Source organism: Mytilus galloprovincialis, chromosome 9 (genome assembly GCF_965363235.1).
Source record: "Mytilus galloprovincialis chromosome 9, xbMytGall1.hap1.1, whole genome shotgun sequence".
NCBI lineage: Eukaryota > Metazoa > Mollusca > Bivalvia > Mytilida > Mytilidae > Mytilus > Mytilus galloprovincialis.
Genome location: NC_134846.1, coordinates 12,513,462 through 12,651,387, shown reverse-complemented (window position 1 = coordinate 12,651,387; position 137,926 = coordinate 12,513,462). Strand labels below are relative to the sequence as shown.

At 31.4% G+C, this 137,926-nt stretch overlaps 5 protein-coding genes across 9 annotated transcripts; 3 read left to right on the top strand and 2 right to left on the bottom strand.

The window, feature by feature from the left end:
* Positions 1–18,423: 18,423 nt before the first annotated feature.
* On the bottom strand, positions 18,424–29,077 carry LOC143044426 (uncharacterized). 2 transcript variants are annotated; one of them, XM_076216440.1, is made up of 11 exons: positions 28,980–29,077; positions 25,989–26,151; positions 25,495–25,567; positions 24,054–24,189; positions 23,595–23,700; positions 22,653–22,853; positions 22,023–22,126; positions 21,364–21,494; positions 20,967–21,022; positions 20,331–20,402; positions 18,424–19,452 (listed from the first exon to the last, which is right to left on the bottom strand). In XM_076216440.1, the coding sequence occupies exons 1-11, from the start codon at positions 29,045–29,047 to the stop codon at positions 19,258–19,260; spliced, it is 1,305 nt and encodes a 434-aa protein (XP_076072555.1). In that variant the 5' UTR covers positions 29,048–29,077; the 3' UTR covers positions 18,424–19,257. The 2 variants fall into 2 exon arrangements, with proteins under 2 accessions (XP_076072555.1, XP_076072554.1); XM_076216439.1 differs by lacking the exon at positions 28,980–29,077 and adding an exon at positions 28,404–28,674.
* Positions 28,810–41,879, top strand: LOC143044427 (enkurin domain-containing protein 1-like). Its single transcript, XM_076216441.1, has 7 exons — positions 28,810–28,948; positions 33,219–33,334; positions 34,375–34,535; positions 37,183–37,335; positions 37,720–37,880; positions 39,138–39,274; positions 39,496–41,879. Exons 2-7 carry the CDS (start codon positions 33,259–33,261, stop codon positions 39,654–39,656), a joined length of 849 nt encoding a protein of 282 aa, XP_076072556.1. The 5' UTR covers positions 28,810–28,948; positions 33,219–33,258; the 3' UTR covers positions 39,657–41,879.
* A 3,435-nt stretch (positions 41,880–45,314) lies between these two features.
* On the bottom strand, positions 45,315–66,447 carry LOC143044425 (uncharacterized). 2 transcript variants are annotated; one of them, XM_076216436.1, is made up of 8 exons: positions 66,334–66,447; positions 57,728–57,842; positions 54,852–55,797; positions 53,315–53,409; positions 52,110–52,389; positions 51,250–51,353; positions 50,727–50,832; positions 45,315–50,264 (listed from the first exon to the last, which is right to left on the bottom strand). In XM_076216436.1, exons 2-8 carry the CDS (start codon positions 57,830–57,832, stop codon positions 50,080–50,082), a joined length of 1,821 nt encoding a protein of 606 aa, XP_076072551.1. In that variant the 5' UTR covers positions 57,833–57,842; positions 66,334–66,447; the 3' UTR covers positions 45,315–50,079. The 2 variants fall into 2 exon arrangements, with proteins under 2 accessions (XP_076072551.1, XP_076072552.1); XM_076216437.1 differs by lacking the exon at positions 66,334–66,447 and adding an exon at positions 58,331–58,415.
* On the top strand, positions 66,432–111,246 carry LOC143044423 (integrator complex subunit 1-like). Of its 3 annotated transcripts, none has more exons than XM_076216435.1 (45): positions 66,432–66,562; positions 69,847–70,113; positions 71,044–71,240; positions 73,280–73,417; positions 73,785–73,920; positions 75,153–75,246; positions 75,475–75,661; positions 77,222–77,367; positions 78,149–78,290; positions 78,725–78,907; positions 79,571–79,679; positions 79,923–80,043; positions 80,852–80,929; positions 81,724–81,881; positions 82,302–82,398; positions 82,918–83,070; positions 83,926–84,001; positions 84,667–84,791; positions 85,274–85,403; positions 85,989–86,159; positions 86,815–86,964; positions 87,262–87,414; positions 87,910–88,014; positions 88,827–88,994; positions 89,302–89,413; positions 89,967–90,125; positions 91,766–92,014; positions 92,573–92,694; positions 93,089–93,151; positions 94,956–95,019; positions 95,408–95,496; positions 98,272–98,446; positions 98,911–99,040; positions 99,494–99,769; positions 100,376–100,463; positions 100,785–101,011; positions 101,963–102,089; positions 102,683–102,816; positions 103,628–103,817; positions 104,176–104,300; positions 104,962–105,161; positions 106,153–106,223; positions 106,714–106,805; positions 109,490–109,599; positions 110,057–111,246. In XM_076216435.1, the coding sequence occupies exons 1-45, from the start codon at positions 66,532–66,534 to the stop codon at positions 110,173–110,175; spliced, it is 6,237 nt and encodes a 2,078-aa protein (XP_076072550.1). In that variant the 5' UTR covers positions 66,432–66,531; the 3' UTR covers positions 110,176–111,246. The 3 variants fall into 3 exon arrangements, with proteins under 3 accessions (XP_076072550.1, XP_076072549.1, XP_076072548.1); XM_076216434.1 differs by having other exon boundaries at positions 73,785–73,929; positions 94,956–95,015; positions 95,404–95,496; XM_076216433.1 differs by having other exon boundaries at positions 73,785–73,929.
* A 6,470-nt stretch (positions 111,247–117,716) lies between these two features.
* On the top strand, positions 117,717–120,539 carry LOC143046634 (uncharacterized). The gene is made up of 2 exons (XM_076219763.1): positions 117,717–117,734; positions 118,818–120,539. The coding sequence occupies exon 2, from the start codon at positions 118,897–118,899 to the stop codon at positions 120,445–120,447; it is 1,551 nt and encodes a 516-aa protein (XP_076075878.1). The 5' UTR covers positions 117,717–117,734; positions 118,818–118,896; the 3' UTR covers positions 120,448–120,539.
* Positions 120,540–137,926: the final 17,387 nt, after the last annotated feature.

Here is a 137,926-nt window from a genome sequence, read left to right as displayed (position 1 = left end):
CACAGTACATATAAGATGAATCAAATTTAAAAAAAAAATTTGCTGGTGTTGACTGAACTATAGGCAAACACAGCCATTGTTTGTTCATTTATTTTTTTTTTCCACTTTGATGTTATAATTCTTTCTTATTTCTACAAATAAGTGGCCATTGTGGAATTTTTAATGCATGATGTACAGAACATAACAACAGACTGTCCTGCATATTCACTGAAATTCAGTGCTTTCCTATGCATTCCAACTTCTTTTATGTTGATAAGTGTGTGGTCATTTTCAAATTTTAATTTGACATGAATTTTGTCCTTGCATTTATTACAAATAAAAATGTCACAATTTAAACATTTCCATTTAATTTTACATGAATTTTGTCCTTCCATTTATCACACACAAGTTCGTGTCACATTCTACACATTTCCATTTAAAATTTGATGTAAATGTTGTTCTTGCATTCATTACACATAAGTAGTGTCACAGTCTACACATTTTGATTTAAATTTGATTTAAATTTTGTTCTTGTATTCATCAAATATTAGTATGTCACAGTTTTTAAACATTCCCATATAATTTGACGAGAATTTGTCTTCATTTATCACACATAAATGGTACCTCACACTGGCTCACAGTTTAACATCTCCATTTCATTTTACATTAATTTTGCTCTTGCATTTTTTACAGAAGAGTACGTCACAATTAAAACATTACTATTTAAATCGACAAGAATTTGTCTTTTCATTTATTACACATATGTACGTCACAGTTAATGCATTTCTATTTGATTTGATATGAACAAAGAAAGAAGATTAAGGAGTTGCTTTTTAAATGCACCATCAGACTTCATACAGCATTAAAATGTTGTTGTAAACTAAGATATGCACTTTTACCATTAACAAATTGTTTAATACAATGTACAACTACTATTTTATCATTTTGCAGTTTTTCTTCTGCAGTTTGAAATAATGTAAATTTAGAAATTATTCTGTGCATTTATTAACATGACTTAGTGGATTGCATACCTGTCAACCTGTGACGATGAAAATGCAGGTCATGACCTGCATTGAAGAATCAAATCTCAGGTCATAACGCGTACGAACTTTTTCGAGCTGAATTTCAGTATTTATGGTACATTTTCTTATAATGTATATCAAAGATACCAAAACATCAATGCATGTTCACTTTGTTAAGTCATTTTAAATCTTATTAAATATTATTTCATTGCACTTTTAAAGATTTTTATAAATTTGTGTAACTCAGTCTTATGTGCTTTACTTTTTGAGAAATAACACTACAATCATCAACCACTAAATTTAATGTAATTCTTAAATGTTTGAGATTATTGACTATGTAGCCTTTAACTATAATATTTTTCTTTGAACAAGGAAATTAGACTATGATAAAATATAGTAATACAGTTAAAGGAAATATAAATGTAAAAAATAATTTTCAACTTTTTTTAAAAAATTGTATAAAGGTATAAAAATAATATGTTTTTGAATTTTATATTTTTATGATTTAATCTTTTTCACCCATAAAACGTAAATATAAGGAATAATTTTGAATGGTGACAAATAAGGGGATGTAGTAACTCTAGTTCAGTTTGATTGGACCAAAATGACAGATTTACTATTGTGATTTCAGGAAAATTTGCCTAAGAATATATGTATAAGACATAAGAAAGTGAGTTTTTACGATTGCCATTCTCACCCTTTTGTGTTTTTGCAATAATGTAAACAGCGCAATAGTTTCTGAGTTTACAGTATATTAAACATGTATTTGTCCATGTCTGTTTTGCAAGTTTGGAGTTGGAGCAGTAATGAGACAAAACACAGTTTTACTAAATAATTTACATACATAATGTGAGTTTCTGGGATATGGAAGTGTCAGTATATAATAGACTTACATAAATTGGTGTTAATACTCATGTAAGCATGTATGTATATAAGTATTATTATGAATTCAGATTATGAGTATGCATGTCACTTGCTTTCAGTGATATTTCCATGCACAGGTATTCTAATTCCTCAAAAGTATATTATTCCATAGCACAACATACATTGGGTAACTTTTGTGCTAAGAAAGAATTAAAGTTGTGTGAGTGCAGAAAAAATGTGTTGGAGAGTGTGTTAGAAAAATGAAACCTTTGAAATGATAAACGGTTATGATTTGACTTTATCTAATATCATAGTTATTTAAACTAGTCCTAACTGAAATATAGAAAATTCTGGTAATTTTCTGTGGATGATGCCATTTCTGCCTGACATATCCATGAGCTTATCACCAGCCAAGTAGAACACTTTGGGGTTGACATGAAATATCATTGATTTGTCCTTTTTCTATAAATTTAATGTTTTTCATATGTTAATTTTTTCCCAAACATTTACATTTTTCCTACCCCAGGAAAATATAGCTTTAACCAAATAAGGGAATTAGGTGCATTTTGAGTTCTTATAAATCAATTCATTTTGTTAAGTTTATGATAAGACTAATGGATGATATTATCACTCAATATTGTTAAGATCACACACAATTTGGAGCAGTGTCATTGAATAGTGTTTCATGTTTCTTAGTGGCACAACAGAGAACAATTGTTTTTATTATTACAAGAAATATATACTGTTCTGAGCCATTCCTTAACAAGTTTCATGTGCAGATATCGATCAGGTTTTCTGATGATGTAGATGATTTTCCAGTATTGACCGAAACAAGCGAATTTTAAGTTCTTGAAAGTGTAATGAATATATGGGTTTATTTTTGGAGGTTTAAGAAAAATCAGTAAACTATATTCATTTTTTAGGTCTATGAAATGTGAATGCTTTCACTCATTGGCCTTTTTCTGAAATAGCAATACAAGGATTATTTTAATGGCTGTGAAAATAAGATGTTATGAAAATAATTTGGGGTTGATTTATACCCAGTTGCATTAAACAGGGCTACCCAATTCAGAACGACAGATGTAAAATAATATTGGCTACCAGGATAAAAAAAAAAGTGGCTCTAGATATCTTAGCGATGTGAATTTACTGGCATGTTCATTTCCTTGACATGCAGTTTTAAATGAAATAATAGAAGTGTGCTGATGGCAATATCTTATAAATACAATAGTATATGGTGGATTGATATAGATATATGAGTGATTGTTATTGTATATGTTGCTGATGAATATGAGATGTAAAGCTAAATGTTATATTATTTATACAGTTGTAATATGGTGCAAAATTGTTTTAAACAGATATGAAATAAAATGTATCAAATCAGTTATCAATTTGTATCTTGAAATATGTTTTATACACACTGAATATAAAGTTGTGTTGGGGTATAAAATGCTTGCCTTAACATGTCAAATAGAAAAATTTATATTTTATTCAAAGGGTTTTAGTAGGACCAAGGAAAAAGTAAAATACCGAAAATACCAAATTCTTAGGATAATTCAAAATGGAAAGTTATATGATCATATGGCAAAATCAGAAGCTGAAACACATCAAATGAATGGAAAACAACAGTCATATTCCTGACTTTTGCACAGGAAATTGGATTCTTTGGGAAGACTGACTGAAAACAGTGATAGACGGTTTGTTTTCCCGTTAGAATGGTTTTACCCTAGTCATTCTTAGGGCCCTTGAAAGCTTTCTGTTACGTGTGAGTCAAGGCTCCCTGTTGAATATAAAACAGAAGATGTGGTATGATTGCCAATGAGACCTAGAACTTTCCATGAGAGACAAAACGACACAGAAATTAACAACTATAGGTCACCGTACGGCCTTCGACCATGATCAAAGCCCATACTGCATAGTTTGCAATAAAAGGCCCCGAAATGACAAATGTAAAACATTTCAAACGACAAAACTAACGGCTTAATTTATGTACAAAAAATGAACGAAAAACAAGTTGTAACACATAAAAAACGACAACCAATGTCTCAATGTCCAAAAAAACAACAAATACATATAAACAACCAAGCCCTATGAAATGAATAACTAGGACTTTTCAGTCATATCAGATTATATTGAAGATTCGCAAAAGGCATTATTTAGCATTATTATTACGACTTATTACCGATAAGAACCTTCATGATATCTTAAAACAAACGTGATCTACTTAATGAGTTCCTAATTTTATCAAGAACTAAAATGGTATGTAATGTAACCTTACCTGATTCTAACACACTACAAATTAACTAGTAGAATAATTGGAAATTAAACAGTATTTATATTATTTACGAACGATTGTTCAAGAAAACTTTATCCCCTAGATAAACGTAGAAAGATCTTTTTATAACAAGGTAAAGGTCAGTTATCCAGAAGCATCTGAATCGATAATTATTGTTTGTTTATTCCACATTGGCTATAAGTTTAGGGGAGGGTTGAGATCTCAATAAACACGTTTACCCCACAGCATGTTTGCCCCTGGCCAGTGAGGAACCTGTCGGTTGTCACGGTTGTGTGTGTCTTTTTTTTAAATTTTGGTTTATATTTATGTTTCAAGTTTAGTGTGACGTCCATTTCTTTGAACTTTATTGTCTAGGAGCCACCTGTAACCCGCCTCCGGGTGCGGGATTTACTCGATGCGTTAAATTGGAAGCCTTGAGCTGTTTTGTGCTATTTGGTCGGATTGTTATCTCTTTGAAATATTTCCCGTTTCCATTCTCAATGTTATTATTAAACTTCATTGAATTCTAGTAAAAAGAACTTTTTGTAATCTTACCGAAACACAGAATTCGTTAATTCTTCAGTTAGACTGTTAAATAACATCATCATATGCAGGAGGAGGAATCTTTTAGCGATATTTTGTAACCTTGTCATATAAGCGGGAAGTTTAGCTAGCTGTAAAACCAAGTTGAATCCACATTTGTTCTTCAAATGCCCGTGACCAAGTCAGGAATATGGCAGTTGTTATCAAATAGTCCGTTTCTATGTATTTTGGTGGTTGTTTTTAGTTGCACTTCAGTGTTCCTGATAGTCCTTTGTTTTCCTCTAATAGTTTATGTGTTTTTCTCGGTTTTAGTTTATAACCGGAATTCGTATTCCCTCATCGATTTATGACTTTTGAATAAGGGTAAACTTCTACTGTAGCCTTTATATATGTTACAGGCATTTTCTAAATTTAGGCCTTTTGTAAAATGACTGAATTTTCAGGCAATTTGGAAAATGCCTAACCTTTACCGGCATTATACAAAATGACTAAAAATACCTAGTCATTTTGTAAAATGACTAAAATTTTGAGGCAAAATTCCACAAATTGCCTGTTGAGTTTCAGGCAATTTGAAGAAGGGGGATATCATTGAGATGCATATGGCAAAAGTTGACAAAAACACAATATTTTGCAAAGAAAATAACTAATGGTTAGGTAGAACTAATTTATTCTCCAAAATAAACAGATCGGAAGTTTTTTGTTATCCCTTATGCTAAGTTAATTGTAGTGAAACTACGTTCAGTACGTACACGCTCTGTATTTCAGATACCAACAGTGAGTTTATGATTATTTTGTATTTTGTTAAAATGGCAGAAAGACTGTTCTGTCAATAAAAGAAAATGTACAAACAAATATTTAGAAAATCTAGATTCAAAACAGTTAAGTGAAACATATGAAGTAGAGAAAAGTTCGTTTTTAATTGACAGATTGCTGTTTTTCTTTGTTGTTGCTTTCAGTCGAAAATATGTCATGCAATTTTAAGACATCAACAATTTGGTTATAATTCGTATGGGTTATTTCCACAGTGGATTGATCTGGATATGGAACAGAAATTTTGACTGTAGCTTGCAATTGAAATAATCGTATTTTGGACAGAAACAGTAACCCCCACTGCAGAATAGCCATAGAGTTCTCAACGGGTTGTACGATCGTCTGAAAATGTCAGGGCTGATAGATTTTAACCTAATGAACTTTTTAACCCCAACATCAGATTTGATCTAAATGCATTAGATTTAGAGATATATTAAGTTAAAAACTGTATTTTACCCCCATATTCCATTTATATCCATGTTGGCCATGTTGTTTGGCAATCAGGGATTAATGGGACAGATGTTTTCAAACAAGATACTCTAATGATGATTGTGGCTAAGTTTGGTTAAATTGGACCTGGTAGTTCCATAGGAGAACATGTTTGTTAAAGTTAACAGACTAAGAGGGAAGACAGCTGTCTAGATGAGAAAGCTAACAATCGACAAAGAAAAGAAAAATAACAGTGCTTTGACAGGAGAAGTGTTTCCTGCTAAAGAGGGGCTACCCGTCATGGGCATATCTGCTTGAGTCCGTTTGAAGCTATAAGTCAAAAAATGCGGATAAACAACTCTTGACAATATACTTCAATTTTTTTGGGAACATATGAAGAAAAAAAAACATGTGTGACGCGTGTGCATATTGCGAAACCTTATGTTACCTAACGTTAAGTGTTTTACCAGTAAAGGTAAGAAAGAGCTAAAAGTGTGATGATCCAGATTTCGTCAAATGTGGTCGGAGTGCTAAATCAGATTTTACGCCAAACAATATATTTGCAAAATATCCGGACAAATATTGTGTAGAGTTCTGTCGTGCAAACATTTTACGAAATTTAAAAACAAAATGTTTAGTTCGGTGCTTGTGTGAAATGTAATATTATTCCGTAAAATGTATTATTGATTATTTAAACCCTTCTTTTTCAATTTAATAATTATCATAAATAAAACAGCTCTGGCGTTCAAAGCTTTCAATTGTTTTTCCTAACATTTTTTCTATAAAATAATTTCAGGCATTTTGTAAAATGCGTTCCAATTTTTCCAGGCATTTTGTAAAATGCCTAGAAAATTTAGTCATTATGTATAATGACTGAATCTTGCAGGCATTTTAGAAAATGCCTAAAGTTTTCAGGCATTTTACAAAATGCCTAAATTTAGAAAATGCCTGTAACATATACATCCCATGGTAGAAAAAAATAACATACGTATAAGGCGTCCCCATCAGAAACTGGTTGTGTTCGTGTTGGTATCATTCAATACTGGGATCATTGATAAAGTTCTGTTCATAAGCATATATAGTTCCTTAAAATATAAAGCTTCGAGAAATAATAATAGGAATAAAGTCATATGTAAACAAGTATAACTGGTCTATACAACGTTTTTGATATAAATAAACTCATTATAAATACCAGGATTGAACATTTATATGTTCACCAGACACACGTTTCGTCTACAAAAGACTCAGCATTGACGCTCGAATAAAACATATTAAAAAGGCCAAATAAAGTACGAAGTTAACAAAAAATACTAAAAGTTTCGCCAAATACAGATTAGCTAAATTATTCCTGAGGTAGAAAAGCCTTAGTATTTCAGCATTAGTGCTGACTACTGGGCTGGTGATTCACCCAGGGAATAAAAACTCCAACAGCAGTGGCATCGACCCAGTGGTTGTAAATTTGCTCATCATATATACCAGGATTGTTTTTTTTCATTTGCGCCAGACGCGCGTTTCGTCTACATAAGACTCATCAGTAACGCTCAGATCACAATATTCAGTCTCTCTATGTTTTGGATTCAGTACAATCCATTTTAAGGCCTTTCTTTTAAGTAACGACAGTTCTTCAGACAGCCAGAATATTTTGTAATAGTCGCGTGTCTATACGATCAGCACTTGGCGCTGACATACAATATGGATATTGTTCAATAAAATTATGGAAAACTTTTAACAATGAAATTTTTGTTATCTTGGATTGTTTCTATGTGTAAACTACTGTTGCCTAAAAATTAGATTAAGAAATGTATCTCCCTCGTGAATAGTTCTGATTTTTTATCCAGACGGGTCTCTTTACGATTGTATCAGCTCTTTGAGATCTAATAACTTTTAATCGTTTGGTCTCGATCATAAATGACGAGACATTATTTATCGGAATGTGCATCTGGTGCAGTAACATTTTTATTTTTAATTCAAATCACTCAATATAAATTTACAGTTACAAAACTAAGAATTAAACCTATATTGAAATCCTTTGTTACCTCCCTTTATAGGTGTAACAAAAATAATGAAATCCAAGGTGAATAAAAAAGGAGAGGTTAATAGCAACTGATAAAATCAAACGTTGACAACCAAAAGAACGAGTTAAGTACATAGTTATGTCTTGGTACAGGCATTACTGACGAAAAAGGTGGACTAAACCTGGTTTTCATTTTTATAAATTTTCTGTTTACAATACTTTTGAATTTTTCGAAAAACTAAGGATTTTCTTACCCCAGGAGTAGATTACCTTAGCCGTATTTGGCACAACTTTTGGGAATTTTGGGTCCTCAATGCTCTTCAACTTTGTATTTGTTTGGCTTCTTAACTATTTTGATCTGAGCGTCACTGATGAGTCTTATGTAGACGAAACGCGCGTCTGGCGTATAAAATTATAATCCTGGTACTTTTGATAACTATTTACACCACTGGGTCGATGCCACTGCTGGTGGACGTTTCGTCCCCGAGGGTATCACCAGCCCAGTAGTCAGCACTTCGGTGTTGACATGAATATCAATTATATGGTCATTTTTATAAATTTTCTGTTTACAATACTTTTGAATTTTTCGAAAAACTAAGGATTTTTTTACCCCAGGAGTAGATTACCTTAGCCGTATTTGGCACAACTTTTGGGAATTTTGGGTCCTCAATGCTCTTCAACTTTGTATTTGTTTGGCTTCTTAACTATTTTGATCTGAGCGTCACTGGTGAGTCTTATGTAGACGAAACGCGCGTCTGGCGTATAAAATTATAATCCTGGTACTTTTGATAACTATTTAAAGCTATCGAAACCTCCCACTCGTACGACAGTTGTTTATATTTTGTTACATTGACAAAGTCGGGTGAGCATCCCAAACAAACTTTTCACTAGTTTAATGTAAACATAATTGGGAGCCAGCAGTCAAAACTATATACACCAAAAGCATACCTCTAATTATGTTGCTACAGTTAATGTTACTCGTACTTACAAGAATACATTGCAGCATGTCCTGGTTTTAATAATATGCTCTATTTCAGTGAATGTTTTCCTACCTTCACTTATACAATAACAACTATCAAATCACGTTGAAATTTTCATGGGTGTATCAGGGAAGATGTCTCTTGCTGACTAAATCCCATATTTTGTAGAGTATGAACCTTTCTAAATTGTAAAAATATGTTTCATTATCTTTCATGATTGCAAAAAATGTTTTCAAATGTTCTTGTAACCCAAACCTCCCTTCCCACCTTCACACGTCTCATTCTTTTCTATTTAAAAAAACCAAAACGTCCCCTAAAATGTTTTTATGTGATCAAAACATATTAAATTTTAGTTTGACCTGAATCTACAGACTTATTTATTAGTTCAATGTATTATATTTAAGAACCTAATTCAGAGATAGCTAGAACCTTGAAATGGTTTTTGTTCTATCTAAGTTTTTGGCACAACCTTTTTGATCTTTTGGTCCTCGATGCTGTTCAATTTTGTACTCGTTTCGGCTTTCAAACTTTTGTATCTGGGCGTCACACGTAGGTCTTGTGTGGACAAAATATACTTCTGGCGTATTAAAATTTTGAACTTGTTGCCTTTTGTTGGCTGTTGTTCGTGTGATTCTTTGTCAATTGTGTTCTCCAATTTATTTATATTGTAGTCCTGTGTTGTCATTTTGATGTTATATTTCACATGGCCATAAAAGTGCGAGGTTTGGCATGCCACAAAACCAGGTTCAACCAACCATTTTTTCCTTTAAAAATGCCCTGTACCAAGTCAGGAATATTGTTATATTATAGTTCGTTTCTGTGTGTATTACATTATAACGTTGTGTCGTTTGTTTTCTCTTATTTTTTAGTGTAAATTCACATTGCGATAAGACGTGTCACGGTACTTGTTTATCCCAAATTCATGTATTTGGTTTTGATGTTATATATATATGTTATATTTGATATTCTCGTGGGATTTTGTCTATGTGTGTTACATTTTAGTGTTATGTCGTTGTTCTCCTCTTATATTTAATGCTTTCCCTTCAGTTTTAGTTTGTTACCCCGATTTTGTTATTTGTCCGTGGATTTGAGTTTTGAACAGCGGTATACTACTGTTGCCTTTATTTTTTGCTATTAGCGATGATACAATATCTTTGGTAGTTCATTTTAATTTCACAATTCTTTCGATTCCAATTGATCACTAGCATTCTGATTCTATTTCAAGTTATGCTGATTAAGTCTCATATAAATGTCAAAATCAACAGCTCATACACATTAAAACATCTGTCATTAAAGCAACACTTAATAAATTCCAGGCGTTCGAAGCGCTTTTCTGGGTCTACCTTCATCAGAAATGATTAGAGCCGAATATTTGATAGTCAATGTTGTATAAAGAACCGAAACAGTTGCATATCTATATGGTAAAAAAAGGACTGTAAAACTTGAACCTATGTTTTCGGTCTTTTACCAGAGCATGATGAATAGTACGTTATAAAATATGTTTCTTGAATGATGCATGTGAAGTACGAGTGTATGTAAAGCAATATTGTTTGTGGATTTGCTTGCTGGAACAACGGTATACTATTATTCGTCGTGAAGAGAGGGGGAAATCCACTACCTCGAGTTTTTAAAAGGGTTAGAAACCAATATGCACATTGTCCATCATAGTTTTCTAATGAACCTTTAAATGCGTAATCATTTAGATAATTGTCCAGCTAGTATTCATCTGGCTCATGATATAGAAAATAACATATTTGTATGGTCTAGTGTGACGTCCATTTTCATTGAACTAGTACACATTTTATAAAGGACCCAGCTGAAGCGCGTGTCCGTGTATGAGCTTTTTTCGCTGTGTTGGAAATTCATTGGTAGCTTTCGTCTGTTTTCTGTTCTTTTGTCGAGTTGTTGTCTCCTTGAAACATTCCCCATTTTCATTCTCAGTTGTGTTTCATTGATATTTCCGCGAGTAGAAACTTAGTGCGTTCTTCTTTGTGTCCTTAATACATACGATACTTTAAATTAAGCCTCTTACTAGCATATCAAATGATGGGATAGGTAATAGTTTTGATGATCGTAATATTCATCAGTGAGTAATTTGCATTATAATGAATAAACTTATCATAGACATTTCTCATCATAGTTTATTTCAAATAAATATAACTTATTTGTACAGTATTATATATAATTTAAACAGGTACTTTAGTAAGACAAGTCAGGAATATGACAGCTGTTATCCATTCGTTTGATGTGTTTGAACTTTTAATTTTGCCATTTGATTAGGAACATACTTTTTTGAAATTTTTTGAGTTCAGTATTTTTGTGATTTTACTTTTTTTTTGATAAAAAATAATTTCTTTTTCAGTATTACCGTTTGATGTGGATGCTGAACAACTGATCACTGTCATTATTGTACCGTCAAAATATTTGCTAAGAATCACCTGGCACAGTTGATCAGCACTTGGCGAGAAATTAAAAATTGTCCGTAACAAATACAAACAAAAGAACTCAGAAATATAACTCCTTCATACATAGCTCAGATTTTTTGTCCATATCTGGCCTTACCTTTTGGTCCTTTTCGTTTTTTTTTCAACTTTTGTGTGAAACATTGGTTTCACAAATACATGTATGATGGCCTCGAACATCAGTAAAGAGACATTGAAAGTCAACAGAATAAGCAGTGACTGAAAAAAATATTTTAGAAATTCTTTTTAAGGGGTGATCATTTGATATTCCGAAGGTTTGGATTTTGAAAATGAATATTTACTGAAAATGGAATGTTTCTCACCGCAGGATGAGGAATATTATATTCAATAAAATGCAGAATAATGCAGAATATAGTAACGTGCAAATGAAAATAAGCCGTTTTAGCAAATAAATGAATATTAATATTGCCTGTTCCTAATCCGAAAATCAAATGGTCGTCCCTTATCTCCCTAACGCATACATAGTTAGCTCTGATTCAGTGCTTGGGTGCAGGTCTTCTTACAATTCGACATTCTGGTAGATCATTACATTGGAGCAGGATCTGCTTACCCTTCCGGAACACCTGAGATCACCCCTAGTTTTTGGTGGGGTTCGTGTTGTTTATTCTTTAGTTTTCTATGTTGTGTCATGTGTACTATTGTTTTTCTGTTTGTCTTTTTCATTTTTAGCCATGGCGTTGTCAGTTTGTTTTAGATTTATGAGTTTGACTGTCCCTTTGGTATCTTTCGTCCCTCTTTTACACATGATTTTTCAAAATGTCATCTTGCCCATGAACAATTGCTCAAATCAATATTATTCGCACTCAGAATAATACGGAACAGTGCGACTTGGTTTCATATGACGTCATACCCCCTTTTATTGCTTATCTGCCAACAGTAAATTGTTTTTTGTTTTTTTGTTTTTTTTTTTGTTTTTTTGTTTTTTTTGTTTTTTTTTTTCTTTTGTTTCTTTTGTTTTTAATTTTAGGTCCACAATGCTCTTCAACTTTGTCCTTGTTTTGGCTTTATAACTTTTTTTTTATCTGAGCGTCACTAATGAGTCTTATGTAGACGAAACGCGCGTCTGGCGTATTAAATTATAATCGTGGTACCTTTGATAACTATTTCGTTCAAAGAACCTTAATACTTCCGGTAGGGTATTCTAGGTACCCAGTAGACTGAAGATATCTCGCTGCAGTTGAATTTCTAACAACAAAACGGTGTTTAAGACCTAACAACAAACACGTTTTTGCAGTACCCCAATTAAACATCAATTTTAAAACCAAACACCTTGTTACAAAACCCCAATTTACCATCAATGTCATCACCAAACACGTTTTTGCAACACCACATTGTGTAAAAGATTGATAACATTTTTTTTCTATTTTCAAAATAGGTTGCATGATAAGAACAGATTAACAACAGTTCTCTTCATCCCCACCTCTCCCCCATCTTTTTTCCACTTCAAAATAAATCATCAGTTTATTTGGTTGCAGCTCATTTAATATAATTCTAAAACTAGAAATTTGATATGATGCTTGAGATATATTCATTAGTTCAGTGTGAGTAACATTTATATTAAAATCTAATTTGGAGAATGAAAAGGTTGTTTTTTCCATTAAAGTTTACCATAAGATGACATCGTGTTTCGTGTATAATTGTTATTGGCGAATCTAGTATTCTTGTTCCGGTTGATGGACAGTATATGAAGATATTTCAAGTTAGCAGAAACGTAGTTAAAGATTTGGCACAACTTTTGGGATTTTTTTCCCTAAAAAAATCTTCAACTTTGTACTTGTTGTGACTATTTTGATCTGAGCGTCACTGATGAGTCTGATGTAGACGAAGCGGGCGTCTGGTGTATTAACTTATAATCCTGGTACCTTTGGCAACTATTTATACCACTGGGTCTATTCCAGTGCTGGTGGACGTTTCGTCCACAAAGTAACACCATTCCAGTTGTCAGCAGTTCGGTGTTGACATGAATATCAATAATTATATGGCCATTTTTTTTATATTCACTCTTTGAAAAAGTATGAATTATTCGTAATATTAAGGATTTTCTTATCCCAGGCATAGATTATCTGGGCTGTATTTAGCACAACTTTCTTGAATATTTTGTTCTCAATGCTCTTAATTTTTGTTCTGGTTTTGGCGTTATAAATATTTTGGTTTGAGCGTCACTGATGAGTCTTATGTATACAAATAAACTCATCATAGATACCAGGATTGAAATTTCATATTTACGCCAGACGCGCGTTTCGTCTACAAAAGACTCATCAGTGACGCTCGAATAAAAAAATGTTAAAAAGGCCAAATAAAGTACGAAGTTGAAGAGCATTGGGGACAAAATATTCCTAAAAGTTTTGCCAAATACAGCTAAAGTAATCTATTCTTGAGGTAGAAAAGCCTTAGTATTTCAAAAAATCCAAATTTTGTTAATAGTTAATTTATAATTATGAACATATCAATGATAAATCAAGTCAACACAGAAGTGCTGACTACTAGGCTAGTGATACCCTCGTGGAAATAAATATCCACCAGCAGTGGTTGTAAATAAATGCACGTCTGGCGTATCAAATTATATAGGGGCTAACAAATTCAATAAAATGAAAGAAGTTGAACAACTACTTAGGAAAAATACGAGAAAAAAAATACGAAAAAATGAAATAACAGAAACAGAGAACTAATGATTAATTTACAAGAACATTACTCAAGGATGAGGGTAAACGCAAGTCCTAATAACGAACAAGAAAATAACGATCGAGCAACAAGTACATCACTAAGGGATGAGGATAAACTCAAGTACTGAGGATGTGCAAGATTGACTACCAATAACATCACTCAGGGATGAGGGTAAACTCAATTATTACATTGGTTGCAATGAATTACATTGATTTTCCAGTTAAATAAAAACCGATAATTTCACATGTGAAATAAACGTGGTTATTTCACTCTCTGACGTTATACAACAATATGTCAAGACGTCGATAACGGCGGATCAAAACAAATTGTGAATGCGTAGAAAAAAAGATATAGTTCCTTACATGTTTCTCATTAATTTAAAAAAAAAGCCATTTGCCAATGTATAAAAAAGAATAACTAATTAAAGAATTCAATATGAAAAATATTCAACTCATGACCGAACAACAGATAATTCGGTCATTCTTTGAATATTTTTCTCTATTTGAATTCTTCGATTAGTTATTCTATAAGTCCTAAATGATGTACAAGATAATTAAAGGTTGAGCAACAAGAACATCACACAGGAATGAGGGGAAACTCAAGTCATGAGGATGTACAAGACAATTAAAGATTGAGGAACAAGTACATCACTCAGGGATGACGATAAACTCAAGTATCGGGTATATTCAAGAAAATAAAAGATTGAGCAACACAAAAAAAAAACACTCGGGGATGAGGATAAACTCAAATCATGTGAGTGTACAAGATAATTAAAGATTGCGCAACTTGAACATCACTCAGGGATTTGGATAAACTCAAGTCACGAAGATGTTCAGGAAAATAAAAGATTAAGCAACAAGAATATCACTCAAGGATGTGGGTAAACTCAAGTCCTGATGATATACACAATGTACAAGATAATCAAAGATTAAGCAACAACAACATCACTCAGGGATGAGGGTAAACTCAAGTCCTGATTATGTACAAGCAAATTAAAGATTGATCAACTTGAACATCACTCAGGGATGAGGGGAAACTCAGATTCTGATGATGAAGAAGAAAATAAAAGATTGATCAACAAGAACATCCCTCAGGAATGAGGGTATACTAAAGACCTGCTGATGAACGAGAAAATTACAGATTGAGTAACAAGAACATCACTCAGGGATGAGGGTAAACTGAAGTCATTGGGCTGTACAATAAAATAAAAGATTGGGCAACAAGAACATCACTCAGGGATGAGACTATACTAAAGACCTGCGGATGATCGAGAAAATTACAGATTGAGTAACAAGAACATCACTCAGGGATGAGAGTATACTAAAGACCTGCGGATGATCGAGAAAATTACAGATTGGGTAACAAGAACATCACTCAGAATGAGAGTATACTAAAGACCTGCGGATGATCGAGAAAATTACAGATTGAGTAACAAGAACATCACCCAGGGATGAGGGTAAACTGAAGTCATGGGGCTGTACAATAAAATAAAAGATTGGGCAACAAGAACATCACTCAGGGATAAGGGTAAACTCAGGTCCTGGGGTTGTACAAGAAAATTAAAGATTGTTCAACAAGACCATCTCACAAGAATGAGGAGAAACTCAAGTCCTGATGATGAACACGATAATTAAAGATTGATCAACATGAACCTCTCTCAGGGATGAGGGGAAACTCAGATTCTGATGATGAAGAAGAAAATAAAAGATTGATCAACAAGAACGAGGGTATACTAAAGACCTGTGATGAACGAGAAAATTACAGATTGAGTAACAAGAACATCACTCAGGGATGAGGGTAAACTGAAGTCATGGGGCTGTACAATAAAATAAAAGATTGGGCAACAAGAACATCACTTAGGGATGAGACTATACTAAAGACCTGCGGATGATCGAGAAAATTACAGATTGAGTAACAAGAACATCACTCAGGGATGAGAGTATACTAAAGACCTGCGGATGATCGAGAAAATTACAGATTGAGTAACAAGAACATCACTCAGGGATGAGAGTATACTAAAGACCTGTGGATGATCGAGAAAATTACAGATTGAGTAACAAGAACATCACCCAGGGATGAGGGTAAACTGAAGTCATGGGGCTGTACAATAAAATAAAAGATTGGGCAACAAGAACATCACTCAGGGATAAGGGTAAACTCAGGTCCTGGGGTTGTACAAGAAAATTAAAGATTGGTCAACAAGACCATCTCACAAGGATGAGGAGAAACTCAAGTCCTGATGATGAACACGATAATTAAAGATTGATCAACATGAACCTCTCTCAGGGATGAGGTTTAACTCAAGTCCTGAAGATGTACAATATGATTGAAGTTTGAGCAACAAGAACATTTCTCAGAGATGAGGTTTAACTGAAGTCCTGAAAATGTACAAGATGATTAAAGATTGAGCTACATGAACATCACTCAGGGATGAACAAGAGAAGTAATGATTGATCAACAAGAACATGACACCGGAGTGAGGGTAAACTCAAGTCATGATGATGTACAAGTAATTCCTGTTTCAATAACGGTATAAGTTCTATATTACTCATGTTAAAACTGTTGAAACGTCAGAACAGATAAATACATTTAGCAAATCAATCATACATAGTTAAACTATACTAGATTTTTGCTCCTCTTCTTATTGAATCATCTGTTCAGAAAATGCACAATTAGAAGTTATGCGACGGTAAATCAATGCAAAACTGCAACAAGATCAACATGTCAACACAAAAATTGATATTTCATTTTTTTTTTTGCGGTAATTTTTACTTTGACAAATTATGAATCCTATTTATTAGTTTTGTATTTTTAGTTATTGAGTATTAGCATCAAAAATGTATCAATACAGTCTAAACCAAGAGCATGTTTTCTCATGTCATTTATATATAAAAATGTAGAGAAAAAAATATTGTGTGTCCAAATCAAATGCCTTTCTAGATTTAACTTCATCAGGACAATAAAAGTACACAATTTGAAAGCAAAGATATTAAGAACCGAAACTTGAAAAGAGCTTTATGTATCAAAAATAAATTTTCATTTTATGATGTTTTCTGAGATCAAATCGAATGCTTCTTCAAACCTTTCATTTAGTGACTGCTGCATAGCAAAACTTAAAAAAAAAAAAAAAATAACTTCAGCTTCCAAATTGTGACTTTTTCATTTCTGTGTACTATGTAGAAACATTCCAGCAGCGCCTGCATAGGGAGTATCATGTATATCCCATTTGATATGATATTCCTAATCTTGTATTTCCCCAATAGAGGGTAGCTGCTCAAAAGGAAGCTATTAAACCAAAAGATTCAAATGGTGAAGTTGAAATCATCTTTTTTACAGACACTATCATGAATTGTTTGACTGTTATGAAATATCCATTTCACAGATAGCGGATATAAGTTCCCAATGTCATAATTACAATTAGGTCTCCCTTTCCCGAATTAAGACTAATTACTGGATTTGTACTTACACGAGTAAAATTTTAGCAGGATCTGCTTACTCTTCTGGAGGACCCGAGATCACCCCAAGTTTTGGTGGGGTTCATGTTTCTCAGTCTTTAGTTTTCTATGTTGTGTTATATGTTCTATTGTATGTCTACTTGTTGTTGTTTTTTTGTCGTCATGGAGTTGTCAGTTTATTTTTATCTAATGAGTTTGAATGTCCATCAGGTATTTTTTGCCTCTCCTCCATAATCTGCTGACTGTTACTAAACCATATAAATAAACTCATCATAGATACCAGCATTAAACTTTTATATTTGCACCATAATAAAACAGGTGATCAATACAGGCTCCATCTGATGAGTTAAGCCTTTTTTAACTGATTTTTATAGCTCATTCTCATGTTGTACTGTTACATCATTGTCCCAGGTTCGGGGAGGGCTAAGGATCCTGCTTACATATTAAACCTTGCCACATTCTGTATGTATGTGCCTGTCCCAAGCCAGGAGCCTGTAATACAGTGGTTGTCATATGCATTTGTTGCTGTGTTACATATTTGTTTTTCATTCATTTTTTTGTACATTTATTAGGCCATTAGTATTCTCATTTAAAATGTTTTACTTTTGTGAATTCAGGGCCTTAAATTTTTTAGCAGAGTATGTGGTATATGGGCTTTGCTTAATGTTGAAGCCTGTACAGTGACCTATATTAATTTCTGTGTCATTTGGTCTCTTGTGGATAGTTGTCTCATTGACAATCATGCCACATCTTATTTATATTCATGAAGTATCTCTAGGTATTGTTGATAAATCTTCATTGATCATACATTCTTTAGTTATCAACTTCACGAATTGATATAGCCAAATCAAATAACTGAGACCTGCATCATTGATTGACTATATTTAAATTAAACAATAAAACCATTGACATTTGTAGGTTTAATAATCAAATATTCACAATTAAATATAACTGTATAAAATGCTCATAACAATTTATTCTTAAAAAAGCACACAACACAATAATTATTCCATGCTCATGGTCTTACCTATAGTCATTCAATTTCAGCACTTAAGTATATCAATCTGACTACTAAACTTTTATAGTTGGTAGACCAATGTTAAGGGACACAACCTGTATAATCCCTAATGTGATTAGATCAAATTTTTTCATAAATGAATTCTAAGCTTCAAAGTAATACAATATCTTAATTCTGTTTTACATGAATGCTTATAAAGCATTGATGAAACTGACTACAACAAGAGTTTTCTTACAGAAATTAAAACAGGTCTATCTTTTAACATATATGTATCATTCAATGTCATCAGAAAACTTCACAATAGTCTTAACTTCTTATCTTTATATTAACATAGAAAGATGTTACAAACAAATTTGTATAAATGTTAACATTTTGACTGATGCAAACAACTTTAATAGTTCATCCACTAATTTCTACATTCAGAAATTTCAATAACATAATAATTTGAAAATAAAAACAACCTTATGTGTTCATGCTACCAATGATACATTATGCTGAATCCTGGCTTTATACAAGTAATTATGCCATATACAAAAGATTTTATAAAAGTCAACTAGAAGTATCACAGAATTGAAACAGAGGACTTCACAATAAGTTCTAACAGACAGAAAATATGTCTTATATATCAATGTAAGAATTCATTGATTTTGCTTTTATATGGGTGCTGGGATCATATGTCTGACTATATAAATATCATTAATATAATACTGTACAAATTTTTTCATGTGGTTATTCTAGCTTGATTTGGAGGGTGTGGTACAATAGGGGGAAGGGGCGGAGAGTCTCTAATTGGTCTCAATATTGGTGTATGTCTATCAAGAAGGTCCACAACATTTAATGTTGGTCCTTTTGTATTTGGATTCACTGGATTTAAGTTCTTCTGACTGGCAGCAAATAAATCAGCCTTTCTCACATACTGAAATAGAAAACACAAAAATTATATTACAAAAAATACAGTTAAAGTAAACTGATGTAAAATGTATTGGCTATTGCTAGCCTGACTTTTAAATAGCTTTTTATTTATTGCTGCCAATATTTCTGTGTTAAGTACATAAATGATTAGTTTGTTTTTTCTTTGGAATGTTTTAAATTCTGTTCATGTAGGGACCTTTTATATAACAACAACAACAACAATACTTTATCTTAAGAGGGTTACACAGTTAGCTATATAACTAATCTTCCCTGAGGCACTCATCATGAGAAATCAAACAAAATGCAAACATATACATTGCATACATAAGTATAAAAAGTCAAGTATGATAATAATGTTCAATACAACTTGATAAAATGTGATGAAAAAAATAAACATGATGACATGATCAGTTTTTGATAGTATTGATACAGCTAGATTGATTTCAATAAATGATCTGTTATATTGTATTTGAAAGAATTAACATTTATCAGTATAGGTTCTGCTCATTGTTGAAGGCTGTACAGTGATCACAGTTGCTTACATCTACATCATTTGGTGCATAAGTGTCATATTGTTAGAAATGTAAATTATCTTTGTGATTTTCATTCCAATAATGAAATTAACATTCTTTTCCCTTATGGTATTCTTTTTTAAATACAGAATATTATTTAATTATAAAACTGTTGAAAGTCTCTGAATAGTTGAAAACTTAACCCAGATAGTTAAGTTTTTTACAAGAGATTCTACAGTCAATGTATTTATTATTCTAAAAGTAGCAAAAGAACCAATGCTCTTTTCTCTTCTTTTGGTGTAAAAATTAGAGTTGTCTATTCATCTTGTATATGCACAACAGAACATGTCTATAAAGAGAAATTACATACCCTTACTGGGCCTCTTCTTGTTCTGTCTCCTTCTTTCACAGTGACACCTGGTGCCAATTCCATAGCCTCAATCTGAAAAGTTTATAAAATAGACTATACTTTATATCTATGTTTGATAAACCCAAGACACTAACATTTAATTACAACTGATCATGTTGCCAACATGACCAGTATTGTTCCTCTCTTCAATAAATATGCAAAGGTATTATTTTAAGGGTATTTTGTCATTGAGGTATAACTTGTGCACTGTGCAATAAAATATCAGTAATTCATTTTCTCTTTGAAATATTTTTTTCCTTCTTTTATACACAAGTTAAAAGTAGGACATTTATAAAAAAAATATTTGCTGCAGAAAAAAATGAGTTGGTTAAATTCAAATGGATATTTAAGAGGGTAAAATGTATGATTTTTGCAATAAAAATAGTGTGTTTGTGTACTGTCAGATTTATAGCGAGATGAACAAATATGGTGAAATATTCATATCTGGAGAAAACATACTATGAAAATAACTACCAACCAAATTTCACCTTTTTTCCAAGTATAAATTTTTTCTGAACCCACAAATTTATATTGTTTAATGTTCAACAGAATTAATGAACTAAAATATATACAGATGATTTTAAATATAAAACTTACCAATGGTGGTGGCAGTGGTGTTTTGGCTTCTTTAGGCATAACCTCTGTTGATGTATCTAAAAAACATTTATAAAATTTGCTTAAATTGTGAAAGAACTGAATTGAACAATAAAAAAATCTCCCCTTTCCTGTCATACATAAAATTATGCAAGTTTACAAAATCTAACATACAATAATGAAATCAAATTAAATTTACACATATCTTTTTTTTTCAGTAATGGAACAAATGGTTCTGATGATTGAAAACACTTCAAAATTCCCTCTAAACAATTTTTAACCAGTTTGCACAATTTTAACTTTTAAATACTAGTAAGACATTTATCACATAGCAACATTTTAAACTATTTGTTCAACTATCAAAAATTGACACCATTGAAATTTGTCTCTTTTTTATTACCTATGGATGATCTTGTTTCTGATTTCTTCTTCTTCATTCTCTGTATAGAATATCTTCCATGTTTCATGGCATCTAGTCTGTTCTTGGCAGCTTCTACAGAGGGATCTACTACTTGGTAGTTTACTTTTATTCTGTAAAACAGGAGAAGATCGATGTCTAAATATTTTTAGGGGTGACATTGACAAAGCTATAATGAAAGTGTTGGTGTTGGCAAGCTATTCTCTCCAAACCAAATCCTAGATAAACAAACTGTTGCATATCTCGCACTGAAAGTCTGTTTGAAAAGTCTATTTTTGTTAATAAGCAGACATTTTTCATATGGCTTGAAAAAAGGAATGTTTGACAAAAAAGGTGCAAAACTACACAACCTAACATTAGATCTTTTGTAGCATCACGAGAGAAATAATAGAATATAAATTTGTTTTTGCCAATGAAAAGAATTAAATTTCAAACAATGATTTCTAATTATGTCATCAAAATCAAACTTTACAACAAATACATACTTGAAGATTTATCTGATTGGATGGTCTTAAACAACCATGGTAATGACAACACTCAAACTGGATCTATAACTATGCAGAATTTAGATACAGCAGTCAGCAGCAAAAGAATAAAAAACATATATATTGACAACTTGACAACTTGATTTGTTAACTTACCTATGTGATGGTAATCTGTCTGGGTTTAATTTGACAACAGCCACAACATTTCCCCTGTCATCATACAGAACATCCTTATTTCCAGGTGGGCGTCCAGCTTGTACCTAAACAAATAAATTGATATTCTTAAAATATATAAAATACTATTACAATAAGTGGCAGAGCGCAAATGTAGTACCACTAAGATATACATGTATCTTATTTTGATTTGTTTTCTTCTTTTTGCCGTGGAAAAGGAATTGGTGGATAATTCATGTAATTGATCAAGTAATATAATACTGTAAATTGGGTTTATATTTTAGTAATGTTAATTCTGTGACTTCAAGTGCCAAACTTGATTGCATTTATTATGTTTCTGGTTTTGATCCTCTTGACATGAGGGGAAATTTTCCCAATCTTCCCTTCATCAAGAAACATTTGAAAATAAATCCCTCTCAAATATTTCCCACATTACATGGGTAAGCATAGATTTTAGAAAAAAATACATTTGTAGGTTGAAAAATAGAAGTAGTCAGAGTAGTTCTTAGTTATTTTTATTCCTTCATATTAAACTGCATCTGGTTTCCATGTATGTTATGTATTCTTTGTTATGTAAATAATTTTCTAATGTTTAAAGGCATTATAACATACTTTCAATATTGAATGACATGACGCTGGCATATTGACAAGACCACTAAGATTCTCCTGTTGACCTTGAAAAGAGGCTTTCAACTGAGCAGCAACCATGTTCATTTCACTGTCATCTAATGATGTGGTCATCTGACTAACGCTTGCTGACTTGAGACGGCCTGTATATGGCTTGAATTTTGTCTTCTTTTTCTGTTTTGTTTCCTAAGCAAACAATGAAAAACAGATATTTAAAACATTTGATTCAGAATCAATTCTTACTATATATGTTTTCATATGTTTCCATAAATACTCTTCCAGAACAGTTTAATTAAAAGTAAAAAGAAAGATAAACCTAATTCTACAATGCACATAATAAAAACCTTTTTACTTTGATACAAAATTATCTTATCCAAGTTTATTGAACTTTAAAACAAAAAGATCCCTAGGAATTTGAACTAATACATGTATGTTATTTAAAAAAAAAAATTTGCATATACATGTATATATTTGTAAACCTGGCAAAAATAAAGTTTCTTACAATATCTTTTTTCACTTCCAGCGATAATTAATGATTAACATGTATGATTGAATGGAAAGACATGTTATTAATTCTAATCAGTGTTTCACTAGGGGAGATAATTTGAAACTGCCAAAGTTAATTAATCTTAAAATAAAATTATGTTCACATGAATTTGGTCAATTCAGAACTAGTTTATCAATAAAGGTGATCAATGCTTGTGTTTGAACATCTTGTTATCATCCTTGAGTTTATATTTAATTTTTAATTCTAATTTTTATTAAAGGGAGATAATTTCAGAAATTTGCAATTTGCGATCTTAGTTAAGACTGCAGAAAGAATTCTCATTGAATCAGCTGATTGCTCCTAATATAGAAACTTAAATAATAGCTTAGATTGAAAAGTTTTGTCTTTAGCAAAGATAGCAGATTGTAAATGGATGTCACCTGTACTGTTTCTGTCTTCTTTTCTTCTTCTTCAGGTCGTTCATCATCTGAAACTTTATCTTCAAGTTCTTCTGGTTCTTCTGTAACTTTAGTAGTTTCTTCATCCCTAAAAATGTAAGTAGGCCTTCAAAATTATCTTAAATCTCTTAATTTCCTTCTTAAAAAATAAAAAAAATTATTTAATAAACTTCAAGAAACAACATCATTTAATCAATGTATTGAATTTAATTACTCAGTATACTCACGGCAAATCTTCTCATTAAAAGTTCTATGCTTCTTAATTAAAATTACTTTACTATTTCAAATATCTTTAAATGTATTTATTCTCAAAATGACCAGTTTTCCAAAGTTAAAGTCAAAGGTTATTTGGATAAATATCTAATTTACATGGCTGTATAATATATAAACATTAGCATCCGAAAACAATTTAATTTTGAACGTCAAAAATGTTTAACTTACAGAGATGGTGGTTCCTCGTCAATAACATCTGGATGTTCATCAAACTCCTCGGCCACAGGTGAGATTGGACGTCTAGGTATGATATTTTTAGGTACAGAACCTTGTGCCCAGCAGTCTGTAGTAGCTGCATCTGGTTCTGTAGCACAAAATCATTATCTTATTAGCCCACAGGGGTGTTACCATATATATCTAACTTATATTTTGATTCTTTTTAAACTTGCTTTCAATTTTGACTATGTTCAGGAATATAGAGACTTGCTGATGAGTATTTACTTCCAACTTTACAGTGATAAGTTTATTGAATCATTTAAAAGGTGTCTCTATGTTATCAGAATCTGAATTTACTGAAAAATTTTGCATGCATAATATTATTGTGATTAATTGTTATAAACAATATAATTAGGAATTCAGGCAATGCTGCATTGAAATAATGCAAGTTTTCATTTTTACAAAAACTAATCCTGGTAAGAATTCCACAATACAAGAAAAAGCAATACAAAAAAATTTTTTTTTTTATTTTTTATGAGTTTTGTTCTGCTTTTTTATGCCCCACCTACGATAGCCCTTTCCTCCATAATGACGCTTTTTGACGCCACCCCCTTTACTCCATAATGACGCCTTTTGACGTCTGTGTAGTACCTCAGTTGAAACACTTTGACTACAAAATGTCTGCATCAGACTTAAAAAAGTTTGTATCCAATATGAAAAGGATATTCATGAGAATATCTGACTTGAATTTCATTGATGAAATATTCGTTTTTCACAATGCATCATAACTTTAAACCTTATGTTTTTTTTTTGGTTGAAAAAATCCTATGCGAATCAAGTATGTGAGAGAAAAAAAATTACGGAGGAAAGAGATAGTAGAGGGGCATTATGTTTTCTGGTCTGTGACTCCGTTCGTTCGTCCGTCTGTGTGTCCGTCTGTGCGTCCGTTCGCTTCAGGTTAAAGTTTTTGGTCAAGGTAGTTTTTGAAGAAGTTGAAGTCCAATCAACTTGAAACTTAGTACACAAGTTCCCAATGATATGATCTTTCTAATTTTAATGCCAAATTATAGTCTTGACCCCAATTTCATGGTCCACTGAATATAGAAAATGATAGTGCGAAGTTCAGGTTAAAGTTTTTGGTAAAGGTAGTTTTTGATGTCAGAAGGTAAAGTTACATCAACTTGAAACTTAGTACACATGTTCCCTATGATATGATCTTTCTAATTATAATTCCAAATTAAAGTTTTCACCCCAATTTCACGGTCCAATGAACATAGAAAATGATAGTGCGAGTGGGGCATCCGTGTACTATGGACACATTCTTGTTTTAAATATGTTTTTTTTCCATTTTGAGTGCTTTGTGTATGATTGGTAAAAATCTTTTTGTTAAATAATTCATTCAGAAATCAAAAAATTGTTCAACACATTTACATCTTTGACTGTTATTCTATACCTTCATCTTCTATCCATCCTTCTCCAGTTGATTCAAGTTCTGTCTCTCCTTCATCTCTAGATAAAAATTGCCACTACAAAAAAAGAGAGTATTATAGAAGACAGCAATAAAAAACACTAGCCTCAGTTACATACATGTATCATTTACAAAAAATAATGAAACATTATTAGGAATAGGAAAGTTAAAACCAAAATGAAACTTGCTTTTGTTGAAGCTATCAACTGGTCACTGACATATCAAATAGTCTATTCACTAATTCTACAACTGACCATGTATTAGAGATGTATATATATGTACAAGTTGTTTCCCTTATAGGGAAGAACTCAAATTTTCATTTCAATAAACAGCTGAAGGAATCGCAAGTTTTAGCTGTGCATTATAATGTGTGTAGGTTTACAAATCTATAAATAACATTTAATCTTTTGTTAAGATAAAAACTGTTGATATCAATAGTTATTTGTTATGTAGATTTATAGAAAATGTATGGTTATTACCTCTATAACTTGAAGGATAGCATCCTTTGCCATGGTAACAGTGAATGGTAATAACTGTCTATCTAAATATAGTTTATATATTTTATCTAGTGATGTATCAACAATTTCTTCCACAATATCCTCAATGAAGTCTTCTGCTCCATCTTTATCCAACATCCAGGTCCTTAAATTACAAAAATTAACAATGATGGATCTACACTTTTATGCTTTTTTAAAATTCATTTTGAGAATATTATTTTAATTACCCATGATTTCTTTTCCAATTTCAAATTTGAATATGAATTATTGCTGATTTAAATAAGTTTTTGAATAATTTTTGTTTGAAAAACATTTTATTTTAAAAAATGAGGTTCTTAGTTATTTAATCCCATAAAAAAAATACTTTTTTATACAAAGAAATTCAAGTATACTCAGCATACCTGTATATACCTAAATCATTAAGAATTATACTGCCATCAAGTAGACAGCAATCCTATATTTGCAAATGCAAATATTTTGATCTTTTCTGATCTTTTTTTTCAAACATTCATTTCAAACTTAGTAGGAACATAAAAACTGAATTAGAAAATATATGTACATTTTGTATATATATTACCAATATGATAATAACAATAATACTATGATAATTTATCATTAGTTGCATTGAGCACAGCATGCAATAGCAAGGTCGTCACATATGGTGTGTCAGGTTTTATATTTCTTAAGTAAGGGAATTAAAATAGAAATACAACTTTGGTGATTTCATGTACTTTTGGGTCCTTTTTGGGGAATAATGTATGATTGTTAGTACAATGTATTACAGACAAACCAGAAAATACAGCAACAGCATTTTTGTTAGACAAACTACATTTGTTACCACCAGTGGGGAAACCCCTTATGTCTCAAGGTCATTTTTAAAAAATTGTCTCAGGTCAATTTTGGGTTAATTGTCAGGTTTATAAAATATATTACACAATAAACCTGTGTAAATAGTCACAGGTTCTTTCAATTGAGATGGCAGGTCACGTAGTTGCTCTCCAAGGTGTCGGGTCAGATTTGACAATGAAGAGAGCCACATATTTTTTCATGGTTTAAATGTTAAATTTCTGGTAAACACTTATGCATGGAATTGCTATACATGTATACTTTCCTGTACAATTTCAAATAAATATAACTCTTAAGCATGAATTAGGGCTTTTTGTGTAAAATAAATAAATAACGTGTCAGAAACTGATTATATTAAAGTTATTGTGTGAAATAGATATGGACTGCATGTCTTCTCAGCAAGCACTTAAAACAAAAAAGAGTATCCTATTTAGAACTTTCTTTTTTGAAGATGACCAGAGAAAAATTACTCTAAGCAGGGTTGTTTAAGGGTTCATGTTGCTCATCTTCAGTCTCTTGTGAACTTTATATTGTCTGAACATTTCTCCTTTTTTCACTTTGGCAATGTCTGTCAATCATTAGAGGTTTTTTTTATTAGCCTGACCCTCTTGGTATATCCTTACTGTTTGGCCACTGCATGAACTCAGCTTTTGCTCAATTTTCTTATTCCCTTCCAATGTGGACATTATATTATTATCACATATAAATGTCAATGATTTCAAAGACAAACATAATCAAACATAATTAATATTGAACAAAACAAAACAAAGTTAACAATTTTAAACTGTGTTAAATAAATAAAGAACCAGCACAGTTCAGCAAAATTTATAACATTATGTCATACTTACCGGGCCCTATTAGAGGGATAAAATGTTAATACAATGAGTTTTTTTGTGTTTACTCAATATATGTGGTTATCAATGTATTCTTTGGTAATCAATTCAGACCAATCAATAATTAATTCAGGTCAACTTCAGAACATGCAATTTAATTTCATAATATTTTGTATTGTTTTAAACTTTGAGCTCTTCCTTTGTTTTCCTTAATATATACATGTAAATGCAGTTTCCGTAAAAACCAAATTTTCCTATCTTTGGGTGACCTAATTAACTTATTTGGAACCCCTGAACTCATGCAACTGAGACAAGCCCACTACTACAATACTATCAAAGCTGTTAAGGTACAAAATTTAATGATTTGTAAATTTGGTATGAGTTAACATGCCATGGTAAGATTGATTTAACTTATTAGTGGGGATTTATATTAAAGTAGAAAACCCTGTGTTAAAATTTTTTATGTAAAAAACAGTCATGGGTTTAATAACCACAAATTTTTGCAATTATCCTCATTTCATGACTTTATGTGCTATAAACATGAATAAAATATGCATTGTGACGTTACAATTTCCATTGAAAAAAACATGTGTAAAACGAATTCATAATATATATATGACGGTCATTGACGTACCGAGAACATATAATCTGACCATATATATATAAGTCACTGACTGTGGATCTTAGTGTGCATTTAAGTTTAAAAATTTATACAAACCAGTCCTGATCATTGAATTTTCCTGGTACAATTTCATGAGCAACGACTGGAGTGTGGGCTGGAGCTGGTTTTGAGCCCTTGTCAGCCCGAGATTTAGATACTGCAGCTCTTGACATTGTTTCTACAGACGGATTTACGTTTTCTTATATTCAGAACACTATCAGACACTTAAAAATAGCTACATATTTCGCAGTTTAGAATATCTAAACACTTTTCTATTTTCGGGCACTAATATTTTTTATAAACCGGATGTTTGAGTTTTCATGGAGACGAACAGGTATCGTAATTTCTCGAGTCAATATTTAAAAAATTTAAAGTAATGACACAATTACATTGAACATGAAAATAAAAATCCCGGTTATCTTTATATGAAAATATAAAAAAAATAATTAAGAAAATATTGAAAATTCGAACGTCACGTGATCGAAACAATTTACAATGGAGTCCTGTCAATAGTTTACCTTGTCAACACACGTTTTGGCCATTTGCGAAACAAAACATCAGTTTATCGCAAGTCAGAAGAAGGAACAGAGTATAGTTATTATGTAAGACATGCAATATGCAACCCATTCTCACCATTGTGATGCAGCAAGCTCTAAATGACAGAGCTCGTCCAAGTCCGAATCTGACTGCAGCAAACCCATAATTTCTGAGTGATTCTTGAAACGTCACAATGGATTGAAAAGACAATCAGAGATCGGCATTAGTTTAAACAGTTCGGTGTTTACATTCGCAAAAAAACACTTGTGTCTATGACAGCAAATTAATCTTGTTATTTATACTGGATAATTTGTAAATTAATTTATTTGGGTTTTTCTTCAGAAATACCAGATCTTACCTAAGAAGTATATAAACATATTAAGTTGTATATACCCCTTACCCCTAATCCTGGCTGACAAGGCCACTTGCAATTCTGGCGCATACAACAATCACTTTTTCATTGTGGCACCAGATATTTTGTTCTATGACATCAAAATTTTACGTGAACCTGTGTGATATACAGTACAGTAATTGCGGACAAATAGCAATCAGGAGTATTTTGCAACAGAATGACCTTAGATCTATCTACCTATTACCTTTTGACATTAAGGCTTAAGCAACAATCACTTTTTAATTATGACATCAAGGTTTTGAAATATGATGTCAAAGTTTACGAAAACCTGTGTGAATTTACGTAATGACAGATACAAATGGAAGATTTGAACGACCTTGACTGGCTATACAGCCCTTGCACGGTCTGTAATGGCAGATAAATTTGCATACAAGTGTAAATATGTCTATTGTCTATACACCTTATCGTTATTCCCGTCTGACCTGAGAATCTGCACCGCTTAAGCTATTGACGTCATTCAAGAATCACTTTTACCTTATGGCATCAGATATTTTACAGTTTTTGAGTTATGACCCTTATAAGTATAAAAATTGCTAAATTTTTTTGTATTCTGTGTTCTGAATTTTTAGTTTCCTTTCCCCTTATTATTTATGTTTGCCTTTACCAAATATTATGAAACTTATACTCAAAGTCACAATCATGACAATGCTTATTACCCAAAATACAGATCTAATTTATTTTCTGGTTCAGTGTTCTCCCCAGGCCGTTTTATTAAATAGGCGTTAATTGCCCTTTCGGTGATAACTGTTTGGATACGACTACCCGAAGCTGTTACTTGTGACATGATTAATACCACATGGTCTGAAATCGCAAATTTTAATCAGAAAATCATAAAAAAAAATCGAAATATATGTTTGCAAAATGAAAATTTAAAGAAACAAACAATTTTTCTCTTTTTAAAAGAGGTTGAGTCTTATCTTTTTATGACTTTCAAAATATTAGTATTACTTTATTTCTCATCCTATTACTTTTTGTAAATCGAAAGTGAAAATTTTGATTTTGAGCTAAATAAGTTTTGTACTTTCTTTAGAAAGTGATCATAATTGGCTTTAGTTTATGTTTCATCCATTTAATGCATTAAAATGCATACTACTGATCGGAACCGGACCAGATATAACAAAAATACGCATTTTACGATAATAACTACATATGCACAAATGGCACAGTAGAGTAACAATGATTATATATCATTTTGATAAAAAGAAACAAATGGGACCATGAACCAATATATTTCATAGACATGATAAAGAAAGTTTTTTAATTTAAATTTTATTGCTATATGATACTTTCTTATCCCTTTTTTTTTTATAAGAACCAGTGTGTTTTCCTACATATTTAGTGCAATTGTATCTATACAGGTTGCACTATTACAAACTATTCATTCATTTAGCTGGTTAGGTAGGGTAATTGGAATCACACATACATTTTTATTTGGCCCAAGAGGAAAAAAATAATTCTGGAACTATTTATTATAAATATAGAAAACATAAACATGATAAACTGAAAATACTGTTATCATGGTTTTAGTTTAATTGTATTCTCAGTTATGAATTCAGCAAGATAGACACAAAGAATAGGGGGGAATAAAATATTTTAATTCTCCAAATAAGGGCCTATATAATATATAATATTGTAATTAACAATATCGTATATAACATAAAGGAAATAGAGCATTGCCACGACGCGACAAATTACATTGAAAAAATTCAATTTATTTTTTTTACATCAAATGTGGTGCTATCTAAAATTTCTGGGGAGAACACTGCTGGTTGTGTCACTTTTACCATTCTATAGTTATAAATACATTTACCTGTTTAATTGTGGAATTTTGGGTTTCTGTACTCTAACTTAAGTTTGTACTCTAACTTAAGTTAACCTCAACCAAATGTTATGAGATTTATATCATGTACATGTATATACACAATACTTATTAGGCCTAAATTTAAATATTGTTTGTTTGCTCTTTTCCGACCCTATTTTTCAAACAGTGTAGATAGGTAGGTAAAATATTTTATTTTTCTTAACTAAAAAATATCTTGGCTCAGTACATTCTTTGTCATGGGTAGGCAGGTAGGTAAAATATTTTATTTTATAGATACAAAATGTGCATTATGTTCACCTCACTTTATTACCGTATCATCTGTTACAGTTATTATAATTGACAGATCAGCAACTCTCACATGTCTGCACATTCTTAAATAAACATGTAATTAAATAGATCAATTGAAGTTCTTATACACATGTTGTCATTCTGTAGTCTGACCATCAAACGATGTACTTGTTCATAAATTAGTTATAGAAACTGGAATATATTACACATTATATTATTTTTGTCTGTATTGCTTTTGGTTAACATTGTTTAAATCCAAAATAAAGGGCTGTGCGGCATATTTTCAACGTTTATAAATATGCCTGGAACTTCAGTTTTAACTTGCATTTATGTATATACTTTGTTCTACGTACCCTTACCTCGACCCTAGATTTTCAGCATATTTCAATTTGACTGTATATGTGAATTTACTGATAACCATTCACAAGTCGTGTCTCTACGAGATGAAACATAAAGATCATATCGTGGAACCAGTATGAAACAATATTAATATCTTATTCTATTAAAATTATATATCTCCCAAGCATGGTTTGTGAAAAAATATTTACAACGTGCAACCTATAGCGTGTTTTATTCACTTACTAACAATTATTAGAATTTGAACTTAAGAAACCCCAGACATTTCTGTGAAATCAAAAGAATATTTAATTAGAATATAAAGCCAGTGCCAAGCAGTGCATTTCCCACCATCTTTGTCTTGCAACAAGTTGGAAGTGCTAAAACTAAGCTTTTGTCTTATTTTACTTTCAACCCTAGAGTGTTTAAATTTTCCTGTGTGCCGGTGTTTCATATAAAAATGCTACAAGACTTGAAACTAAATTGTATTCAGTCACATCGAATTTATAAATGGTCTGTATGAACAAACTTGGTGATTGGCCAATTTGTATTCTCCCATTTATAGGCCTTTGGTTTATGTCAGATATAAATAATATGTCAATGCAGAGACATATGTATGTCTCTGGTCGAAGGCATCGTCAACATGATCATCCTGATCTACGGATCACCAGAGGCCACCCCTACATATATACAATTGTAGGATACAAGTAACCAGGTCCGTTTACAAAATTTCTTTGTGCAAATGTTGATAATTTTGCTTGGAACGAACTCTTATTGAATGAACACTGCTCTACAAGTGTAATGTCATGACACACTGTTTGCCAGTAAATACAAATAAAAGATTTTCAGTTGGAAATTTATAGGGTTGGTTGATAAAGGGCAAACAAACATTATTATAATTTAGGCCTTACCACAAAACTCAGATCAAGTACAAATTTAAGTGATGTCACTTTTACCGTTCTTCAATTTTAATAGTTTATTTTAATCCCTTTCCATTTTGCAGGTGCCAGTGCTGCCTTGTAGCTGCATTAGCCTGCAATTTTTCGAAATCTACAAGGGTTTCTTTTACATGCAAGAGATGTGGCTCTCTCTTTACACGGATCAGCTATTTATTGTCCCCTTCCAACAGACTACATGTATCATCGTTTCTCAAGACCATACTTGCAAAAGGTTTTAAAGAAGAGCAGAAAATTCATTCCCTGAAATTATCTCCCCCATGGGGCGGGGATCGAACCTGGAACCTTGGTGCTTCTTCAGTTATGTCCCTTCATAACTTTATATGGTATGCAAGTGGGGGCATCATCTGTGTTCCATTGACACATTCCCCATTTATAATTATATTAATTTTAAAGTAAAATGTAAAAGATATTCTGACCTACATTTAGCTTAACGTATGTTGCCAAATGGGAGATAACTCATATAAAAATGCCTCTCTTGTTAAGACATATTAAATATTGTTTGCTTTTTTCTATTGTAGACATCTTACAGCACAACATTAGATCTTCTGTGGTTTTAGAATGAAAACACAAACAGCAAATACGTTCTCCCTACAAGGTGCAGGTTTTAGTAACCTACAAAGTCATTATAGACCAGGTAATTTAATTTTTAAAGTTCATTCTTTTCAAGGAAGCTGTATACATGTATGTGTAAGAAATGTGTCAGTTTAGCTTGTTACCAATGTAATGAATACTTTTTTTAGAGCTTTTTAAAAAAAATCTGTAATGGGGTTTGTCAGTTAATTACACTACGTAGAAGGTTAACTCTTGGTTCCTCCACTAGTAGAAATAATAAAAACATAACTTTATGAATGTAAAGAGGTCAAAATTTAAACCACACCATTTATTTGGGTCGTGAATAAAAAAATATTCAAATAATATACAGCAATCAAATGATTTTGTGGTTTTGCCAAACTTGAAAGGTTTTACTCATCAGATCTATTCAAAGCAAAATAACATCTAACAAAAAAACATTACTCTGTCAAAATGTGTGCAATGCAAAAATATAGGTATCAATAAATTGTAGTTCCATTAATATGTCAGTCTATAAAAATGATATTTGATAAATTTTAATTTATTGATAGCAAAATCCATATTTAAACCAATAAAAACAACATTTAAAGATCTTATTACAGTGTTTAATTGAGAAATATTTAGAATAAGATTATGTTTATTTAAAGAATTGATGTTTACCAAGATTGTATATAAATTTCCATGCTCTGTAAACAACATCACCATAAAAATGAGGATGTGCTATTCTGTTCAAAATAAATTTACTAGAGGTACAGCTAACTTGCAAACATAATCTTTGTGTCTTTGGAAGTATACAAACTTGACAAAACCACAAAATCATGTATCCACAAAATAGGATCTTTCCTCATTCCATGAAAATTGTTACCCACCAAAATATATGAAAATAAAATTAATCGTTTGCATTTTGTTGAGGTGAATAGAACATCTACCAACTCATTTTCACTTACATGTACAAAATACTTGAATTGATAACTCATTATTTAAATATAATCAATAGTAAACTATGCAGATTGAAAATTTGCCACTTTCCAAAACAACAAAACATGTGAAATTTTGTAGTCGACAAAAACACTGAGTGTAAATTTGTTATTTTGTTATTTTTAGACTCCAGATCAAAGAATCATTATGCTGAAAATATGAGAAGAATCAGATCGATTCAGAGACAAAGTAAACAGAAAGAAAATGACACTCACCAGCCAGTTAAAGCTTTGTGGAAGTCAGAGAAGTACAGTTCTGTCACGTCAAAGATTAAAGAAGATATTCAGGTAATTACAATCAACTGAGCACTTAAATCAATACTGTAAGTAAAGAGAAAGCAATCCTCTCAATGATCAAAATTAGTGTTGGTCAAAGTACTTTATCCAATGAAATAATTCCTATAAATTATGTGGTTCAGATTTGTTTAATTTTTAGCTCACCTGGCCCGAAGGGCCAAGTGAGCTTTTCCCATCACTTGGCGTCCGTCGTCCGTCGTCCGTCGTCCGTCGTCGTCGTCGTCGTCCGTCGTCGTTAACTTTTACAAAAATCTTCTCCTCTGAAACTACTGGGCCAAATCAAACCAAACTTGGCCACAATCATCATTGAGGTATCTAGTTTAAAAAATGTGTGGCGTGACCCGGCCAACCAACCAAGATGGCCGCCATGGCTAAAAATAGAACATAGGGGTAAAATGCAGTTTTTGGCTTATAACTCAAAAACCAAAGCATTTAGAGCAAATCTGACATGGGGTAAAATTGTTTATCAGGTCAAGATCTTTCTGCCCTCAAATTTTCAGATGAATCCGACAACCCGTTGTTGGGTTGCTGCCCCTGAATTGGTAATTTTAGGGATTTTTTGCAGTTTTTGGTTATTATCTTGAATATTATTATAGATAGAGATAAACTGTAAACAGCAATAATGTTCAGCAAAGTTAGATTTACAAATAAGCCAACATGACTAAAATGGTCAGTTGACCCCTTTAGGAGTTATTGACCTTTATAGTCAATTTTTAACCGTTTTTCGTAAATCTTAGAAATCTTTTACAAAAATCTTCTCCTCTGAAACTACTGGGCCAAATTAATCCAAGCTTGGCCACAATCATCTTTGGGGTATCTAGTTTAAAAAATGTGTGGCGTGACCCGGCCAACCAACCAAGATGGCTGCCATGGCTAAAAATAGAACATAGGGGTAAAATGCAGTTTTTGGCTTATAACTCAAAAACCAAAGCATTTAGAGCAAATCTGACAGGGTTAAAAGTGTTAATCAGGTCAAGATCTATCTGTCCTGAAATTTTCAGATGAATCAGACAACCTGTTGTTGGGTTGCTGCCCCTGAATTGGTATTTTTAAGGAAATTTTGCTGTTTTTTGTTATTATCTTGAATATTATTATAGATAGAGATAAACTGTATACAGCAATAATGTTCAGCAAAGTAAGATTTACAAATATGTCAACACGAACGAAATGGTCAGTTGACCCCTTTAGGAGTTATTGCCCTTTATAGTCAAATTTTAACCATTTTTTCGTAAATCTTAGTAATCTTTTACAAAAATCTTCTCCTCTGAAACTATTGGGCCAAATTAAACCAAACTTGGCCACAATCATCATTGGGGTATCTAGTTTAAAAAATGTGTGGCGTGACCAGCCCAACCAACCAAGGTGGCCGCCATGGCTAAAAATAGAACATAGGGGTAAAATGTAGTTTTTGGCTTATAACTCAAAAACCAAAGCATTTAGAGCAAATCTGACAGGGGTAAAATTGTTTATCAGGTCAAGATCTTTCTGCCCTCAAATTTTCAGATGAATCCGACAACCCGTTGTAGGGTTGCTGCCCCTGAATTGGTAATTTAAGGGAATTTTTGCTGTTTTTGGTTATTATCTTGAATATTATTATAGATAGAGATAAACTGTAAACAGCAATAATGTTCAGCAAAGTTAGATTTACAAATAAGTCAACATGACCAAAGTGGTCAGTTGACCCCTATAGGAGTTATTGACCTTTATAGTCAATTTTTAACCATTTTTCGTAAATCTTAGAAATCTTTTACAAAAATCTTCTCCTCTGAAACTACTGGGCCAAATTAAACCAAACTTGGCCACAATCATCTTTTGGGTATTTAATTGAAAAAAATGTGTCCGGTGACCCGGCCATCCAACCAAAATGGCTGCCACGTCTAAAAATAGAACATAGGGGTAAAATGCAGTTTTTGGCTTATAACTCAAAAGCCGAAGCATTTAGAGAAAATCTGACATGTTAAATTGTCTATCAGGTCAAGATCTATTTGCCCTGATATTTTCACATGGATCGGATAACCTGTTGTTAGGTTACTGCCCAGAGTTGGTAATTTTAAGGAAATTTTGCCGTTTTTTGTTATTATCTTGAATATTATTATAGATAGAGATAAACTGTAAATAGCAATAATGTTCAGCAAAACAAGATCTACAAATAAGTTTTCATGACCAAAATAGTCAATTGACCCCTTAAGGAGTTATTGCCCGTTATAGTTAATTTTTAGCATTTTTCATAAATTTTTGTAAATTTTTAGAAAATATTTTCCACTGTAATTACTGGGCCAAGTTCATTATAGATAGAGATAATTGTACCAACAAGAATGTTCAGTAAAGTAAGATCTACAAACACATCACCATCACCAAAACACAATTATGTCATGAATTTATCTGTGTCCCTTGTTTAATATGCACATAGACCAAGGTGAGCGACACAGGCTCTTGAGAGCCTCTAGTTAAATGACCGCAAAAAAATTTGCGGTCATATATATATTGGTATCACGTCGTCGTCAGCGTGTCCAAAAACACCTCCTGTAATTACTATCATTTCTCATCAAATATATAGCACTGTTTTATTTGCCTTTCAAAATTTTTTGAAGAAAAAATGTGTGTGTTTATGTATATGTGTGTGTTTATGTATTGACAGAAAGAGCCAGCAGTTCCAAGGCCACATTCAGCAAATTTCCTTAGAGCACATTCCAGGATGGGACCTCCTGCTATCCCAGTACAGAATCGACCATGTTCTGCGGAACCACCAAAAGAAAAACTGACAATTCCAGTAGCCTCATCAGCAAGTGATGTAAATAATTTAATCTTAAAATATTATTTCCTATTTGATGTCAATACTTGTGCTTTCTCTCTTAATTTAATACAGTTGTATTCATTACATGTTGCTGCAGTAAAATGCTTATTTTGTTTACAAAATGTTGTTTAACTCAATGAAATAAATGATTTGTGAAAGTCATTCTTCCAAATTGTTTATGTTGTCCAGTGATGTTGAGTATCAAAGGCTGGCAGAAATTGTCTTAATCCATTTTCTAAAGTCTAACATTATCTTCCATCAATTTCTAAATCAAGGGATAAAAAAAAGGATTTTTTTCTGGAAAAAATATCAACTGTCTCGTATGGAGTTTGCTCAAAATCTGTACTCTTGAATAATGTATGATTATGCTTTATCTTTTAGGTTAAGTTAACAAGACATAATTTTGACTTTATAAAAGTCAATGGTATAGCAGCAAGGAATTCTAGAATGTACAAGAGTCCAAGTTTAACAAATTTAGATGAACTAAAGAAAAAACAAGATGATGAGTTAAAACGATACAAGAAAGGAGTGGTACCTCACTAGTAAGTTTTTGGATGTTCATGCTTGTATATTCACTGTTTCAGAATATACTTAAAGTTCAACAATAGACATGTTGATATTTATGTTTTTGAGGTACAAACAATGAAATTACCCATTATCCATTAGATTCTGTTATGGCAAACTTAAAGTATCAATGTATTGTTTTGGTTTTATAATGCCATTTAAACTTGTATATTGTAGATTCAGTATTATCCATAGGGTTCTGATCATGATTTTAAGGAGATTTTGTGGTTAGAGGTTTACCATGACTTTTGTCTAACAACATACAAATTTTCCTTAGGCCTGTATGCAGAATCTGTGTAGAGGTTTACCATGACTTTTCAAGTGTCTAACAACATACAAATTTTCCTTAGGCCTGTATGCAGAATCTGTGTAGAGGTTTACCATGACTTTTCAAGTGTCTAACAACATACAAATTTTCCTTAGGCCTGTATGCAAAATCTGTTTTAACCATGAAATCAAGTATTCATAATAAACAATTCTCCTTAAGGTGGTACCCAACACTTCACTAAAATTAGTTTGGCTCATTTAATTTTCATAAAATTTTGTCAAAGTATTTACTTTGATGCTTTAACAAAAATTTTAAAATTTTAAAAAATTTGAACCAACCGTTTTGTCAGAAAAATTACACTGGTTATACAGCAATTTGACAAACACCAATTTTGATCATTGAGAAGCTTAATATTCCCTTTACAACACACCGTACTTAAAACGTTTAGCTGACTTTACAGAGTTATCTCCCTGTAGTGTTAGGTACCACCTTAATCTACGAAAGATTAAAACCCACAAAGATATATAATTTCAAAGAAACTTTTAAATAAAAAAAATAAGAAAAAAGACATGAAAAATAAACAGTTGAAAAAAGAAGATTAACTAGAGTCAACTTTGGTCCTATGCTGTAAAACTAGAGATAAGTGATTATATTGAATATTTGATGTAAAAATATCAGACAAATAGAAAATAAAAAAAAAGATACATTACATCTGTATAACTTCATACTTCATGAAAATAAAAATGATGAATAATTATAAGCCACATTTTATAGTTTTTTCTTCAGAAAACATTGGCAACATTCATTGGCGACTATAATTTTAATCACGATTTGTACCTTAAGTTTCAAAGGTATTGTCTTTGGTGCTAAGCTCTATGCTTAGCTTTATGCAAATCTGCATAAGTTTTTGTGCTGTTTGAAAAGATAATTATAACAGATATTTCAATTTAACATTTCTTACTTTCAGTTTAGTAAATAGAAAAGATCAATGGAAGAAAGACGAAGAAGATAGAATAGCTAACACACCTGATCCAGCTATGCCACCAGGGCATAAAGTTTTGCCTGAAAATGAAAGGCTTCAGACCCTTAATCTGTTGAAAGAAAGTAAGTACTACATCTCTTTGATTTATACAATTTCAAAGTATTGCTGACATTATGAATACAAGAACCTGCTACTGTCGTATTTCTCACATTAATAAAAACATTACAAGAATTTATGAATTTACAGTAATTAAATGAATAAAATTTAAGCAAAGAGATATATGTCTTGCCTGCAACAAAAGTATTTTTATTTCCATATTGTATATAACTAATTTATATTACAGGAGAAAGGGAACTGATGAAACTGTTATCTGGTCTTCCGTTACGAATGGATACATTTAGACTAAGGACAGAAAAACAAGAAATAGAGGCAAAATTATCAGAAATTGATGAGGGAAAGAAAATATTTTCAAAACCAAAAGTTTTTGTGAGGATAGACAGCTAGTGCATTGTGGGATCAAAGTATGATGCTAATGCATCATGGGACAATTTACATGATGCCGTGCATTATGATATTTTAATAAAATGCAATACATCAAGGGACATAGACTGAAATCAAACTGGATTTTTATAGACATGCTGACAATATTTTGCTATTATGTAATTTCTATCACTAATTGAAAGTAGAATCTTTTTAAATGTTGTGTACATGTATATGTATGTTCCCAGAGAATCCTGTGACAATTAGAAAATGAGTCCTTTTTGATTTTTATTAAATGACAGTTGATTATTAGTAATTTTAACAAACAATTTTATAATTATTAACAATGCCAGTGAAATGAAACTCACTTTTATTATGGAAATTGCATTTCTTTTCTATGGTAAAGAAACATTTTTTTTTTCAATATCAGAAACCACATTTTTCTGCAAATGTTCAATTCTTTTCAATTGTTAGTATTCTACTTTAGGGCTTTTTAAATGGAATTCTATCCATTTCAAATAAATAATTTGATTTGATATGTAATTCTTAAAAACCTACTGCTATTGATCACTTGCAAAGAAATATTCATTATTAGGTAAATTTTAGAAAATATCAACTTTTTTATATGAGGCTTAAACACTGGGCAAGGTCTTGGTTTACTGAACCCTTCAACAGTTTCTTGCCTAATTTAAAACAAGTTTGTTTTTTTCTGACATGGATCTAGCTGTCATATTGTTTTTGTAATGGTTACTTTTTTTTTTTAAACAGTGATATTAAGTATAAATTCATGATCAACATTTTTTTATGATACATGTATTTGCTTGATAAAATTGGCTTAAGCTTACTGTTGCTTTTAATTATATTTTAAAGAAAATTATTTTTTGAAAGTGTTTGTTGTGCTATAACCTATTCATTACATCTTACAATTCAAGTATTTATCATGCTCGTTGTTTGATTGCTGTCATACATGTATCAACATTTCCCACATATTTTTTAAAACCTCATTGAGGCAGTAGCATATAGTGATGCTTATGTCCTTAATCAACACATTTTTGGTTTCATGATGACAATTAAATTACTACTTGAACAAAACTTTTAAAGTTTGGGGTAATTATGATCACCTTAATCAATTGTATATGTAAATTTTGTTTCTGAACAAGTTTTTTGTATAATTGACTCTAAAAATAGCATTATAAATATATGACTGAGAGTATGCTCAAACTTTTATATAGACAAAGGGAAAGATCTGAATTTGTTTTAGTTGTTGTTAAGTTACTACATGTAGTGTTATGTTTTTTACCTATGTAGAACAATTATAAAGGGATTTTATTAAAATTTTCAATAAAAAAGTAAAACTTACATGTAGATTACAGTGCTTATTTTTTTCAAGAAACAACACGACTCAAAATTTTTAGTTTTTGAAATTTGATCAGATATCCCGACAAGTTTATAAAAAAGGCTCATTAGTTTTAAATCAATACTCTAATTAATGGACATTATGGGCCATGAAATTACATGTCATCGATTCAATTTTATTTCAAAACATGATAGAATTTACATATTTCATGTAAACAATGGTCAATTTGCTGACCTTAATTGAGAAACCTTTTAATGTTCTTTTATTGTCAATATTATATGTGTAAACTTTTAATGTGCATTTTGGAATAAGTAAATATATTTTTAGTCTTTACTTGCAACATTTTAAGTGAAATAAAAATGATACTTTGAATGTTCAAAATCAATTCAGATTATCTCCCCTTACAATCTAGCAAACAACATGAAATCATTGGGAAATTTAATTTGCTTTGGACTTTGAAAACATTATATTTTATTTACAATCTTAAGGGCAGACAGCATCAGAATTAATTTAATGGGATTGGCTGAGCCAGTAATGTTTTTGAATATGTTAATAAAGGGGAGATAATCTAGCTGAAAAACCAATAATGTTTGAATTGTCTCCCATAGGTAAGTTGTTATAAAAAATAATCAACTTATATTTCTCAGTGACAGTTGACTTGTCAGAAATATTTTCTAATGTATAAATTATTGTGTAAATTACTAAAAATTGCAAGTTTACTAGCGCTCACATTTCTCTCTTACACAGATTAAGTATATATATGTTGCCCACTGATATAGTTTAGAATTTACAAAAGTTTGCAGAATTGTAATCTTTTATTTATTTTGTACATACTTATTTTATATTCTATCTTTAGGAAGATAAAGAGCAATTATATACTATTGTTGAAATTAGTTTGTTATTATTTAACGCCACACACAAAAAGCATGTCTGACGTGGTTAACAGGGTTTTCTTCCCTTAAACAAGGTTTTCTCAATAGAAATCCAGTTTTGATTTTAAAGTTGTATGTTGGTTAGGCAAAAATTGGTGAATTGATGGTTTGGCTGGTTGCTCCAGCTTTTTCAACATATGCTTTTTAAGTTGAGATACTCATTGGAGCTATAACCCTCTGACAAGTGAAAGTTAAGTTGTGATACTCATTGGAGCTATAACCCTCTGACAAGTGAAAGTTTTTAAGTTGAGATACTCATTGGAGCTATAACCCTCTGACAAGTGAAAGTTTTTGAGTTGAGATACTCATTGCAGCTTTAACCCTCTGACAAGTGAAAGTTTTTAAGTTGAGATACTCATTGGAGCTCTAACCCTCTGACAAGTGGAAGTTTTTAAGTTGAGATACTCATTGTAGCTCTAACCCTCTGACAAGTGAAAGTTTTTAAGTTGAGATACTCATTGGAGCTTTAACCCTCTGACAAGTGAAAGTTTTTAAGTTGAGATACTCATTGGAGCTATAACCCTCTGACAAGTGAAGGTTAAGTTAATATACTCATTGGAGCTATAACCCTCTGACAAGTGAAAGTTTTTAAGTTGAGATACTCAAGGGAGCTATAACCCTCTAACAAGTGAAAGTTTTTAAGTTGAGATACTCATTGGAGCTATAACCCTCTGACAAGTGAAAGTTTTTAAGTTGAGATACTCATTGGAGCTTTAACCCTCTGACAAGTGAAAGTTTTTAAGTTGAGATACTCATTGGAGCTATAACCCTCTGACAAGTGAAGGTTAAGTTAATATACTCATTGGAGCTATAACCCTCTGACAAGTGAAAGTTTTTAAGTTGACAACATGACAAATATTGCCCTTGAATGAAGGTTTACAATCATATTTGTGTTTTTTTGGTAGAAATTATTACAGAACGAGATACTGTAAAGGCAAAAATGTTCAAAAGGCCAAGATGGCCAGAACAAAATGACCACATAATAATATGGTCAACAACCCATGATGGCAACTCATCCATAAAAATGGTAAAAGATTCTGCAAGTGGTTGGAGAAGAGCTGCATTTACAATATTCAAATAAATGATCAAAAGCACCACAACTCTCTTAAACCAGATGCTCCGCAGGGTGCAGCCTTATAAGACCGCAGAGGTCGAACCCTGAACAGTTGGGGCAAGTATGGACACAACATTTAAGCTTGATACAGCTCTGAATTTGGATTTTGATTAAATAGTTGACACAACATAGGTTTCTGACACAGAATGAATGTGGTCTTAGAACTTAAACTTAAAAACTTAAAAAATTTAAATTGGACATTTACCTAGTATGGTCCAATATCCAAAATCTAAATGCATGGTTAGATTCAGCATATCATAGAACCCCAAGAATTCAATTTTTGATGAAATAATTTTAGACCTTTTAGACCTCAATGTGGACAAATTTGATAACCAGGCCCAAATATTAAAAATCTAAATACATGGTTAGATTCAGCATATTGAAGAACTCCATATATTCAATTTTTGTTGAAATCAAACAAAGTTTAATTTTTGAACCTTTGGACCTTAATGTAGACCAATTTGAAAATGGGACAATACTGTGCAATTGAATATTTCTTGCTATTGCGCAAAACTGTGCAATTGAAAATTTCTTGCTATTGCGCAATATTGTGCAATTAGATATTTCTTGCTATTGGGCAATACTGTGCAATTGAAGATTTTTTGCTATTGCACAATACTGTGCAATTGAAAATTTCTTGCTATTGCGCAATACTGTGTAATTGAAAATGTCTTGCTATTGGACAATACTGTGCAATTAAAGATTTCTTGCTATTGGGCAATACTGTGCAATTGACAAATTTTTTGCTATTGCACAATACTGTGCAATTAAAGATTTCTTGCTATTGTGCAATACTGTGCAATTGAAAATTTCTTGCTATTACACAATACTTAATATAATAATTTTGGACCCCGATTCGGACCAACTTGAAAACTGGGCCCATAATTAAAAATCTAAGTACATGTTCAGATTCAGCATATCAAAAAACTCCCAAAATCAATCCCTACCTTCCTTTTATGGTCATAAACCTTGTGTTTAAATTTCAAAGATTTCTATTTACTTTTACTAAAATTAGATTGCGAAAACCAAATGTCTTTGGACTACGACGACGCCAACATGATACCAATATACGACTAAAAAATTTTCAATTTTCAATTTTTGCGGTCGTTTAAAAAGGTGGAATCAAAATTGCTGTACATTATGGTCAACAACACATGACGACATAACAATACTACCAAGAAAAAGCTTTCTGTAAAAAGAACTCAAGAGTTCGCAATGTCCTTTTCTGGCAGAAAGCACGACATTGAGATAATGATCCGGCTGCAGCATTAGTTCACCCACTAAAAAAAACGTTTACGTTTAAAGGTTGGAAGAACTAGATGCTTCATACTTTGTATGTAGATGCCTTATGTTATGAAGTTTCTGGCCTTCATATGTTCATTGTCCTTGACCTCATGTTCATGGTTCAGTGACTGCTTGAAAAAAATACAATGTATATGCAATTGTTCAACTATATCTTGACGTTTGGGTTGAAAAAATCTCTATGCAGTTTGCAAATGTTTGAAAATTTTGTTGATATAGAAACCATACAAAACCGACCAAAAATTGTCTTATTTTGTATTTGAATGTTCTTAAATCATTCAAGAGACTAACACATGTATATGTCTATATCCACTTGCATAAGTTCGATTTCTTTCTGACCAGCTCATATATCAGTATGCTTACACAGTGGTGACTTGATGTACAGCTTTAATCTCTAAAAGGTATAAGACATCCATCATATTTTGTAAGGCAGGTTGATCTAGTATTTCCAATAGTTCCTTTACAGTGATCACTCCCCTGGTAACCTTGAGGTTGTGACCCCACTCAATGCAAAATGTGTATCAATTGGTAAAATAAATTAACAAAAACAAAAAGGCTTAACCTGATGTTCAGTGGTTGTTGTTTGTTGATGTGGATCATTAGTGTTTCTTGGTTTTTCTTATACAGATTAGATTGTTGGTTTTTCTGTTTGAATGGTTTTACACTACCGTACTTATTCTGGAGCCCTTTATAGCCTGCTGTTCAGTGTGAGTCAAGACTCGGTGTTGAAGACCGTACTTTGACATATAATGGTTTTCTTTTACAAATTGTGACTTGGATGGAGAGTTGTCTCATTGGCACTCATACCACATCTTCTTATATCTTAACAAGCCTTAATCAGAGAAATATCGCTTTTATTGTTGTTGTTCATCTTGATGCATATGTCTAAAGATGAGCATAGAACAACTGTTCTTGATATGAATATCTTAATCATAGGAAGGTAATGAGTAGGTCACATATAAAACAATACAAACAAATTTAACGTAATATCTTTAATAAAATGATAATCTCCCACTTTGTTGCACAAGGCAAAATATAAATTCTCATTATAAACTTCTCAAGTCTTACTATATATCTATCAATAATATGAAAACAAAAATAACCAGCTATAACAGTGCATCTACCAAAAGAAGCATCAAGAACTAAAATATGAAAATAACAGGCAGCTATTACATATTTGGCCTGTAATGCTTGTGAGCAGTGAAGGGTAAACATTGCACAAAGGAAAAAATAACATTGTTTTGAATTAAGCAATAGAACTTCTATTCCAGCTTCTGAAGTCAATATTTTGAATAGAGGATAATTGTAATTATTTCAACTATATTATTGTCAAAGAAACTTATTCTATATATAACTTTCAGTACAGATATATTTATGCACCATGCACAACTTCTGTATTTTTTCATAAAAAGTTTTCTTGACAAATATGGTTATACACTTAAATATTATTTAGTAACTTGAATACCTGAGAATATATTTCATTGATAAATTGTGTGCCCTGTACATGAATATATTGGTCGTATAGAAAATGACCCTTTGTTAATCAAAATTGATAAGATAGAACTTGTGTAAACCGAAAATAAATTATAAATATTATTTTTCATTTCAACAGCAAACACCTAAATCTTTTTTATATTACACATAGATGTAATGTAATATGTGTTCGCTATTGGAAATTTGAAACACTTTTTTTTAAAACAATGTTCTATTGAAATTGATTAAAACATTTTAAGCTAACATTTTGGCATTCTTGTCCGACTCCTAACATTCATTTCTGAATAAATACATACATGAATAGTTATACTGTTAGTTATTTTTTGACTGATAAAGAGAATATGTTTGTAAAGGGTCATTTTTTTCTAAAATTACGTGAAATTTACATCTTTCTATGTAAATCACAGAATTTATAAACATACATGTCCATCACAAATGGGTATGACTCAACATTTTTATTCCAATTTTGTACATTTTCTACATAGCATAAGATCAACAATATCTTGAGATTACCTAGTCCCTGGAAAGAATGTGGCAAACAAGTGGCAGTAATCCTGTCTTTCCTTTAATATTAATACTTGAAGAAATTTTTAAATCTTCCCGTTTTTAGGGGGAATTTGAATTGTGTAAATTTTCAATCATCACTTTTAACAATTCAAGGTCCAAAAAAATAATCCTATTAAAAAAATTCCTAAAGAAATCTAAATTATGTCCTTGTAAATTATGTTACCCAGGCTGACAAAAAAAAAATCCCAGCATGCAACATAATTGCTAAATTCTTTTATAGACTGATAAAAATGTCTCAAATCTAGTCAATTAAAAATTCATTTTAGGCATCAAATTTGATTAGAAAAGGACAATAAGATGCTATCAGTATAATTTTGTTAATTAAATTGTTGTATAAAACAGTTTTGTTATTATTATTAACAACATATCAAAATGGGAAAAGCATTGGTTGAAAGGTTAATAAGTTATTGCACAGAAATGACATAGAACTGATAGAAGTTCAATAGTCCAATGAATCAAGGACCATAACTCCTAAATATGAAAAGTAAAAATTTCTATATTAAGGTGGTACCCAACACTTTTACTAAAATTAATTTGGCTTGTTTAATTTTCTTAAAATTTTGACAAAGTATTTACTTTGACCCTTTTACAAAAATATAAAAATTTCAAAAAATTTGAACCAACCGTTTTATCAGAAAAATTACACTGGTTATATAGCAGTTTGACAAACACTTATTTTGATCATTGAGAAGCTTAATATTCCCTTAACAACACAATGTAATTAAAACGTTTAGCTGATTTTACAGAGGTATCTCCCTGTAGTGTTAGGTACCACCTGAAACTTGAACAACACTTTTTCAGTAACAAAAATTAAAATTGTGAAAGCACTGATTGCATGGTTCATTGGTCTATATTGCACAGAAACAACTGGAAAAGCAAGTACAGCTGAACACCCAGTTAAAAATTATATCTGTGTATAGTAACAGATTAAATTGTCATTTCTTGTTGATCAAACTTTTGAAAAAAAAATCCACATTAACAATGACAATGATTAAATAAATGTATGGCAGGGTTTGACACCGCATGACATTTGTTATAACGGTGGAAGCAAATGCAAGAGTTAATGGTAAATTAAGTACAATCATATACAAAAAGATAACATACATAAAAACATATTCAACATATACAAAAAATAAATTGCTAGTACAAGCTGTCTTTAAAGAACTAACTTAAGCCAATGGAGACTGGTGCTACTGTGTGCTTTTTATAGCAACTATTTATTCACCAAATAAATAATTAACGAGTGATTCAATAAAAATAAAATATTGTGCAAAGTTACAACAAAAAGTATCCTGAGGCAAAGCAAATATCAAACAGGATTTAAACTTTAAAGAAATGATAAACAGAGACATATTTTATACCTAACAATAATGTGCTAAAACAAAAATCTAAATAGTGCTTAAAACGTTGTGATTTTTACAACTTATTTTAAAAATGCTTTTGAAGCTATATGAATAATGAATAGTCAGAAAAAAAACTACTAAGCTACAACACAAGTTTAATACTATAAAGAAACATCTAGGTGTCCAAAATTTATCGTACAGGTCAAACTTCTCTTTCTTTACAAATAAGAAGCACATTTTTTTCAGAATCATCATTTACTCTGTTGCTCATATTGGTAGTACCTATTTTAAACTACCAAATTTCCAGGAACTAGTGTGCTCTAATATGCAATTCAAGGTAAGTTGACGTCAGGATAGGGTATAGTTTTTTATAGTTTTGCCACTCTATTTGAACTTAAGATAGAGTAGCCATTAATGCTTGAAATTGAAGAATTTAACATAGACAGTCTTGGGGCTATGAATTAGTGGTTTTATTCCTTTAGTGACATCAGTTGAAGGTACTTCAGTAAAAATAAGCAAAACTGACTAATTTTAGTCCTTGTTAAACTTAAAGAATGTTGCACAAAGTATAAAGAATGTTGCACAAACTATAAAGAATGTATAAATTATAATGAAATAGAACATAATATCACAGATTAATATTAATAAAAACAATATAATGTAGATACAGGACTACATTAACCAGTAACTTACAACCACAAAAATATATATATAACTAACACTTACATAAAGAATTATGAGCAATTATCTGTTTACCATTGTTAAACATGGTATTTATAAAACGATACAACATACATTTCACTTTTTTTTGTAAGATATTTCTGTAAGCTACAAATTTATAAATGAATTAATACAATAATATGAATGAGTTTTACAATAAGGCCAAATAAAAATATATGTGTGGTTCCAGTATCCCTACCGTCCCTACTTTTTCGGCTTGAAAATAGCCTACCCTAAAGATTTTATTGTCATTTTTCATTAAGCACAGTTAAAGTCAGAATGTTGCTCCCATAGACTCAATGTAAAAAAAAAAACATAAAATAAAAAAAATCCCTACCTACCTACCCTAACTTATTTTCAGATTTTACTGGAACCACACATACTTTTTTATTTGGCCTAAACATAAACATGAGTACATGTATATATGTGTAATATTACAACCTTATATACAAATACATAGATAAATTGTAATTGTCAATGAGCAACTATCTATCAAAGAACAAAAGGACAAGGCAGTGGTTATATACATGTTTGCAGGTGAATATCCATACTGTAAAACGAACTACAAAAGGCTCTACAATATATCAGTTTATTGTTTATGAAGTTTATCCAATATATTGAAAATTTCTAAGTATCTGCAAACAGAAATAAAGTTTCTAATATATGTATCAGCAAAATGCTCCAACATATCTTTGATTGACTGACCAAATAAAAGTCATAAAGTTAAGTACTTTCTAAGAAAAGATTGAGGTAAATATTTGTTGGATGAAAGAATGAAATGGTTGACAGAGGACAGACAGACAAGGTGATTGCAATTTTGCCCCTCTAGATTAGGGAATAAAAACATTGAGCAATTAAAACAACATGCACAACAGTATACTTAATAACAGTTCATAACTAAGGGTCTGGAATTTATTTTGAGATAATTGGTCCTTTTTACATGACATGAAAGTTCCCATCCTTTTTTTCAAACTGTCAAATTTATACCAAAGGTAGCAACATTAACAAATGTGTGCAGCAATGTCCAGCATGTATAAATTTTGAATTGGTAACAATAAAACACCTTATAGCAATTGCAGAAATGTAGCAGCCAAAAATCATAAAGATTTTAATTACCTAAATTTTCAAGTTCCTTAGGAATCAACCTGGCTATTTACTTTCAATCCCGAGACAATAACAATGCATGTAAATTAGACAATTCAAATGGGTAAAAAAATCCCAAATGAATCCATATTTAATATACAGGTTTCTCCAAACATAAAATAATAGTAAAGCTGTAAACCTTGCTTGTTAAATAAAGTGTTTTACCATGGGGTGGGGGAATTAAAACACTACCTAAAGGGACCTAAATTATAATGAAATACCATGTAAAAGTTTTATTACACAGGCAAGTTTTTACAGCATTTTATGAACAAAAAATGGCAGTTCCTGATAAAAAAGAAAAGAAATGAAATGTCTAATCATGGTACATTTTTAAAATCTGACAAAATTTAGGATTTCTTAATAGTCATTTCTATCTTTACAATCATAATTGGGAAATATTACTTTTACCATTATATCATATCTTTAATCTTATAAAACTGCAAATATGAGAGATGAAATAACTTAGATTCTATTATCATACTGAAGTTTGGTGTATCAGCTTGACTATAACAGCGTACAGACTGACAATACTACATATCACACCAATGATAACTATTGTCACATCCTTTATGATTATCCCATATGACGAGTCTCTACCACAGATCTTTAGATGAAACAGACACGGCAGTATGTAAGCTAACAAAGAGCTTCCTATTGCACCTGGAAAATACGAAAGAAAAGATTAACCTTTTGACTTGCAAAAATGATAAACAAAAATTTGCTGTTAAAATTTGTGTGCTTTTTCTATGAAAAAGAAATAGGAGTTAATCAAAACAGACATACGTTGTATCTAAGGAAAGTCATTATTCTGAACAACTGTGATTAATTTTTCAAATGTGAAAGTTTAATTTCTGTACTGGTCCATAAGTTTAAATAAAATTAATTTTCTTGCAAAAAGATGTGTATAAAAAATTAACTTAAATCTTAACAAGTTTCTTGATAATTCTTAGATTTTACGGCTTTTTTGTACATGTAATGTACTGGAATTTCAGTGTTTTTTTGTATTTTGTAATAAATGATGCAAAAAAAGTTACACCCTTCAAACTTATTTACCTATGACTTAACATTGTATAAAACCACAATTCAATCTATCTTTAATACTGTCTAGTTGTGTATGCTTACCTGTAAAAGCGCCAACATAAGCAAAACTATCTCTAAAAATAACAGCCAATCCAGCAGTGACACAAACTACTAAAAATCTTACTAAGTTTCTCTTCCATGCAGATACCTAATTAAAATACATAAATAATTTCATTTAAATAATTTAACTTACACTTAGTAATAAAGTTTATAAATTCCAAAACAAATAGACAACTTTCAAGTAATGTCCTTCAATGGAAAATTTCATCAATTATATGCGCCATTAAGAATTCAATTTTCCTATTAATTCTTGCAATACTGCATTATGTTTTTCAACTTCTTGCTCAACATGAGAAGGAAGTGATGATGCCCCTAAATGCACCAATGATTTTCTTTAAAACCAAAGTTTTTGATGGAAATGCAATGAACTCAAAGGTTAGAAGCATAGGTGTGAACTTACAAAACTCTTAAGTGACAGATCTCCGACAATTTTTTTTCAGATAGAGATTATCTGATATATAAATAAGAAACTACACATCACAATTCAGGTTGAAAAATCTCTTACCTCCTTTGGTATTAGTTTAACTAAATCAGGTGAGTCTTTTGGTAACAACATTTCTTCTGTTGAGTCATCTGGATCTTTGCCATTCTTTGGTCCACATATACTGCCTATAAACATTACATACAACGATTTTAATTTTCAAATTTCAATTGATTGATTTGTTATGTTTAACTCAACATTCAGCACTCTTGGATACACACATGGATGACAGTTTTTATTGGTGGAGGAAGCCACAATGCCTGGAAATAACTTTTTATTTGTGATTGTTTTGTATCTGTACTTGTGTGTTTTGACATTCAAATTAGAAAGATCATATCATAGGGAACATGTGTACTAAGATTCAAGTTAATTGGACTTCAACTTTATTAAAAACTATCTTGACCGAAAAAACTTTAACCTGAAGCGGGATAGACAGATGGACGAACTAACAGACGAACAAACGGACCCACAGACCAGAAAATATTATGCCACTCTACTATCTTAGTGGGGCATAAAATTGAATGACTGTGTTTTGTTTGTTTGTTTGTTGTTGTTTAATGTCATTTTCTGCCTTCACACTTTTTGTACTTAACACATTTGTATCAAAGCAGCTACCCGTTAGTTTATATTGATAGAGGAGACCAGAGTATCCAAAGAGAACCATGACCTTCTGCAGGAAAATTTGGCAATCCCAGTCAATTGAGATAGAAGTCCAAAAAACCTGACTATTGGTGCTTGAATGCCAGTTGCAAGTATAATGTAAAAAGAATAAATAGAATGTATGGATAAAAATAATATTTGCTAAGGCTAATTAATGGCAAAAGTATTAACTTTTATACACTTTAAGCCAGATAGAATGAATTATATACAAATAAATAACTTACCGTTTGAAAATAGAACTAATTCTATCATTTCTGTCACAGGGTATATCTGTAATGGAAAGGTCAAGGCCACACCTACTATTACACAGATATTTATAGAAAAGGCAAACCAGCTTGCAGACGGAATGTTCAAGTTCAACATCTGTTCTACTCCACTACCAAATCTTAAATATCCCAGAATTCCAAAGCTTCCCAGTATGACTGACAAAACAAGTATGGCCCCATGTAAAAATGATGCAAAGTTGTGTCTGTTTCCTTCCATACTTGATTCAACTGGAACAACCTATGAAAATAAGTGAAGAGATTGTAGTAAAATACTGTGGATTTATAGATTATCATTGATCATCTCAACGAGATTGATTTTCTCGCTTGAGCCGGGACAGCGAAAGCGAGAAAAGCAATCGAGTTGAGATGATTAATGATAATCTGTTTATCGCTATTTTACCTATGACGATGTTGTCAATTTCATGCCAATTTCATTAGCAACGCCACTTGCCTGCTTAGTTTCTAGCGATAATTTTCCATCTCAAGCGAGTAGAATGATATGAAAAATTATAACAAAAAAAGATCAAAGGAAAAATGCACAAAATAGCGATAATCATTATTATTCATTGGATACCAATTTTCGTGGGTTTCGTAGATACAGGTGAACCACGAATTCAAATGTTTGCAAAACAAAGAATTTCTTGAGGCTTTTTATACAGAGATAGGCAATACAACGAAATCAAATATCCAAGAAATTGCAAGTTTTCCCTCAATCATCGAAAATTGATACCCACGAAAATCAATGAATTCAAAGTGTATAAATGTACAATGGTATAAGGATTTTGGAAACATGGTCAATACTTAAATAGTTTTTCTAATTGACACACAAATGAAATACATTTTCATGTACAGTAGCTCTGTAGTTTCCAAGTAAAGATCATCAGGATTTCCTTACTTAAATATTTAAATAACTGGTATAAAACATTTGACTTAATTCTGGAAGAAGTTCCAGAATATAAAACGTTATAAAATGTTGCAAAGCACAGGTTTGAATAGTTTTACCAAATGGTATTTACTCGTTCATTATATTGTCATAACTAGCAGACTTTGTTTTTAAACTAACAAAAGTAATAGTTCTAGTTGAAATTTAAAATGAACATAGTGTTAAGACCTGTATTAGTTAGTATATGTAACACTTGTATAAGTTATTGTATGTAACTTACTAAGCCAATTCCTTCAAAAGCTGCTGTTACCTGTCCAAAAAACACAGGGAATCCTTCCCAGTTAAAATAACCAATATCAGGATGAACTTTAAAATCTGTGAATATAAAGTCTTGTAGGTTAATAAAGAGGTTTCTTATGTAGAAAATAGTGGATTAAACCTGGTTTTATAGCTAGACAAACCTGTCACTTGTCATGTTGTATGACAGTTGCATGAAATTCCATTTAAGGAACAGTTCATTTTAAGTCTTGCTCCTATAAATATTGTTATGGGACAAGACATCTAAAAATCTATTCATGTTTGTCACACTTGTCTGTTCATGTTATTTTTTGGATAAGTCATGTTAGTGATCTATAGCTAGGCAAATTTCTGTCACTATCCAAAAAAAATAATTCTAACTTTCTTTGAGTACCTGACTTTACCATGTTCACAATCAGTTTTTAATAAGGTTTATGTGGCTCAATTTTCATTTATGTGTGCATGTTATGTTTTGTGGACTGCTGTTTGTCTTTTTTCCTATTTCTATTTTGGCTACAGTATTGTCCATATCATTCTTAGACTTATAATTTAGATTTTATCTTCTCATAAATTTTATAGTAGCAGTTAAAATGTCCCTATTTATCCTAGTATCCCTACATTATTCATAAATTGATGTTAGATTCTGATCTGTAAGTCTGATAGTCGTAAGTGTCAGTATAAAAATCTTTTGGCTGAAGTCAGGTGCTCAGAAGAGCATGTAGAAATTAAAAAAAATACACATAATAATTATAGCGAAAAAACATAAATCAAATGTTGAAAAACTAAAATCATTATTTCGTAATCATGATAAGATCATGAAAATTTATACAAATGAGCTATTTATAACTTATTTCAATTCTACATGTTCTAAATCAACTCTTTTTGCTTGTTACATTTAGTTCAAAACATACATGACGTAATATTTGTTTTATACTAGTAAAATTTCCCATTGATACATGTGATAAATGCTAATTTTACATTAACATGATCAATAAATGCTAATTTTACATTGATAAATGCTAATTTTACATTAATAAATGTTAATTTCATATTGATAAATGCTAATTTTACATTGATAAATGCTACATTGATAAATGCAAACTTTTTGGCAATGAATCATAATTTTGCACGTAGATGATTTATTTCTTTTTTAATGTGGTTAAGCTACTTGAAGATGAAAACCACTGTCTAAGTGTATTTAGTTAAGTACGATAAGTAGGATATCAATATCATGCCTGAGTCAGCAACCATTAATGGGTTCAATAATAATACAGGGTCATTAATGTAACATACATGTATATTTTGCTTAAATCTTTTTACAAATTCATGTATGCTATTATCTTCTTCAACTATAGTTAAATAGGTTGTAATGTAAATGTGTCAAAATCTTGCCAGTCTATTTACATTATCATAATCTTTTATTACAGTTATGTTTTAACACAATTACAAAAAATGTATCAGAAAAAGAATGCCTAGTCTACAAATCTTTAGTCACAAGCAAGACAAATATAAAGACTAACCTATAACCAGGAATATAAAAACAGCAATACAACCAGTAAATATTGAAATATTGGCCAACACACTGATGAAAGACATTTTACGGATTGTTCTTATCATAGCAAATATGATAAAAAGAGGCAGCGGTAATGCCACTAAAAATTTGAGAGATGGCGCTGAAGACTGCTGAACAATACTGGAAATCTCGGAAACATTTCTTGTTGTTGTCGTTGAAGGTAGCATGGTTGTGATTGAACTATTTGTAGTCGTTGTTATTGAACTATTTGTTGTGGTTATTGGTGATGTGGTTGGTTTTGTTGTTGAATCTGTTGAAATGGTCGGTATCACTGTTGATGCATTGCTCGCTGTAGTTGGTGTGATTGGTACAGCTGTTGTACTGTTCCCTGTTGTAAATGGAACGACAGAAGTATTGGAAATAAAATTATTCATATCTCGATCAAATAACTGGCGTACATGTCTATTATGTTGAAGATATAAATCTGAAGCATTTACATCTGTTTTACGCGCTATAACACCGTGACAAATTGGATATGCATTTCCTGTCGAGTTGAACGGCATGGAATTATCACAGTATATAAAGGGAAACAAAGAATGTATTGTATTTCCGATGAAAATAAAATAAGCAACACAGAACCCAAACTGTGTGATCGCAATAAAGAAATTCACAACATATAACCCAGATTTTCCAAATGCATTCCATCCAACATCGCCATATGACATGTGACGCTTCATATGTTCTTCATGTTCATGAGCTTCCTTGTATTCTATTTCAACGTCAGGTTCACTGAATTCTTCAGAATCGCTAGTTGCCATATATTGTTTACTGGGTTTAGACTGAACTTTCACATCATTTATCGTGTTCTTGATTGCTCTGTATTTTGTTTTCACTATGAGATGACAACAATGGTCTGTAAGTGTGGCTACAAATATTAAACCAATGATTCCAAGCTGCAATAAAAAGAATGGCAATTAAATATTTTGATACCAAATTCATAATATCTTCTCTTAATCAACATTTCAAATTTTACAAACTGATTTTTTTTTATCAAATCACAAACAATTTTATCAATTATATTTCAATTACATTTTTTCCCATCCAAATGTATAGAACTATATCTTATATGTTTGTTAATTACATACAAATCCTAAATTTTGATGTGGCAATTTTTAATGCATGCTTAATAAGCTTTGACATCTTTTAATCTAATGTGCATGTTGAACAATAAACTAGAGCTATAGAGCCTGAGTTGCTCACCTAGGTCTATGTACAACTTTAACAATGGACGCTCTCCAACATTTTACTCTAGAATGTTATTCCTGACTAAGAGATAACTCCTATAACATACTTACGGTAAGCTAGTCAATTCAGAATTTTTGAATCATTTTGTATATGGAAATGGACAATTTTTTAAAAACTTTAATAATACAATCTATTTTTTTTTTCTTTTAACTGTTTTAAGTATGTATTCAATATTGATTTAAATCATTAAATTCAAGTCATTAAGCCTGCAAGTGATACTTAAAAAATAAAAGAATTCAATAACTTTCATTCATGCCAAGGGAAATTTTACTTGCTGGCCTTGTGATTAAGATGCCCTGCCTCTTAATACATGTAATACTATATGTCCTAAATGAACATTTACGAAGAACTTCAGTTTGCCATGTCAAGTTAAGTACCGTTAGGATGTCTTTCTTTTGAAGAATCAATGATACAAAAAAAATGACATAATTCAAGTATTACCACAAACAAACTCAAAATGCCTAAAAACCATGTTTTGCACAATAATTCTTGCAAAAGGCTTGGTCTTCTTGTCAATGATTAAAAAAACGTTAAAAGATTATAAAAAATAAACATATCTGACTTTTGGTTTTTTTTATACATGTATCTGAGATATTTATTTTGCAGCTTCGTCACCTTGAACTTTGCACTGCATATAGTACATGTATCTATCATTTCACTAATATTCATATCAAGTTCAGTTCACTTATGAGTCTGATAAATATCTCAATGTCAGATGTCAATGACTTGTGTGTGTTGACAAATGTGCTTACAGAAACAAAATTATAACTAGACTGTCCATGGTAGATATGGTTTTATATAAGAGAGGGGCGAAAGATACCAGAGGGACATCCATCTCATAGATCCAAAATAAACTAATAATGCCATGACTAAAAAAGAAAAAGACAAACAGACGAATAAAGTACACAAGACACAACATAGAAAACTAAAGACGAAGCAACACGAACCCAATTAAAAACTGGGGGTGATCTCTTATATTAAGATTACCCTTACCAGTATGTTTTTTAAACATATAAGTATCCTGGGTTATCATTGTTTAATACCAAGCATATTTTTTATGTATGTGACAAAGAAAATTTTACCAAATACTCCTCATGAGCATGTGATATGCATCTGTTCAATAACATAAATTGAAAAATATTTATTTGAAACTACATAATTATATATTCAGTGTCATGTATGATTTGATATCTCAAATAAACAGATATGATTTAGACAATTCTACATTTTCAACATGTTCAATGTCAATTGTCTGGTTTGTAAAAACCAACTTAAAAAGCCTTCAAAGTATTTTTTTGAAAACATGTGTTTTCATATACTATATAGAGCAAAATGATGCATATGACCCGATAGGAACCTGATTGTTTCTCGTTTTTCTTCTACTTTTTTAGATTAGACTGTTGGTTTTTCTGTTTGAATGGTTTTACACTAGTAATTTTTTGGGGGCCTTTATAGCTTGCTTTTCGGTGTGAGCCCCTCCCCCTTGTAGGTCAGTCAGCGGTCCCCCCCTTATGAAAAGTTCTGGATCCGCCACTGTATCATAATCTATATGATAAATATCTAAGTTCATTTACTTACTCCTAATCCACTCTGGTAAAAAGCAAATGACACTCCTAAGTAATTGGAGCCAATGAAGGCTTTCACCATGTTGGCAAAATCTCCCATATGTGTATACCACTTCATCTTGTTTTATCTGCAAATAAAAAAAATTTGTAAATTCAAAACTACTATTCATTCATTATTAAAAGTATCACCTCTGTTTATTCCAAAACATGTATTCTTATTATTTTTTCTCTATAAAATCTATAATCTGGGTTGATGAAGTTTCCAAGTGGGTTGCAGATTCAAAGGGAACAGATGCACCCCCCTTTTATTGGATTTTATTTTGGCATAAAACCATCCACTTATATTTTAGGATGCTGTACATATCTTATTTATGGAATAGATAATAATTAATTCCTTTAAAAAATTATAGTGAATTCAAAAATGGTGTATATTTCATAGATATGAAAAATGCTATTGAGTTCAGAAAATAATCTTTGAAACTCATAATAAAAGTCTTTCCAAGATAATAGCATGCATCAATTCGCTAATGAAGTAAATTAATGATTATAATCAATGAATAGCCACCATGCACTAATTAAAAAAAAATCTGCTATTATTCTTAACATAAAAACCTACCAGCAAGCATCTGCAGATTACTTGTAAATGAGTAGATATCAATGTGTTGTGGGAAAAATAAGCTTATGGAAAAATTCATTGTTTTAATCATGTTAATGACTAAACATACTATATATGACCTTTTAGTAACCAGTTGTTTCCTGTTACTTAATCTTTGTTGATTATTCATTAAACTAAACATAAAAATATCATTCATATACATATACATGTAGTGTGTACCTACTTAATGAACTCTTCCTGTAACTGGGTTCAAATTACAATTTTCAAATATGCAAGTTTTGTACATGTTTAAGGACAGATGTACTAAGATAAAAGATCATTAACAACATGAACTTCATCTTCAAAACTAGGACACAATTTTATTTTAACTCCCCTCCCAGCCTCTGTATGATTAATTTAAAAATTAAAGGATAATGTTTAAAACCAGAGATTTCTATTTATATGGGAGGATCCAGGGATCCAGTTTAGGGGGGGGGGGGCACAAACTGCAAAAAGAAAATATTGTTAATGATCTCAGGCTCTTGAACGATGACTCCCGTTTGTTTATATCTTTATAACATTTGACGTCCTATTTTTATGACATTAAACAATTGAACTTTGGAACTTGAAACTTTGTATCTATTTAGCTTTGTGCAATTAGAGAAATCATTCATAAAAATTTTACTTTGACACAAAGATAAAATTGAAATAATTTTCCGTTAGAAAATTTTCCTCTGAAGAAATTCTGTGAGGCTGATATGTTTCTTCGAACAAGGTTATCAATGGTAACAAAAACATCATTGACCATGTTGACCTTTCAGAATTGCCATCAGTCATATGACATTTGGTACCTATTAATTTTTTTTTGTTATAAATTATATATTTAAAATTGCAACCACTTACTGGTCATCAGTGAATTAGGATCACTGTCTGCAATTCAAAAATGACTTTATAATACATGTATGATTATAAAGATATACAATAAAATTGAGAATGGAAATGGGGAATGTGCCGAAGAGACAACAACCCGACCATATAAAAAAACAACAGCAGAAGGTCACCAACAGGTCTTCAATGTAGCGATAAATTCCCGCACCCGGAGGCGTCCTTCAGCTGGCCCCTAAACAAATATATACTAGTTCAGTGATAATGAACGCCATACAAGCATATATATGTGTACATGACACAGGAACCAAACATAATTAAATATCCAAAAAAATTCTAGGGGTCAACATACCGTCTTTCAAAATCTGAGATCAAACAAAACAAAACTTTGATTTAAAAAAAATAACAAGTTGAGAAAAGTATATAAATCAGATATAAGAGAAATATATTTGTTCAGAAATTCATCATGGCGCAACATACCCTAAAGTCTAGATGGTTACAAAATTTTCCTATGATTTAATAATTTTTCATTGCCTGCCTTATGTTATGTTGAAAAGTGAACTTTGATTATCAAATAAGAAATAAATTTTCCAGAGAACCCTTAATATGTATTTGTTGTGTTTACATGTATGTTGTAAATAAGGTTTTAATTATAGATATTAATGTACATGTCTCTATAAATACTATCCAAATAAAAGGGTAAATAAATAAACAGATGCATAGCTTTGTTGCAAATACTGTCAAATATTTAGGTGTCAAAGATAAAAGATAAATCTTAAGCCCAATTGTGGACATATACATGTATACAAACAAATTTTATCAGTATAACCATTTTATATCTATTGACATATGATATACGTCATCAATTCTCATCAATCGTGAAAAATTTCCATTGATGAAATCCAACTACATGTATCTTTATAGTGTATCAGATCATAAAAAAAAAGGTTATTTTCTAGCGTTATATTGAAACCAAATATTTCAAAACCAGATTCAAGCCATTGACAGAGGAGCAGGAGCAGGAGTATAAGCATAAATATTTTGAAAGTTTCAATTTCTAATGAAATGATTAAATGTGGTATGTCAGTATTATTAGAACCCCTATCAAAACTTTTCAATCTAGTATTTATGAAAGGCAGCTTCCCAAAATTATGGAACAAAAGTCTGATTACTTTAATTCATAAAAAGGGGAACAAATCTGACCCCTCTAATTATAGAGGTATCTCATTGACTTTTAATTTGGAAAAATTATTCCATCAAATTATACACACTAGACTTATGAAGTTTATTAACACCAATAATTTGATAAATGAAAATCAGATTGGCTTCACAGAAAAAGCTAGATCATATCTTCTCTGTAGACAATTATAGAAGACTAAAAAAAAGAAAGTTTTTGCAGCGTTTATAGATTTGCAAAAAGCCTTTGATACTGTCTGGAGGGAGGAGGGTTTATGCTGCATCCTACTCCAAAACAGACTTCCAGGCAAGCTTTTTAATGTCATCCAATCAATGTATAATGAAAACAAATGCAGAATTAAATTTCAAAATGGTATTAGCCATGAATTTATATCAAATTGTGGAGTAAAACAATGGGATGTACTTTGTTTAATATTTATGTAAATGGCCTTGTAAATGACCTTGATCATGCAAACACTCAACCAATTATTATAGATGTCAAACTAACATCATTATTATATGCAGATGGCATTATTCTATTGTCTGAAACCCAAGAAGGGCTATACAGAATTAACTAAGTTTTGTTCCCTATGGAAACTTGATGTAAACAAACAAAAATCAAAGATTATAATATTCAATTCTAATGGAAAATCTCATTGTAATTATTTTAAAGTAGAAAACGAACAACTTGAGACTGTTAAATCATATTGTTACCTTGGAATAACTATAAATTGTTCAGGAAGTTTAAGTCATTCAAAAAAAAATCTTATGGAAAAAGGAAGAAAGGCTTGGTTTAAAATTAAAAAAAAACAGTCTCTTTAGATAATTCCTGCAGTATGCTTGAAAAATTATTTTGATACTTTAGTTGTTTCAATAACTCTTTATGGAAGTGAAGTTTGGGGTGTAAGCCAAGTGTTCAAAGATTCAGATCCATTTGAACATTTACATATGAAATTTTAGGAGTACAGTGCAAAACAACAAATGTAGCCAGTTTAGCTGAGACAAACAGAACCCCTTTGTACTTTATAATTCAGCTTTCAGCTATAAAATTTCTAAACCACATTGTGAACTCCCCTAACATTTTAGTCCATAAAATATATAATAATGTAGAGAAAACAAGTAAATGGGTTAACATTGTTAAAGACTGGTTAAATAAATTAGGTCTTGGTCATCTCACGTTTGATACTATTAATTTAAAATATCACATAAATACTATCCAACAAAGAATCTATGACCAGGCTTATCAAATTATAAATTGCTCTATCAATAAATGTGAAATTTAAATTTCTTTTGTCATACTAAAAGAATTAGAAAAAGGCCCCCATATATTGATATATATGTAAACTCAAAACTGACCGATCAGTTTTCAGTAAATTTAAACTAAGTGCCCATTCCCTAGCAATTGAAAGAGGGTTATACAAACATTGAAAGAAGTAAACGCATTTGCTTATCCTGTAACAGACAAAAAATTGAGGATGAATACCATTTCTTCTCAATATGTCCATGCTATACATCATTGAGGGATACCTATATACAAAATATTAATAAAAATCTTAATTTCAATTTTATTTAAATTGCAGTCTGCTATAACATTGAAGCATTTGGGGCAATATGCGCAATTGTTTCTACATAGGCGGTAATGGTAACGTTTTCTTCTGTTGCTCAGGCCATATCATAAACTTGTAAATGTATGATGGCTTGTTTCGAAGCTGAAACATTTTTACATATGTGGTTAAATTTTCGGGGTACGAAGTGTGATTCATTTTTCTGTAAATTAGCAAACCCCGAGTAATGCGAGTATCCTTTTGCAATGTGGCTCCTCATGGTAAAAAATCCCATTTTTGACACAATAAGTTCTTTAAAAATTTAATACTTTGAACACATTTAATGGCTCCATAGTTTTTACACATTTATTCTGTGTTCCCTTACTTTCTAAATTAACATAAATGGTTCAGCTTAGTCATATGTTTATCATAGAAATGTGTCAAATATCACTACACAGAGATTTTTTGTTTACACGTGACTTTTGAGTTCCTCATTTCAAGGCGCATTAGGGATATTGTCCCATTTGACTGCACTTTTAAATTGCAGTCTACCAGTCATTATAAAAATCACCATAAAGTATATTAATGATTGTTTTTTATTGAGAACATCTGTATAGCTGTATTTCTTTTAATATGCAACCTAATTTTTGTTTGTGTTCTTTTTTTAATTGTTAACTGTTGATATTTATAGTCTTTTTCTTCTTCCCTGTAAATACCACTGTCATTCATATATAATTATAATCAATTTAACTATTGTCAATTTATACATGCCAAAAGCACTTAATGTAAATGTGTTTGTGCTAATAAATATTGTCTATTGTCTATAAATTATGCAGGAAATTGATGTTCATCCCTCTACAGGAAGCTGTATATATAGTGTGAGGCTTTCAGAATAGAGAATAAAGAACAAAACATTAAGAATAGAGAATGGAGAAAATTTGGCAAAAACATATAGAATAAAGAAAGCTAAGACATGTTCATGATGTAAAAACAATAGGATTCTAAAATATAAAGAATAAAGAACAATGAGCAATTAAAATAATAAAGAATGTATAGACAATTGGCCTAAACAATTAATAAATATGTATACAAATATGACAAATATGACAGTCTTCACGATGAACTATAAAAACTACAGGCCTGGAGCTCAATTTTTGAAAATTTTTAATTAGATTCTGTTGGCCTGTAGATATGATTTTTACAGGCCGAGAGTAATTTTACTAGCCTAGGCTGTCTCGGGTGCCACTCAGTGTGAAGACTGTTTCAAATATGGAGAGCAATATCCAGATCTGCATATAAATTAAAGATCTTTTTCATCTACACTCAAACTCAATAAACATACTTGTTCACTGGGTTAATCAATACCATCTGAAACTTTGTGAGTATGAAATCAAGGATGTGATAAAAATCCTTGATGAAATGAAATACATTCTTTTTTTAATTATATGATATCAAAGATTTGACGATATAAACTATGTTATAAAGCAGCAGTATGATGAAAAAAAAAATCAGTTGGTCGAATTGTGTAATGGTCTATTTGAGTTCAATTGGGTAACCCATCACTCCGGACCTAACCAACAGTATATTGTATTGTATAAATTATATAGGAAGTAAATTACACATCATTAACTTCCTTGGTTTTTTAGTTGCTCAGTTTGTGCTAATGTTTTGTTTGTTATTCTTTATTTTACAAAAAAATCGTTCAATATGAAGTGTATCAACATTATTGAAATCTATGATAAATAAAATATATTGTTTAGTTTTACACTTTATCAGCAAAAAAGGTTATCTTTGAAAACAGGGATATCATGTTCTACAACTCATTATTTATAATTTGTATGTTTTGCATTTAAAGGAAGACAATCTATGTACAGATTGATAATACATGATGTTGTGCAAATTGTTGATGATCACTTATATCCACTTTCCTAACAGTCCAAATAAACAGTTTGGGTGGTCATTTTGAGGAATAAAAAAAGACTAAGGAGAGAAACACTAAGCAAAAGTATTTTTTATCTTTGACTTTTACAAAACGTCATAGGCTATTGATAAAGGAGATATGTTATGACTGCAATTGATATATTTTTAAGATGCATGAACATATAAAAAGAAGATGTGGTATGATTGCCAATGAGACAACTGTCCACAAGAGACCAAAATGACACAAAAATTAACAACTGTAGGTCACCGTACAGCCTTCAATGATGAGCAAAGCCCCTACAGCATAGCCAGTTATAAAAAGCCCTGAAATGACAATGTAAAACAATTCAAATGAGAAAACTAACGGCCTTATTTATGTACAAAAAATGAATGAAAAAAAATATGTATTACACATAAACAAACCACAACCACTGAACTATAAGGTCCTGACATGTAGCTTATAATTTAATTTGAATTCTAACATGACGTCCTTCAAACGCTTTGAGTACACACCCGTGGTAAAATATGAATATATTGCCAGTGCTGTTCCGATTGTACTCCCACGTCATATGCTTTTTTATGAATGAGATACCCGACGTCATAGAACAATGACGTTAGAATGTAAGCATTTTACGGGAAAATACACGCTTGTGAATCCGAAAATCATCACAAGGAAACATACACAAATGATGCTAAAATGTGGCAAAAGCCCTTTATTGTACATCATATAAGACATATAAATAAATTATCATTCAAATTCATCCAAAACTGTCTAAATACATTATTTTAAATAGTTTAAGCATGTCACTAATGCAGTTTGCTCCGTTCTTTTACGCTAGTTTATTAGTGCGTTTATTTATGGGAACGGCAAATATTTGCCTACACCTAGAGCGCTTTGATCCAAAAGAATTGCCGTATGCATGTGTCCTATCAGAATCGAAATAATTCATGGGGGCTTGAATATATCTAGATTTTACCACGGGTTGTCCCTTTATGCCGATATTTTACCCCTCGCTATCGCTCAGGGGTAAAATATTTGTCATAAAGGGCCAACCCGTGGTAAAATCACGATATATTCAAGCCCCATGAATTATTTCTTAAATACATATACATGTACATGATGTATAATGTTAAAATTCATAGTTTCATTTGTTGATTGTACATGTATATTGAGAAAATAAGTATCAATAGCTTGATACAATAATTTTTTACAAATTAAATGATTTTTTTGAGGCAAAATTGTATATTTTATGCCTTTTTTTATGTACATGGCTCTGATCTGGTTGTAGATTAACATCTAAGAAATAGTTAAATTCATATTTATGATTTGTGTCAACATTATTGTAACAATTATAAAAATCATTGTAATAAATGGTTTTGCTCTTCATGGGCCCTTTAATTGGAATAAAAATATCTTATCTTATATATAATTGTTCATTTATTTACAGCAGACAATAACTGACTGTCAGATCAATGCAAAATACATATTATATTCATTTTACCAAGGACTTGTATATATAGTAAGACGATACAAATTCGTGATACTGTATTACGATATTTTCATTTATGCACTTTTGTTTCTTAACAGAACTACGATTTAGTCAGGGGCAAAAACTTGAGGCAAAGTAGCATAAAAAGGGATAATATACATGACACATTTTTTAGCTGGAGTATGGGGTGTGAAGTGCCAGTGGTACATGTAGTACTAAGATTAGAAGAATGGAATTTAGAGTTATATATAGCCTAGGGGAAGGGAGTGGGTATATGGGGTAGGAAATTTCGGAATCAGGGGACCCACTTTAGTCCTCTAGTAGAGATTAGTAATGGGAGTACAATCATGATGAATATAAACAATAAAAGTCCTTGCCAAATCACGTTCACAGTAATTTTTAGTGCATGACAATAAAATTACACTTTCTTTTAGGCGATCAAATATTCGACTAGCTGATTTTGACGCATCACTCTAAAAAAATAATCCAAAAATGATGTTAAAGAAAATTTTGTTGAGACATCTGACATCATGATAAGGATATTTTGACAAATCAAGGTAAAAGTTCAACCAATTTGACAATAACATGACTAACCACTGGTGGATCTAGAAATTTTCATATGTGGGGGCCCACTCCTGTCACGCTTCAGTGATTCTCTATATAAGCAAATTTTCCCCAAAAAGGGGGGGGATCACTGGTCCCCAGGCCCCCCCTAAATCCGCCTCTGCTATTAACATGACTAACACTGGGTTACAGTAGCCGAGAATGACAGTTTGATGTCTGAAGGTAAAGGAAATTACTACCTTTCTCATAGAGTCTACTGACAATAAAATAAATATACATAATTTGTTTACTTTAGTTTATAAATTTATATAAAAAAAAATTATGTCTGACTTTGTTCAGTGTAGCATAGCCACGCCATATGCCAAGCACTATGATCAGCATTATGGTAAACATCTTAACAATCAATGAAGAATGCTGTTTAAACCTATATCTGTTATTTTTATACCTTTGTGTTTTTCTATTTGTAAATATTTACAAAATATATACAGAGCTATTTTCTGAGTTTGTCAGGTTTTTGTTATTGTCAATATAAACACTTCCTCGACGTTGCTCAATCGAAGTCGTTTGAACGCTTTCACGTGGGAAATGCAAAGGAGAAGCTTTTATTTGTAATTCGTTTGAGTAAGACAAATGAACAGCTGAAATGTCTGGTAAAAGACCAGCAAAAGGGAAAGGTAAAAGACTAAAACAAAAAATAGAACCATATTGGCAATATCCGTCTGTGGATTAGTACTACGACGGTTGACACCCCCTTTTCTCTGCAAAATATTCCAAATATAAATATAGTTATTGCAATTTGACCATTTTGTTTTCTGATTGGTCTAAGAGAATGAGAAAATAGAGCCCTCAGTAAGGGTTCTGGAATTGGATAATTTGCTGAAGATGCAAAAAGTAGGAAATACATGTAAGATGTGTTCGTACCAACATTTGACAAATGAGCCTCTCAAATGTGTATAATAACCTTAATGCTATTTGGAAATCTGTGCCTATTGACCTAAGAATCTGTGCTGCTGGAACTATTGACGTCATAGCCCAAATAATTATGACATTTTTAAAGGCTATTATATTTTTTTTTCTTTGACGTCTTACGTCTGTAAAGGTGCTAAAGCAAAACAATATAATACCAATAGCCTATCAAGACATCATAATTTGTTGACTAGGAACATGTGTGATGTCCAGTAAAAGCTGACAAATAGCGATAAGGTGCATTCATGCACTTTCTCCTATAAATATTCTACATCACAGTAAGAATTTGTTTATTAAATGACATCACTGCTCTTCAACGCTTTCGGGTTGATCCGGCCCCACGTCAATCCGACCCAAGTCGATCCGGTCCATGTCGATCCGGCCCCACGTTGATCCGGCCCCAACAAAATATATATTCATCAGGAATAAAAATAAAGATATATATATTAATTGTCATGATTGTAATTCATAAATGTTTATGATTTTTATTTAAGAATTGAATGTTTCTTTTTGTAAATTTATTGTGGTGTAAAAGCGTTGACCGAAGTACATTTTGTATGAAGCGCAGAAGCGCTTCATTCTAAAACTGTACGCACGGTCAACGCTTTTACAACCCTATAAAGTTACAAAAAGAAGCATTCAATACTTATAATTACTTTTTTTAGCTATGATCATGAAAACACGAATTTTATATATTATTTAATTCACCTGTGCCCTTTATTGTTGGAGCACGTGTTATCATGAGTGAAAAATTGTATTGAGCAATGCAACTGCTTACGGAATAACACATGATGTGCAGTTAGCCAATCAGAATAAAATATTATAAAGAAACATACATCTAATGTAATTATTATAATGTAAAAGGTGTACGATAAAAAAAATAAAAAAGGCCTTTTAAAAATATTTTCTTTAGATGAGTATAAAACAACCAGGTTGATCATGAATGTTTTTATTACTAGTTTGCAAGATAATTGGGTATAACTATATTAAAACGTATATAAAAGAATTCAGACATCAACATTAATCAGCAGTAATTAGCATTTCCTTTCAATTGACTGTGATCCTAACAAATCTTTCATCTTGTGTATTAACAAATAGTTACTTACACAACGGTACATGCTGATACATACAAACTTTTTCTTTTAAGTTCTTAAAATTTCTCAAATTGAGAGCAACTTCAAGACGGAACCATTACCAACTCCTTCTTTCTATATATATATATATATATATGTACGGCGTATGACAGTTGCTGTATTATCTAAATGATATTGTAGTGCTGCAAGTGTGACCCCTTTAAGAAAGTGACAGTGTAACTGTTAGTGTAACTAAATGTTTTAAAAGTTATATATAAATATGAGTGTCAGAGATAGTGTGCTTGTTATAGTGTGTATGAATTTATTGTTATATTTTAGTAGTGCTGATATTATGTTTTAAAGAGTGAAAATGTGCATATATTGTCATTGTTTGTTATTTTCTTGCAAAAAAGAATAATGGATACTCATATCAAGTCTCATATATATATATATATATATTATCTACACCTGAGACATAATAACATATGTGTTATATTAAGAGATTTATGAGTGACATTACCTTAGTTCACAATCATTAGACAATTGTTGAATAAACAAACCAATTAAATATAGACTAATTATTGACAAATGATTTGGTTAAACAAGACATGATCAGTTAAATTTTAAGGGTTTCATTGGACTGTAAATATTTATTTAGCTACTCTGTATGAGAAGGAAATAAAATAAAAATTGACCTGACCATGATGACATTCAAAGTCAACATGGAAAATATCTTCATATTTTAAAATATGTTGGAGCTGCTATACAAACAGACACAATAACACTCAGTTTCGTATCGATTTAGAATAGTTCTTTAACTGGTTCTCCAATACTTCACTTACCTGTTGTCATCCATCATCGACACTTTTTGCAAATTCCGTTTATACTGTTCAAATTTGTCAAAAATTCCTCCATATAGTGAGCATATTTTATTCATATTTTATAATCATAATAGGGCCGGATCGACGTGTGCTGGAACGACTATGGGCCGGATTGACTTTGGGCTGGATCAGTTTGGGGGCAGAATGACTGGATACCCTCTTCAACTTTGTACTTGTTTGGCTTTATAACTATTTTGATCTGAGCATCACTGATGAGTCTTATGTAGATGAAACGCGCGTCTGGCGTATTAAATTACAATCCTGGTACCTTTGATAACTATTTTCATGTACACAGATTGATTTTGCCAATCAACAACTATTACTCAGTTATATACATTTGTTTAAATTGTAAACCAACTTGAGATTTGTGTACATGTATATCCACAATCCTTGATCTTGATCATGTTGATGTCTGATGGCACTAATTGTTTCAAATGTACAATGGTGCAGATTCACTCCTTCGTGTGTTATGCTCAACCCATTTTCTCTCTGTGCTTTTAAAGGGTTTGTTTTGGTTAAGATTGGGATTGAGGAACAGTAGTATCAAATCTGCAGTATAATTTGCCACTGTTCATAATGTTGGTTTCCTATATAAGGCCCATGGTTTTCTCCAGTCATTCCAGCTTCTTCCACCAATAAAAACTGGCCTCCACGAAATAGCCTAAATGCGGTGCTTAAAAGTGGCGTTAAAACTGGCTTGAAGAGATAATTTTTGTTCATGTATGCATGTATCACACTGCATGGAGTGTGAAACGAAAAAGTTATACACTAAAAAATATGTTAACTTGTTTTGCTTATCCAGCATTGTTAATGCAACATTCCATTGGCTATCTGTTAGGTCAATAATGTCTTTCCAAGGACAAAACTGAATATTTCCTTCATGCAATGGAAATATACATGTAATTTCTACCCCATTATATACTATCAAAATTCCAAAACAAGGCATGTCAAAACAAAAGTGACAAAAAAGGAAACATAACACTGTGAATAGTTCTGTGTACAATTTGATTTTATAATTTTTCTCTCTATATTTTGCAGTACATATTGCACCTCCTGGTGACTTTATAGCACTTGGTAAGGGTAAGTCACCAGCAGACAGTGACCTCCCAAGATTACAATCTAGCAGTAAAAAGCCGGAAAAGAAAAGAGAGGGTGCTCCAGGGATTTCTGGTGCACCTCCAGTGAAGAAGCCAAAAATCTTATCTCATGGACAGACATTTACTCCCCTTGGAAGAACTGATACTGATAGGAGGAGTTCACCAGCTCCTAGTTCTGTTAGTCAATATGAAGAGCTGGCTGTTGAAGGTATAGTTTGAAAATAAAAATCTCAAATTGGAAATGGGATTTGAGTTGTATAAAGGCATTTTGAATGACATTTTTGTACTGTTAACTTTTTACTACAATTTATAAGCATTGCAAATTGATACTTCCCTGTTGTACCAAAATTGGTTAGCAATAACTTTAACTTAACTCCACCAAATGTATTTAAACTTATACACATTAATGCTTATAACCACAAAACACAGATCAAAGGAGTAGGTCCTGTAAAGGCCGATTTTGGCCTCAAATTTCAGGTTCATCTGATGAAAGATTTTGCACTTAAATGTCTACTTTAGTCGAATCAATTAGTATATGTGAATAGTTTAGCTGATTTAGTCGCTAAAAACGCTCCAATTCAAGCTTAAATATGAAAAATCTATCAATTATGCCATAATATGTCACTTTTCAGATGGTTTTTGTCTAAAATGCTACTCCTTTGAATTTGTTTGCATCACTTTTACCTTAATTAATTGAATTATGCCCTTTATAAACTTATTGCTTAATTTTTCAAACTTAAGTTTCCCTCAACCTAATGTAATAAGAATCTTTAAACATATATATATTTTTTTACCTTTTTGTTTCTTATTCAAGTGTGCCTCAACCAATTTTTATGAAACTCATGCACAATGCTAACTACGTACATGTACCACAAAAATCAGATCAAGTACTTATTTGGATAGCATCACTGTTATCGCTCCTTTATAATGTTATATGCAAAAGAAGGGGGCATCATGGACACAATCCCCATGTATTATTTCTTAATTTACAGTATACTTTTAAAGCTTGTTTTTCAATGTTTTTAGAGTATAAAAAAAATGTAGTTTATGTAGATAAGCAATAAGTTTGCTTGCTAATAATAACAATATTAAGACATCATGAAAGGTCTTAGCAATTATTTGTGTCTTTATTACATAGTTGATGGAGTTGAGCTGTTGGAAGAGATACTGGAGGCTGAGGATATGTGTAATGATGAACGATTGGAAGCATTAATTTGTGGAGCTGTCAAACAACTTAAACAACTTAGATCTAAACCAGAAACAGCCATGTACCTGACACTGATGCACCTAGCTAAAGAAAAACCTAGTTTGTTTAACAATGAAGTTGTAATAGAGGTAAGCTTTGGATGCATATATTTATGATGGGTAATAATTATAGATTAGTTCCTAGCAATAATTTTTCATATCCCTCGACTCCACTAGTACTGCGAAAAGAAATTATCTCTGTCAGCAAGATCAAAATTTCTTAAAATAGCTAAAAGTCACTTATTTAATTTTTTCTGATTAGACATGACCTGAATGTAGCTACCGTATACGGCCGTGTATTGTCCGCATTTGTGTATAGTCCGCACCCCCTCTTCATCCCCAAATATCGAGGAAAAAGTCTAGTTCGCTTGTATAGTCCGCGGCAACTTTTGACAAGATCGGGTCCGCGAACAATGACGGAAAATGCCGAATTTGCGGTATTTTTAAAAAAAAAAAATTTTGCCGAGATCGGCAATATAGTAAGTATTGTTGTTGAAAAGATAGATAGTCAGTTAAAACTTATGATAAGTTTTTTAATGGTATCTTTAAAGATATGTTTTTAATCTTTGTTAAAATCCGGCAACACAGTAATTATTGCTGTTAAAAGATCGATGATCTATATAAAATTATGATCTGTTTGTAAAAGAAGACTTAAAAGATATGTATTTAATCTATTTTAAAAGTTATCAAAAGATTCTGTTTAATTGCTTAATTAAATCGTCTTTCAGACTATCATTCTTTAGATATTAATTATTTAAAGTCCCAAACAATGAAAGTAAGAACAGTATTCATGTAATAAATGTTAATTAATTCAATCATGTACATTTAACTATTGGCTTATTACTTTTGATATCATTGAAAGTGGTAGCTTGCCCAAGCCAATAAACTGTTTAAAATTCTAAAAATAAATATTTGGTATGCTATTAAACAAAAGATGTTCGATGTTTAAAAGATTAGAACTCATTAAAATGTTACAACTCTTTAATCTTATCATTTCTTTTATTGATTTAAAGAACTGCCTCAGGTTATTGAATTACATTCATCACTTGTCAAAAGTTGACATGGTTAATTAATTGCTTTACACACAAACCCGTAAACTCATTCATGTAATGATACACCTGCACAATGTGACCTTTCACCTGGAAATATAGTTTCGTATACAAAATTCCACTTCTTTCAGGTTTACACTTTCAGTATTAATGGTTACGATTTACAGTTAAAAAATGTTAGGTCTTGATTTATTTACGTCGATAAGTTAAGAGTTAAACACAAATAGTCGGAATACGAAAATTTTTGATACTTTAATCACATATTTTCAAAATGGCGGATCGTGGTTTACTTGTACTGTACACACGCGAATAACATTAAACAAAATCGATCTTGGGAAGATTTCACTAGGTTTCAACTTGACTATTATGGTTTTACCATTGAAGGGTTCATCTTTCATTGATATTCAGGATTCAGGTACACTGTTAAGATGCAATGACACAAATTTGACCAAATCCGAAACAAAGCGGACATTCGACCAAAGGCTGATTTTTATGCAAATTACTAAGTCAACACTGTTAGATTGTTTATTTTATTTCTAAATACTACAAATAGTTGTCAAGAATACATTATAACATTGACAACACATGATGTTTCTGTTTACTTGGCCAAACCTCGTTCAACATCGTATCCCAACATGGAAAAAAATGTCATGAAATCCTATAGTACTGCATAGTCCGCACCCCTTCCATCAATTTCATTCCCAGGGTAAAAAACCGCGGACTATACATGCCTTTCTACGGTATATGAACATAATTCATATAATACACTATTATTTGGTGAACATGGATTCCACATCTAGTCTAGTATTTTTTCCAGCTATGTTGAAGATCCATTATAGGCCTTCGGCAGTTTTCAGCTACTCTTTGGTCAGATTGTTATCTATTTGGCCTTTTCCCCTTTCCATTCTAATTTTACCTTTTTTCAGTGAATTTTGCAATGAAATAATCATTGCAATAAAAAGGTTATCACATTTAAAATAATTTCATTAATCCCTTCTGTGTCATTTTGGTCTCTTGTGGAGAGTTGTCTCATTGGCAATCATACCACATCTTTTTTTCTATATGTATAATATATTTCAGGCTATGTGCAGTACACTAAAGAGAGATGTATCCTTGAACTTCAAATCTAAAGGGAACCCCCTTGTGTCGGTTTGTATGTGTAGTATACTGCTGGCTGCCTTTATAGAGGAAGAGAACTGGCCCGATGAATTTGTGAAGGTAGGTTATAGAAATTTGATCCACTCAAGATGTTCAAACTTGAAAATTTAATATTTAACTTAAATAGATTGTTTAGTGAATGCGGTATTATAAGGAGTTGAGTCTGTTTAGTGAATGAGGTATTATAAGGAGTTGAGTCTCTGGCAGGAGATAATACAAGACAATATTTAAAACAACATGTGTAGTACAAATGTATATTGAACTTTTCAGAACAGCTGTGATTTAAATTCTCATAGAAATATGAAAAATTAAAATATTTGTATTCTCTGAAAATTTTATTTGAACTGCAAAAGAAATTAAGAAATGATCCCATGTACCGTACTGGTTGGACTATGTTTTCTTAATAGAACTTTTTTCTTATATTTAGGTTTTCATTGATGATTCATTAGGAGACAGGGTGTGGATAGATCGTTCTGATTGTAAAGGATTTGTTGACAACGTGATCACTGCCTTCAATACTAATCTACCACCTAAATCTCTCCTTCAGTCAGAACCATCTCAAGGTGGGTCAGGTATGTACAGACAAATTTTAGTCAGCATAAGCTTTGTTTGTCAGTCTATCATTCTGTTTATTTGTTTAGAAACTAATGGTTTCTAAATAGTGACTTGGATATCTCATGCTTGGTTGGAGTGAAACTGATACAGATAGAAGATATAGCGAGGGGAAAACCCTATTGACTTTGGGGTCATTCGGGCATAAGATTGAGACCGTCGATGACACTGTTACTGAAAATAGATATAAAAAAGAAGATGTGGTATGATTGCCAATGAGACAACTATCCACAAAAGACCAAAATGACACAGACATTAACAACTATAGGTCACCGTACGGCCTTCAACAATGAGCAAATCCCATACCGCATAGTACCATTGGTGCCAGGTATTTTTTCAATGGTTTCTTAAGGATATCTTCAGTTTCCTTAACATGATTGAAATGAAACTTAAACAGATTGATTATATAGGACAGACAGAGAAACCCATAAATGTAAGGGCTCACTGTCATTTTAAAAAAAAAGTTTCTAAATTGTATAACAACATGAGTAGTAACACATAATTACAGATGCTAAAAAGTATTATTTGCTCCTCAAAGCATACTCATATTTTGAACCCTTGAGAGAAAAGTTTTCTTTTTAAAATGTACAATTTGGGAAGTATCAGTTGTTGGTGCCAGACATTTTCTTGTAAGTTTTATGCCCCACCTACGATAGTAGAGGGGCATTATATTTTCTGGTCTCTGCATCCGTCCATTCGTCCGTCGTTCGTTCGTCCATCCGTCTGTACCTCTTCAGGTTAAAATTTTTGGTCAAGGTAGTTTTTGATGAAGTTAAAGTCCAATGAACTTGAAACTTAGTACACATGTTCCTCATGATATGATCTTTCTAATTTTAATGCCAAATTAAAGTGTTGACCCCAATTTCACGGTCTACTGAACATAGAAAATGATAGTGCAAAGTTCAGGTTAAAGTTTTTGGTCAAGGTAGTTTTTGATGAAGTTGAAGTCACATCAACTTGAAACATAGTACACATGTTCCCTATGATATGATGTTTCTAATTTTAAATCCAAATAAAAGTTTTGACCCAAATTTCACGGTCCAATTAACATGGAAAATGATAGTGGGAGTGTGGCATCCGTGTACTATGGACACATTCCTGTTACTTGATGTCTTAACCAAATGATAACACCAAGTTGAGAAAATGTTTTTTAAGTGAACATCTATTCATTTGTATATTTCAGCAAGTCCAGTAGTTGTAGAAGATGAGGATGGAAATGTTAAAATGGAATCAGCTGATAATTTATTTGGTGACCTGGATATTAACGTATTTCCAAGGTATGATTCTTTTATTGTTGTTTGTTTGGTATTGGTAAGGTGAACACCTAGAGTGATTTAATTAGCTGAGACAAAATTACAAATTTGGTTTGTTCAATATAAATGTGTTATAAAAATGATTGGCACAAACATATCAGTATTTTTTAAGTTATATCCATTAACCTTGGTCTACTTCCTTAAGTCATCAAAATTGTGATCCTATATTATTTTTTATTACTTTTATTTCAGATACCCATTCCAACAAGACAGTATAGAGACATTTGTAATAGATCTTATAAAGGAACAGATAAATAGAAGACAGGGAACCGATTCTACGGCTCGTAACTTAATTAGGTTGATGACATCCACTTGTGGATATGGTGAAGTCAGATTGCTGTCTGCTCAGAAGTTAGAAATGTGGCTTCAAAATCCAAAGGTCTGTATTTAGCTCATCAGAAGCTATTTATGTAATAATATATCTCCAACGTAGGAAAATTATTGCTTTCATCTTGTTCATCTTTCGTCCATCAAATATTTCTGTCACACTTGTTCTAGGTACTACTGAACAGAATGGTTTTCTATTTGGTCAACACCTTGGCAGTAAAAGCTGTGTTGTTATAAGCGTTTTCAGTTTTTTTCAGACAATTAATTCCTTTTTGCCAATACCTGGAATTTTTCAATATTTTCATTACTTTTCTTCAGTGCAACTGAACAGAATGACCTAAAAATTAGTCAACAGCTTACTAGTAATGAGTTCTAAAGTGTGTGCCCTTTAAGATCTGCCAGATCCCACCCTGATCTGTTTTATTTTTAAAAAAAATACTATTTCCGGAATTTGTTCATTTCCGTTACTGGTAACCGTTGATAATTTCTTTCATTCAAAGCTTCTTGATTCAAATTTCGGATTTCACATTTCTTCGAGTAATCAACCAAACAAAATGCAAAATCAACCAAAACAACCATGCAAAATGATTCAGTTGACATTTTCTGCTGCTCTATGATAAAGTTGACATTTTCTGCTGCTCTATGATTAAGTTGATATTTTCTGCTGCTCTATGATTAAGTTGACATTTTCTACTGCTCTATGATTAAGTTGACATTTTCTGCTGCTCTATGATTAAGTTGACATTTTCTGCTGCTCTATGATTAAGTTGACATTTTCTTTCATTTTCTATGATGGCAGCATCCTCTAGTTAGATTGAATATGAGAAGGGCATGAATAATCTAGTTACAAGTAATAGTGGCGTCCAAGAACGCAAATCAAGATATTTCACAAATTTCTGTGATTAGAAAAGGGTGGAATTATTTTTAAACAATGACTTTGTTTCAGGAAATTTGGACTGTGAATGCTATCCAAAATGCAAGAATTGTGGAACACATTGGTACAAAAAAAAAAACATGACTGGATTATAAAAATTGACACATGCACTATCTTGTTAGATTTATGAATGTTGCATACTAAAACATTTGCTTTATTTAATGGGGACTACAAACTGTCCCTTGGAAAGCAAATTAAATTTGGTGTATGCAGTCCAACTGAAGAGAGCATTAAACAATGTTGTTGCTGTTAAATATATATAAATAAGTTTCTAACGCTACAATTGCATGTAGAACACTGGTTGCCAATCAGAGATATTGATTTAAGAATTATAAATATAATGGTATTCCTTATACTTGTATATACATGATACTAGCTCATTATTACACTTGCATGTAATTTGTATGAAGAACACGTCACAAGAGGGTTTCATATGACATGTATGAAATAAATTTTAAAAAATAAAATCTTGATGAAAATCTTCTAATTAAATTTTGTGGGCCTAACAATTGGTTGACATTGTACATTTTGTAACGAGACAACAATGAAATGGATGAACAAATATATAAACAAGAACAGATTTTCAACATTAAAGGGAGATAATCATTTGCTCAATTATTTTGACAGGTTCAAAGTTTATATAATGTGTTTTCAATATTAGATAATTTTTTTTTACAGTTAACCAGATCAGCTCAGGATCTTCTAATGTCAGTGTGTCTAAACTGTGGACAGAATGATCCTAACGATACAGAGGTTTTATCATTGTTGATTAAGATGAGGATGAAAACAAAACCTTTACTCAATCATTTCCTGGCTTGTCTCAAGTAGGTATCTGTTATGAAGTAAGATAAAGTCATTGTTTTATGTAATGGAAAATTGACATGATCAAAAATAGATGAAAAATGAAAATATTTATTAAGGTATAAATTAGAATATAGAGTACACATATTAAAGGTGATTTATACATAACATAAGTTTGGTATTCTACAGAATTATTTTGTTAAAGTTACGACCCAATAGTTCAGAATTTTTTCAAACAATATGTCCATATACAGCATCACCATATGTAAGAACATTTAAAATAAAGATTTGATTTTTTTTTTAAAAATGATTGAAAAATATATAAGTATACAGTCACTTAAACACTCTTGGGACAAAACTAAAAAAATGTCCTATCATTTCAACTAAAATCGATATTTTTCAAAAAAAAGCAATTTTCATAAAAAAGATACCAAAAGACGAAGAAATGTCTAAAGTTTCATCGTTTAATTGGCCATAATTTTTGTGAGATTAGTTTTCATTATCTGATAGGTTAAACACAAATGCAAATTTTTTATGATTTTAAATTGGTTAGAATACATAGCAAACTTTTCAAAAAATATTTTTCTTTGTGTTCATCTCATCAGATAAGTAAAATGAGCACGAATAATTTAATGCCCACATGAAAAATAAAACTTTAAAGATTTCTACATCTTATGGTATTTATTTGATAAAAATCAGTCTTGTAGTTACTTTGTAATATTTTTTGGAAATGATAGGACATTTTTTGTCTGGGAACTCACTTTTGTTCAATGACTTGCATCAAGCTTTTAATTTTAATTTTAGGGAAGTATTGTCACAGCATCCAGAAAATCTTAGAATGATTATGACGCACACTATTTATAATGAGCTGTCTAACTCTAGAAATCCTAACAACATGGCATTGATTACAGTACTTTTCCAAAACTCACAGGATCAGGCAGCAAGGGTAAGTAACTCTTTTATTTTCTTTTATGTAAGGACATTTCATTGTTTGTGTTTAAACATTATCAATGCCAAACTTCTCCTGACAGCTTTATTTGTTAGAGATTGATAAAATTTTAATCAGTTGTAGAACACTACCTTTAAGATATAAATGAAGGAATATAACCCTAGTCAAACTTGATATAGGGGAGACAATCAAATGTAATACTTGGTAAACATGTAAGCTATCCAAATTAGCTAGACTGATATTGTTTGAATTTTTCAAAGACATAGAAAACAAAAGCAGATAAGCATGAAAAAATGTTTATTCTGTCTTGTGTAAAAGGGGAGATATAAAATAAACAGATCTTACAGTATTTTGAGTTTAAATTCTTGTCATCAATGTTTGTTTTAAGTGTATACAGTATGGTAATGCAAAATGTTTTGTTTTATTTGTAGATTTTAGCAGAAATTTTTCAAGACTTACTTGCCAACAAGGATGACTATCTCCGAGCTGTGAGGGCATTGTTACGAGAGATTGCAAGAAATCTACGACATGATGTCCATTTCTCAGCTTTTTGTTTGGGACTTATGCAAGAGAGAAATGAACCAAAGTTTTCAGATATGGAACCTGCATTTAAGGTAATAAAATATGGATCTTGTTTTATTTTAGCTGGTTGCTATATTTGCAATATCTATGCACTTGTATTTTAGAATTTAATGAATAATTTTAGTGGAAATAAGGATTTGACATTACCAACCACTTTCTCAGAAATATGTATTTTTCAGCTTTACAGTGAAACCTGCATATAAAAATTATCTTCAGGCCAGGGAAAAATTGAAGGATAAAATGTACATATATTATTATATAGGGATAAGATAAAACATGCTTTTTCCATAAAAAATATTACCTTGATAGCAGGTTTGACTATTGATAAGCTGATTTAATTGTATTGTTTTAAGAATTGATTGCTTCTTTTTGTAATTTTATTTGGGTGTAAAAGTGTAAGCTATAATTATAGAAATGTGTACACAGTCAACACTTTTACAACCCTATAAAATTACTAAGAGAAGCATTCTATTCTTATAATTTCATTTTTGTGCAAGGGTCATGAAATATCGATTTCTATCATCCATTTCTTCAATTAATCTGTACACTTTATTGTGATTACAGGTGTCATCATGAATGTAAGTCTTCATTGGGATATGAAGGTTTATTTTAGTATGACATGCAAACGTTGTTATCCAATCAAAATAATGAATTCATCTGAAACATACATGTAATGTAATTATATGATTTTCTAGGAGAGATATGCATCCTCTGTGGCAGACATTGTAGCTCTGACTGTGTTCCTGGGCATAACTCCAACCATCAGGGAAACAGCTGTGCCATCTGTCAAGTCAGAAAAGAAAGGTATGGATTGTTAGATAAGCAATTTTCAAGTTTTTTAGGGAGTTTAATTTTTTGAGAAATTTGAATAAAGTAATAATAATGATGTTAGCAAATTCTTTTAAATATCAAAACATAAAACATCTGTTAAAAGAAAAACTTTTTTTTAATTTTATTTCTTAGCAAAGAAATAAGATTTTTTCTGAAATGAAAACTATTATTGATGTGTTTAAAAGATAGCTAATGTTATTTTTTCGATTTATATAGATTTAGATGCCTTGCACACTTTCCGAGACCAGATTTCGGTAATACAGAGAGATGCTGTTTGGTGGTTACACACAGTCTTACCAAAGTTCATGGAAATCAAACCAGCTGAATATGTCCACTGGTAAGTCGCCATTTAATTAAATGTAGAATAAAGTTCAACAGACTTAGAATCTTTGTACTATGAATTTTAATAATTATATTATTGTAATATAGCATAAATTAAGACAGAAAAGGTTTTTATACGCCCGTCGTCTTTTAGACGGGACGTATTATGGTATACCGTTGTCCGTCTGTCCGTCCGTCCGTCGTCCACACTTCGGACAATAACTCAAAAAGGCTTTCACCAATGTCCATGAAACTTTGGTGAATTGTTTATATCTATTGATGTAAGCTCCCTTTCAATTTTTATAAATTTCAGATTTATATTTCCGTGTTATGAATTTTTATGCTTAAAAAAGGGGGGATTTTCCAATTTTGGGACAATAACTAACACTTTCACAAAATTTTATGCAATTTTGATAAATTGTTTAATCTATTGACATAAGCTCCCTTTCCATTTTTATAAATTTTAGATTTTACTTTTCTTAAGTAATGAATTTTTATACTTAAAAAAGGGGGATTTTATGAAACTTTGGTGAATATATTAATGTAACATCCTTTTTGATTTGTATATATATTTCTAGTTGATCATATAAATTCATTTAAAGCATAAAAGACAAGTTAAAAGAGCAACGGGCGTATCATGCGCTAAAGCGCAGCCCTTTATTAGAATAACTTTCACTTTTTTATAGGGTTATTTGTATGCAGTATTTCCTCATATCACAAAAACAAATCTTACAATTTTGTCTACTTACATTGAACATTTTTCAGTTGATAAATATGTTAGTTGACTGAACATGATTTTTGTCATTACTGCATTTTTATTTCAGTCTTCACAAAGTACTGTTTCTGGAGAATGTAGAACAATATCATAATAAAGACAACTGGCCACCAGATGTTGATAGAACGTAAGATAATTTATACATTACAATTTATAAGGGGAGATAATTAGAGACTTTTTTAAAAGGGGAGATAATAAACAAGTCTGAGGTGGGGAATCATATGAAAAGTCAATTCAAATACATACTGATTAACAAAAATGATAGGGGATATATATAGATGAAAATGAGACAAAACAAATTTCCTAATACTGTACAACAACATTTGTATGCGTACATGTGTAACAGCTTATAGTAGAATTTGCAGTAAATTCTTTTTAGATTCGCTTCTTGTGTTGATGCAGTTATATAGAAGAGAATATCCAAGTTTAATATATTATAAACAATTCACAAGAATTAATATTTTGCTTTATTTTTCTACTTATAAAAGTTGAGTAAATTAATTGCTCATGAAAACTAGTTGATTTACAGAACTGTATTGCAAAAAGCCAACCATAACTTGTACTTCTCATTAGTATATAAAAAATCAGCCAAAATAAGGAAGAAAATATGTCAAAATATAGACTAAATTTATTCCCCTAACATGGTAGGATCAAAAGGGTCAACTGCTAACTTGAAGCTATAATGGAAAAGAACGGATACTGTGTTTTACTTCATGACATTAAATTTCCTACACACACATGACAAACTTAAAACAAAAGACTTGGAGTCGGTTTCACAAAAAAACTTATGACTAAGATTGGTCTTAAGTCATGAACAAATCAGTATACTTACGATAAATCTTAGTCGTAAGTTTTTTGGTGAAATCTACTCCAGCACTGTTATTGTGGTTCTTCATACTAAAGTTACATCCTACTTTACAGTTTGTTTATGAGACTGGCAGCAGAAGTGCCTGTATTAGAAGACACACTGATGAGAGTGTTAGTCATAGGACTCTCTCCAGACCTACCTCTTGGACCTGCTGAAAGTGTAGACCTGGCAGATCAGCTGATTAAAAGGGCGGCATACCTAAGTTTAGATGGTCAGTGTTTGTTTAATTGCAATTATATACTTGTAAGGAAAATAAACATATGAAGCTTTTCCTCCTTTTTTCCTATTTATTAGAAAATGACACTTAATTGAAATGTTGGAATTAATATTTGTTTAATGTATGATATTTCTAAAAATATCTGTTGCCTTATTTTTATGATAGTATGTAAAAGTAGTAATAAACAACTCCTGCACAAGCTATAAATAAAGTTTTGACAGTGAGACATCAACTTTAACTTTAGACATAGTTTAAGGAACGGTTATTAACTTATTCTCTTATAGTTGATGTGTTGTCCTCTGTTTTAGTTTGTATCCCAGATTTGTTTTTTCTCAATCAATTTATGATATTTGTACATTACAATGAAAATATCATTTCAATGGTGATTACTAAGTTTGTATTGTTTTGTTTTAGGTCAAGTAGTCTTACAGATGGAGAGACTGGAGTTAATTGATGCCTTACTGAATCTGTGTTCATACAGTCACCCAGTAGACATAACATTACCTAAGGGGTAAGGGACGACATCAAAAGATTGATGTAGGATAAACAACTTAAATCAAATAGTTAAGGGGTGGGGGGTTAAGATTCTGCAAGTTTTGTATATCTAAAATCGATTTTTACATATATCCCTATTGTTAAATCAATTTTTCCCAAATTAAGTTAAGAGGGAGGGTGGGGGGTCAGTGAAAAAACTATGTAAATTAAGTTTTTTATCCTACATTGAACTTTTGATGTCGTCCCTAAGGTCATGATTATGCCTTATGATAAGGCTTCTAAACATCATGGATAGAAAAAAAACAATTTTAGACTGTTAATGATATAATGATATAAATGATTCAATGTTCTGACAAGACATTGTACTCATACTGCAAAACTATCAATAACATTATTCTGAAATTAACACCCAATTAAAATCTTACAAATTCAAAAAAACAACCACATATTTATTTTAACAACATGAACTTTCCTTATATCTGTAAACCATTATGAAAATTATCCAATTTAAAATATTTCAAATTGCTATTTTCAGATACAAACCCCCTACCTTAGCTATATCTAACTTATACTGGAAATCGTGGGTAATTCTACTGGTTTTGTCTGCCTTCAATCCACGCACCTTTGGTCTGACTTCATGGGAAAATTATCCAACACTGAAGTGTATGATGGAAATGGTTATGACAAAGTAAGTATGAAAATTTTTTCACAAGTTTGTTCTTTTAGACATCATATCGAATATAAAAACATAATAAACTATAATCAAACAAAACAAGCCTTTTGTGGAAAAAGTGATTGAACATAATGTTGATGCTAACTTGGCATTGCTGAAAGATCTTTTTTAAGGAAGCTGGCTTGTCATGTTTTGGATTTTTTGTCAGATTTTCGGAATCCTCTGGTTTTATCCATTTGAATGCTTTGAAAAAATTTGCCCGTTGACCCCCATTTTTCTTTTTGAAAATCTTTTACATGTATAATGATAAGCCATCTGTAAAAGTCTTATAAAATTTTAATTACTTTTTAACAGTTTTTGAGAACTTCAACTTGTCAATTATAAAGCTATGAAAAGTCCAGAGAGATTTTTTTTCCCGCCAAAATTTCAATGGCTCATATCTCGAAAACAAGCACGGTGACCTATATATTTGTTTTGCTCTTTGGATTCCTTTATCAATTACCTATCAATATAAACTAGTGCTTTGAAAAGTTAATTACTTTGAAACTGAGAAGCGAACTCCCTTAAGAAAACTATGAAATTATAAACAGTAACTTGATCAGTTGTTAATAACTAAGACTTTTGATTTATATAATAAACAAATACTGTTAATTCAGCAATTTGTACAATGTTTTGCAAAAGGGATGGATTTTGAAAAAACACAATAAAAAAGTTGCTTTTGAAATTTGATAAGTAGTACTTGTATACAAATGACATTTCCTGAAATCAGAATTGATATTAAATTTCCATTTAATAAATGCACCCAAAGTTACTTAATATACAGTAAATTGGAATCAGATAAGTATAACATCTTATAATTTACATTTACAGAAATTATGTATTTCCACCTCCCACCACAGTAGTAGAGGATAAAACTGTCAGTGATATCGTTGATCAAGAAAGACAGGTTAGTAAAATAAGTAGATGTAGATGTCACCATTTTGTGTGGGTAATTTGTAAATGCATTGGAAAGACATCTAGTTTCGGTAATAAGTAAGTGTATGATAGTAAGTTACAAGATATGGGCCACTTTTGGTTTAATGTGACCTATTTTATGAAAAATTACAACATATATACATTGAAAATTGAATAAAAATTGAATTTAGCAATAGCAGGTGCATTTGTGTTGTGAGTCATTCCACTCTTTTATGCCCCATTTATGGTCATTATGTTTTCTGGTCTGTGCGTTTGTTTGTATTTCGTTGGTTCGTCTGTCCAGTTTCAGGTTTAAGTTATTGGTCAAGGTAGTTTTTGATGAAGTTGAAGTCCAACTTACATGTAGTACAAATGTGTCCTATAATATAATCTTTCTAATTTTAATGCCAAAATAGAGTTTTGACCCCAATTTCACAGTCCACTGAACATAGAAAATGATAGTGCGAATGGGGCATCCGTTTACCATGGACACATCCGTGTACTATGGACACATTCTTGTTTTATCATCATTTGTTAGTTATTGCTTAACCTAATTGTAAAAGTTTAGGATAACAAATGATCACAGTTTTTACTTTACCAAGTTTTTAAATGTTTGAAAGTACAATGTTGAATTGATGTGTCATATTTTCCATTTAGATTGGAGAACAAGAAAAGCAGCAGATATTAGAATTTGAAAGCCATTTAGCTGCTGCATCAAGTAAAGTGACCATCACAGAGGCTAACAGTTTGTTGATAGCACAGCTGACTTCCATGGACCCTAAGTAAGTATTTTTTTTCTTTCTAAATAATAAAACAACACTTATAGAGAAATTTGAAGAAAAAAATTAGCAAAAGGAAGAAGAAAAAAAATCAACAGTCAACAAAATACCAAAAAAAACTAAAGATTGTATACTGTGGATTCATTATTATTCGTTGGATACCAATTTTCATGGGTAAACATGAATCACGAAATGAAATGTTCAACAAATGACAAATTTTCTGTAGGCTTGTATACAAACTTCAACAAAACCATGAAAGGAAATATCCACGAACTTGTTAGTTTTCCTTAATCCACAAAAATTGTTACCCACGAACATTTTTTTTTTAAAGTTATCTTTTTATTCTTGATTTTATTTTTGAAGATTTATTTATACATGAGATACAACTACTTTAGATATTTAATTTAACATATTATTATAATTTTTTTGGAAAATTTTCTAAACATTACTTATTACTTTTGCATTAATTCCATTGTTTTCATTAGTGGAACAGCCAGGAAACCACCCACTTCAGTCTTAGAACAGATAAAGACTATTAACGATACCCTCCATATTGGTCAGAGATTGTGTAGAAGCAGACAGCCGGACTTTCTGTTAGATATCATTCAGAGACAGGTAAACAATTCTAAGATTCATTTGTAGTACTTACTGAAGGAAAAGATACATTCACATTTTTGTTCAAAGGATCAGTTTTATGCAGAACCAAAATTCTTCTGTTTTTTAAGTGGATACATCTTTAAAGCAATGGTTTGTGTTTGTTTAAAATGAGAGCTTTGTTGGTTTAAATGTTTTATAGCACTATACCAGAAAAGGTTTTAATAAGTACTTTGAGGCCAGAAGCAATAAAAGTGTGCAAGTTTGAAGGATTTGAAGGACTTTAGAAACTAAATACACCAATTTCTAATTAATTTTGCATGGGTGGTTGAAGAAAAAGGTGCCCCATTTTGTTATATTTTATTTGCATTATCTAATTGCTGTATTTAGTATATATAAAATTAGAAAGGAAATGGGGAATGTGTCAAAGAGACAACAACATGACCAAAGAGCAGACAACAGCTGAAGGTCACAAATGTTTTTTTTAAAAGCAGTACAATTCTGTGTTATAAGTGATAAATGTTACATATGGACCTTTGTTTATATTCATCAGTAAATGTTATCTTTTGATAATCATATTAACTGTAATATAATTTTTAATTCCAGGGTACATCTAAGTCTATGCCATGGTTGGCTGAGTTAGTAGATGGGAATGAAGGTTCACTACAAGTTCTTCCCGTACAGTGTTTATGTGAGTTTCTCTTACAAGATTCTGAGTCGGCCATGTTTGATCAAGATGATGAGTCATCACATGTGGAAAAACATAAGAGAAGACAGGTGAGACAAATTAGGCTGTTTGATTGGTCAAATATTAATAAAAGAAGATATGCTGTAAAGGCCAACACTAAAAACTATTTCTAGGTATATTGTTTAGACCGTGACATTAAATGTTATTTGTGAAGGCATATCATTTATTTGTCAAATTTTGTTGTAAAATTTATAGAAAATCAAGTTTCATTGGACAGTGTAAATAGGAATTTTATAATTCATTTTCCTCAATTTTCAATTATTCTCAGCTTCAAAAGTTTGAAATAAAATATTTAAAGAATTGTAAATTCAGAAATATTAACTAGATTATTATTAATGTAAATAGGTGGATTTGGTAGGTATCTCTACAATAAGAACTCATATTTTGACATCTGATAAATATATTCATCGGCAGATTTTCCTGAAATTGCAATTATTTTTAATCTTGCATTTTTGTCCATTCTTCAGAAATCGCAATAGTTTAATAATTTACATTACTAAGAAGGGTTAATCATTAATAGAATATGGTTTGGATTGGAACTATGACAATTTAATGGAATGTGTATAATATTAAATCACTAATTCCTAGTGGCATGCTATTAAAACTTTCAGGTCTTTAATAGAAGGAATATAATTACAGAACTAGTTTGGGATGCTAAATCTAATATTTTAAATTATGTTTCAGAAAATGAAGAAAAAAGAGCAGTTATTGAAACATCTACAAAACTTGGTACATGGAGACTCTGACCAGGAAGAAACAGCGGGACAAGTTCTGGACTACTTCCTCAAGAGGTTGTCGTCACAGCAGCCATCCAATAGATTACTGGCGATAAAGGTAATTATAAGTTGTACCTTGGCAAAACTTCATAAACGTGGGAATTTTCTTTTTGCTGATTTTTTATGTAGATTTAAAATCTATAAAAGTTTCCCCTGGTCAACTTGAATAAGTGACAAGAAAAATCTGAAAATAAACAGATTTTGGAAAGGAAATTGTGAATTTTGAAGTGGAGGAAAAAAACCACTTTACAGTATACACAGTCAGGCAAAAGGAAAAACTTTTATTTTTATTTCCTTTTTCATAAATTTCATAAATACAACTTGACAAATATTTGTCTTTAATTGTATTTTTTAGGGACTATGGATGGTGTTGTCACAGAAACCTATGGAGGAAATGATAGATATAGATTATACCAACCAATCAAAACACAGTTGGCTCCTTACAGACCTACCTCAAATACCAGTGTTCACTCAAGTCAAAGAACAAATATGTGTTGCCATTAGACAGGTATTTATTCCATCAGTCAAATTCATTTATCTTTCCAAACATCCAAAACAAATTTCAGAAACACAAGGAAACCATGATTAACATACTGTAAAAAGTCCTTTAGGTCAGAAAAAATACAACTGTAAATTCAGAAATGATTACAATATTTTTAGATTTGTGAAAAATGTGACAAGGTTATAATCACAATAATTTAAACTTGCATTTGGGAACTTTTTATATGAATTAAACAGGATTTTTCTCAATATCACAAAAATTAAAATTACATTTTAGTTCAAAGCGACAAAATCGCAATAATAATTGCACACAATAATTTCTTAATTTACAATAAATTAAAGATACAAGGCTTAGTTGTGCGTTTTTTTTTTTACAAAAGATTGTAAGAAACCAGCAACAAATAGTTGATACATATATCTTTTCAATTGTTCAAAAGAAAGTATAAGCAATATGATGAAATAAATAACCTAGTAATTGATTATATATTTTTTTAATTTGTAGGCTTGTCAGATAGAGACAGATCCATCTCTGATTAGTTCTTACATTATATTCTTGTCTACACAGTCCCAGGACCAAACTCTCCATCAGTTAGATGATGTTGTTGTTGTAAGTAGGTTCCTTAGGAAACCAGTAACCAATTACATAGCTTGTTACTTCATCAGTTAAATGATGTTGTTGTGGTGAGTCCGGTTTTTTTTAAAAGCTAGTAGCCAATTTTGACAAGTCTTCTTGGACATGATTTTAGAATTAAGGTAGATTGTAAATTTTCGCCATCCCAGATTGAGAATAGCAGAATATCAATCTGGATCTGTAATGCAATTTATTTGTAAGATTTTATTTTTTTTTATGAAATATGTGTGATTTATCTTTAATACCTTTACAAATGTTTTAAATATTTGTTCATGTCATCATAAACATTTTAGAAGTAAAAATTGGTTATTGATGAGAGTCTTTAAGGCAAGCTGGTGGGAGTCTGCCAAACAGTATCTGTGCATTAACTCATGAACTGTTCAACCAAAGCTTTTAAAATTTTTAAATGCTGTTACTGATGACAAAACTGAGGTCAAGTTCAATATTAATGATTTTCGCTGTCACTGTTCATGAGTTATGGTTCTTGAAAGATTGAAAGATGTGTTTCCAGTTGTGTCTGTGTATTTACTCATGAACCATTCAACCAAAGCTTTTAAAATTTTAATAAGTTTGTTACTGATGACAAAATGAAGGTCCAGTTCAATATTGATGATTGTCACTTTTACTGTTCAGGAGTTATGGTCCTTGTTCAGGAGTTATGGTCCTTGTGATATTGAAAAATGCCAGGACTCAAATAAATGTTAAAAAATCTGGTTTACTGTCACTTTGACCAGTCTTCTGTTCTTTTTTAAATTATATTTAATATTGTTGAACTGTTTCTTCTGTAGGATATGGCACAGCTAATAGTGGAGAGAAATACAATAATCAATCATATATTACCAGAGGAAGGGAGAGACAACTCTGCTGAGACACATCAAACACTCAAATCTCTTATCAGTCTGTATAATAATTATCTAAAGAAAGCTACAGAACCACAGAAAGAAGGATATTCTTGGGTATGTATAATGTCTTCAGCTATTACTACAGATTAAAATTTATTAGTAATAATTTATTAATTGGAAAGTATGGTTCTTGGTAGAAATTTGAAATGAAATCCAGGTTTAGAACACCAAACTTTTGGGGTGAAAGGGACCTGTAAAAAAGGATACTCAAGAAATGCTTCAAAGCAGAAAACAAACAAATTGGGAAAAAAAACAAAGAAAAGAATACAGTCCAGCTTTATATGAATTTCAGATGAAGAATATTCAGGGCCTGAAAACACTTCTTTGCAGTATCTTATTTTTTTTTTATTGTTTTTGGTAGTCAAACACCCAGGATCAGATCTTACTTCAATGGAAGGAAGGAGATTCAGCAACCATGCATATATTAGTGGTCCATGCTATGATTATACTGTTAACCTATGGACCTCCAAATTGTAAGTACTTATATATAACTTTTAAAGATTCACTTTATTTGAAACCTTATCAGGGAGGCCTGCATGTTATCTGGTCCTTCATTGCAAGTGCCAGTCAGAGTGTCTATTTTTTTTGGGCAAAGCCAACAAAATAATTGATTGTTTCATGTAAGATAGGCTAGATAGAGTCCAAAGTTCTAGAGTAAATAAAATTTCTGTAGACTTCAGTGTCTTCTGATATTGTAATGTTCATCACTGAAAAAAATTATATGGAGCAGATTTGTTAAAGCATATGTTTTTTAAGTGTTAGGCATTTAATCAGGAAAACAAGAAACTACATCTGGAAAACATATGACTAATTCCTTGATATTAAAGTAGTTCTTTGCACTTTTCTGCTGTTTTTAAACTGAAACGGCTTAACTTCGGTTGAAAATCATTGAAGGTTTAATGCAATAAGACAAACATATTGCATCAAGCATACTGAAAAGCAAATAAGTATCTGCAAAAAAGAATTTTCAATAATTTACATGTAATCATCTGCATTCCTGTTATTTCCCTATATTATTAAATGTAGGTGACAGTCAGTATAAAGAATTACTTGATACTTGGTTCCCAGAAGGCGGCAGTCCTCCCTCAGCCTTTCTGCTGGATACATCAGAAGAAGCTTTACTGTTACCTGATTGGTTAAAACTTAGAATGATCAGATCACATGTTCTACAGCTGGTTGATGTTGGTAGGTTTAGTGTATTGTCTGCATTAATTACATATTCATGTCATGGTGTTCCATGATTATTTGAATTATACATTTTTATTTTAAAACTTCACTTATCAGAAAGTATGCAATGGTCGTTTTTTTCTTTGTAATCATGAATATGCATGAGATATCTGCTGTTGAATGTTAACCAATCAACAATCTATCTATAAACTGATTGATGATCATGAATATGCACGAGATATCTGCTGTCGAATGTTAACCAATCAACAATCTATCTATAAGCTGATTGATGGTAGATAGCTATATTTAATGTATACACAACAAATGAAAAGAGACAACTGAGTTAATGGATGTTTCATGCTTTTCTTCCTTCCAACCTATTTGAAGGCTTCTGCTGTTTACCGTATTCGGCCGTATATAGTCCGCATTTATGTATAGTCCGCACCCCCTTTTCATCCCCTTAAAATTAAGAAAAAAAGTTTTGTAAAAAAAAATGTTTTTTAATTTATTTTTTTTTTTTTATATAAAAGTCTAGTTCTCTGAAGAAAAATCCATGTATTTTATAAAAAAAATAATTTTGTTTTATTAATTTCATGAAAAATTGTGAAATGGTAAAGCTTTCCATCAGGTAATTAATATTTGATAATTTTATAAAAGTAGTTATTAATCAAAAGATCCCTTTTAAAATCAACATTTGTCTAGGTATATCCAAGCTGATTTATAATTTAACAGAAATAATTTGAATATTAAGGGACAAAAGAAAAAGTTATCAAACATTTATCTAAATTAATTAGCAGTAATCAAAATTTTAAAACTATTTAATCTTATATAATCTTTTCATTGATCATGTTGTTTTGGCATGGGATTATAATATTTAACACCTGTCAAAACTTGACATCATTATTTAATTGCTACACACCCATACTTAATCCTTAATTACCCCTCTTGATTACCTATGCAGGATGTCACACCTTTACTTTGAATAATCAATTTTGAAGAGAAATTTTAAAAAAGAATAAGAATGAAATGAATTAAATATAATAAACGTCTCCAATATACATTATTAATGCAGAAAAAAAGGAAATTTTAAAAAAAAAAATTTTTTTTTTTTTATAAATTTTGAAAACTGTCTATAGTTGTGTATAGTCCGCTTACCTTGTACAAACTACATATTTAAGGAAAAAAAGTGCGGACTATACATGCCCATATATGGTAATAATGGGATGATCTGTGTATTTATACATGTAGGTGTAGTTTTATGCCCCATTTGATGGCATTATGTTTTTTCGGTCTGTGTTTGTTGGTACATCTGTCCTGCTTCAGGTTAAAGTTTTTGGTCAAGGTAGTTTTTAATGAAGTTGAAGTCCAATCAACTTGAAAATTAGTACACATGTTCCTTATGATATGATCTTTCTAATTTTAATACCAGATTTCACGGTCCACTGAACATAGAAAATAATAGTGTGAGTTGAGCATCCATGTTCTATGGACACATTCTTGTTTCTCATAATTTCATAGACTTCACAAAAATAAGTTACCCACAAATATTACTATCTATTCTAATGATCATACCAATAGCTTGAAATTTCCAACTTTCTGGATTGTTGCTATCACTGAAATATGTTTTTAATGTGTATATTTGTGTTAAATCTATACAGCCCTACAGGACATAGAACCAGGTCAACTTTTATTATTTATCCAGTCCTTTGGTATACCAGTGGAGAGTATGACCTCATTACTGGCCTGTCTGGACAAAGCAGTGACCCTTGACCCTGGACTGCTCGAGGAATCTGTAGAAGATAAACAATATATGGCTCAACTTATAGAGATACAGCACATGAGAGGAGCAAAAGGGGGAGAACTCTTCTATAATTTACTAAGACAAGGGGACCTAGCCACCAATCTTGGTAAGAAGTCTTATGAATGCATGTTAAAGGTATAATAATGATCTGTACCAAAATCAGTGGCTAATGTTATTATGAAAAAAAAACTTTGCTGCCAATTGAATGGATCAGAGTTGTGAATATTTCTTTCTTGGTGAAACTTGAATTTTATATAATTTCACAGTGGATTCTTAGGTCATTAAATCTCATAAAAAGATATTAAAAAAACTCTTAAAAACATTTCCTCAGTTAAAAAGATAAAAGAAATTTCCATGTGTTTAAGATACAAGTAGTATGAAGTATTTTATATTTATTATATTTAAATTTTTTGATTTCAAAGACATAACGTTTTATTTTCACAATTTTATTATCTTATATTATAATCTTTCTCAAAAGATCAGAATTACGATCATAAAATTAGCACACCTATTGTGATAATTCCTGCTGAACGGTACACTGTATAATAAACACTAAAAAAAATTTAGAAAAATAAGTTGTTTCTAGATTTTTCATATGAAAAGAATGGGGAAAGAAAATGATAAACTGTATTAAAAATAATGATAACAAAATCTGTGTTTCCAGCTTCCAAAGATGTAGAGATGAAGGATAAAACAGTTAAACAAAGTGGTTGGTGGCAGAAATCACATCTACATAAAACTACAGCAGCTTGGGATAAAGAACAAATTCAAACTCTCTTATTTAAGGTACATGTCAAACTTATTTTAACTAGATATTCACAAAATCTCTTGAATTATAAAACTATAAAATAGACATGATTGCTTCAAAATGATATATTTTTGCAATGCATGAATGACACATTTTGGACTGTCCATACACAAATGTATATTGATTGTATTAAATAACATTTTAGATAAATGAGTTTTAAATTGTGCAACGAGAAATTTACTAGTTGTTCACTGCTTTGGGGTTGCTATATCTCTTTTCATATGCTGTTTCTTTTAAATACACCAAAATACAACGTGATTCCTTGAATTTATGTTGGGCACATATCCTACAGATATTTTCTTTTTCAGTATTTGTGGCAGATTTAAAAACAAAAATCATTATAGAATGAGAGTTTAATTTTATTATTTTAAGGTATACTGTACAACTGGAAAAAGCTCTTCTGATGATCATAGGAACTACCAAACACTTCTCACAGTAAGTTTGAAAAATTCATAGTGTCTGAATTCTTGAAGTTTACTCCAATATAATTTTTAAAGATGATCAACAGGAACAGATTACTTTAACATGAATTTGACAAAAATCTGCATTTTGTTTAATAGTTAATAGTTTATTTCAAACCAAAAGCAATACAGCTTATAGGTATATGATAAATAAATATATCATAACCAAACATTTTAAATACAATTTGAGGCAAGGCTACATAGTATAAATCATTCAAAAGATTGCCATGCAAATTTTATATCTGTGGCGTATTTCAGATATTTTCCTAAATTAGACAATTCAGAGACATTCTTTGTTGACAATAATTGAACTAATTTAAAAACAGATGCATTTGTATAATAATACTTTTTTATATACAATTTTCTTATAATGTCATATTTTGGACATTTTAAAATAAAATAAAACTCATCCTCGATGTCACCCTGGTTACATAAGATACATAATCTTTCATTTCTTGATTTTTTAGTGAATCTACCATATTCAATAATTAATTTGTGTAAACACAGTCTATACTTAGTTAAAAATCTAATACGTTGTGGATTTAATTTTTTTGTCAAATAAAACTGCAATTGAACATTATCTACAAGACGTTTAATTTTATAGATAGTACATTTTGATGATGAATCAAAAAACATATTTCTTTCTTGAAAAAAATGGTCAATAAGCCTTTGTTTGAATAAAATAAAAAATGCTTCTTCGCATACAACATTCTGTGCATGCCCAAAACCTAAGCTAAGTAACATACATTTAACATAATAAACCCATGATGATTTATTTCCTAACTCATACTCATCATACAAATCATTATATATAGCACTAAAAATACAATTTCTCGTCTAATGGAAGAATTCAGTATTTTAATATTTTTATTTTACGAGATATCAATAAGGGAAATCTTCCCAACTCAGAATAAACCATTGCGGTAGCAGTCGATTTTTTAACATTCAAAATATTTTTATAAATTCAATATGAAGTTTTTCTATATCAGATGCATTATGAAAACTCCATATTTCACTTCCATATAATAAAACAGGTGATACATAGACATCAAATAAATACAATTTTGTTTGTACATTTAAACACATATATTTTATTTTACCATACAGCCTTGATAAGCATTTTCTGCCTTTCGCAGCAGTATTTAACTGAGTTTGATTAAACTTTGCATTGTAATGTAACATAACACCCAGATACAAATAATGATCAACAACTTCAATAATTTCACCATTATACAACCATTTTTCATCACTTCTTAATTTACCACCATTTCTGAAAACAACCACCTTAGTTTTGCTTGTGTTTACAATAAATTTCCACTTTCACAATAATTATGTAGTGAATTCAACATATTTTGCAACCCATCAATAGTCTCAGAGAATATATAAGGGTCATCTGCATACATCAATAAAAACAAAGAAAGTTCTTTTATGTCTACTGGTAGACATAAGCTATTAATAAACTCATTTTCAAAATCATTTAAAAACATTGAAAATAGTATGGGTGATAATGGTTCCCCTTGTAAAACTTCTTTTTCTACAGAATAAATGTCAGAAAATTCACCTTTAAATTTTACACAGCTCTAAGAATTATATAAAGATTTAATAACTGAAGAAAACTTACCACTTATACCACATTTTGCAAGCTTATAGACTTTGATCTTGTTAAAAATCATTGGCTTGGTCTTTTTAAAGTCATATCTGTAGCTTGTCTCTCAATGAAAATATAAGCAATCATATCTATAAGTTACTTATTATCAGTGTATATATCTATTTTTCAGACTATATCCAGGGCATCTAATATTTCAATAGTACAAAATATTGTTTCTGGAATTCTGGAGGTAAGTTTATTTGTAAAGCCACACTTTAGTTTTGAAATGGTGTCTCCACACGTCAAGTTTATTTTTTAAAACATCATTTAGATTTGTTTATCCCAATCCAAAAAAATAACCAGTTCAGGTTAATGCAATCTTTAAAAAAATGAAAAGGTAGATATGAATTCAAATGTCCATTATCATATAAGTAAATGGATTAAACAAAAAAGTAAACATCTGGATCTACTTTTTCTGTATTAAATGTTTTAAATGTAAGAAGAAAAAAGGACAAAATAAGAAAAATAACTGCATCTTAACAAGAAAAAGACACCATTTGTCTTCTATAAAGTTTGTAGAAACCTAAGAGAATTGAGAGACATAATTTTAAACTGGTTTTGTATTATTTTTTTTACAGCTAGCAGTTGGAGCAGAAAGAGAGAAGTTTATAAAGGGAATATTGACCAATCCAAAGTCATGTCCATTGTTCAAGATATTGATCTCACACAATGTAGGTTATTTATGTAAATAGTAATAGTTTTTTGGTGAAGGGAAATGTGGTCAGTATGGCATGACTTAAATGTACTTTAATTTCAATAAAGACACCCTATACCACAATGTAGAAGCCCTAATTCCGGTTAAATGTTTACCCTTACATGTGGAATTTAAATAAAAGAAGAATTCATCCAGTAAAGTAATCCACCGGATACAGAATAACTATTATCAACCACATACCAGATAACTTTTATCCTACAGGATCTTTATAAATACGTTGCAACTATTAATCCAGCATTCTGCCTCTAAAGAAGTTCTATGAAGGGCTAAAACAGGCCAGACTGAATCTTCTAGAGACTTGACTTATTTGACGTAATCCACTTTGTCCCATGGGGGACATAGGGGGACCACAGTAGCTTTCCATCTTTTCCTGTCCTTTGCTAGTTTCTTTGCTTCACCACATGTTTTCCCAATTTTCTGAAGATCCGATGTTAAATTTTTGCGCCAGGTGGATTTTGGTTGACCCTCTTTTATGATGGCCCTGAGCATTCCAATCTAGTGCCTGTCTTACATTTGTGTTGCTTTTACATAAAGTGTGTCCAATCTATTTCCATCTATGTGTTGTTATTGTTCTTTCTATTGGTTCTTGTCTTGTCCTTTTCCACAATTCTTTGTTGCTGACTGTGTTAGGTCACTTGATTCCAATGATGTTTCTTAGGCACCTGTTCATGAAAACTTGTAATGTTTTTGTAGATGCAGCTGTCAGTCTCCAAGTTTCTGATACATAAAGAAGGATAGATTTTACATTTGAATTGAAGATTCTTATTTTGATGTTTGTTCTGAGCTCTTTGCTCCTCCAGACTGGTTTTAGGATGCCAAAGGCTTGTTGAGCTTTTCTTTTTCTTGATTGGATGTCTTCTTCTGTCCCACCTGATGTACTGATGGCACTTCCAAGATATGTAAACTCATTGACATCTTCAACTTCAGCATCTCTCACTTTGGTTTTGTTAAGTTGGTTTGTGTTTACCCTCATAGAATTTGTCTTTTTAACTTTTATGTACAGTCCTACTTGTTTTGCAGTTGTTTCAAGGTTGGTTGCTTGCTTTTGTGAGTCTTCATGGCGATGGGAAAGCTGGCAGATATCGTCTGCAAAGTCCAGGTCTTTAAGGCATGAGTGTAATGTCCATTTAATACCTAAAGGAGTATTGTACGATTTCCGACTCACCCAATCTATCACTATCAAAAAAAGGAGAGGGGAAAGTAAACATCCTTGTCTGACACCAGTTGATACAGGAAATGGATCTGTCAGAGTCTCTGAATGGCTCACTTGACATGTAAAACCGTCATAGAGCTAGAGACTCTTACTATGTCATAAATATTTTCTGTTCATCCTACCAATGCAAAGAAACTTTCTCATCATTTCTATTAGGTAATGTCCTATTTTGCTTATTGAACAGAATGATTTCTGATGTTAAGCAAAGCAACTACATTTGTTATGGTTTTGTATATAAAATTATCAGCCATTTTACCCTAGTTCACACACTTCTTCTTTTGTTACATCTTCTGACATCAGAATCAGACTTCTCTTGAACTGAATTTTAATGTGCATATTGTTATGCGTTTACTTTTCTACATTTGCTAGAGTTATAGGGGGAGGGTTGAGATCTCATAAACATGTTTAACCCTGCCACATTTTTGCACCTGTCCCAAGTCAGGAGCCTCTGGCTTTTGTTAGTCTTGTATTATTTTTATACCCCCGCTTTAAAAAAGGGGGGGTATACTGTTTTACCTCTGTCTGTCTGTCCGTCCGTCAGTCCGTCCGTCAGTCCGTCCCATGAAACTTTCGTCACATTTTTCTCAGGAACTACACATCCACCCTTTCTGTAATTTGGTATCAACATTTATATATGTCAGCCATACCGTGTGATGCATTTTCAGATTCATCACTTGACAACTTCCTGTTTACCGAAAAAACTTGTATGATTTTACACATGATATCCAAGTTGAAAATTTTCGTCATATTTTTCTCAGGAACTACAATACAAGGATTTCTGAAATTTGGTTTCAGGATTTATATAAGTCAGCTATACCGTGTGATGCATTTTCAGATTCATCACTGGACAACTTCCTGTTTACCGAACACTTGTATGATTTTACACATGATAGCCAACTTGAAAATTTTCGTCACATTTTTCTCAGGAACTACAATACAAGGATTTCTGAAATGTGGTTTCAGGATTTATATAAGTCAGCTATACCGTGTGATGCGTTTTCAGATTCATCACTCGACAACTTCCTGTTTACAGAACACTTGCATATTTTTACACTATTAATATTATCCACTTGCGGCGGGGGTATCATCAGTGAGCAGTAGCTCGCAGTTTCACTTGTTAATTTTAGTTTCTTGTGTATAATTTGGAGTTAAGTATGGCGTTCATTATCACTGAACTAGTATATATATTTGTTAAGGGGCCAGCTGAAGGTCGCCTACGGGTGGGGGAATTTCTTGCTGCATTGAAGACCTGTTGGTGACCTTCTGCTGTTGTCTGTTCTATGGTCGGGTTGTTGTCTCTTTGACACATTCCCAATTCCCATTCTCAATTTTATTAAAACATGTAAAAGTATATACATGTCTATCCTAAATGTGCATGGCATTTTTAACTAACAATAAAGCAACCAGCTATCACTCTAACATGGTTAATGACTAAAAAAAACATAACAATTGCATAAATATTATTTCATTAATCAGAACCAATGGTCATTTAATTGATTTACATAATTTGTATTACAGGCAATTCTAGGACAAAATCTCAACATCTTAATGAAAGATTTATTTGAGGCTTCAAAAACTCTTAAAACTTCAGTGCTGACTCCTATCTTAATTAAATACCAGGATGCAAAACTTTCATGTGATCAAGACCAACCACAGCAGACGACACTTGGTACTGTTGACAGTATATTACAAGGTAGAAATTTCTTTATCGTAACATTTATTTGAACTCAATTTGACACAAAAAACGCTACTCAGTGAAATAAAGAACCATAATTGATAAATGAAGATTCCAGTGGAAAATGGGTATGATCATTGAAAATTCTGCAAATTTAAACTCAAACAATTGTAAACCCATGATTAACAGTGAATTCTTTCTGTGAAAAGTATCTTTGTATCCAAAAAAAAAAATCATTTGTCAGTTTACTTTTTAGTTCATTCAGGAACTTGATTTATTTAAGTATGAATTTGGTTCTATGGTTATATCAAAATTTATTATTGATTAAATGAGATCAAACCTAGGAGAATGTATGTTTTGGTCACAGCCGTAAGTTACTGTAATCATCGAAGCCAATGAAATTCTTAATAGATTTTAATAGATTATCCTCCATCAGTGGAAAGGGAATTTTGAATTAACTTTCACATGGATATTTTTTTCAGATATCAGTACAAAGGCAGAAGAGGGTAAACAGACCGTAGAAAGCCTCGTCAAGAAATGTATGAGAGATTTGATTAAGTCAGGTGATAATACCAAGGCATCAGAAGTGGCTTGTACATCAATACTACATAGGTAAATATTGTACACCTTTTATTCCAGTAAATGTGTTTATAATCCAAAATATTAAATACTGTGTACTCTTGGATTTCAATATCAGTTTGTTGTTTGAAATCCACAATATTTTACATTGTATTTTTTCATGTAGTAGTCTAGGGAAGCAAATAAATAAGCATAAAAAGGAAATTTCTGAAATACTTTTCTTCTGTAAAGGTGGAGGATTTAGTGAGATTTTTATGTAATGTGTTATTAAAAAGATGAGATTTGTCCCAAGAAAAGATCAAAATACTTATGGTTTTATCATTATTAAGGCACAATTTATTTTAAATGATCTGCATACCTTAATTTGATGTGTTAAATAAAGAAAACAATTCTTTAAAAGAACTACTAGCTCAAGACATAAAATTCATTTCTTCTTTCAAATGGAATATATAGTTTATCAGTATGTCATGTATATTTGTTTTGCAGAGAAAATACTCATCTAACCAAAGGAATGTCAACCTTGCTTGTTGATTGGTTAGAACTTTTAGATCCAGAAATTGTTCAGCTGGTTCCAGAGTTACAACAACAACTACTATTTGCTCAACAGCAGACAACATCAGAGATTACCTCCCCTTCTGGTCAATCACAAGTTACTTCCCCTGACAGTCGGTCATTCCTATTGGCATTGCTGACTCATCAAACTAGTTGGTCATCATTGCACCAATGTATCCATACTGTCCTGAAACGAGATCTTATAAACAGGTATGAAAATACATCATAATGTCAACTATATGATGGTTTTTTGGTTAGAAATTGTATGAAAGCTATTCATTTTGTGTCTAATTTTTCGGTTTGTATTTAACGTTTTCCTCCATTGATTTTTTTTTTTTGCAAACTTGATTCGCATAGGATTTTTCAATAAAATGCAGAAAATATGCTTTAAAGTATTAATGCATTGCGAAAAAACAAATATTTCATCAAATAAATTTAATATACAAGTCGGATATTGATATTCCTTTTTATATTGGATACAAATTTTATTAAGTCTACTGCAGACACTTTGTAGTCAAGGCGTTCAACTGAGGTACTATACAGGCGTCAAAAGGCGTCATTATGGAGTAAAGGGGGTGGCGTCAAAAGGCGTCACTATGGAGGAAAGGGTTAAGATAATGTTTACTAAGATTTATAACTTTTATAGAATAATTAACAGAAGATGAAGACAATTAAAATAGGAATCTCATTTTAGAAATGCATATGCATAATACAATTCTTTTTTATATTTGGCAAATAATTAAATATGGATTTTTAATATGTAATGCAGGGATGGTTCCATAAAGTGTGTTTATTTGTCATTGTTTTAATTTACAGCTATAACCCAACAGCGGTGTTAGATTTCCTTTGGGCATGCTTACAAATACCGAAGATCTGGAGAGGGAGAGAACAGAAGTTACCCAAGGTAGGCTTTATAAATTTTAGTGAAAAAATAAAAAAAAGAACACTGAAAAATTATTAAGGAGGTACATTTATAAGACAGCAAGCACCACATCAACACAAACTAGATCTAGAGATCCAAATATACTACCATAGCAATAGACAGATGTTTCAAAATCTAAAGCTGTAAATCACCCAAATTTCTATATTATTAATCCAACTTTTTCTACAGTTTGTCACAGCACCACCTTCAACAATGAGAAAATCCCATATGTTATAGTAAGCTTTAAAAGGCATTGACATAAAAAGTTGAAACAATTCATACATTACAATAATTTTATTTCAGAATCATACACTAGAAGATGTTTTAGCTTTGATGCCACAACATGTTATATCTGTGGTAGAGTTCATAGTTCAGGAAGTTGGCATGGTAACAGGCAAGTCAGTAGATGGCAGCACCTCAGAAGACAAAATTAGACACAGGAGTAAATTATTGATGTCCTGTATAGGAGAAAATGATATGTCTATGAAATGTGTCATAAAGCATGTGGTTACAGCTATTCATGATAACAGGTAATATATGTAGGGCTTTTTTGGAAGTTCTTTTAGTGCTGTACTAAAGGTTATTCATTCGTTATTAGAAATAAGAAAATGTGGTATAAGTGCCAATGAGACAACTCTCCATCCAAGTTGCAATATGTTAAATTAAACCATTATAGGTCAAATGACTGCCTTCAACACAGAGCCTTGTCTCACTCCAAACAGAAAGCTATGAAGGGCCCAACAATGAATACTGTGGATTCATTATTATTCATTGGATACCAATTTTCATGGGTTTTGTGGGTACAGGTGAACCATGAATTCAAATGAAATAATATATTTTCAATAGACTTTGTATACAGAAATTGACAAAACCACGAAATCAAATATCCAGGAATATAAGTTTTCAGCAATCCACGAAAATTGATACCGACGACAATAACTGAATCCACAGTAGTTTAAACCAATTAAAACAGGAAAACCAATGGTTATATTGTAATACATAAATAGCGAGAAATGAGAAACACTTATTAACCTCTCCGACAACCACTGAACAATAGTCTCCTGACTTGAAACAGGTGCATACAAATGCAGTTAACCTATTCTGTTGCAAATGGTAAATTAAAAAGTGTTAACTGCATTGATATTGTGAAAGATGCTATTTAAAAAAAGAATAAGTAGGTGATGGTCTGCTCTGGTTGAACCAAAGTAAATCTAAGGTTTGACTGGTGTAGTTTTACATTAGGAATTTGTAGTTAAAAAGTTTAACAATTTTTGACACAACAAAATGAAAGAATTACCAAATTTCAACGACTAAAAGCTTGCCTCACATTAGTTAATTAATTTACCATTTTCTTGCTGAACCTCTATCACGATAACAAAAGCATGGAGAAAAAATTGCTTGTGGTAATATTTTAAAATATGAGTGACACGCAGGATAGACTTAAACATTTTAAAAATACTTCTCTTATTGTTTATCTATAGATACAAAAGTATTTATGAACATGTTCTGATGGAGTTGTATTCCCAGTGTCCTAAGATATTGTTCCTGATGGCCGATTCAGCTGTTTGTCTCACTGATATCAAAACATCACATACATTTGTCACTCAGGTAAGTTCAAAACATTACATACATTTGTCACTCAGGTAAGTTCAAAACATCACATACATTTGTCACTCAGGTAAGTACAAAACATCACATACATTTGTCACTCAGGTAAGTTCAAAACATCACATACATTTGTCACTCAGGTAAGTTCAAAACATCACATACATTTGTCACTCAGGTAAGTTGTCACTCAGGTAAGTTCATTTGTCACTCAGGTAAGTTCAAAACATCACATACATTTGTCACTCAGGTAAGTTCAAAACATCACATACATTTGTCACTCAGGTAAGTTCAAAACATCACATACATTGTCACTCAGGTAAGTTCAATTAAAAGTATAAAAAGAATAAACTATTTGTTTACAGTATTGAAGATTAAAAAAGCAATGACTGGATAAATCAAACTCATAATTTTTCCACCCATGTAAATTCTGGGATTTTTGTGTAGAAATTGTTTTTTGTGTTTGTATTTTATTTTTATCCAATATGACATAGTAATTGAGTCAAAGATAATTGAAATAATGTTCATGCCCTTTTATGAATTGTATCATTCTGCGCTAGTTTAACTTAAGTTAAGCAAAATAAATTCTTCTTCAGGTGGATTTGGTTTCACATAGACTTCTAACTGGTCTAGGAGAGGGTGGCCACGGTAGAAGGGCTGAAGAAAGAATGTCTGATGCCACTCTAGCATTAAAGAAATTAGCGGCTCAACATCCTGTGCTGTTACTAAGGTAAGAACAGGATAGGAATAAGTATGATGTATTGTTGTATTCATAGGCTCCTTTTTGTCTTTTAGCTCTTCAATACACCTTATTGCTATTCCCGACAGACCCGAGAATCTACCCCACTTGAACTATTGACGCCATACAACAATCACTTTTCCATTTTGGTGTCAGATAATATATATTATGACGTCAAAATTTTACAGGAACCTGTGTGATGTCCAGTTATGGTGGAAAAATAGCCATAAGGTGTATTCTTTTACACTCTTGACTTTTAGAAGATATATCAAGAAAAATGCTTCTGACACATAAAATTTAAAAAAAAAGTTTTTGGTTGAGGTAGTTTTAAATGAATTCCAATCAACTTGAAATTTAGGACACATGTTCCCTATGATATGATCTCTCTAATTATAATGCCAAATTAGAGTTTGGAGACCAATTTCACTGTCCACTGAATATTGAAAATGATAGTATATGTGGGACATCCATGTACTATGGACACATTCTTGTTTTAATTTTGTTTACTTGATTATTTTATTTTCCAATTTAATTTGATATAAATGGAAGAAATATTTTTTTAGGAAACCTACATGCACTCATTATTTGCATTTAATGCTAAAGATAAGTAACAAGCATTTGATATTCACCTAAAGAAATCAGATTCTTTTTACTCTGTTAAAGTTCATACAAGAGTTTTTGTTTTTCTTTTCTGTTGAAGATATGCACCTTTACATTTAGTTTTTTTTTATTTCCCTTTTTTTTTATAAATCCTGCTTTCAAACTATAACCACCTTAAACATTATGTATAACTTAATTTCAGACAATTACCTTTGATAGCTGCCTTACTGAAAGGTAAAACAGAATTCAAATTTGGAGAGATGAGACATAAGAATTATGTGACAATGTTTACACATGTGCAAGCTTTGTTAGAAAACCTACAGCCACATGTGTTCAGTAAAGATCTGATAGCTCTAGAGGACATCATCGGATCATATTTCTCTTTGATTGAGGTAAGTGTACACAGGGGAATAATCAGAATTATTTGCAACCAAATGATGATTGTATTCATTTATACATTTGATTTTATTTAAAGTAGGTTGCTCTGACAAAAGTTTAAATCTATATTGACATAAATTGATTTTACATTTAGTGCATATTTTCTATAGTACTGGTAAGTGTCTATATTTTGTTCAATTTTTCACTGAAATAAATTTAAGGTTAATCAGGCCAAGAAGGGCTGACAGATTATTTGAAATCGTAAATTACATCTATTTTAACTCTTGATGATTTTATAAAAATATAAGCAACATGCACACTACTTTTTTCAGAACAATTACACCATTAATAATATTACTGTATTTTTTTCAGAATCATGGTGACCAGAAAGTGTTGATGCCAATTATTGCCAAGTTTATTAGATTTCTGAACAAGTTTGTAACCAGTCAACCTCAAAAGTCTGTTGTCTTGTTACAGAAACAAGTCAAATTATTGAGGTAGGTGTGTCATTACTGCCAAAAATAAGATCATTTGTCAAATTATTGAGGTAGGTGTGTCATTACTGCCAAAAATGAGATCATTTGTCAAATTATTGAGGTAGGTGTGTCATTACTGCCAAAAATAAGATCATTTGTCAAATTATTGAGGTAGGTGTGTCATTACTGCCAAAAATAAGATCATTTGTCAAATTATTGAGGTAGGTGTGTCATTACTGCCAAAAATAAGATCATTAATCAGTCAACTCTGAAAATGGACCTGAAAAAACACGTAATTGATGATTATATATTGGAAAAGGCTTGGGATTTTGTATTCTATTGCTTATGCTTGCTTACTCATAAGACTATTTTGTTTTCAATGAAACATATTAAAATTGTGATATTTTGTAAGAATGTTATAACAAATTCTGTTGCTGTTTCATTCTAAATATGAGTTGGAGGTTCTATTTATTACAGCATAATTTAAAAGCTCCATTTATTGTTCAACAAAATAAGGAAAGTTTAAGTATCATTTATGTCATGTTGTCATTTATTCCACAAAGAAAAGTATGTGTTTCTTGTAAGTGAACTTTAAAATATTTTCCAATGTTTAATGATGAAAAATCTATTAATGTTAAATTTGTTAAAATATATTGTCTAAACATATGTCAATGTTTTTCAGTGATGTATCAGCTCTGTACCCTGATATGGCTGGCCTAAAGTCATTATTAGCAGGATTGTGTCTGCCTACACAAGACAAGGGAGGCGACTCTCCTGTGCTGTCTGTATCTCCAATACCTGTCTTACCACAGAGACCTACATCACCCTACACAGCCAGTCAACTGGCTCCTTTTGTTAAAAAATTCAAGGGAACCAGTCAAGGTTAGTAAGAAAATAATGATTTTTTTTCATAATGACGAGAGGGGTTTACGACTAATGTTTTGTGAAAATTATTTTGAGTGTCTTTATGCATATAAATTCTTAGTTAATCATATCAAATAAAAAAATTGTAATTTTCCATCAACATGACCAATATGAAAGCAGTATGTTTACAATATCTTGCAAATTATTTTCTATGGAATCAGTGCATATGCTTTTATAACCTTATGTCAATTACTTTGAAATGTAACCTGTATACAAATTATATTTTTGAGTTTTATGGTATAATCACCAAATAATAATGTAACCTGGATTTGTTTTTGTCTCAATCGATTTATGACATTCGAACAGTGGTATACTACTGTTGACTTTATTTATTTCTATGAAATAGTTGACAAAATATGATTTTTTTTTGTTCAGCTCATTTTTATGCCTCATATATTATGCCCCATTTATGGGTATTATGTTTTTTGGTCTGTGCAACCTTTCATTTGTCCATCTGTCATGCTTCAGGTTAAAGTTTTGCTCAAGGTAGTTTTTGATGAAGTTGAATTCCAATCAACTTGAAACTTAATACACATTTTACCTAAAATGTTAATGCCAAATTAGAGTTTTGACCCCAATTTCACGGTCCACTGAACAAAGAAACTTATATTGTGAGTGGGGCATCGGTGTACTATGGACACCTTCTTGTTTTATTTAGTTTTATTAAAATTTTGCATTTCATTTAATTTAAGCACAAAGTAAAATAAACAAAAAACAGAACTCCAGGTAAAATTCAAATCAGAAAGTCCCTTATCTAATGTCAAAATCAAAGGGTCAAACACAAACTAATGGAAAACATCCACCATATTGGTGACTTTGTATTTCGTTATGTAGAAAAGGGTGGATTTGAACTGGTTTTATATCTATCTAAACATCTCACTTATTTGACAGGTGCATAAAATTCCATTATATATATATTTTAATTGTCTGTTTTAAAATCACTTTTCAGATGTTTTAGAAGTACTGAAGGAATTAGATGAATTCTCTAAGAGAAAAGTTGATATCTTAGAAAATTTTATGGTAAGATGTAAAATATTGTTCGATCAGAAAATAAATATTGTAAAAAAAAACAATCCAAAATGAGAGAACAAATTGATCTAAATAAACTTACAATTTGATAATTTGTATTTTAGGATAATAACAGAACAAATTTAATGTTGGATTTTTATATGACTGAAGAAAATTTTTTAAATACGGCCATATAATGCTTGGACAATTTGGTTATTGTCATCAAAAGACACAGACCATTTTGATTTTCATTGTTTCATCTTGATCAAGATTATGATAATATTTTAAAGTATAAAGACTTTTGTAAAGCTGTTTTTAAAGTATGTAACTCAGTGGCGGATCCAGCCATTTTAAAAAGGGGGGTTCCCAACCCAGAGTAAAGGGGGGGTTCCAACTATATGCTCCCATTCAAATGCATTGATCGGCCGAAAAAAAGGGGGGGTTCCAACCCCCGGAACCCCCCCTGGATCCGCCACTGTGTAACTCCATGATTGTTTTTCAGGTTTATTTAAAAGTAAAAGTATATGACAGCAATGATCAAATAAGGAATACAGCATTTAATTTAATCATGAGACATGTGAGACAAACCCCCAGGTAAGACATTTAGTTTTAGTCAACAAGCTCATAGTTACAGATTATAGTTGGTCATCTCAATGAGATCGATTTTATCGCTTGATCTGGGACAGTGAAGGTGAGAAAAGCAATCGAGTTGAGATGGACATAGTTACAGATTATAGTTGGTCATCTCAATGAGATTGATTTTCTCGTTTGATCTGGGACAGTGAAGGTGAGAAAAGCAATCGAGTTGAGATGGACATAGTTACAGATTATAGTTGGTCATCTCAATGATCTTGATCCGAGACAGTGAAGGTGAGAAAAGCAATCGAGTTGAGATGGACATAGTTACAGATTATAGTTGGTCATCTCAATGAGATGGATTTTCTCGTTTGATCTGGGACAGTGAAGGTGAGAAAAGCAATCGAGTTGAGATGGACATAGTTACAGATTATAGTTGGTCATCTCAATGATCTTGATCCGAAACAGTGAAGGTGAGAAAAGCAATCGAGTTGAGATGGACATAGTTACAGATTATAGTTGGTCATCTCAATGAGATGGATTTTCTCGTTTGATCTGGGACAGTGAAGGTGAGAAAAGCAATCGAGTTGAGATGGACATAGTTACAGATTATAGTTGGTCATCTCAATGAGATTGATTTTCTCGCTTGATCTGGGACAGTGAAGGTGAGAAAAGCAATCGAGTTGAGATGGACATAGTTACAGATTATAGTTGGTCATCTCAATGAGATTGGTTGTCTCGCTTGATCTGGGACAGCGAAGGTGAGAAAAGCAATCGAGTTGAGATGGACATAGTTACAGATTATAGTTGGTCATCTCAATGAGATTGATTGTCTCACTTGATCCGGGACAGTGAAGGTGAGAAAAGCAATCGAGTTGAGATGGACATAGTTACAGATTATAGTTGGTCATCTCAATCAGATTGATTTTCTTGCTTGATCTGGGACAGTGAAGGTGAGAAAAGCAATCGAGTTGAGATGGACATAGTTACAGATTATAGTTGGTCATCTCAATCAGATTGATTTTCTTGCTTGATCTGGGACAGTGAAGGTGAGAAAAGCAATCGAGTTGAGATGGACATAGTTACAGATTATAGTTGGTCATCTCAATCAGATTGATTTTCTTGCTTGATCTGGGACAGTGAAGGTGAGAAAAGCAATCGAGTTGAGATGGACATAGTTACAGATTATAGTTGGTCATCTCAATCAGATTGATTTTCTTGCTTGATCTGGGACAGTGAAGGTGAGAAAAGCAATCGAGTTGAGATGGACATAGTTACAGATTATAGTTGGTCATCTCAATCAGATTGATTTTCTCGCTTGATCTGGGACAGTGAAGGTGAGAAAAGCAATCGAGTTGAGATGGACATAGTTACAGATTATAGCTGGTCATCTCAATCAGATTGATTGTGTCGCTTGATCTGGGACAGTGAAGGTGAGAAAAGCAATCGAGTTGAGATGGACATAGTTACAGATTATAGCTGGTCATCTCAATCAGATTGATTGTGTCGCTTGATCTGGGACAGTGAAGGTGAGAAAAGCAATCGAGTTGAGATGGACATAGTTACAGATTATAGTTGGTCATCTCAATGAGATTGATTGTCTCGCTTGATCTGGGACCGTGAAGGTGAGAAAAGCAATCGAGTTGAGATGGACATAGTTACAGATTATAGTTGGTCATCTCAATCAGATTGATTGTGTCGCTTGATCTGGGACAGCGAAGGTGAGAAAAGCAATCGAGTTGAGATGGACATAGTTACAGATTATAGTTGGTCATCTCAATGAGATTGATTTTCTCACTTGATCTGGGACAGCGAAGGTGAGAAAAGCAATCGAGTTGAGATGGACATAGTTACAGATTATAGTTGGTCATCTCAATGAGATTGATTTTCTCACTTGATCTGGGACAGCGAAGGTGAGAAAAGCAATCGAGTTGAGATGGACATAGTTACAGATTATAGTTGGTCATCTCAATCAGATTGATTTTCTCACTTGATCTGGGACAGTGAAGGTGAGAAAAGCAATCGAGTTGAGATGGACATAGTTACAGATTATAGTTGGTCATCTCAATCAGATTGATTTTCTCACTTGATCTGGGACAGTGAAGGTGAGAAAAGCAATCGAGTTGAGATGGACATAGTTACAGATTATAGTTGGTCATCTCAATGAGATTGATTTTCTCACTTGATCTGGGACAGCGAAGGTGAGAAAAGCAATCGAGTTGAGATGGACATAGTTACAGATTATAGTTGGTCATCTCAGTCAGCAATATCAAAGGAAAATTTTTAAAAATAGCGATAAATTGGTTTATTTACAAAGTATAATTAGTAAATCAATAATAAAAAAATCTTTGGTGACATTTTTTCTTGAGATTGTAATAATGCTTGAAATTATCTTAAGATGAACATGATATTGATAATGATTGGCAGTGACAAAGTTATGTTTAATGGAGTGGAACACAAAGTCTGATGGGATTTTGGTGACAATATTTACATACAGGGGGCTGGGGGATGAATTTTTATTTCATGAACATAATTGTGATAGGATTTTTCAAATAAAACACATCAACAATTTTTGTATATTTTTCTTCAAAATTGTTATTATAAGAGAAACTGAATGCCAGAATAAAATTACAAAACATGTTGAGTCTGCGATTATACAAATCGGTATATTTTAATTTTGCTTGTTATTTGATTTATTGCAGTACTGCTATCCAGTATGTCGGTCTATATTTACAATGTTTAAACAGCAATAATCCTGATGTGGTCACAAGTGCGTTAAAAATACTGGCAGAGTTCTGTGTTCTTTGTCAAGGTAATATATACAGCAATAATACAACTTATACATATACATAAATGACATAGAGAAACATAACATAGTTGACAATATTGAGACATTAACCTATCAAAAGAGTGATTGACAAGTATGTAAATATCTGAAGCCCAAATCATATGATAAGAGGTTCAATTAAAAAATAAGGAGATGTATGATTGCCAATAAGGCAACTACCACAAAAGTTCAAATAAAGTGGATGTTAGTAATTAGAGACAAATGTAAGGTCTTTAAAACCATTAAAAAACACACAATATAGTTAGCAATCTTTATGCCAACAAAGCAAGTATTAAGCAAAATAAAAGAAATAATTACTAGTAAATGTTAAAGAAAGAAAGAAAAATCACACTCACCACCACTGAATTATATCTTCCTTGTTTTAACAATTCTAAAAATTCAGAACTTGACAGTTAATATTGATACTTTTATTCTATTTCAGATCAATCTAATTTAATTCTACAAAAAGCCTTTATGGTAGGCACAACAACTTCTTTAGATACAGGTTCATACATCACAGAGACATTACAATTACTTAATCTTGACCTGATGAGTAACTGAGTACCTTGCATCAGAGACATTACAATTACTTAATCTTGACCCGATGAGTAACTGAGTACCTTTCATCAGAGACATTACAATTACTTAATCTTGACCTGATGAGTAACTGAGTACCTTGCATCAGCGACATTACAATTACTTAATCTGGACACGATGAGTAACTGATTACCGTACATCAGAGACATTGCAGTTACTTAATCTTGACCTGATGAGTAACTGAGTACCATATATCTTATTGACTCAGTTAATCAATCAGAACCTAAGATTTTCAATGTTTATTCTGAGAAGGGAGTCACATTATCTGGCTTATAATATAAGCTTCATTATAGGTTTTTAAATTAAATATCTCAAGTTGTTAATATTCAAACATTTTGTCAATTTTTATGGTAAGAGCAATTTTGTAAGAAAACTGTCATGGGAAGCAACTGTTAGGGAATGTGTAATACCACCTTTGATTTCCCCCAATTTGTCTTTGTTAAATTTGCACTTTTCCAAAAAAATGTTCAGAATTTATCTTTATTTCAAATAAAGAAATATTTGGCACAAGTTTTAGTTCATATGAAGGATTTTTTTCAAACATTCATTAGAGCCTGAAAAAAATCTATTATGACTATAATTGGTTTATTTAGTATCTATCATTTTGCAGTGTTAAATTTTTACAGGGATACTTGATGGAATGCTGTACACAAAGTGTAATTGTCAAAAAGCAATGTGCAATAATAAATCAATTTGAGTGTTAAAACAAAAAAATAAAGAGTATCTACCATTTAAATAGTGTGTAAAAAAAACACATTGCAAATCCATCTTAAGTGAGCTTGTGTATTGATTGCTAAGTGATTATTTATCATTATGTCATTGATAAAAATGTGTAGAATGTATATGGTGACTTTACCTGAGACTGTTTAAATTCACCAATTAAGTGTCTGAAATGGACAGGTTCGATCCACATGCAAAAACTAAACCTTTTCAAATGATGATGATGTTAATTGTTAAGTGCTATTATTCGTATAATTATAATGCAAGATATTCTTTTGTTATGGCTTTTAAAGCAAATAAAACATTTAAAAAGTGTGTTTTTGTTGTCTTGTCTTAGCAGTACTTATTTCATTTTACACTTAAATAGATGTTTAATTCCTTCATCAAGCATGTTCATGCAGTCCATGTTTTTGTGAGATTGGTCAAAATCTTAAATGATTTTGTTTAGAAAATGTACATTTTCGTATTTGTTTTTTCGATCATAATTTTGTTCATAAACAAGGCCATGAGTTTTCTCCTTGGAATAGTTTTACATTTGTCATTTTGGGGCCTTTTATAGATTAAGGCAACAGTAGCATACCACTGTTCAAAAGTCATAAATCAATTTAGAGAAAACAAATCTGGTTTATAACTGACATTGCGGTATATTGCTCATTATTGAAGGCAGTTGTTGTAGCCTATAGTTGTTAATTTCTCCATCATTTGTGACGAAAGATACCAGAGGAACAGTTAAACTCATAGATTGAAAATAAACTGACAATGCCATGGCTAAAAATATGAAGAGTTATCTCATTGGCAATCTTACCACATCTTATTTTGATATATTTCAACATCTCAAATTAAAGTGAGTTAGGGACAGAAATTTAAGCCTTATAATAAGTTACTAAAAAGTAAAATCATAAAAATACATAACTAGAAAAATTCAAAACGAACTAAAATACATCAAACAAATGGATAACAACTGTCATATTCCTGACTTCGACAGGCATTTTCTTATGTAGAAAATGGTGGATTAAACCTGGTTTTATAGCTAGCTAAACCTCTCTTTTGTATGAGAGTAAAAAAAAATGCATTATATTGACAATGATGTGTGAACGAAACAAACAGATATAATAGGTAAAAATGTCAAAAATAGGTGTACAGCAGTCAACATTGTGCTATAATCTTAATCACTATAAAAACTAACAAATATGTAACAGAAACACAAAAAGGTATATAGAAAAAGCAAATAGCAAGAATTCAAAAATCTACTATAGCACATTAGCATAGTAACAGGATGTATAAGTACTAAGACACATCACATGGATATAACCAATAGTAGACTAATAAGTAAAAGTTATATTAAACAAAACAAATGAAAAATACAATAACACATAATTAAGATGATAAACAACGGTAGTACCCAGAATCCAAACTTCAATACAATTGTGTACTATTTGTCACATTGATACTGAATATTTTTTTTTCTTTGACTTACCCATGGGTCATCAACTTTCTACTCAAACACTGGTGACGTTTACAAAGTCTTGAGTAGCAGCTGAAAGCTCTGTAACTTCGATTAAGTTGGTAAATGAATATAAAGGCAATAGTAGTTTACAGCGCTGTTCGAAAGTCATAAATCGATTGAGAGATTGAACACATATCCCATATGCAGTTGAAGTTAGTATATTACTACTAGGTTGGGAAAAATTGATAATTTTCAAAATTAAAATCGTCTCATTTGTCATAGATATGGTACTGCCATTACCGTGTATGTCATATTCGAGGTATAGGTCTCAAAATGAGGTAGAGGAAGCTGTGTCTGTTGTTTCTTTAATTTCTAGTTCTGTATGGTGTATAGATTGAATCCAATCAGAAAGTTTGAATTGTTAATGGAAAGAACATCATCATTATGTTTGCACTACTGAGAAGGACTTTCCAATATTTAGATACAGATACCTTTGCACCACTATACAAGACACTCGTAAGAACCCATTTAGAATTTGCAAGCTCAGTATGGCATCCATATAAAATAAAATATATTGACATGATTGCGAATGTGCAGCGCCAGGCAACTAAACATCTACCAGAATTAAAGAATTTAACATACTCAGAAAGACTGCAAAAATTAAAACTACCATCTCTAAATTTTAGAAGGGTCTGAGGTGACATGATTGAGTTATATAAAATACTGAACGGAAAATATGATAAAGAGGCGGCACAATTTGTTAAATTATGGAAGGATATGACTACCGAACATGGGTACGCGTCAACAGTCTGAAAATATTTCCACAGAGAGCAAGAACAGAATTAAGTCTTTGCTCTACGAGTGGTGAGGACATTGAATACACTATCCGAAATTATAGTGACATCACCAACCACAAATACATTTAAGAATAGACTAGACAAATACTAACTGAAAGAATCAAACAATGGTGTACGCAGACTATAAATCAAAATTCACCGGAAGTGGAGAAGATTTAGATATAGAGACTGATGAAGAGGAACTTTTGTTCTTGTATCAGTTAAAGAACCGAAGTAAACTATGTAATTATATCTGACTGGCTTCTTTGATCTTCTTGTTTCTTGTTCAAGTGTCTAAATGAACTCCGACAAATGAAAATCAGAAGAGGTTGAGAAGGAGAGGTGCACAACAATACCGACAATTTGTTGAAAAACTCAACCTCTAAACTCAACAAATATGTTGTTCAAAGAAACTCGATCACTTTCTTTATGTAGCATATTTTAGCTTTTTGCTCACTATTAACAAAATATGCTGTATACTTCCATTTCTATGTTAAAAAGCATTGTAGATTATTTCTTGTAGACGAATTTTTAATTCCACATAGGTAATGGTGTTATACACGGTTAAGAAATTTTGATAGAACTAATTTCAGAAAAAGATGGAGATTTAATATTATCCAGAAGTTCTTTAGATTTTTTTTTAGCATCAACCTATGGTTATTACCACTACGCGAGTAAGCAGGATCAAGGTATCTGTGAAGACCTTCTTTCACTGCGGACAGACTATTTGTCAATCTAATGGACACCTCAAAGTTGTTGCAAGGGTTCTGATCTACAAGCCACATCAACTCCTTTATGTGCATTCATTGACAAACGGACTCCTTACTTTGGAAATGGCTTTACTAAGGATTTTCTTATCCCAGGCATAGATTACCTTAGCCATATTTTGCACAATTTTTTGGAATTTTGGATCCTCAATGCTCTTCAACTTTGTACTTGTTTGGTTTTATAAATATTTTGATATGAGCGTCACTGATGAGTCTTATGTAGACGAAACGCGCGTCTGGAGTACTAAATTTTAATCCTGGTACCTTTGATAACTATTTACACCACTGGGTCGATGCCACTGCTGGTGGACGTTTCGTCCCCGAGGGTATCACCAGCCCAGTAGTCAACACTTCGGTGTTGATATGAATATCAATAATGTGGTCATTTTTATAAATTTCCTGTTTACAAAACTTTTAATATTTTGAAAAACTAAGGATTTTCTTATCCCAGGCATAGATTACCTTAGCCGTATTTGGTACAACTTTTTTTGAATTTTGTGCCCTCAATGCTCTTCAACTTTGTACTTGTTTGGCTTTATACATAATTTGATATGAGCGTCACTGACGTGTCTTATGTAGACGAAAAACTGTCTGGCGTACTAAATTATAATCCTGATACCTTTGATAACTATTGTATTTAGTTTTAAGAGAATAAAGTATCTATCTATCTGCAGTAAAACAATTGTCCCGGTTAACAGGAGGGTGGATCGCTCAAAAACATTCATGTTATACACTGACACATTCTATATTTCTGTAACACATGTCAAGAGCCTCAAGAGCCTGTAACCTCGGTGTTTATTGTTTGTTACCCTCGGTCATATTTGTAATATTTTTCGATGAAAAATCATAGTCTTTCTTTTTGGGGAATTTTGTCTCATTTCAATTATTATTTTAGCTGACTATATGTTATGGCATCCCTTTGCCTCCCATCTTTAATGAACTATCTACATTAAAAGTCATGTTTTTTTGTAAGCCCGATATTTTTCCAACTGTTTCACAACTTCTTAAATCCTCACAGTTCTATTTTTGGGCAGCTGGGTGAATCTTACGATAATTTGCTTGCATTGATTGTTTTACTTTTTTTATGGTATTAGCTATTCCTCTGGAAAATGTGAAGATCCAACCACTCTTTGTTCTATTTCAAACTCTTTAATATGTCTTATGCAATCAATCTTCAATGGGGAAATTCTTCACGGTGTTTACAATTTGTACAAACATATGCAATTTCACTTTTTATTTCCCATGTACATGTAATCTTATCAAAGACAGCTTATTATGTAATTTGTATAATGTAACGTAGCCTTATGGTTATTTTTATTAACAGGTATTGGTCAGGTTAATCAAATGTTTAGCGAGCATTTTTTTTACTTTGAAAGGAGCTTTATTTTCTTTGTTCAAAAGCATGAACAGAACATTCTCGTGTTTGGAAAAAAACCAGGCCCTACAAATGCGTTCTGTTTGCAGAGATTTGCTAATGATACTGAACTAGAGGGTCTTTTTTACATCTGTATTGTCGATAAACATAGTAAAAAAGATACGAAAACTGAATCTGTGTTTATTTTTTGCAGTTTATGAATCGATAACATGTTATGAATCGATAACATGCTTTTATCATGATTAGGACAGTTTCTTAGTGTAGATGTTTATAGGCATAGTTTATTAAAACAGATCCACACTATTTTAGAAATTACATATATGTATCAGTTTAATTATATAAAATGAAAGTGCAATATGCCTTTCCAAAAGGGAACACTTTTCATATTCCATTTATGATAGACGATCATTGATTGCTGAAAACGTGATAAGAAACTTTGTATATCAATACTTTATCAAACATATACGGCAACTTAACATGCTAAAGGTGTATTACAGATCTTTAAGTAGGTTTGAATCAGTAGAGATAAGTTAAAATTTTCTCACACCCACATGCTAAGATCTGAATAACATGTATTATAATAATATGCAATAACCTAGACCTCAAACACCCTAGATAAAGGAACACGGAAGTAGGCATTCATAGTCTTTTGATTAATTATAGCAACCAATACAAATAGTATGTTATACAAAGGAACGCATATTATATCTTTGGTTGTTCGAATTATGAATATCCGTCACAACGTTAAGGTAGATATTGATAATGTTGACGTTTGTCACATATTAAACGAGCAAGACACAAAACTGATACACATTCTTGATGGAAAGAAGTAATAAACTCAAGAAGAGACCGATCAATTTTGGAAGGTGTTTTAAAATGCAAGATCAAGAAGTATAGGAAAACTTTGTTAGGAATTCGTTCTATAAAACTACACGATGAAACACCTTTCAAAGAACTCAATAAGAAGCGTATCATTGATTAAAATGCAACATTTTTCAAATGGAAAAAAGTACAATAAAAAAATTATGTAATCGAAGGTCCGCTCCAATTGTCCTTAAATCCGCATGGCGACTATATATAGACTATCGGAAAATAATTGAAATATTACATGAAAGATTCGTATCTGATACCGAGAATCGGAGATAATTTTGATAATTTGTTATGATCTCAGCGGTTCTTATCACTAGACTTTGATATGGCTTATGAAATACCAATGAAACCTAGCGATAACGAACATGCTGGGTTTTGAGGACTTCAATCGCACAGCGCATTTTTATATCTTGACGATATTATTGACTATGGGAAATCAATAGATGAATATCTTTGTAAGCTATGTAAACATATGCCATACTTAAAATTGCTGGATCGAAACTAAAAATGAAGAAATGTGCATTCTTTCGTTATGACGTATTTTAGGATACACAGTTAAAATAGAAGGCACTCGAATGGATCCATAGAAAGTTGAAACTGTTACTAAAATAGCACATCAGCAAAATGAGAAAGAACTTTTTACGTAACGTATCGTATTACAGAAGAGTCATTCAAAACCTACACACATATGCATAGACCATAATGTTTAATTAACTAGTTATTTTTTGTAGAAATTGTATTGGTCTCATGCATTAGCTATTCATAGTTTCTATCTTTTTATATTATTTTCGAAAATATTAAAAAATATGTTTGAATGAGTCAAAAATTTTTTTTTATCGATAATGACTCATAGCGAGCAGCAATTCATGATATCAGTCATTTTGTAAATTTATTTTTGATGATTGCAAATTCTGTTGATATATCATTAGGCCAATTTATGAAAAACAATCATTTTGTAATAATGTTAAGATATACAGCTTATAATTCATATAAGATACCTCTAAGCTCTACTCGGATCCTGATTTATTCAATCATTTTAAGACTATTATAATACTTATTTATGTGACACTTGTTTTTAATTCATTTGATGTGTTTGAGCTTTTGCTTTTTGATAATGGATTTTCTGTTTTTTCATTTTTCTTAGGAAGTTATAAAAGTCTAGAGCTCAGCTTCATTGTTAAAAGACATATTTTGTTAATGAATTATGAATGACACTATAAAAACTCGACAAAAACGTCATCCGAATGACTTGAATGATATTGCATTAAGACCTCATAGTAGTTGTTTTTTACCCAACAAAATAAGACATATAAAAAAATTTAATATTGCTCAGACAAATGAAATTTAACCCTGATAATCTAAATAAAGAATTCCTATTTTCTTATCTCAGATAATTTTTAACAAAAGGTATCCAATCATAAAACAAGAGATAAAAGTATACCTGTATAAAACATTGCAAAATTACCTGTTCACAATATTACATTCATCCTGTTGAGCAAATGCTTTCGGTAAGAAGTTTTATTCATTGTTTAACATGTTTAAGTCATATTCTGTAATAAATTAGAAAGCTAATAACATAAACATTTTCGTAAATATATACATCAAAGAATATTCATTCTAGATTTAAACACAAATTGATAAACGAAATTGTTCAGTCAATGATGGTATATTTGATCAGTTTTTTCTTTTTTGTATACATATATTTTGTAATACAAATATTTGCTAATCAGTCATATCTGTAGTTCTTTTGTATTAATAAATTTTTTTTTGAACTATAACGTATGAATATTCAATTTATTAACAAACTTGTTCATAAAAACAACATGTTTTCAAGACTGTATATACTATATACATTTATCACGAACGCAATTAAGATATCAAAAAAATTCTATTATGTATCAAAATAAGGAGATAATAATTTTAAAGAAGGCTAAGTCATAAAAAAAAAAACTTCACAAGCTTATAAAATAAATACCTCTTAATGTATTAATTTAAGAAATGACATTTAAGGTCATCATTCAGATTTATCAATACGAGGAGACAGTCTATGTTGACATACATCAGTATCTATAATTTCGGATAATACTTGTGTAAAATCCGGAAATAAGCTGCATGCAAGTAATAAGCAATATGTGAAAAATCCATTTGTTGTTAATCCTCCTGCTCCCACATCAAATGTCAAATGATTTTCCCCTTTGCTACACCTCATTGAGTGAGTGAATCATATTTATTTTGTTAAGTAAAGAATTTTTTGTACATATCTGAAGAATTAAGGTGGTAGACCTAAGTTAAGGGAGATAACTCATAAAATCATCAGTATGTTTGTGTCAACCACTTTCATAAATATATTCTAAGCTTCTAGGTAACATAGATTATTTCCACTCTGTTTCAGGTAAATGCTTAATAAACATTGATGAAACTTGACTTTTCAAACGCATTACTGATTTATTGAGTTATCTCCCTGAACCAAGGTCTACTCCCTTAAACGTATTATGTGTCAAAGTGATGCGAGACAACACAAAATATGTAATATTCAACACCTACCATATTATAAGAACTGTCATAATATTTTCTATAATCAATATTTTCAGATTTACCGTATTCATTTCCAATATCGTAAATTGAATTTATACCGCAAATAAGCCACTTTTGATATAACTATAGTGTTCAATGGATGCCCTCACTGCTAGTTTGCTTGATCAGCATGTACACAATATTGGACCCGATGGCGATGCCGATTACGGAGTGTCAAAAGTAATAGAATTAACAATTTTCAAAAAGGACGAACAATATTTAAGTGATTCAACAGGTTTAAGTATTCCTATTAAACCGACTTGGCCTTATGAAGAACTCATAATCACAAAAGGAAGCGATGTCAAGGAAAACTTAGAACAAAAAAGTGAGACTGAATCAATATCTCACAAGACGGATTCCATTGAGAATGCTCTTACTGAAAGTTCCTTGATACGTCAGTTGATACTAAAAAGTCAGGATACTATAGAAATAGATGCTGAATATGGAAACTTTGTACGAGAAACAGTTAAAAAGTGTATACATAACAGTTTAGATGAGTTGAAGGCGAAGTATATAATGTTCAAAGACAGCTTTTTTGTAGAAGTCGGTAGTATGGCTGAAGGGACAAGGATAGTTGAACCAAGTGAAATGGATTTCTTGATAGCTTTACCAGAGCTAGCAAACGCACAAAACTGCAACATTTACTTCGTTGACTCTAAAATGGCAATATTTATACAAGATGATCTGCGAAAGGAAATGCGTTCATGGATAAAAAAGTTTCCAACGGATCCTATCTTTCCTGGTTCTGGAGCTAACGATTTACACTTATTTTATTTCTTACGCGGAGCTCTTGAATTGGCAATCAAAAACAATATCCCAGATGGAATATCCATACTACCAGAAAACAAATTTCACGACAATAGTCGTAAAAAAGAAAAAGGAAAAGCACGATCCTCTATGTTTCATTTCGGAATTGAATGTAAAGGCCGTCGTAGGTTATACCTTTCAGTAGATTTGTGCTTTTCTGTTCCTTTAGATGCACAGAGGATTGAAAATATTGTGATAAAAAGTGATCCAAATTATTTGCAATATATTCATAATATATGCACAGAGCGTTCGACGTTAGTTTGTGCCGTCTTGCACTTATCGAGTTTATGTGTTGTAGCTGACAGATATCATTTCGTCAAGTCTGTTACAAAATTTAACGAACATGTAGATGCTAAAAAATGCTACAAAACAGCCAAATATTTCATAAAGCTGTTTTTGCCATCGGTAGAAGAAGATGACTGTTTCATTTGCTCAAAAAGTATAATTTCGTCATACGCTATCAAAACAATTATTTTCTATATGATGGAGTTCTACACAGACCCGAACTATTGGAATGAAGAGTACCATGGTAACAGACTCATTGAAGTGTTCGAAATTCTTCTTTACAGTCAATTTACTTTGAGAGATAACATTTGCTATCTATGGAGAATAATAGAGATACCCAATGAAACAGGGCCATTTAAGCATGTCCCTTGCAGAGAAAAGGCTATTGACTTCCTAGCAACGGATGATGTTTATATTTTGGGAAAAGTATCTGAATTTTGGCAGTTAATGGAAACGAAAACTGATAGCAAAGAATTAATAAAACAATTTCTCAATTTATTGAAATGTTTACGAGATTCTAACGATAGAGAAACATCTATCTATTCCAGGAATTAACCAACGTCAAATCGCAGAAGAATGCAAGTTATGCAACTGGTTATAGGAACTCAATAAAACTACCCGCCATGATATAAAATTTCTTTTATAAATAAAAGTAATTTCAAGAACAAACTTGTATTAATTCCATTTGAAGGAAACAGATTCCGTTAAAAACATATTTAAACGAAAAGTTTTACACTGCAGAAATTTATGAGACTATAAAAGCTGCTCGCATGAATTATTTTCTGCATTTCAACTTAGAAAAAAACATGAAATTTAGCGAGAATTACATCCAGCTTAAATATGTATTGTCTTCTGATACAGATTAATTTCTTTATGTCACACCATGATGAAGAACACATAAAAGCGATTGTATCAGTTGAAGGGGTAAAAGTATATTTGGTATGCAGTTGTTGCAGCATTTACATAATTCACATTCCTTGGAAATGGCTTAATCCTGCATCTTCATTCACGGTTCTTTGAATTTAAACGTTTTACATAGTTTACATATTACATACAAGCTTAATAATTTCGAATGATATTATTCAAAGATAAATTGCCCCCCCCCCCCCCAAAAAAAAAGAAACAAATGCCACAATTTATTGTTTTCAAAGCAATGTATTGTCATAATTAGATGCGGAATGAATGCAAATGAGACAAATCGCAATCAAAATCAAAATTACCAGAAGACCCTTCATATCATTGATGTTTTGGATTCGGACGGCAGAGAAAGTTTCAACACAAGTCGTCAATTCATCATTACAAGGGTGATTGTATATTCAGACATTCTTCACAACAACATGTCACCCTCCCTGAAAGAAAAGTAAAAAATATAAAACACATGTATCTTAGCATTGCAGTGCATACGGTCATATTATTCTCTGACTGTTGTTATATATATATAGGATTTGAACTTGCTGTCTGTAACTGAGAGAACTCTCAGATCTGAACTAAGTGTCTTTTTGTTGTTGGGATGTACGAGTACCTGGCCGCGCTCACTCTGTGTTTTTGTTTGATGTATTTCTATTTGAATCCATCTGATGAGTTAAGCCTTTTCTAACTGATTTCATAGTTCTTTCTTATGTTGTACTGTTACACAACTGTCCAAGGTGATGGGAAGGGTTGGGAACCCGCTGCTATGTAACACTGCCACATTCTGTATGTATGTGCCTGTAGGAAATCTAGACTTTGTAATTCAGTGGTGTCGTTTGTTGATGTGTTACATATTTCTTGTACGTTCTTCTTTTGTAGATAAATAAGGTCGTTAGTATTCTCGTTTGAATTGTTTTACATTTGTCATTTCGGGGCCTTTTATAGCTTACTAGACGATATGGGTTTTCTTCATTGTTGATGGCTGTACGGTGACCTATATAGTTGTTAATATTTTTGGTCATTTGACCTTTCGTGAAGAGATGTCTCATTGACTAACATACTACATCTTCTTTTTTTTTATATGTTTATGTTTAAAATTGAGAATGGAAATGGAGAATGTGTCAAAGAGATTAAACCCGACCATAGAGCAAATCAGCTGAAGATCACCAATGGGTCTTCAATTCAGTTAGACACTCCCGCACACGTAGGATACGGGGCGCCGAATGAGACTTGAACTTTTTGTAATCAAAATCAATTTTGTGTACACAAAATGTAATTCTGTCAAAATAAAATCATTTTTGTCTTACAAAACTATGTTTTACAGACTTGTTTTATGAGAACTTCAATTTTGTAATGACAAAATTCATTTTTGTAGACAAAATTCATTTTTGTTATGGCAAAATTCATTTTTGTCATGGCAAAATTCATTTTTGTAGACAAAATTCATTTTTGTCATGACAAAATTCAATTTTTGTCAAAGAGGTATGCAAATATAAACTTATTTGCATACAAAATTGACTTTTGTTACCTGATATGGAAATAAAAACACAAACGTCAATTTTGTCTCAATTTGTACGCAATTAACATGTTGATTAAATAAGCATCCTGTGATTTTGTTATTAAAATTATTTTTTGTGTAAACAAAATTGAGTTTTGTGTTAAATTTTCACTTCTGTTTAACAAAACTCAATTTTGTCTACACAAAAATAAACACAAAATTTAAATCTCAGTTTTGTATGCAAATTAGTTTACAGAATCGAAACTAAACTAATTTTCATACAAAATTGACTTTTGTCGCCCAATTTTCGAATTAGGTTACAAAAGTAGTCTGTGTTAAAAAATGAATTTTGTCATGACAAAAGTAACTTTTGTCCACTGAAAGATACTTTTGTATGACAAAAGGAGTAGGTTCAGTAAGACCCCTTTTTGGCCCCAAAATATTGCAGTTTTACAAAATTGTTTAAATGTAATCTTTTAGTTATTTTTTTGGAAAGTATATGGGCTGTTTTTGGCATTGCAATGCACATATAGCGGGTACTTTCATCATTAAGTCAAGCTAAATTACTGAAAGCTTCACAATTTCAACATTTTAGTTAAATTTTAGACGGTTTCTGTCTTAAGGGAGTTGGCTTCTCAGTTTCAAAGTAATTAACTTTTCAAAACATTAGTTTATATTGATAGGGGATCAATAAAGGAATCCAAAGAGCAAAAAAGATATATAGGTCACCGTGCTTGTTTTCGATATATTAGCCATTGAAATTCTGGCGGGAAAATATTCTCTCTTGACTTTTCATAGCTTTATCATTGACAAGTTTAAGTTCTCAAAACTATAAAAAAAATAATTAAAATTTTATAAGACTTTTACAGATGGCTTATCATGATATAAATTTTTTCAAGGCATTCAAATGGATAAAACCAGAGGATTCCGAAAACTGACAAAAAATCCAAAACATGACAAGCCAGCTTCCTTAAACGGAAGTGGCCGCATTCTTGTTCATTCTTGATATTGAAATTTAAGTTGTGTTTAATGATAAAACATAACATATATAAAGGTCGAGGATGAACAAGGATGCGGCCACTTTCATTTTGACAAAAACCATCTAAAAAGTTTGTAGCATGCTACAAATTTTGTTAAACTAAACTCATTTTTGTTGAACAAAACTCACTTTTGTCCGTACAAAATTGAATTTCGAGAACAAAACCACAAGAGTCCCAATCGGCTCCCCGTATTGGAGTCCTTCGGCTGGCCTTTAACAAATATGTATACTAGTTCAGTGATAATGGACGTCATACTACACTCCGAATTATACAAAAGAAACTAAAATTAAAAATCATACAAGACAAACAAAGGCCAGAAGCTCCTGACTTGGGACAGGCGCATAAATGCGGCGGGTTTAGTAAGACATGTTTTCTGAGATCTCAACCCTCCCCTATACCTCTAGCCAATGTAGAAAAAAACCACACAACAATACGCATAGAGTAAAACTCAGTTTAAAAGAAGTCCCAGTCCGATGTCAGAATAAGTAAAAAAAGAAACTAAACCAAATGACAATAATACATGAATTAACAAAGAACTACTAGCAGTTACTAACATGCCAGCTCCGGACCTCAATTAAATTGATTGAAAGATTATGTCTTCATCATATGGATATCAAGCACAATCCCTCCCGTTAGGGATTTAGTATTATACCATCATAAAATAGACGAGAAAGACATAACCCGTGTCATGCCAATAACTGGTTTTAGAATAGATATGTTTTATTCCGATGCAAAGACCCTATAAGTGAATCGAATCAATATTAAATCCAAAATATGCAATCTTTAATGAACCGACAACAGTATCGTAACTATATCCCTTCTTAATAAGTCTGTTTTAAGGTTTTAGATTTTGATGTGAATCTGACATTTTTGTGCTTTGTAAAGAATATTAACATAAAAGATTGGATGTGAAATACCTGAACGTATAAATTTCTCTTGCTAAAATCTAATACGTTCTAACATAAACGAGCGAATCGTACACGTTGAGAGCTATCAATACCATAAGATGGCGTTTGTATACACCAGTCAATCCTTGTGTTGAATGTTCTGCATAATGTAGACACAAAGGAAATGAAAAAAAATCTCTTATCAAGTATATACCCAATTTTTGGCAGTTATTATAGCATGAACTTTGAAATGAACTCACATGCTCTTGGAGGTAAATATAAATAACAGATTCTTTAAAAGAACAAATTTAATACAACAAATCTAACAACTGTTAAGGAATAGTTTAATTAATAAATTGTACAAAACACACAAAAAATATTCAGTGGTGGTTGATCACAACGTTGTTAACTTTCGAGTTTGTTGCCGAAGTTTACCGGATCGGAAGTTTACCGAATCGGAAGTTTACTGGAAGTTTACCTTAATAAACAGAGCACTGCATACGGGAAAATATCGGCGAACAGTGTCTCTGATGTCAGTAAATACAAATAAGGTGATCTATTCCTAACGTAGAAAAGCCGTAGTATTTCAAAAATTCAAAGTTTTTGTAAACAGTTAATTCATAATTATTACCATATCAATGATAATTGATAAGAAACGAGTGTCTAAAAATGTTATCGAAATTATTTAACAATTTACGCTCGAATAAAAAAAATGTTAAAAAGGTCAAATAAAGTACGAAGATGAAGAGCATTGAGGACCAAATATTCCTAAAAGTTATGCCAAATACAACTAGGGTAATTAATTCATGAGGTAGAAAAGCCTTAGTATTTAAAAAATTCAATTCAAAGTTTTTAAACAGTTAATTTATAATTATGAACATATCAATGATAACTCAAGTCAACACAGAAGTGCTGACTACTGGGCTGGTGATACCTTCGGGGAATTAAAACTCCACCAGCAGTGGCATCAACCCAGTGGTTGTAAATAAACTCATCATAGATATCAGGACTGAAAAAAGTTATACTTACGTCAGACGCGCGTTTCGTCTACAACAGATTCATCAGTGACGCTCGAATAAAAAAATGTTCAAAAGGCCAAATAAAGTACGAAGCTGAGGAGCATTGAGAACCAAAAATTCCTAAAAGATTTGTCAAATACAGCTAGAGTAATCTATTCCAGAGGTAAAAAGGCCTTAGTTTTTAAACAGTTCATTTACATTTATAAGGACATTAATGATAATTCATGTCAACACAGAAGTGCTGACTAGAAATCGCTGTAATAGCATATTTCCTGTTCCAAGGCTGGACAATGGCCATTGTTATATTATACATGTAGTTCGTTTCTGTGTGTGTTACAGTTTAATGTTGTGTTTCTGTTGTGTCGTAGTTTTCCTCTTATATTTGATGCGTTTCCCTCAGTTTTAGTTTGTAACTAACGGATTTGGTTTTTTTTCTCGATCGATTTATGAATTTCGAACAGCAGTATACTACTGTTGCCTTTATTTGCCACGAATTATTCTGTAAACACATTACAATTAAAACTCTACAGTGCACTGTGTCTGCCCAAAATAAATACAAAACAAGTACTTCCATTGACTAGTATACTAATGTCTGGAACATTTATTGACACATTTCTGTTCTGACACAATCTTGAACGTGATGTTTCATTTTTGTTATTAGAGATAAACTCCTTTTTCATCAACTGGATTTTGTTTTCTTAAAATAGTCAAACTACTCAAAACTGGCTTCAAACAATGTAGTAACCAAACCTAATTGACATTCTAAATAGTGTTAAAAATATGCAAAAAGGTTAAGACAAAATACTATTGACACCTCTTGACATTAAAGGCAATGTACTTGTATCACAGATTAGACTGCATTATTTTTGTTCATTCATACATTCTTGGACAGTATAAAGCTCACAGAAATAGTTTACTCAACATTCTCAACCATCTACTTTCAAACAGAGTAGTATGAATTATTCACTGGTGTTTATATCCGGATCAGAAATGGAGGATAAATTGTTGTCTGCACTACAATCTCGGAGGTATAAGTTGGCGAACATCTTAATACTAGGCGGACATAATGTAAATTTCCGCACTAGGTCTGGAATTACGCCACTGATGATAGCTTGCAACCTCGATGTTAAAGGTGTAGATGTGTATGAAAAGTTACAACTTATATCAGAACTTATAGAGTGCAATGCTGATGTTCAGGCCACAGACAACAAAGGAAGGTCATCTTTGACATGATTGATGTATGCTATTCACTCTGGGTGTACACAAACTGTCCGTTTGTTAAAATATACGGACTTCATCACACTATCAATGTACAACAACAAAGAAGTCGAAAAAAAGAAGAAACAGTTTGGTCAAGTTTTGATTTGGTCAACGATTGAGTTTCACAAATGTTGGTCGAGTTAAGTCAATACTTAGCAAGCGAAGCTTAACTTTACGCATCTCTATTTTGTGTATTCAGAAGAAGAACAGGAAAAGTCTTCTATCAAACTAGCTGTGTTATGACAAATATATATCAACGATAAGTATTATTGAATCTAAAAAGACCATTTGTTTTCGCAGAGACATATCCTATTGGTAATGAAGTATTATTTTGAGATTATCGTTAAATGATTTGATCAGTTTGAAAATATAAATGGATGTTTGTGCCTGTTGAACAATTATGAATCCTATAAGAACCTATATTTTAATATGGTATGGTATGGTATGGTATGGTTTAACGGAATGCTGAAACGTTAATGTACATTGTTTGTTGGCATTTGCATATTGTAATATATTGTGTGATTTTGATATAAGAAACGAGGGGCCTTTTTTTTCTAATAGTACTGCATCATTTTTAATCATTTAGATAATATACGTCAGAAATAAGGTACATATACAACTACGTGTACAAAGAAGTAGAAAAAAAGCATGACAATATTTGTTTAATATAATCAATGATTCAGATTGGTCAGGTTTGTCAAATGTTTAGAGAGCATTTCTTTTAAAAACTTTAAAAATGAGTTTTATTTTCTTTATTCAAATGCATGAACAGAACATTCTCGTATTAAATAATCTGTGTTTGAACAAAAACAGCCTCCCCCCCCCAAATGCACTGTTTTTGCAGAGATTTGCTAATGGTACTAAACAAATGATCTTTTTTTCATATCTGTATTGTCGATAGACATAGTAAAAAAGATACGAAAACTGAATCTGTTTATCTTTTCCAGCTTTATATATCGATAACATATTTTTATAGTGATTATTAGGACAGTTTCTTAGTGTAAATGTTTATTTGCATATAAATTCATTAAAACAGATCCACAAGATATTAGAAATAAAATATATAAAAATGGCAGACATTTTATCAGTTAAATTATATAAATGAAAGTGCAATCTGCAAATATTCAAACATTCAAAAAAGAACACTAAGCCATATTCCTTCATGAAAGATGATCATAAATTGCAAGAAAAATGTTAAGAACTTTGGAAATCAATAAACAACCATCCCTGGGACGTTGAAATCAATGACTCTTTATGAACAGAGACAAACCTTTTCTACAGTAGAGAGTCCTTTTTAAAAAAAACTCTCTATGAGCATGATGAGGAGAATGCTGGTGACCTTTATTTGAAATTCCCGGTCATTCCGCTTTTATTACGGTCTTGTAACTACGTAAAGCTTATATATTGTACTCATTGATTTTTTTCTTTAAATATAAAAGGACTCTTGCCAATTATTATTCAGTTAAGAAAAAAATAATGACAATTTTAACAGTGACACTTGCCTATTTATACAACTACCCTGAAACTGTGTTGAACAATCTGGTAACCAAATATTATTGACATTCTAACAAGATACTGATAGTATATATATAAGGTTAACAAAATCACCATTGTCATTTGGTGACATGAAAGGCAATGCACTTATGTGGGGTTCGTGTTGTTTATTCTTTAGTTTTCTATTTTGTGTCATGTGTACTATTGTTTGTCTGTTTGTCTTTTTCATTTTTAGCCAAGGAGTTGTCAGTTTGTTTTCGATTTATGAGTTTGACTGTCCCTTTGGTGTCTTTCGTCCCTCTTTGACACTGCCATCTTCTTGTTCATTGCTACATTTTGGAACAGTGTAAGGCGTTCAGAAGAATTGTTTGTTAACTGCTAATCAGAATTAAATATCAAATACCTTGGTGTCTGCACTTTAATTTCGGAAATATAAGTTAGCTAAAATCTTTATACGAGGCGGACATGATGTTTACCTTCACGTCAGGAACATCGCCACTTGCTGACTATAAAACAAAGTTAGATCCATAATTTGCTACAAAAGGTTAATGCCTTTATCAAATGACACTGTCTTCCAATCATTTGATGTGTTTGAGCTTTTGATTTTGCTATTTGAAAGGACTTTACGTTTTAGATTTTCTTTGGAATTCGGTTATTCAACTTTTCTGTAGAAGTTATAGAAGTATGGCAGTCTCTGATTCATTGTTAAAGACATATTTTGTGAACAAGCTAAGAATGATATAAACAAATTCGACCCCCCAAAAAAACCTCATCCTAATGAGTTAAATGATATTGCATAAGTTCACATAACGTTTTCCTTCACAAAATTGGAGACACACAAAGTATTTTATATTGTTTAAACAAAACAAATATAACCTTTATAATCTACAGAATTAATTCTCAGGAAAATTTTTACAAATTGTGTCCAATCACAAGTTAACAAAAAAATAAATAAAAGCATACCTGTTTAAACATTACGAAATTACATTTTAACAATATAACATTTGCCCTGTAGAGATCAAATGGATTTGGTAAGACTTTAAGTTTATTATTTGTTCAGTCCTTTTTCTGCAATCAATCAAGAAAACATTTTCGATAATTTATACATCATAGAATAGTATTTTTATTGATTTTTTCGAAACATTCAGGGTAGATTGAAAAAGGTTTGCTTTTCGATATAACACATTCCCCCCCTTTTTTTTTTTTTTTTTATCCCAACGTCAATAACGAGTCTTTTGTTTACGAAACGTTCGTCTGGTGAACACAATAATGATATATTTTTTTTGTCGATGATTTTTTTTACACACTGGAAAAAAGTAAATTACAAAAATACGAGTAAAATACTAAACGGAAAGTCCCAAAGCAAATGGCAAAATCAAAAGCTCAAACATATCAAATAAATGGATAACAACTGTCACATTCCTGACTGACTTTTAGAAATTTACCTGTGACGTCACGTTTGTGGCGTTGATCCAGTCGTGTGAAAGACAGTTTGTTCTGTTTTGCTGTTTATATGTGCTGTCATATGTTGTTTTACGTGTTCGTTTGTTATTCTGTTTTTAGCATGTCGGAATGTAATATTGTATAGTTTATTTGTGTATTTCTCTGTCCTGAATGTTTTTGCGTTTATTTGTACTGTATTCCTATTATGTAATATTGTCATTTTAGTGTTATATTTAATATTGCCATAAACGTGAGAGGTTTGGCTAATCACATAACCAGGTTAAACACACCACTTTTTCTTAAAATGTCATGTACCAAGTCAGGAAATGGCAGTTGTTATCTTATAGTTCGTTTCTGTGTGTTTTGCATTGTTGTTAGGTGCCTTTATTGGAATATGCATTTTCTTATGTAGAAAATGGTGGATTGAACCAAGTTTGTAGCTACATCAATCTCTCACTTGTATGACAGTCGCATAAATGTCATTATATTGACAACGATGAATGAACACAACAAACAGTCATAACAGGTAAATATGTCAAAAAAAGGTATACAACAGTCAACATTATGTTATAATCTTATTCACTGTAAAAACAAACAACTGGTGATGGCGTCCGTAAAATTTACGAAGGGATGATTTTAACTTCACCATATGGAAATAACATTCTCGCAGTATATTATTTTATTTGGAAAATGACACCCTTTCTTGTATTGAACTATTTTATACGAATGATTTCGACAACAAAGATACACCTCCCCGGCCACCTTGTAGATAATTTGACGCCAAGAATCAGGACACAGTACGTTTCAGTTGGATATACGACAGCGGGTTTGATATGTAGCAAAAGTTCGCGAACGAGTGGTCTATTTCTAAAAAGTGCGAGATGAGTACCTTGTGATATATAAAGGTATAAAGGTATAAGGGTATTTTGTATTCTTCATAGACCAGTGCGTGTGGTCCCATATAGAAAAAACTGCATTTAGTTACTTCCTGGTATATAATCTAACTTTAAAATTAATAGTCGATCGACCAATATTTTCAAGTGGTATGTGTTTGTTCTGTTTTAAATTTATGAATTTGAAAGTACTTGAAAATGTAATAAAATTAATAAAATTTGAACGTATTAAATTGTATTCCAACGGAACAATAACACATATAATATTTCATTAAAATTTTTGATTTCTTTGATCGAGAGTTTGAGTTTGATTTCAAGTTCGATTCAGAGTTTCAGTTAGGGATAGAGTGCTAGGTAGAATTCGAGCTAAAGTTGCATATGTTTTCGAGTTTCAATTCACGGTTAAGGTAAGTGTTGATTTAGAATTCTAGTTTTTTAATTCCAGTTCTGATTTGTGTTTATAAAGTTTCATTATCGCATCATGATTTGACATGAGTGGCTCGAACTCGAAGCATATTACTCGAACTGTAAATCGTTCTCTATTTCGAACTGTAAATCGTACTCTATTTCGAACTACCGTATGTATCCCAATGATTGGCCACACTCGATTTCATATAATGTAAATCATTTACATGGTAAACACTTGATAATACTTTAGAAGTTTGTGCATTATGTGATGGAGGCCCTCCTAGATTTCATTTCAGGACATCCATAAATAATCATTGATATCCTGATATATTTCAGACCTCCATGATTCCATTTCAGGAGGTCTATTAATTACTATAATTAAAATAGTAATTACATTCATTATCGAAATAACAATATATCATCATTATTATTACCATTATCATTATACTAGTTGTTAGTATTACCATAATCATTAATAATTTATTATTATAATTAGTATTACCATTATCATTATTTATCTATTATTATTGTATCATTATTATTATAATTATCATTATCATTATCATTATCATTATTATCATTATCATTAATATCATTATCATTATCATAAGTAATATTATCATTAGTTCAAGTTTCATCGTATTTCCAACACAAGAACTGAACAAACATGCCAATATTACAACCTATTAGTATCATTATCATTATCATCATTATATTATTATTATTATTATTATTATTATTTTTATTTCCAGAGTCATCGCATTTCCAACACAAGAACTGGATAATTAAGCCAACATTTCAACCTATAAGACAATTTTTAATTGATGACTGCACTAAGATGTATGTTCACAATGCAACTGGTGGTTATTGTGGAGTATCCAAGAAAGACGGGAAAATTTTGTGTGATGTAAATAGCTTTAACATTCCTATTAAACCAACATGGCCTTATAAAGAAGTGATTTTCCCTTACAGTAGCAATGCTAAGAAAAACGTTCGACACAAATGTGACAGTGATTTTAATTCAATACCTCATAAGACCAATTCTATTGAGTTTCATTTAGATATAAATTGTATTCTGCGTCGATTGGTATACACAAGTCAGGAAATTGTAGAAGTAGGTGCCGAAGATGGAAGTTTTGTACAAGATAGTGTTAAAAGTTTTATGTTACACAGTTTGGACGAATTGCAGGCTAAGTATTTAATGTTTAAAAACTGTTTCTCGTTAGAAGTCGATAGTCTGGCTGAAGGGACAATGATTATGGAATCTAGCGAATTAAATTACTTGATAGCTTTACCAGAACTATCAAACGAAAAAAACTGCCAATTTTATTTTACAGAGGCGATCTTAACAATGGTTTTACAAGATGACCTGCGAAAAGAAATGCAATCATGGATAAAAGAAAATCAAACAGAGGAGCGCATTCCTGGTTTAGACTCTTTGGGTCCCTTTTCTTTCTTGCGTGGAGCTCTGGAACTGGCATTTAAAAGCAACCTTCCAGATGGAATGTCTTTTCTTACTGAAAACAAAAAGCACGAAATAAGCCGAACCAGTAAAAGAGGACAAGCAGGATCCTTTATGTTTCATTTTGCAATTGAACGTACAGGCCGTCGTAAGTTATTCGTTTCAGTAGAAGTTTGCTTTTCTGTTCCTCTAGATACATAAAGAATCGAACAAATTGTAGTACAAAGTTCTATCGATGCGACTTATCTGAAACATATTAATGATATGTGCAGCGAGCGTTCGCCGCTAGTTTGTGCTGTGATGAATTCGTCAACTGATATTTGTGTTTTATCTGACCGATATCAGCATGTCAATTATGTAAAGGTAACAAAATTTAGCGAACATGTAGATGCTAAAAAGTGTTACAAAACGGCAAAATATTTCATGAAGTTGTTCTTGCCACAATACGAAGAAGATGGCTGTTCAATATGCTCCAAAAGTATAATTCCGTCATATGCTATCAAAACAATTATTTTCTATATGATCGAGTTCTACACGCACTCGTACGATTGGAATGAAGTAAACCTAGGAAACAGACTCGTTGAAGTATTTGAAATTCTTCTTTACAGTCAATTCATTTTGATGGATCACACCTGCTATTTATGGAGAAAAATAGAGATACCCAATTTGTGTGGCCCATTTGCTATTGTCCCTAGCATTGAGAAAGCTTTCGATTTCCTAGCCACAATAGATTGTCAAATCTTGAGAAACGTATCTGCATATTGGCAGTTAATGACAACTGAAATTGATAGTAAAGAACTGATCAAACAATTTCTGAATTTATTAAAATATCTCCGAGATTCTGACGAGAGACACACAATTATCTACTCCAGGACTGGCTTAACAATCCGGCAATGGAGAATGAATTAGAAATGCAGCCTATTAAATAAACTTATAACTTCAATTTTAAACCAATTATAAAGATTCGCAAAATATACCTAGTTACTAAAGTTTTTACATAATCTAAATTTGAACAGTAAATTTCAACACTAAACAAATGTAAAAGAAAAAACAATGCTGATATAGTTGAAGGTTTAGAAGGGGGCCTTCATTTATTCGTTAGTTAGTTCATTAGAACATTTTGATCTATAATTCATTTACCCCATTATTCAACATTCTTTTTTCTTCGCTTATAATCCTGCACCCCACTTTATTTTGCACGGTTTGTCCCTTTATTCTCTATCCAATGAACTTATAGTTTTTAATGTTTATGTACCATAAAGTATCTTATAGGTTGCATCTTATCATAATGCTTGTATAAATATCTTTCATTGAGTTGGGAGTGAAACAGATTACGTCTAAAAAATATTTTTAAACGAATGCTCATGTAAGCCTGATTAAGAGACTAGAAGCTACTTACTTAACAGTCAGGATTCTACTTCGTCAAAATTATCTCCCCATTACGGCAATTTATTTTCACAAACGTAGGTATCAGTTCTTTACAGCATTTTAAAAAAATAACCATTTTCTTTCGATAATAATTTAGTGAAAGAACATCATCTATATAGCGGAAAGTAGAGTTAAAGAATATTGATAACTTCTTGTCTTTCTTCCTAAGAAGTTCCTGCATGAAGTCTGCCTCATAATAATAAAGAAACAAGTCGGCAAGTAGAGGGTCACAGTTTGTTCCCATTGGAATGCCGACAGTCTGTTGAAAAACACGTCATCCGAACGTAACAAATATGTTGTCAATCAAGAAATCAAGCATCTTGATAATATCAGTTTCAGGGAATTTTTTGTTTGAATCAGAGTGATCCTTTACAAAGTAGGATTTATCCCTCCCTAAGACAAGATACTTGTATCTACGTTGGCCATTCTTTCTTTATATAAATTGCAGGAAAAATGTTAAGAACTTTGGATATCAATAAACAACCATACCTGGGACGTTGAAATCAATGACAAGTTATGAACAGAGACGAACCTTTTCTACAGTAGAGGGTCCTTTAAAACAAATTCTCTATGAGTATGATGAGGGGAATGCTGGTGGCCTTTATTTGAAATTCCCGGTCATTCCGCTTTTATAACGGTCTTGAAACTACGTAAAGCTTACATATTGTACTCATTGATTTTTTTTTCTTTAAATTTAAAAGCACTCTTGCCATTTATTATTCAGCTAAGAAAAAAATAATGACAATTTTCACAGTGACCCTTGCCTATTTTTACAACTACCTGAAACTGTTTTGAACAATCTGGTAACCAAATATTATTGACCTTCTAACAAGATACTGATAATATATATATATATAAGGTTAACAAAATCACCATTGTCATTTGGTGACATGAAAGGCAATGCACTTATTTCGCAGCTTGCACTGCCATCTTGTTGTTCATTGATACATTTTGGAACAGTGTAAGGCGTTCAGAAGAATTGTTTGTTAACTTCTAATCAGAATTGAAAATCAAATTCGAATGCATCATACCTTGGTGTCTGCACTTTAATTTCGGAAATATAAGTTAGCTAAAATCTTTATACGAGGCGGACATGATGTTAATCTTCACGTCAGGACCATCACCACTTGCTGACTATAAAACAAAGTTAGATCCATAATTTGCTACAAAAGGTTAATGCCTTTTTCAAATGACACTGTCTTCCAATCATTTGATGTGTTTGAGCTTTTGATTTTGCTATTTGAAAGGACTTTTCGTTTTAGATTTTCCTTGGAATTCGGTTATTCAACTTTCCTGTAGAAGTTATAGAAGTATGGCAGTCTCTGATTCATTGTTAAAGACATATTTTGTGAACAAGCTAAGAATGATATAAACAAATTCGACAAAAATAACGTCATCCTAATGAGTTAAATGATATTGCATAAGTTCACATAACTGTTGTTTTCCTTCACAAAATTGGAGACACATAAAGTATTTTATATTGTTTAGACAAACAAATATAACCCTAATAATCTAAAGAATGAATTCTCAGGTAAACTTTTACAAATTGTGTCCAATCACAAGTTAACCAAAAAATAAATAAAAGCATACCTGTTTAAACATTACGAAATTACATTTCAACAATATAACATTTGCCCTGTAGAGATCAAATGGATTTGGTAAGACTTTTTGTTTATTATTTGTTCAGTCCTTTTTCTGCAATCAATCAAGAAAACATTTTTGATAGTTTACACATCATATAATATTATTTTTATTGATTTCACGAAGCATTCAGCGATAGATTGAAAAAGGTTTGCTTTTCGATATAACACATTCACTTTTTTTTTTTATCCCAGCGGCAATAATGAGTCTTTTGTTTACGAAACGTTCGTCAGGTGAACACAATAATAATAATATTTTTTGTCGATGATTTTGTTTACACACTGGAAAAAAGTAAATAACAAAAATACCGAGCTCCGAGTAAAATAATAAACGGGAAGTCCCAAAGCAAATGGCAAAATCAAAAGCTCTAACATATCAACTAAATGGATAACAACTGTCACATTCCTGACTGATTTTTAGAAATTTATCAACGTCACCTTTGTGGCGTTGATTCAGTCGTGTGAAAGACAGTTTGTTGTTCTGTTGTGCTGTTTATGTGTGCTGTCCTATGTCGTTTTACGTGTTCGTTTGTTATTCTGTTTTTAGCATGTCGGAATGTAATATTGTATAGATTATTTGTGTATTTCTCTGTCTTGAATGTTTGTTGCGTTTATTTGTACTGTATTCCTGTTATGTAATATTGTCATTTTAGTGTTATATTTAATATTGCCATAAAAGTGAGAGGTTTGGCTAATCACATAACCAGGTTCAACACACCACTTTTTCTTCAAATGTCCTGTACTAAGTCAGGACATGGCAATTGTTATCTTATAGTTCATTTATGTGTGTTTTGCATTGTTGTTTGGTGCCTTTATTGGAATATGTATTTTCTTATGTAGAAAATGGTGGATTGAACCTAGTTTTATAGCTACATCAACCTCTCACTTGTATGACAGTCGCATAAATGTCATTATATTGACAACGATGAATGATCACAACAAACAGTCATAACAGGTAAATATGTCAAAAAAAGGTATTCAACAGTCAACATTATAAAAACAAACAACGAAAGATTTCGACAACAAAGATACACCACCTTGTAGATAATTTGACGCCGAGAATCAAGACACAATACGTTTCAGTTGGATATACGACAGCGGGTTTGATATGTAGAGAAAGTTCGCGAACGAGTGGTTTATTTCTAAAAAGTGCGAGATGAGTACCTTGTGATATATAAAGGTATAAGGGTATTTTGTATTCTTCATAGACCAGTACGTGTGATCCCATATAGAAAAACTGCATTTAATTACTTCCTGGTATATAATCTAACTTTAAAATTAATAGTCGATCGACCAATATTTTCAAGTGGTATGTGTTTGTTCTGTTTTTAATTTATGAATTTGAAAGTACTTGAAAAATGTAATAAAATTTGAACGTATTAAATTGTATTCCAACGGAACAATAACACATATAATATTTCATTAAATTTTTTGATTTCTGTGATTGAGTTTGAGTTTGATTTCAAGTTCGATTCAGAGTTTGAGTTAGGGATAGAGTGCTAGGTAGAATTCGAGCTAAAGTGTGCATATGTTTTCGAGTTTCAATTCACGGTTAAGGTAAGTGTTGATTTAGAATTCTAGTTTTTTAATTCCAGTTCGTTTTTTTTTATATAAAATTTCATTATTGCATCATGATTTTTATTAAGGCGGCAGAGTGGCTCGAACTCGAAACATATTACTCTAACTGTAAATCGTTCTCTATTTCGAACTGTAAATCGTACTCTATTTCGAACTACCGTATATATCCCAATGGTTAGCCACACTCGATTTCATATGATGTAAATCATTTACATGGTAAACACTTTATAATACTTTAGAAATTTGTGCATTATGTGCTGGAGGCCCTCCAAGATTTCATTTCAGGATATCTATAAATAATCATTGATATCCTGGTATATTTCAGACCTCCAGGATTCCATTTCAGGATATACTGAAATATTTCAGGAGGTCTATTAGTTAGTATAATTAAAATAGTAATTACATTTATTATCGAAATAACAATATATCATTATTATTATTACCATTATCATTATACTAGTTGTTAGTATTACCATAATCATTAATAATTTATTATTATTGTATCATTATTATCATTATTATTATTATTATTATTATTAGTAGTAGTAGTAGTAGTAGTACTATCATTATCATTATCATAATTAATATTATCATTATTTCAAGTTTCATCGCATTTCCTACACAAGAACTGAACAAACAAGACAATATTACAACCTATTATTATTATTATTATTATTATTATTATTATTATTATTATTATTATTATTATTATTATTATCAATTCCAGAGTCATCGTATTGCCAACACAATAACTGGATAATCAAGCCAACATTTTAACCTATTGGACAGTTTTTAATTGATGACTGCACTAAGATGTATGTTCACAATGCAACTGGTAGTTATTATGGAGTATCCAAGAAAGACGGAAAGATTTTGTGTGATGTAAATAGCTTTAGCATTCCAATTAAACCAATATGGCCTTATAAAGAAGTGATTTTCCCTTACAGTAGCAATGCTAAGAAAAACGTTCAACACAAATGTGACAGTTTAAATTCAATACCTCATAAGACCAATAATGAGTTTCATTTAGATATAAATTGTATTCTGCGTCGATTGGTAAACACAAGTCAGGATA

Coding starts and splice junctions, on each gene's coding strand:
- LOC143044427 (XM_076216441.1), top strand. CDS start 33,259: ATGAAAACACAAACAGCAAATACGTTCTCCCTACAAGGTGCAGGTTTT. Junction 33,335..34,374: donor ACAAAGTCATTATAGACCAG/GTAATTTAATTT, acceptor TGTTATTTTTAG/ACTCCAGATCAAAGAATCAT. Junction 34,536..37,182: donor AGATTAAAGAAGATATTCAG/GTAATTACAATC, acceptor ATGTATTGACAG/AAAGAGCCAGCAGTTCCAAG.
- LOC143046634 (XM_076219763.1), top strand. CDS start 118,897: ATGGATGCCCTCACTGCTAGTTTGCTTGATCAGCATGTACACAATATT.
- LOC143044425 (XM_076216436.1), bottom strand. CDS start 57,832: ATGAAGTGGTATACACATATGGGAGATTTTGCCAACATGGTGAAAGCC. Junction 52,390..53,314: donor CTTTTGAAGGAATTGGCTTA/GTAAGTTACATA, acceptor TTATTTTCATAG/GTTGTTCCAGTTGAATCAAG. Junction 50,833..51,249: donor TTAAACTAATACCAAAGGAG/GTAAGAGATTTT, acceptor TATTTTAATTAG/GTATCTGCATGGAAGAGAAA.
- LOC143044426 (XM_076216439.1), bottom strand. CDS start 28,519: ATGTCAAGAGCTGCAGTATCTAAATCTCGGGCTGACAAGGGCTCAAAA. Junction 22,127..22,652: donor CATGTCATTCAATATTGAAA/GTATGTTATAAT, acceptor TTATTTGTTTAG/GTACAAGCTGGACGCCCACC. Junction 19,453..20,330: donor CAAGAAGAGGCCCAGTAAGG/GTATGTAATTTC, acceptor TTTCTATTTCAG/TATGTGAGAAAGGCTGATTT.
- LOC143044423 (XM_076216434.1), top strand. CDS start 66,532: ATGTCTGGTAAAAGACCAGCAAAAGGGAAAG. Junction 95,016..95,403: donor TTGTTTCTGGAATTCTGGAG/GTAAGTTTATTT, acceptor TTTTTTTTACAG/CTAGCAGTTGGAGCAGAAAG. Junction 104,301..104,961: donor AAACAAGTCAAATTATTGAG/GTAGGTGTGTCA, acceptor AATGTTTTTCAG/TGATGTATCAGCTCTGTACC.